Source organism: Podarcis muralis, chromosome 2 (assembly GCF_964188315.1).
Source record: "Podarcis muralis chromosome 2, rPodMur119.hap1.1, whole genome shotgun sequence".
In the NCBI taxonomy this organism is placed as follows: Eukaryota; Metazoa; Chordata; class Lepidosauria; order Squamata; family Lacertidae; genus Podarcis; species Podarcis muralis.
In genome coordinates this window covers 58,982,607-59,126,785 of record NC_135656.1, presented here as the reverse complement: position 1 = coordinate 59,126,785, position 144,179 = coordinate 58,982,607, and the positions used below count along the sequence as shown (strand labels likewise).

Here is a 144,179-nt window from a genome sequence, read left to right as displayed (position 1 = left end):
GAGGCTTTTACCCACAGTGCCACCCGCGTCCCACGCAGTTGGATAGTTATACTTAATTTAACTTTAAACCGGCTTTAGAAACATATTGTGAGTTAGAAGCCCCCCTCTTTGTTCTGAAATATGTGTGAAACTAATGCAATCAATGAGAAGTGAGAAACTCTTTGCATGCTCAGGGACATGCATCTTCTGAACTCTGAATGTAACTCTGAAAACCGGTTCTGGGTCTCAGCATGTGCTCAAATGAATCTCTGATGTTTACACACTTTAATATATAAATGGTCTTGGAATTTCTTTATCTAGTATTCCTGTACCGTATACTCCATTGTAAATTTGAGATTTGAAAAGAAGTGCCATAACAAGGCATGCCCCCAGGGAAAGTTCCCCCTCTATTTTAGGCCCTAGACATTATTTTTGTCATGCAGATTTCACACTCCACACTTTGAACTCACACCATTTCCCCCCCTTGTTGAACACCAGAGTTGACTCACAGTAACCGCGATTTGTGTCACCACCAGCAGACATATTTAGATGAAAGGAAAGGTGAAGAATTAATTCTTTTCCTTTCCTTCTGACTGCAGTGCTGAAAGCACAAAGGTAAACTGCCAAGACTGCAATCCAGCTCTGTTAAAAGCCATAGGAGTTTTGTCACCGGTATTACTGGGAAGTGGATCACATCAGTAATCTATATCCCATATTTTCATTTTGCCAAGTTTGAGGAAGCACTTGAGAGGTTATTATTATTAGCAATGTTGACAGTAACAGGTGTGCTCATTTCAATTTGGGACAGGACAAATACTAGAAGGCAAGCACCAGGATGTCTCTGCAGCTTTTGAGTTGGAACATAAATGGCTGTAACAGCCCCGAAAAAAGGTCTAAAATCTTTCATATATTAAAAAAGGAACAATTGGACATTATATGTTTACAAGAAACACATGTGATTAGGCTCCATAGAAAGGTGTTAATAAATAAAAGGCTTGGTCAAGAATTTATATCATCGGACATAGTCAAGAAGAGAGGTGTAGTGATCTATGCAAAAGAGAGCCTTTCACCAAAATTTCTCTTTAAAGATGAAAGTGGAAGAATCCTCGCAATAGAAGTACAATATCAAGGAGAAAAAATTTTGATATTAGGAATTTATGCTCCAAATGAAGGCAAATCAGACTTTTATAAGAAACTGCACGAGACTATGCTGGACTATCAGGATTATAACAACGTCATCATGATGGGGGACATGAATGGGGTCGTATCAACGAACATGGATAAGTCATTGAATCAAAACATCACTAAAGAAGGAAGATTACCTAAGACTTTTTTTGAAATGACCGACAATATGGACTGGGTTGACATTTGGAGAGTCAGAAACCCCTTGGGAAGAGAGGGAACATTCTTTTCTGAAGCCCAACTGACCTGGACACGAATCGACCAAATATGGATAACTAGAAGTCTGGCACCTAAGGTGAGGAAGGTGGAAATCTGCCCCAAAACATGCTCCGACCATAACGCCTTGAGAATGGATATGACACTGACTCCAACCGGCTCCTTTAGATGGAAGATGAATGATGGCCTGTTTAGAGATCAAAGAATTGTAAAGAAGGCCCAAAAAACCTTAAAGGACTATTTTGAGATTAATTTGAATACTACGGTGGAAAAAAGAACTATCTGGGACGCAAGCAAAGCTGTGATGAGAGGGTTCCTGATTCAACAGAATTCCTTAAAGAAAAGACTGCAAAATGAAAAGAAAGATAAAATTTTGGAAAGCATCAAAGAGTTGGAGAAGAAGTTAAGATCTAATCCGAAGTCCCAACCGATCCTGAGAGAAATCAAACTTCATCAGACACAATATTCTAAATTGATAAATCAGGAAATAGAATGGAAGATTAAAACAATGAAACAAAAAACTTTTGAATCGGCTAATAAATGTGGGAAACTGCTAGCCTGGCAGTTGAAAAGAAGACAAAGATTAAATACAGTAACGAACTTAGAGGTTGAAGGAAGGAACATCCAGAATCCGGGAGAGATTAGAAAGTGTTTCCAGAGATATTTTAAAAAGCTATACATTCAAGGGCCACAAGATGAAACAGAGATTACACAATTTTTGAAGAGAAATGGACTAGCAAAGCTGTCAGAAGAAAACAGAACAATTTTGAATGGCAAAATAACACGACAAGAGATCGAGCAGGCCATCCAGAGTTTGAAACAGGGCAAATCACCAGGACCAGATGGACTAACCTCTAACTACTACAAGATATTGAAGGACTACTTGATACAGCCACTGTTGGAGGTCAGTAACGAAATAATGGAGGGGAAGAAGGCGCCCGAATCGTGGAAAGAAGCATTTATCACATTGATTCCAAAGTCGGAAACTGAGAAGACACAACTTAAGAACTACCGTCCCATCTCCCTTTTAAATGTGGATTACAAAATATTTGCAGATGTTCTGGCACGAAGATTTAAGAAAGTTCTAAGTGAGATAATCCATAAAGACCAGGCAGGCTTTCTCCCGGGCAGACACATGTTTGCTAATACAAGGAACATTATAGACATATTGGAACTTTTACAAACAAACATAAACACTAAAGCAGTCCTAATTTTCATAGACGCGGAGAAGGCCTTTGACAACATATTCTGGAGATTTATGAAGGGGAACCTAAAAGAAATGGGAGTGGGACGGGGGTTTGAGAATGGGATTGATGCAATATATTCAGAACAAAAGGCCAAACTGATAGTTAACAATGTGGTTACTGAAGAGTTCAAAATTGAAAAAGGCACACGACAGGGCTGCCCGATTTCCCCATTACTGTTCATTTCGGTTCTGGAAGTGCTACTGAATATGATTAGGGGGGACCGGTTGGTGGAGGGGATCCAGGTCGGAGCGAAACAATATAAACTTAAAGCTTTTGCAGATGACCTAGTTCTGACATTACAGGAGCCGGAATCTAGTACGAAAAATGTATTACAACTGATACAAAACTTTGGTCGAGTGGCCGGATTTAAGCTAAATAAACAAAAAACTAAGGTGTTGGGGAAGAACTTGACAGATACTGAGTTGGAACGGTTTCAGAAAGAGACAGATTTAAATGTGGTTAAAAAAGTCAAATACCTAGGGGTAAATATAACAGCAAAAAATCTGAGTCTATTCAAAGACAATTATGAAAAATGCTGGTCAGAAATTAAGAGAGACTTGGATAGTTGGTCAAGATTAAGACTTTCTTTGTTAGGCCGAATAGCTGCCATCAAGATGAATGTATTACCAAAAATGTTATTTTTGTTTCAGACATTACAGATTGTAGATAAGACAGAGTGCTTCCGGAGGTGGCAGAAAGACATATCTAAATTCGTCTGGCAGGGCAAAAAGCCCAGAATTAAATTTAAAATATTAACAGATGCAAAAGAAAGAGGGGGCTTTGCCCTGCCAGACTTAAAGTTGTACTATGAAGCTGCAGCTTTCTGCTGGCTAAAAGATTGGCTACTTCTTGAAGATACGGATGTCTTGGATCTGGAAGGTTTTAACAATGCATTTGGATGGCATGCGTATTTATGGTATGACAAAGCTAAGATAAATAAGGCCTTTAAGAACCATATTGTTAGAAAATCAGTTTTTAATGTCTGGATAAAATACAAAGACTTACTGGAGAACAAAACTCCGAGGTGGCTGTCACCCCTGGAGGCCAAGGCTCGAAAAAGAGCCAATATGGAGGCCAACTGGCCAAAATATTGGGAAATACTAGAAAAGGATGGAGACAACTGGAAATTGCAGAGTTTAGAAAAGATGAGAGACAAAGTGCGAGACTGGTTACACTATGCTCAGATTAAAGAATTGTTTAAAAATGACAAAAAGTTAGGATTCCAAGTGGAACAGTCAAAGTTAGAAACTGAACTGTTAGAACCTAAGACTAAAGTACTTTCAAAAATGTATAACTTGCTGCTGAAATGGAACACACAAGACGAAATGGTAAAATCAACAATGATAAAATGGGCTCAAGACATTGGGCATAATATTATGTTTGAAGATTGGGAAAGGTTGTGGACCTCTGGGTTGAACTTCACTGCATGTAATGCATTGAAGGAAAATGTGATGAAAATGATGTATAGATGGTACATGACTCCTGTTAAATTAGCCAAAATATACCATTCGTCTGATAGTAAATGTTGGAAATGTAAGGAAAATGAAGGAACATTTTTCCACCTCTGGTGGACATGCCCTAGAGTGAAGGCCTTCTGGGAGACAATATATAATGAATTAAAAAAGGTGTTTAAATACACCTTTACCAAAAAACCAGAGGCCTTTCTCTTGGGTATTGTAGGCCAGGGTGTGTTAAAAAAGGACAGAACATTCTTTATGTATGCAACAACAGCAGCAAGAATATTGATCGCCAAGAATTGGAAAACGCAGAAGCTACCCACTGTGGAAGAATGGCAGATGCAGCTGATAGACTACATGCAGTTAGCCGAAATGACCGGCAGAATTCGAGACCAGGGAGAAGAAAGGATGGAAGAAGATTGGAAGAAATTTAAGACTTATTTACAAAAATATTGTAATTTGGTTGAGTGCTGAATCGGATGCCAGAGCCGAAAATAACTGTCTATCACTAAATTAGATCTAAGGATGAATTATATGCTAACTAAATCAAGATTATGAGTAAAATAATAATTTGTTTGAAACTAATTTAATAATGATGCAAGTGTATGTGGGAGGTGTGGGGGAGTCTTATGTAACAATTGAAAGATGCTAAATGGACAATGTTGATTTGTGTTTATATAATATATGTTTTATGTGAAAAACTTTAATAAATATATATATATAAAAAAAACAAATACTAGAAGGCAAGCAAAGGTCATGTGTGGATCAATCAGCCAGTCAACCAGTACTTAGTGTTCTGTAATCAGGTTTTTCCAGATAAAGCTGTTTTGAAGCCAGTATTTTATGGATAAAGAAAAATTCACAGGAAAAACAACCACTGTACAGGTGGACTCTTTCAAAACTGCAGTGATCTTGAGTCTGGTTTCGGAGACCCCTGGAGCAGTTGTCCTGGAGGGCTTCAGCATTCACACTGAGTCTGCCTTTAATGACTGTCTCCATTTGGTACCAGTCCAATTTACAGAGCAAGACACATACTCAATTTACACTTTACCTCAGCGTGTGAGATGGATGGTCTGGAGATAAGGGGACATTGACATAACTCCAATGTTAAAGTCAGGCCAGCCTCTGGAGAGACAGTGAAGAGAACAATAATGGATGATGCATTCCATTAGAAAGTAGAAAGTGGATTGTGGCTGAAATCCTAATCCCGCTTAGCCAGGAGTAAGTCTCCTTGAATTCAGTCTGATTTACTTCTGGGTAGACATGCTCAGAATTGCAGTCTTAGTGCATATGTTTGGCAACAAACAACATTTCAGAAACAAGAAAAGCAAAGAGGCACCTGCATACATCCATAAATATGCAAAGCAATTTACATATTTATTTATCTATTTATGTATAATATGTGCATGTTAAAAATAATTAATTGTGGAGAACTAAGGTAAATAGCTTTCAAAGCAAGGGCTTGATAGTCCATTTTCAACAGATTCCTCCTCTGACATCCCTACCAGAGAGGGTTTATTTCTGCTTTATATGCCACAGAGGAAGAAGGAGAGGATGATGTAGGACAGAAGATGTGGTAGGTCGACACCTGTGTGACAGATTTGGAGCATAGCTAAAGGTTTACAGAAAGAAGTGGAATGCAGAGGTTCTTCTCAATGCTACCCTGTGATGAACTGGACTCAGACACTACCTTTGTTGGCTTCTGGGAGCCTACTGTCAAAAATCTTCTCTGGAGGGTTAGTATACCTGTTATGGTGTTGAGAGATGGGACTGGGGGTTAGAGTGAGAAGCTCTGGTAGGAACCATTGCTTGATTTAAGTCCCTTTTGTACAGTCTGGATCCAACCCTATGCACAACCACTGGCCCTGGTCCTGAGTTCTTATGAATCAGAGCTGAGAACACAGTGAGCCTTGTGTTTATTAGTGATTTGATAAACAGTGCACTGATCCTGGGAAACTCTAATTTAAAAACAACAACAACATCCTGGCTGGGAGGTTTATGAGTCTTGGGGGCTATCCCATTTAACAATAGTCTCGTTCAAAATGATCTTGGTAAGGTGCCATATTGCTTCCTATCTGAACATTTATTGCATCAGGAGGAAATCCAAGAAGTTATAATCATTCATCTCTTTGTAAACATAATATATATTATCTGTAACTTGTGATAAAGGCAGAAATGCCCTTCAGGCACCACATTTCCTCCTGTGCTCCTTTCAACTTGTAGCAAACAACCCATAAAGCTTTCATTGCTGTAATCTTGCGAGCACAAGGCCATCTGCCGTTCTATTCCCAGAACATGTGATTTGCTGAAACATATAGTAATCTTAAATATTAACAATCAAGAGCGTTGCTGTTTTCCAGTGTGTCCACAATGCAATATCCTGTTATATACAGGTCTTCAAGAGGGAATGGGACTTTCTCTGACCAATTATATCTCTAATAATCAAAAAGAAGTGGGTGTAATTGTGATTATTGGATTGGCGTCACATTTTAAATGCAGTGTAATGTTTGCATTTACGTTATTTCCTGTCTTACGTGTAATTTTAAATTACATTGTGCATTAATATATGTGGAATTGTTTTTTTGGGGGAAGAGTAATTATGTTAATGGTATTTTTGTAAAACAAAATAAAAAATATGTTGTAGATAGTTGGAGTAATAGCCAACATTAGTTATACCCAGAGCAGAAACATTAAAATCAATGGACTAGACAGTATTCAATGCCCTCATTTTGTTAGCACAAGCATAAATCTTTGTGCTAATTAAACAAGAGCCTTAGTACTTCTTTGTGTACACAGCAATATTATTATTAATAATATTGCTTGGTTAATAATGGGTATGAATAATATGTGCTTCTTAAACATTGGGCTGTTCAAAAATATAGCAACCTACGCATCATACATATTCTACTGCATATGCCAAACTGATTTTACAGTAGCTTCTATAAAATTCTATAAAATAAGCCCTCCTCCCTACGTTGAAGCCATAGCCAAAAAACCTGGTCCTTAGGCAATATAAAATGCTCAGTATCCTTTGTACTTTCCAATTCTCATGGATTAACATGCCTTATTGTTCATTACATGCTGCTGTTGTCATTGTTGTCCAGACTTAACCTGCTGTTTTAGAGAACTAGTGGATCAGTGCTGACTTTGCCTGGAGATTATTGAAGTGACGACATCTCTCCAGTCATGACAGAATGTAGGTTGGCTTTTGTGGGGGTTGCTGTACCAGCTCCAGGCAGGTGGGGATGGGGACAACAAATGGTTTGGTGTAAGCTATGATGGATCCATAGACAGTCAAGGTCCAGCTCCTGCATCCCAAGAGCATCCCATTTTGGGGATCCTGAGCCAGCCAACTACCACCAATGGGAGGAACATCAGCAACCAGCTGGTTTGGGTGGAGGGCAGGCCTTTGCTGCAGTGGAGCCCTCCTATCAGTGGCACTCCTCTCTGCCAGCACAGATGGCCTACACTTCATCCTAACCACTAACCCCAGGTTTCAACATTGGTGGGTTGAAAGTGTAGCCCAGGGCTGTGTATTCACATGTAGTCTGAAGGAGCATCTCCACCCTCATCCACGGCCCAGTATACCTGACGGAGCGTCTCCACCCCCATCATTCTGCCTTGACACTGAGATCCACCGCCAAGGGCATTCTGGTGGTTCCCTCAGTGTGAGAAGCCAAGTTACAGGGAACCAGGCAGAAGGCCTTCTCAGTAGTGGCGCGCACCCTGTGGAACGCCCTCCCATCAGATGTCAAAGAGATAAACAACTATCTGACATTTAGAAGACATCTGAAGGCAGCCCTTTTTAGGGAAGTTTTTAATGACTGGTGTTTTAATGTATTTTTAATCTTTGTTGGAAGCCGCCCAGAGTGGCTGGGGAAACCCAGCCAGATGGGCGGGGTATGTATGTATGTATAAATTATTATTATTATTATTATTATTATTATTATTATTATTATTGCCTGATTATCCCACAATAGGCCAAGCTTTACACTGGGTACAATGAAAATATCAGGCATAACACCACAGAGATGTTAGGATAACTTGCAACCTCACTGGTATTCTGAAGATCTTGAATAAGAGACATACTGTTTCTTCAGCTTTTTTGATAAATTGCAGCACTGTGGAACTGTGCCTTTGTCAAAGAAATGGATTTCCTAGCCAGTTCAACACTGAAGAATTAAAATGGGAGTCAAGGAGTTGAACCCTAGTAAGTTATCCTCAGAACAGATCCATTGAAATTAATGGGCCTAAGTTAGTTGTGACCATTAATTTTGATGGGTCTAACCTGAGTATGACCGATACTGGATATAATCCAGAGACATGCAAGCTTAATTTATAAAAATGTGGGCACTGTCTAATGGACTTTAGTTGGGTCATGTTATGTATAGAGGTGATCAAACTGAAATCCAATAGACAGTGCCACATTTTTACAACAATCATATTTGATTCATTATTCTTGTAATGTAGGCGTAATATAGAAGAAGGATTGTTAAGTGTAACGTTGCAGATACTCCTCTAGTATATAATGCAACAATGACATTCCCGTGTTACCATTTCCATCTTTCAGAATAACTCTGGTTTATTTTATTTTTTAACAAAACTTATAGACAACATTTTATTGCAGTGCACCAATTGTATATTTCTATTTTATGCTTAGAAATCAAAACAGGGAAAAAGGAACGTTCCATCAATTTGTCATGTCTTTACAAACTGCATGTTTTGCATATCTTTATCTCCTCTTCTGTCCTTGTCCTTGTTTCCTGTCAATATTTAAATTGTAAGCTTTGGGAGAGTTATATTTCTTCTCTGGAAAGCTCTTAGTTTATTTTAAGTAGGGCTGTGCCAAAAGCAATTTTTGTGACTATTTTCATTTAAGGAATTTTTCAGGGATGGGTACAAAACAGGAATGAAAGTGTTCGCCTCAATCAGAAAGCATTGCCCTCAATAGGCATCATTTGAGGTTCTGTGATTGTCTGGGATCATCCATGCGACTAGGACAGGAAACATCGCCCTGTATCTCAGTCAGGTTTTTCGCCCTCAGTGATGTCAGCTTGAAGCCAAATCTGACGGGCCACAAAAGCTTTCTCCCACCAGAACATCTGTGATTGTCAGAGTCACCATAATGGCTGCTATGTGATCTTGATTGATTGGGTCACTAAGACTGAACTAGTTGTTTAAAAAAACATAGAAGTAGATGGGGAAAGAAATGGTGGTAAGTAGAATTGAAAATGGTGAATAGTCTCACTAATGAAGGGGGATTTGGAGAAATGTTTATTCAGCCCTCCCCCCCCCCCAAAAAAACAAACAAACACTAGTTTCATCCTGGAAATGGAAATGGGTGAACATTTGGCACAACCCACATTTTAAGTGTGCTACAAATAAATAATCATCTACATGTTTAAAATCTCTCACTCACAACCCCCTGCCTGTTCAAGACACAGCAAATATAATGCATGCAATAATCAGGCCCTTAGCAGTTTTATATATGAAAGTTGGAAGATATAGGAAGAAGACACCAAGTATTCTATTAGAGTAGGATGTCAGATGCAAAAGATGATAGGGCTTCTGTACCTTTAATAATTGTGCAGAACAGGTAATTTCATCACTTCTAGCCTCCACAACACCTTCTGAAATTTCATCTTCTACACCACTATTAAAGATGCAGGAACCCTGTCTTCTTCTACATCTATTCAAGATTCAGGAGAATGCATGCAGCATAGCATTTGTGGAGCATTGAAGCTCTGGAACTGCCCCCATCATATCCAATTCCTCTCCAAGATCAAGATCAAGCTCTGGGTTTGGGAGGGGAATGATTTTAAAGGCTGAAGCAAACGCTGGCACAACTTGGTTGTCACTGCCTGTGATATCGCCAAGACACTTCCTTATACAATGGCTAGAACAGTTTTACTATTTTTACTTGAGAAATAAAATAAAATGAAGGATGAATATGGTGCTTTGAATGGATCTCAGAAGTCAGGAAACATTGGCAAAACTGATGGCTGACCCAGGGTTAGCCCAGACAGAAGATACACCTGTTTTGTAGATGATAATCCTGGAAGAAAGCCATGCTCATCCCAAACTACTTCTATTCAAATATTACATCAGTTTCTTTAGGTTAGGGGGAGAAGCTTGCTTAAATAGATTGAAGGAGGAAATGAGGGTTTCTTAACTTGGTGCTATAGGTTGGCAGACTGATTGTAAGCATTAACCTTGGCTTGAAACTATCATCTTTCAGCTGTTGTATACCAACACCACTTTAGGCCTGGGTGCAGCTGGTGGTTGTAGCAAAGATGGCAATCACTACCAATGTGCTTCAAGCTACGATTTAATTTATATGGAGGATGCAAGATCTGAAACCAGAAAGGGAAAAATAAAGCAAATGAATGAGAAAAATAAGCAGAATTGGGTGTCCTAATCGGCAGCAAAACAGAGTGCACTTCAAAGGCTATGCAAATGTTAGACCAAGAGCTTGACTGAAGTGAATTTGGAATGGTGAGTACTTTTTGCATATATTTTTTATTATTACTGTAAATATTGGCGCTACAACCTCTGGCGTATTCCTCTGCTTCAAAATTAACTCTGATGTGTAGACGGAGGTAAATCTGAAAGTGTTTCTATCTCAAAGTCTCTCTAGCTATTGAGAGTTTTGTGAAACGATAACATGGGCATCCTGTAGTGATGGCACAGAATTTCAACGTTGCTTGTATCTTAATGAGATAACAACGTTGCTTGTATCTTAATGACTTAGTCACAGGCATATACAGGACATTAATCAATAATAATAATAATAATAATAATAATAATAATAATAATAATAAATCAATTAATTATATCCTGACAGGCCTAGACAGCATCTTGAGAAGTAGAGACGTCACCTTACCAACAAAGGTCCGTATAGTTAAAGCCATGGTTTTCCCAGTAGTGATGTATGGAAGTGAGAGCTGGACCATAAAGAAGGCTGATCGCCGAAGAATTGATGCTTTTGAATTATGGTGCTGGAGAAGACTCTTGAGAGTCCCATGGACTGCAAGAAGATCAAACGCATCCATTCTTAAGGAAATCAGCCCTGAGTGCTCACTGGAAGGACAGATCGTGAAGCTGAGGCTCCAGTACTTTGGCCACCTCATGAGAAGAGAAGACTCCCTGGAAAAGACCCTGATGTTGGGAAAGATGGAGGGCACAAGGAGAAGGGGGCGACAGAGGACGAGATGGTTGGATAGTGTTTTCGAGGTTACCAGCATGAGTCTGACCAAACTGCGGGAAGTAGTGGAGGACAGAGGTGCCTGGCGTGCTCTGGTCCATGGGGTCACGAAGAGTCGGACACGACTAAACGACTAAACAACAACAAAAATTATATCCTGCCCTCCCCAGCCGATAGAGCAGCTAACAACTGTAAAGTAACACAGCATTCTAAAATCAATTCATTATAAAATCAGTTCAAATGAAATTAATGGCAACCATTGGGCTAGAGTTTTGTGAGGATTACCAAAGAAGGGGTCAGGCTATGCCTTGGCCAAAGGCATGGTGGAACAGCTCTGTCTTGCAGGCCCTGCAGAAAGACGTCAAATCCCGCAGGGCCCTAGTCTCTTGTGAGACTAGGTTTCCAGAGGTTTCATTTATTTCAATGAAGAAAGAAGTGGCAGGGTGGCAAAAAGCTCATGAAACAACCACAAGAGTGGTCAAGAAACCCAAACAGGATTTATTTATTTTTTGCAGGGAAAAAGGCCTGTGCTAAGCTGACCAGAGGCAGGACAGATCTGGAAAGCTGAGGGTGTTTAGACCATGTGACTTTAGCAAGTCATCTTTGTTTTTCTATACAAATAATTTAGAAACATTTTTCAAACTGAAGTTGAACTCTCTGTCTTTTCTTGCTGCTGTTTGAGAAAGCACATGAATTTGACCTTTGAAGAGTTTGTATATTTCCATGCTTTACTTTACTGCATGTTTTGTGATCCTAAATCTCTGCTGGGGCTATCTTGCCAAAGAGTTCTTGCCCCAAACCTGGATCTCGGCATCCAGTAAATTCTCATTTTATCACACCATATCTTTGTTCTTTTAACTAAAATACAAAAACCAATACCTGATTCAAATTTATTTCTAAGCATTCTTGAAAAGACTTCTGAGCATTCTTGAAAACACTTTCTCTAGTTTCACTCAAGCGCATTCTGATTTGAGTTTTCCTATTGCTAGCGGCAGCTGATGCAGAGCTGATGAAACTGAAGGAAGACGAAGGACAATGCGATGTGCAAATTGCTGAGGATGCTGGCAAGGACTTACGATACTCAGAAAGCAGAAAGCAGAAGACAATGTAGGAATTGTTTCAGTTCTGGAGAATGGTCTCACTAGGGAAGCCACCTGGCACTTTTGTGGATGCCATTTTGGTGAAGAACTTTTTTTATTCTCCCAGACTTTTATAACATTTTGTTGTTGTTGTTTAGTCGTTTAGTCGTGTCCGACTCTTCGTGGACCAGAGCAAGCCAGGCACCTCTGTCCTCCACTACTTCCCACAGTTTGGTCAGACTCATGCTGGTAACCTCGAAAACACTATCCAACCATCTCGCCCTCTGTCGCCCCCTTCTCCTTGTGTCCTCCATCTTTCCCAGCATCAGTGTCTTCTCCAGGGAGTCTTCTCTTCTCATGAGGTGGCCAAAGTACTGGAGCCTCAGCTTCACGATCTGTCCTTCCAGTGAGCACTCAGGTCTGATTTCCTTAAGAATGGATGCATTTGATCTTCTTGCCGTCCATGGGACTCTCAAGAGTCTTCTCCAGCACCATAATTCAAAAGCATCAATTCTTCGGCGATCAGCCTTCTTTATGGTCCAGCTCTCACTTCCATACATCACTACTGGGAAGACCATGGCTTTAACTATACGGACCTTTGTTGGCAAGGTGACATCTCTACTTCTCAAGATGCTGTCTAGGCCTGTCATTGCCCTTCTCCCAAGAAGCAGGCGTCTTTTAATTTCGTGGCTGCTGTCACCATCTGCAGTGATCATGGCGCCCAAGTAAGTAAAATCTCTCACTGCCTCCATTTCTTCCCTTTCTATTTGCCAGGAGGTGATGGGACCAGTGGCCATGATCTTCGTTTTTTTGATGTTGAGCTTCAGACCATATTTTGCGCTCTCCTCTTTCACCCTCATTAAAAGGTTCTTTAATTCCTCCTCACTTTCTGCCATCAAGGTTGTGTCATCTGCATATCTGAGGTTGTTGATATTTCTTCCGGCAATCTTAATTTCAGCTTGGGATTCATCATAACATTTTAGGCCACTGTAAAAGTTTTTATCTGCTGTGTTTTATTACGTTTGCCTTGCTGTTCTGTTGTTCTGCTATTTATTGATTATATGAGGTTCATGATATTGCATCTTTTATTGTGACTCATCCTAGGAGCTCTTGTTGGGGGAGGGAAGGAGGGAGGGAAGGAAGGAAGGTGTAAAATGGCAATATAGTGTTTAGTATACAGTGTTGCTCCCATTGCTCGGACCCTGCTCCTGCCAACCTAGCAATTCAAAAGCACGTCAAAGTGCAAGTAGATAAATAGGTACCGCCCTGGCAGGAAGGTAAACGGTGTTTCCGTGCGCTGCTCTGGTTCGCCAGAAGTGGCTTAGTCATGCTGGCCACATGACCCGGAAGCTGTACGCCAGCTCCCTCGGCCAATAAAGCGAGATGAGCGCTGCAACCCCAGAGTCGGTCACAACTGGACCTAAGGGTCAGAGGTCCCTTTACCTTTACCTTTATAAAATGTTAGTACGGTGTGTAGTTGAGGATATTGAGAAGACACATGCTGTGTGTATACAGAACAGCCCAGGTTTAATCCCTGAGAACTTCAGCCAAAGAGTCTCAGGTAATAGTACAAAGATGCCAGGGATTAATGCCAATTAGGGCATGGATAGACTAATGGTCTGTATCAGTATATGGTGGCTTTATTGATTCAAATGTAAACAGTGGGTTTTATACAATGGGACAGGTTTGAGGTTGTGACTGGTGATCATGAATAGCACATGAAGTGGAAATAGACGTGTTGGCGTGTAAAATTCTACTGTCTGTTGCTGGATAGAATAGCATTGTGCTCTCAATATTTCCGGGAATTACCTAGACTTTAAACTCTGTTGTCAGTCAAACTCTTACAGAGGCCTTAAGGGTCATTATATTGACACAAAAGGCATCTTTGCAGTCCCCCCTGACCTTGCTCATTGCAAAAGTCCTATGGTGTCAGTGCAGAACAATTGTAGCTGACTTAATGAGAGTGCATGTTATAAAGTACAACCACTAAGCTTGTTTTTCTATTTCACTTCTGGAGCATCTTAAGTAGATGTGTGCATTTGATTTTATCCTTACAGGGTTATTAATTACACAAAGGAAGTTCACCTTTAGTGCCAGCTTGCTTTAACAGATAACACTGACATCACCTCGGGAATGCATACATGAATCCACTTTGAATAAATTGAATCTTGCTGGTCTGGAACTTTTTAAAGTAAATTGCAGGAGGAGGGAAGAAACCTACGGAGACAAAACTTGATGGGATAAATAAATAAATTCTCACCAATGTAATGTGTGCAACCTTTTTCATAGCTTTCACAAGCAGTGAATTTCAAACACATCTATAATCTTTGAGAATTCTTGGAGAACTGGTGATGTCCCTGCAAACTGGAAGTGGACTAATGTTCTCCCCACCTTCAGAAAGTGGAAAAAAGAAGACCTAGGTAACTACCAACCAGTCAGCTTGATGTAGTCATGGCTAGGATTCAATCCATACAAATAGTATTTGGGATCTAAAATAATGAGCTATGCCTATAATGGTGCGGACTGTAATTAGGCTGTATCTGTTCTCCCCCGCACTCCCCGTCCTTGTCCCATGTCCTCTTCACTCTTGCAATCTCTTCCTGACTTCCAGCCTTTGTCTGCCCCACCTCTCTTCTGCTGTTCTGCTTTGATCCTGCAAAAAGTTGGTTTATCATCTCACCTGCTTATGTTTGACATCAAGCTGTTGTTGAAAGCTAATTGTCTGTGCCCTTGTCTAGCAACTTGTGATGTGCTAACTCAGTTAGCCATGTTTGTGCAAGCTCTCCCTCCCTCCCTCCCTCTTCTTCATACAACAATGTAACTCTCATACCCAGCAGTAGCATCAGACTGAGATAGGACAGCTGATGGAACTAGGCAGGGTTAGCACAGGAAAGAAAATGAAGACCAAGGACAAAGAGTGGAGATGGAAAAGTGCTAAGGCTAAGCTTCATCCAGGACTGTCACTAGACATTTTGCTGTCTCAATGGAGCAGCAAATGGTGTCCCCATCTCAAGCTGCCTAGTACCAGCTGTGAAGTGAAGGGGTGGAACAGCAGCAGTGTTGTTCTAATGATGGCAATGTGCTCACTGGGGTGGGTCAAGACATGGTGATGGCAAGATTGCAGGAGCTCTGATTTGGTGGCAGTGGGATGAGAACAATGCTGCAAGACCACCACCACTGTCAGTCCAGACTTCAGTCACCCTCTCTGGCAAGTGCAAACAAGAATGGCCCTGTGTCCTGCCAATTGGTCTTCCTCTCTGAGGCATGGTAGGCAGCTGCCCAAGGCTTGGCTCTGTTGGCCTACTTTCACCTGTGGTGGCAGTTCTGCTCTCTGAGAAGCGCAAGTGTCCTTGCTGTTGAGGGTGACTTGCAAGCTTGGTTGAATCCACAGCTCAGGCAAATCTATCCTAGGCCTTGTGTTGCCTTCCTTTTCTAGACTACATCAGTAGGTTGACAATGATGCCCTGAGGCTGCTAGTAGATATGGGCTAGATAGCAGCAGATACACCACAAGCACAACATACTTAGTATTTCATAATTATTATGCCTTGTCTATATTCTGACAGATGCTGTGCATTCTGGGAAGTCACACTGAAGCCTTGTTGATATATTTTTGGAAAAGAATTAGTGCCCACATGACTGCACTCGAATGACAGTCCCATTAGGCTGAGTTGAAGGGAAGCTGTTCCAGGAGTGGGACTTTTACCAATACTGTTAAGTAGATATTCATGATGGGGAAAATAATAAAAATGGAAACTAATGTGCCAAATTAAATCTGAGAGGCAGACATGCTGAGGAGCAAAAAAGAGAGGGCATTCAACGATATTTATTTTTCTACCCATTCTTTACATTTATGTAGATGCATTTCTTTAATTGAAACAACAATGTTTACTCTGGGAAGAAGTAACTCTTGACCCACTTTTTATATTCCAAGTAGGAGCAATTTGCAAATGGTAAATCTTCCAGCATCAGCATGTGGTTGCATGGAATGAGTGTTTTATTTCTCTAGCACTTTGTATGATTAGGAGCAGGGAGAGCGGGTGTCTCCCCCCCGCCCACCATTAAGGGCTGAGATCACTGCAGACACGGCTTGCAAAAGGACTGTGCCACCAATTTTTATTATTATTATAAAACAAATCCTTGAAACCACTAAAACAACAGAGTCCCCAAACCCAAGAGAACGACAGCAACAGCCAGCATTACTTAAGCTACCAGATCATATTTATCCCCTCAACAGCCAAGACCCTTCCTTCAAATAAATATTTTTACACATGTAAACCATAAGAGAGCTAGTCAAATGACTCAACTTCCTTTGATAAAGGGTGCCATGGCATGGACAGGAAGTATCACCACTGAGGAAGCCTATGAGGAGTCCACATAGACCAGCTTTTACTTTACATTCTAACTCCTTCTTACTCAATTTCATATCCTGCTGAGCAGAACTAAGTGCCTCAATCTAGTATGGGGGATTTGTGAGTGGAAACAGTTTTCTAAGGGTTGCATCAATGAGCAGTGAACATATGAGCATTGAAAGAGGAGAAAGGTAGTGATGACACAGTGCATAGAGAGGGGCATCGTTTAAGCAGGACTCTCCAGGACGTCTTTTAAATCCTAGGAACATACAAACATAGTTCTAGGAACATAAGTGCAGTGTGTGTGTGTGTGTGTGTGTGTGTGTGTGTGTGTTATAAATAGTCATAGTCACAGATGTGTAGGATTAGGGGCAGCAGGTCTATATCATTTACCTGTCACTTAACTGTCAACACTTACCTGTCAACAAACTGCAATGAATTCAGTGTTGGGCTAGCTATGGTTAGGATTGCACTGTTATAAGAATATCAACATTTACAGTGGTATGACTATTTCCCAACCAAAAATATCCTAAAACTTAAAACTAACACACACACACACACACACACACACAGAGAGAGAGAGAGAGAGAGAGAGAGAGAGAGAGAGAGAGAACACTCATTTTGATAGAGAGGAGTAACAAAAACACATCCCATCAGGAATTGATAAACTGTTATTGGGGTATTACTATGAAGAGCAACAGGCGAAAGACACAACAAAATGGATTCACAATCTCTGGATGCCTATAACTTTTGATATATGAGAATTTAACTGGATGTCTGGCGTGTGTTTTTCTCTTTGTCTTGAAAGACAACTGTGCAGATGGTACATTACTCAAGGTACTCTTTGAAAAGTAATGATCTCTTAGAGTATCATATGTTCCAAGTGCAATAGAGAAACAGGTGCCTACTTTCATACGTGAGGCACTTGCAAATTTGCACCATTGAGAATTAGTAAGCAATCCTTGAAGCTAAATTACTGAACACATATATTTTGAAGTGTAAAACTTTGTTTTAGCATAAACTGTGTTCAGGCATTTGCTGAGGATGCGGGCAGGGAAGGGCAGAAAAAACCCACCCCTAAGGTTCCTTGGCTAAAAGGCTTTGCGTCAGAGAGATTTAAGCATGCTTAATTGACTGTGCTTAGAAACCCTTCCACAAGGGGGACCTTGTCTTATTGGGGTTTCTGAACAATCAAACATGCTTGAACTCCTCTTTGTGCTAATTGCACAAAGGTCTGAGGAGCAATCTGTGTACCAGAGGAGACTAGCCTATTAGAGCTAATGGGGCACTGCCCCCCCCCCAAATCCCAGTCTGCTTTCAGGCAGCTCCTTTCTGCCTACCGCCTTGGTTCTTACTTATAACAAGCCAAGGAGGTAGAACTACCTACCAGCTTCCTCCTCCTAAATCTTAGTGTTCCCCCTTGTAGAACTCAGCAGGAGGACAATGAGGAGCAATATAATTTGTTGGCTTTGTTTGTCATTTACAGTTGGTCTCCTCGCTTTCCATCCTACCAGTTCCTATAGGAACCAGCCCCCACTGCTATGAACCAAGGAATGTTGGGGGCGGAGTTTGCATCCCTGCCCTGTTTTAGGTTTTGCAGCTCACATGTTCAGGCAAATAGCCATTGCTCAGTGACAAAGCTTCGCAACTCTAGGTAAGCAGGGAATAATCTGTATGGACTCTGGAAAGCTGCTGTCAATGAGTGTCAGCAATAATGAGATAGATAGATAGATGGATAGATGATAGATGATAGATAGATAGATAGATGATAGATAGATAGATAGATAGATAGATAGATAGATAGATAGATAGATACAGATTATAGATGATCCAGCTCATTATAAAGCAGTTTCCTATATCTGTACCTAATAAAAACAAACAAAACACTGTACTAATGCATTATTGTGAACTATAATCTTACATGAGCATTGCCTGGGGGTGGGGTTTCAGGCATGGGGAGCCAGATCTTTATCTCCCCCTTACCCCCTGGGCCACCTTTGACAAGTGATGTCATAAAGACATCATGTGATTGACAGATGGATTGCCCCATCCACCTTGCTGCTGTGCCTGACCCAAGCAGGACTGAACTCCCTGCACATCAATTGATTTTGGCAATCAAACAAGCAAGTGAAAAGCGTGACAATTAAAAAAGAACCTTATTAAAGCATGAAAATAAAAACCAAGAAATAATGTGTAGCCTCCACGCAAACAAATCAGGATAACCGATAGATAGATAGTATAACCTCCAGGCAGGCTTTGTGTAAAATCAGAATAATAGACAGATCATCTGAAGGAGTCATGTACCTTTCTGTGTGATTTGCAGGTTTGAACACTGGTTTCCAGTTTTCCTAGAAATTCATCCAGTCCCTACTATTACGGCTCATTGGTATCATTTGCCATCAATGGAAAGATTTTCAGAAAACCGTTTGATAAAATGCATACATTTTTGAAAGTAAAAAAAGGAAAGAAAAAAGAAAGAATGGCTATGGAATGTCAATCATCTTTATTGTGTGCTGCAGGCTGCTTGAAGCTCATAAAATATATTTTTCTCTGTCTTTTGCTCAGCAGAGCAGGAGCTGGAGTTGTAGTGGGAAGTCTTCAATGAACAGTAAGTAGAAGAAAGTAGTTTCCCCTTAAAATTATAGCAGATGTGCTGTAGGCCACTTGAACAAAGGGGGAAGCTGACGATTAAAAGATAAAACAGATCAGAAAGCTCTGTAAAAGGAATGCGTAGCAAAAGAAATGAACTTTTGTAGACTGCCAGTTCAAGAGTTCTATTTATTACTCAGGCTTAGTTGAGCAAACACCCGCAGCTTATTATCCAGAGCTCATGTGTACATGGGAGTCCTGCTGTGGGACAAGAAAGAAAATCTGGCAGATTGGGGGTACTCTTATTTAATTAATGAAATAAGATATAACAGAATTTTAAAAAGGGAAATACAGTTAATGTCATTTGTACACTTTGAAAAGAATCCACTAATTACGAAACAAATATTCAGTAACAGTCTACCTATTCTGCTAGATTACAAACATCCCATTCAGGGACGCGGGTGGCGCTGTGGGTTAAAGCCTCAGTGCCTAGGGCTTGCCGATCGAAAGGTCGGCGGTTCGAATCCCCGCGGCGGGGTGCGCTCCCGTCGTTCGGTCCCAACGCCTGCCAACCTAGCAGTTCGAAAGCACCTTTGGGTGCAAGTAGATAAATAGGGACTGCTTACCAGTGGGAAGGTAAACGGCGTTCCGTGTGCTGCACTGGCTCGCCAGATGCAGCTTGTCACGCTGGCCACGTGACCCGGAAGTGTCTGCGGACAGCGCTGGCTCCCGGCCTATAGAGTGAGATGAGTGCACAACCCTAGAGTCTGTCAAGACTGGCCCGTACGGGCAGGGGTACCTTTACCTTTACTTAACTCCTAACTTCTGACTGTTATTTGTTTTAGAAGGGCCCTGTCCTCCAAGTGTTTTGGACCACAGCTCCCATCATGCCTGACCATTGCCTATGCCAGCAGAAGTTGATGGGCGTTGTAGTCCAACATTTCTGGATGCCACCTGGTTGGGGAAGGCTATTCTAGATGTTGAATGGAAACATTTTAACCAGAGTCACAGTTTGGTATTAAGAGAGACAGTGTAGCGTGTAGTGATAAGAGCAGGGGTAGCCAACGTAGTGCCTTCTAGAAGTTGTTGGGGCCATCAGCAGGGGTAGCCAACGTAGTGCCTTCTAGAAGTTGTTGGGGCCATCAGCAGGGGTAGCCAACGTAGTGCCTTCTAGAAGTTGTTGGGGCCATCAGCCCTAACAAATACAGACCTAACAGGGGTGATGAGGGCTGTAGCCCAACAACATCTGGAAAACAGCATTTTGGCTACCCACAGGTTAGAGGGGGAGGACTTTAGTTCTTGCCCTGCAACGAAGCTCACTACATGACCTTGGGTCAGTCTCTCTCACACACAACCTAACCTCCCTTACTGGACTGTTGTGGTGATAAAATGAGGGCGGAAAAGCCTTTTATGGTGCCTTCAGCACTTTGAAGGAAATGTGGTGTATATTCATAAATGCCTGTATGTTACAAGGTTGTGGGTATTATCTCTTAATTTAGATGTTTTACACAAGGTTATGGCATGCTAACCCACCCAGGCATAATCTCAACAGCCTACATGTTAGGAATTCATTATGACATCACCTCAGCCTTGCAATGAGAAAATACGCTCCAGATATGTAATGTACTCTTTAAGTGTATAATCAAAGAGGAACCCAAATGAGGGAACAAAAAGTCGCCAAGGGACCTAAGTGACTGGAGATTTTAGAAACATATTAGAAGAGATTGTTGGGAACATGGCATAACATCTGATGAGAAAGGGCAATGGAGGGAAAGAACACAGAGGGGAAATGAAGAAGAGTTCGAAGGTAAATTAATATATGCCCAAGAGAAAGAATAGCCATCTGGCAAACTGTGCATTGCATCTGCTTTTGGGGGGAAGAAAGGGGAAATATTCTCTGGGTAAAATGAAAAAAAAAAATGTGATTTTGACTTGTATATGCGGATATCACGATGCAGTAGCAGCACATAGCGGAACTGAGCAGTGGTTTTGTTCTTCCAACATTAGCAACATTAATACTTTTTTAATAATAATAATAATAATAATAATAATAATAATAATAATAATAATAAAATAAAAAAAATATTATTTATACTCTGCCCATCTGGCTGGGTTTCCCAGCACAAACACCAATTTCAGAAGAGAGACTGGTAATTTATATCCCAACTAACTTTTCTTCTTTCTTTGGCGATCACTTGTTGCCAAGTAAAATTGTCTTCCATGAACAGTGAGTCCATAAGTGACTGTGGAGGCCAATTCTGGATCCACACCTCCTTCCACAGTGGGGACATATAGGTTTCCGGGTGGGAGTTGATAACGGTGAGGGTTTGTCAAATGTGCCTTCCTCTTAGCTGGTTTCTCCCTTTCATCCTGAGTTTGAGCATCTTCAAAGTCCATGACATCTTTGGTAAAGGCTGTTCTCCAGCTGGAGCACTCGCAGGCACTGTCATATTACCATGGAGGAGCCAAAGGATGTTCACAAATTTATATGGGCAGCCGATGGACAGTCCACAGGGCATTACAATTTACAGTGTCAAAGACCTTAGTCAGGTCAATAAACGCCATATACAGGGGTTGGTTTTGTTATCTGCATTTTTCTTGAAGCTGTTGAACAGCGAAAAGTATGTCCACTGTCCCCCTGGAAGGTCAAAAACCATTTTTGGGATTCAGGAAGGGTAGCTGCGGATGTAGTTATAAGACAGTTTGCTAAGATCCTTGCAAGAATTTTGTCAGCTGTCACTAATAAAGAGATGTGTCGATCATTTCCACAATCCATTCAATCGCCTTTTTTTTAAAAGGTTGATAATTTTGGCATCCCTAAAGTCTACTGGGATCTCCTCTCTCCCCCAGGTTTTTCTGGTGAGCTTGTGAAATTGTTGTGTAAATTCAATTCCGCCCACTTTGAAGACTTCGGCAGGTATCCCATCAGGTCCACTGACTTGGTTGTTTTTCATTTTGCGGAGTTGGTGAGATGACCTCAGCATCTATGGGGGAGTTGCATTTAAAGAGATGCTGGTAATGTTCTTTCCAGCACAATGCAATAGCTTCTTTATCTTTTAGAAGTGTGGTACTGTCTGTTGAGCATAGGGGGAATATGTCATGATTTCTTGGCCCATAGATGGTCTTTGTGGCTTTAAAGAAACTTTATGCATCATGAGTGTTGGCCAAGTGCTGGATCTCTTGAGCTTTTTCTTATCCCCCAGTGTTCTGCTCTGAGACTGGGGTGGCATGTAATGATATAAATGATGCAAAATATTTCCTACACAAAATTTATCATTCATTTCAGCTCATTGTGACTATAACTGGAATATTATTCCTAAAGGTAATCCCCAAGTGCACTAGTACTTCAGAGCACATACTAATCGAATGCTACATTTTCATAATATAAAATATGGTTTGAAGAAGATCCTAATATGACAAAAATAAATTCATCTAATTTTTTTAGCATTTTGTGTGCCTACAAAAAAAAATCTATTAGCATATAAATTACTCTCCATCTGATATGTGTTAATAGTCAAAACTGAATTTTCAGGCCTGTGATTCAGACAAGGCAGCCATAACTCATTCTAGAGTTAGTGGGTGATCTTCCCTCGCAGACTAAGAGAACATTGGCACCAGGAACACTGAGTGCCTACCTGCCCTGATTAATAATAATAATAAACTTTCTGGGAATCTCCAGCAGTACTAAGGATAAAAGTAAGCATTACCATCTAACCATTAAATTATTTATTTATTTATTTATTTATTTATATAAAAGTATCTATAGATTATGATAATTATATGGAAAGGTTTTTTGGTTTTTTTATACGATAGAAAGGTAATAGTGTAACCACCCCTAAAATCTGCTCTGAGGGGTTTAGGGACCTTGTAGAGCAACTTTTTGGGGATATGCAGGGGGCTGGAAGGAAAAAGAAAGAAACCAAAAGCCCTGTGGATTTCTGTCAGGTAAGCAGGTGGACGTCATTTGATGTTGTTCATATTGTGTTATGTATTTTAACCATTGATTGAATGGATAATATCCTATCACATTATGCTCTGCATGGCCCTGACCTCCTTCAGGAGGCATGATGATACACAAATATGATACATAAGCCCCATTGTTTGCAAATGTCTGGGCAGACATAGGATCACACTGCCAAACATGCAATGTTACTGGTTTGTTCAGCATCCTCAGATTAGATGGTGCTTTACAGAAAGCATCATAGCCACAAAACACGCACACAAAGACAAGTGACAGGGAGTTATAGTGCATAAGCAGAAAGTTAGCTTGGTTTTTGCTGATAAACTAATAATTAACTAATTATAATAAATGCCTTCTTAGTTGATTATGAGGTTATCAGCAGAAAATATATACACCACTGCCAACTTTTGGCAGTCCTCGGATTGCAGCCTCCATCACTTTCCACACATGGAGGCTTGAAACAAATGTAACTGTTGTTGCATTTAGAATCTAATCATTTGTAATACATATAAATAAAATTTGGTCAACCCACCACATTAGGAAAAGAAGACATCATATCTGTTCCACATCACAGCATTTAAACATGGAGCTAAAAGCAATACACAAGACTGGATACAGAGGACTCTAGTTATGGGGCACTTCCACTGGAGGAAGGGTGGAGGTGATTTAATTTAAACAATTCAACCTACCTCCTGCAGTCACTAGTGCCCCCTGAAAAGTTTCTTGGGAGCACTGAGCTTCCCTCCAGAACAACTCTGGAGGTGCTGCTGAGGGATGGAGGGCAAGCCACTGTATTGCATCATGAAAGGAAGGAGGAGTTCTGTTCACAGAGGGGTGACTCTGGATCCAACTCAATGAAATTGGCCTTTTCTAGAGTACAGATGCACTAGTTCCAGATATGTACATATTTTAAAATATTACCTTCCGCCATAACAACCCCTGGTGAGATGCTGGTGGTAATGCTTTCCACTTGGTACACTGCTAGCGATCCTTCTTGGATTTGCTATAGCCTTCACTTTTATATTATACTACTGGAATGCCTAAGCTGCCCACCAAAACAAAATTTGCATTGCATTGGGGTTGGGGACAGCGGGAGCGGGAGAGAGATTGGAGGAATCCTAACACTTTGTAAAAATGCACTGAGCTTGAAAATGTGCTGTTGGTTCTAGGATGAGTCCCAGAAACTGACAATGAAAACATATTGTTAGTCAATTAAATCATTGAGGGACACACAGAATGTAGAGAAAGAGCCATAATACTGATGACTCTTGAAAAGTTGCCATTTAAGGTCTTGTCATGTTTTTGTGGCTCTGCTTTGCTTGAAAGAGTCCCTGATTCTTTGCCTTCCTCCCCTTCGGTATTACAGCATACTAAGTAGCCACTGTTATGAAGAGGAGATTGTGTTCTGCATATAAACTCATGGAAGCCCTTAAATCCTCAGAGGATTAGATGTGTGAAGGCAAGCATACCTTTAGAAGGATATTGGTTACTCCTTCGCTAAATCAATTTCCCTATAATGAGGAATAGGCTTACAAGGTTATTTAATAGGTTGACAAGACAAAGGAGATTAGGAAACGGGAATATGTGGTCAGGTAGTTTTATTTTGATAAAGGAGAGGGATGGGAATGTGGTCTCCTAGAAAGACAGATATGGGTGTTTCAACATCAAAGTCTGGAGACAACAATTGGAGCCAGCTCTGAGGTTTGGGGTGGGATTACTGTTAAGATTACTCTCTCTTTTTTTGCTCCTGTGAGGCTTGGAGTTGAACGACCAGAGAGGAGTGTGTCTCATCACTAGCTTTTGCCTTTGCAGCCTAAACTATCCTGTTGGGCAAAGTAAAAAAGAAAGAAATGAAAATTGCTGTGAAAGGTTCGGATACTCGAGATAATCATTAAATGCAGCTTGTATGGGAGGTGTGAGTGCTGTAAAGCCACAGATGGCTGCCAAAGTATCATTTCATACCAGGTATTTTTCTTTGATGTTTCTGTGACGCTTAACAGGAATGTTTCCCTGCATGCCTATTTTATTTCCCAGGCAAAACAAAACAAAACAACTGTAAGGGATCATTCTGGACTGAATGAGGGGAAACTTTTTTTTTAATTACATTATATAATAATTGAAAACAGAGGAGTGTAGATGGGTATAGACGCTGCACACATAGAGCAGGTCTGGGTCAGGCGAGTAGGATGGGAGGGAGGGTAAGCTCTCTCACTGCCAAAGCAGCCAGCAAAAGAGCAAGAAGAGAAGGAAACCACACATCAGCCAGGCACGGTTAAATCCCTAAGGTTCCCTGGGAAATTTCCTCCGTCGAGCGAAGGTGGTAGCAATGTTGCAGTTTATCCGTAGCTCAGCGTACTATTGCTGCACGAGGGACAGAGCCGCTCAACCTTGCAGCTTCTGCCTCTGAAGGGTCCCGCTTGCCCAGATTAAATAACATTTTCAGCACCACGGACAGAGATTCGCCGACCTGAGTGACAAGCATGGAGCTCGCTGAGCCTGCCGTTCAACCTTGGACTCCAGACATCTAGAGGGGAAAGGATCCCACGCCTCCGATGATAAATGTAAGATGGGGGATGCTTTTGTATAAGGCATAGGGGATGGGTCTGTGCTACTGTCGCTTTTTAAGGTGAAAGGCAACTTGAATCAGTTTTTAATTATGCCCAAGGAAATATTTCCTGGTGCCTTCTAAAGTGCAAATTCTCTCTCTCATAAAGGAATCTTGTGAGCCCTTTGTCTGAATCAAACCTAACTTTGTGTAGATTAACAATGCAGATTTATTCTCAATAGAACACAAAAGGGTAATTTGACACTTCTTAGCAATGTCTGGTTGTTTCCCTGCTTCTTCAATGTGGGCTTTTACTTCTAAAATAAAATCAGTGCTAGGTACACTGGATAAGGAGAGATGATGTAGTGCTATCCATAACCTTAGGGCTGGAGAAAAGTGCAGTTCTGTAGATCTTATTTTAATTGTATTTCCTTCAAAGTTTTGGAAAAGGAAATTGTTAGTTAATTAATCTGATGTTGACTAGTAAAAACGGGTTTACAGAAGCATTTATTGTGAATATTAAGGATATTTAGAGAGGCTGATATAATGCCAAAATTATGCTGCCATCTACTGGAAAAACATAATTCCTGTGACTATTATAAAAAAAGTAAAATGTTTGAATAAACACTATTTGTACTCTTGATAGTTTGCAAACTTGGAGGATTTTCAGGGGAAAATATATTTTCCAAGTCCAGCTTCACACAGAACTCAGTTTCTGTAGATTTAGCATTACTTTCAGGAAGTCTTACTATAGCAGCTTAATTAACATTGGTCACTTGGGGGGAGAAAGGGAATTGTTACATTAGCTTCAATGTTAAAGAAGACAAGACTCTACATTTTCAACAAAAAATAATAATCCTAGTAGTATAGATAGTATTTTGCTATATGTTTAAATGAGTAGTTTAAATTCTGTATCTGGGTTCTTTCTTATTCTCAGTTCTAAATTTTAAAACTGGAATTAAATTTAAAAAAAACTTTTAAAAAATTAGCAGATGGATAAGATTTGAAATGACAGGAAAATAAAAACAAATGATCCAACTGAAATAATTTATCTTGGAATTTCTATATAAAGCTTGGATCTCAAATAGGATCCATTTATGAAAACCTAAGATCAAGTCTTACGCTGTCAGAGCACATCATTAATTAAACCAAGGAGGAGAGCAAAGCAGCTATAACCTTCAACGAAATGAGGCAGAAATCTTGGAAGAGTTACAATAGTTTGCACAGGAACAAGAATTGCTTGAACAATGGCTTCTGGATATTGTTATTTGTATAGCATTTCAGAATAACAACATACTGCTAAGTTGATACTACTATTTTTGTTAGTGGGGCTTATGCAGTACATGAATCCACCTACACCCTGGAAGTAATAGAATGTGCACAGTTACAGAGTGCAAAGCACCTTATATGCTTACATGGTTATTCATGGCAAATTATGAAGGCCTATAGCAAAGTGCTGTTGACTCTGCACCCGCAACTCATTGGCATGATGATAACTTAATAGCAGTAAGTGTCCGAAAGCTTCAGTTCCCAATGATATCTGTTATAAAAATCAAGGGCAAATGAAAGAGCATGTAAAAGTGATGCATAATAGTAGTCAGGATAATTCTCTATTGATTCAATGTACAATGTGAATCCTAATCATGTGGTTTTTGAAGGCTTCATGGTAAAGAGTGGAAGGCTTCAAAAGGGAAAAGGGGTATGAAGAGTAGAAAGTTGCTCTCAAATAGTTTATGGGGAATAAGGCCAGGTGTAACATGAATAAGCTCAAAGATGCTTCTCAACTAGGTTGAAGCATGAAGTAAAACCTCAGTTATTCATTGCCGAAGGATGAGAATAAGTATCTGCCAGGCAAACTGTAGGTAGGCCAAAAAAGGGGAGGACTGAAATGAAATTAATGGGTTTCTGATAGCAAGTATGACATAGATTAATTTGTGAATCTTATCTTATTTCCTATGTACATAGACTTTGGTGAAGATCCATCAGTGACATTTGTCCAAGGACTGATGAATCCTGCAAAGTCAATGAATATGAAACAGCCACATATTTGCTACTGGCTTTCTTCCAAAATTCCTGTGCTTTCATTGCAGGCATTGCCTTTACAAGTGTAGGAAGCCCAAGCAAAGTTATCATGATGGACTACTTTAAATAGACATATATGCCTATGTTCTTCATGATGGATAATTGCTGGATAAATGAAACAGGACGTACATTGTTCTGTAGGATTTACTGATAAGCTGACCCTAGGCCCAATTGCAAATATTTGTGTGCATGTCTGAAAGTACTTACACTGAATTGTATTCCTAGAAGCTATACAATATCGGAGGTACAAGAGTTAGAATGGCTGTTGAGACACCTGGAAGGCAATGGGCTTGAACAGCGATAAGACCCTTTTAGCTTGCTAGAATGCTTGGCAGCCTCGTTCTTCTCTCTTCTCTCCATACCATTTTCACTCAACACCACATACATGCACATTTCTCTCCCCCCTCCCTCCCATATTTCTACCTCCACACAGCTGTGTCCCTGGGATCTCTTAGGGCTAGTCCATGAGGACCTATTTAATAGAAACTGAATGATATTTGACATTGCAGTGCAATGACAAGAGCTATGATACTTGTATGCAAATTATACACTTTCGGTGAAAAAAATAGGTACCAATGTGCTGCTTTTTGCTTTTGTGGATATGTAAGCTCCTTGGGTTCTGTGTGAAGCAGAGAAATGTAGAATTTACATTTTTTCACTCTTTTGCACATACATCAGCAGAAGGGACAACCAAAAATGATGATTTTGTCCCACATGCATACAGGTTTGTCCTACATGCTGGTCAATGCAATATCCCTTTTACTACTCCACTCTTTTCTTTTTTAAAATAGTTGTGTCATGTCTCTGTGACACTCTAGGAAATGAAGATGGTGGCAGTAACAGCAGGGGGTTGTGGACTGATGGAGAAAGCAGGGCAAGAGCAGCAGAGCTGAAAAAGTGGCGCAGCATATTCCCTCCCCCCCCCACCCCCAAAAAGGGACCCTTGTATAGAGATGGGTTTCCTTAGTCATTTTCAAGAAGTGTCGGTGATCAGTGATGGAGATCTAATATACAACAAGGCAATCTGGATAATGTGCTTTGGGTCTCTCTCAAAATCACATCATTTTGGCAACAGGCAGAAGGGGAAGATAAACCAACCCCTATAAACTGCTCTTGCTCGCACCTTATTCTAAGATTATATTCATGCAGTTTTGGTCCATGCAAAATGATGGTGAAAAAGGGAACTCTGGAGCTGCTTTGTGGCCAAACAATCTATAGTTTTTAGAGTTCTTGAAGTGTAAATAAGTTTCATCAATAAAGAAATGGCTGGACATCAGGTTGGACAACAAAAAAGAAAAATTATATACACTAGGCATGAAACTTTGGTTATGTATGATCAGATCTGGAACAAATATTTAGAATAAGTGGCATGTGGTGGAAACAAACACATGTCTGCTCAGAAACAATCCCTGTTGAGTCCAACCAAGGAAGTATGTAGAGTCCCTGTTCATTTCCCTCTTTTATTTTCATTTAATAGGTTTAGGGGTAAGGATTGGCATAGCATCTATGATCTTACTTCATATTTATAATTGTTTTAGTATGCTATCAATCTGAAAACTAATTACATTTACAAATTGCTAAAGATGATTAGTTCATTCAGGTATAAAAAACATTATTGGGGGAATTATGCACATGCAAATGTCATTGAAATCAGTTGGTCAAAGGCATGCATAATTTGGCACAATATTGTAGTCTGTATATGCTAACTTTACATCTATGGATGTGGCTTCTCTGTAGGAGAATAGGAGATGAACATGAACACTCTTCCCAGGGAACTCTGGGAATTGTAGTTCCGGGAGGGGAATGGGGTCTCCTCACAGCATCCTTAATAAACTACAACTCCCATGATTCTTAGGGGAAGCCATGACAATTTAAAGTGGTGTCATAGTGCTTTAAATGGATGGTGTGAATGTGGCCTAACTTAAGTCTTCGGTTTCAATTGGTCTGTTCTTAGTAGAACTAAGCCATATGCTCTCTTCACATGGAAACTCCTCACTTGTGAATAACTTTGACCTAAAGGTAAAGTGACCCCTGACCATTAAGTCCAGTCGTGACCAACTCTGGGGTTGCGGCGCTCATCTCGCTTTATTGGCTGAGGGAGCCGGCGTACAGCTTCCGGGTCATGTGGCCAGCAGGACTAAGCCACTTCTGGCGAACCAGAGCAGCGCATGGAAACGCCGTTTACCTTCCCGCTGGAAGCACTTTGACGTGCTTTTGAACTGTTAGGTTGGCAGGAGCAGGGACCGAGCAACGGGAGCTCACCCTGATGCGGGGATTCGAACCGCCGACCTTCTGATTGGCAAGTCCTAGGCTCTGTGGTTTAACCCACAGCGCCACCCACGTCCCAACTTTGACCTAGGCAAAGCTAATAAAAAAAGTCAGATTATAATCAATGGGCTTTATGTTCCTATGCAGCAAGGGAGATTCACACACATCTTGTGTGAAAGACTGTACATTGTGACTGCTATGTAGTCCTCAGTGTACCTGAGAAATGGAGCTGATATTATTCTAGCAACAAAATATGACTAGAGCAGGATTGGGAGAGTACTGTTTATCACAATATTGTTCACCAGTGCCATCAAATGTCAATACACCATTCCTAGAAAAGTACCCTATCTTAATTGCTGTGTCTGATGAGATTGATCACTAGCAGCCTTCATAAAATATGCAAATACAGTGTAATTTAAATGCAAAGCACCATTAAACAAAAATGTTAAGATAGGTGCAATCAAGTCACAATTAGTTGTTTTTTTAAAAGAATGCATCATGCTCACTCTATACATATGATTAGTTCCCAAACCAGGGCAAGAACTTAAAAACAAAAAAACATAATAGCATGCAGATCTCCTGTCACTGACTTTACAGTTTGCCCTGTTAATCTCCAGTCATAATTCAAAGGCAACTCAAATATATTTTAATAGAACATGAATTGATGGCTAAACATTATGCCTGGAAGTGTTCAAAGTTAAGAAAATCATTTTCTTTTGAAGGCTCCCCCCCCCCCTTTAGCTAGAGCTGGAGCCATAATTCATTCATCTCTGTAGTTGGGCTACACTACATACTGTGATAGCATAAATCTTTGCATGTTTTCGTGGAGTCAGCAGGAAGTCCCATAGCATCCAATGGGATTTAATCACCTGTGTGTTTTGGTCAGGTTTTTAGCCTCAATGTTCAATTTCAATAACAATTTTGCTTGAATTATTTTAGCTTCATGTTGCCTTACCACACTAAGGCGACAGATGTTTTGTATGGCAAATGCTTAGAAATGTAAGGAAGAACTGTAGAAAAATAAATAAATGTGGTAAATATTACAGCTATGTACCAGGCATGTGGCACCGTGTGAGTGTATAAGCAGTGAAGTCAGAGAGAAAGGCAATGCATTACATAATCTTCTGTATATACCTGCCAAATTGAGATGACATTTTATGCATTCCATGAAGTTGAGTCTAGTCCAGAAAGTTTTAGACCTTATTCTTATGATGAAGAAGTGGATCTTTTTTATTTTTTACGATAAAGGCAATATTCATTTGTGGCTAGTCTTTTTATGGGGTCACATGCTGGCTGTCAGTGGGGCAAAAGTCAGGAATAAGGCGAAGCCCAAACCAAAAATGGCTGGCTTCACCCCATTTCTCTCTCTTTTTTGCCACTCCCTTCTCCATCTTTCTTTTCGCCTGGCAAAACTCCAGAGCGGGGACAGGTTGATTGCTCTTGACAGAGGTCTGAATTGAACACTTGCGGGGGGGGGGGGGTTGTTGGTGGGCTGAGGGCCTGAGGTTGCCCAACCATGATTTAATAAATATATTGGTCTTGAAGGTACCACAAGGCTCTTGGTTGCAAGAGCAGCCAGTATAGCATGGTGCAGTCCCAACAATGGCAATGCTGCCGCCATTTTCCTTGATGAGGTGCAACAGGGCAATGGTGAGGTTGAGTCTGCGCAGGTGCACTGGGAGAGCAATCCAACACTCTCACCATCGCACCTGGGCAGCTGCAACCCAACCATTGCCCTGCCCCCCTTCAGCTAAGTGTTGCCAATCAGGAGAATGGCTCTGCAGCACGACTGCCCCATGCCTGCAGCCCTGCTCTTCTGCTTTAGTGTGCAGACATTGCGGGAATATAGCCTAATGTGGGATTTCTCCTTGTAGAGTGTAGAAAGCTATCAATAAGTAATACAAAACCAGAAAAGTGATAAGCAATTGCAAGATGGTGGACTTGGTCCTTATTGACTTATTTTTAGCATAACTTTTGCTTGTCTGCTTTCCCCCACTTCATTTCAATCAAACTTTTTCTCAGCTCCTATGAAAGTCACATATTTAAGAAGTTACCCCTTTGACAGGGTGGTTTCCATACATTCTGCTCTAGCAATCTCCTTGTTTGGGATCATATGTCGGTTTCTCCCTAAGCTCTGGGGCTGCCATTTGCTTTTCTATGTAGTTCCCAACAACCAGAGCTTCCCACATGTCTGCAGCCACACAAAATAAGCCTGCAACTTTATTCAGGTCCTGTGTACCTTCTCATTGCAGGAGGTCCAGGAGGCCCTTGTCACTGAGTCCCCTGCTGGGCACATGCCCAGCCATGCTGGTTCTTGGCTCCAGCTCTCTTCAAGTCCACACCTGGCCATTGTTTCATTAAAAGCTCACCACCACTTTTACTCCTCATCATTCAGTTAGGCCTCTTTTGAATCCGTTTGGCTTTGTTGTTCATCCTTTGTGATTTGGAAAGCTACAGAAATGTTCTAAACAGCCAACTCATCTGACAAGTAATTGGAACTGAGCCTCCCAATGCTTTGAAAAAGTTAGCCATAAATATTGGCATTCAATTCTCAATGGGAAATGGCTGTGCTGATGGCAAAAATAAATTTCGCTACTATCAAATTCCTCCTTCCCTACCCCTCCCACCTCTGTTGACCTGGTTTAACAATAAATGTGATTATGGAAAGTAATTAATATGTCTGGACCCTTTGGGGGTGGGTGCTGAGCACACCTTTTTGTTTATATCTCTTTGACAATGTCTACAATGGACCATAAGTTAGACTTGCCATACGTCAGGAAAATGGTGTCAGGGCTAATTTTGCTGAATAGTCAAAATGTCAGGAAAAACCCCAGATGTATGGTAATTGACTATTCTATCAGCTTCCAGGGAGCTGTGTGTCTGAAATAATCCCATAGCACAAGATAGATATTCTAAACCATCCTGGTTGTGGTTTGTTCTTGGTTTTTTAAAGAATTAAATTATATCAAGCGTTTAGGAGTAAATAATTCCCTTTTTCCTAGACATCAAACCTGTGATCCTATGGTCATTGGGAGGGCGTCCCAGAGGCTGTAAGATCCCCTGACATGCTCCAGTAATTTAGGACAAAGTACTTCAGCCTCAGAACTGGTTTGGTTTATTTCCCTTCCATTTGAATTAATCAGAGGGAAGGGGTGTGTGTGTGTGTGTGTGTGTGTGTGTGTGTGTGTGTGTGTTTTAAAAGGAACAGGAGGTCTCAGTCTCACCCAACTTCATCACTGCTCTACCAGCATGGACTTAGCATGACACAGAGAAGAGGTAGCTCATTCATATTTGGTTCTCTACCCGCTTTCCTCTGATAGAGGAAAAATAAATACTAAAATAATATAAAGCAGGTATTTTCTCTCATTAGCAATAGAATTTCACCTGTTGATTACTATTGCAATTCTAGGATTCCACTGGAGCTACCTAGCCATTTATCATCTAAATCACACTTGAGCACTAAGTGAACACCTGCATTTTGATGTGATGTTTCAGAGATCCCTAGGGATTCTCCAGGAAGGAAATCTTCTTAATAGGTGACCTTTGGCAATCTTTGGTTTTAAATTGTGACATGAGATCTCAGTGGAGAATATACGTTCAGATGTAGGAATCTATTAAGGAGATTAATGACTTCAGAGAAGCGACGTGGCTTATATATTACTATTACAGTTTCAGTTTTCAAACAATATATTGTAAAACTGCTGAGAACCTGGAAAAGAATGTTGCCATGAATTATTGAATCTTGTGCCCTTCTTTCATCCGTACTTAATTGTCCCTGGAATGATTCCAAGTAGTATTGAATTATTGACCATACAATTTACTGTGGTGAATTCCACTTTGTGTGAGCCTTTGAAGGTGTCATCCAAAATGCAAACATTATTTTTGACTTTATTGAGCTCTGAATCCAAATCTCAAGTTTCTATGTAATTAAAGTGTGCTGTGATGGTAAAATTCTGCTTAAAAAGGAAAATCTCAGTGAAACAAACCCAGATATATGCCTGATCCTTTAATGGCCACTTCATAACTTTGGATGATGCAGCAACAATCAAATCTGTACTTCACCCTATATGTATGACCAATATTCATTACAGGTCAGTATATTAAGATATAGGTAAATCCTTTTAAAACATGCCATGTTGACAAGTTTTTGTGTGCCTGCTTTAGAAGAAACTTTATGATTTAAAATAATGGATATGATCCAGTTGAAGTTAAGCTCAAACTAGATGTTACTTTAATTGCATAGTTAGTAGTTACAACATGGAATTATTATTTTTATTTTAAAGTTGGACAGGGTGGACCATTTTTCACAGGAACTGTAGTGCTTGAGGAGGAGAGGTTTAACACAGCCTTCCTTAACTCTGCTCTCAAAAATATCCCACCGTCCCCCAGAAATTAACCTTAAATGAAATCTCCAATTGGTGTCAACTAAACTAATTCTACTTTCAGTCTCAGAAACCTTTAAGTTCCTTGGGTTGCGCCCAGCTTAGAGTAGACCCACTGAAATGAATAGACCTAAGTTAGTTATGCCCATTAATTCCAAGGGGTTTATTCTGACTATGACAAACATGTGTTTCAATAGCAGAGTTAAACACCTAAGACTTTCTCCTTGACTCTTTTATGGATATCACTGGGAAATAAAAGTCAGATCAAGCACAAGGTAATCAATAGATGGATAGACAGCATTCACCTTTTAGAAATCTACTATATTCTGTTCTTTCCCCCCAGGCTTGAAAAACCACATATCTGAAAATCATGCATCGACGGCACACCACCCTCCGGGAGAAAGGGCGGAGGCAGGCCACCCGAGGCCCAGCCTACATGTTCAATGAGAAAGGCACCAGCTTGACACCTGAGGAAGAGCGCTTCTTGGATTCAGCAGAATATGGGAACATCCCGGTGGTACGGAAAATGCTGGAGGAATCCAAAACTTTGAACTTCAACTGTGTTGATTACATGGGACAAAATGCTCTGCAGCTGGCAGTGGGCAATGAACACCTGGAAGTCACTGAACTCCTTCTGAAGAAGGAGAATCTGGCTCGCGTTGGGGATGCACTCTTGTTAGCCATCAGCAAAGGATATGTGCGTATTGTGGAAGCAATATTGAACCACCCGGCCTTTGCACAGGGACAACGTCTCACTCTCAGCCCCCTCGAGCAAGAGCTACGAGACGACGATTTTTACGCTTATGATGAAGATGGAACGCGCTTTTCCCATGACATTACTCCTATCATACTTGCTGCTCATTGCCAGGAATATGAAATTGTTCATATATTGCTACTGAAAGGGGCACGGATAGAAAGGCCCCATGACTACTTCTGTAAGTGCAATGAATGCTTTGAGAAGCAAAGGAAAGATTCGTTCAGTCATTCGCGATCGAGGATGAATGCCTACAAAGGATTAGCAAGTGCTGCTTATTTGGCTCTTTCTAGTGAAGACCCTGTTCTTACCGCTTTAGAGCTAAGCAACGAACTGGCAAGACTAGCCAACATTGAGACAGAATTTAAGGTAATACAAGATGAAAATCTTTTCTCCCCCTCCAACACACACACACACACACACACACACACACACACACAAACACACACGTAATGATATCATAGAGTTTACAAAGAAAATGTAAGACCAAACTAAACTACCGCATTTTTCCATGTATAAGACTAGGTTCCCCCCCTTAAAAATAATGTCCAAAATTTGGGGGTGTCTTATACATGGATAGATCTTCCCCTATTTTCTTAAATTGGAGTCCCCAAAATTAAGGGGCATCTTATACATGGGGACATCTTATAGACGGCAAAATACTGTATATGTTAAATGTATGTGTTTAAAATGTCTGCATTTTGTTTTTCAAATTGCAGCCATGATGTTGGGGGTGGATTAGGATCAGAACCATGGTAGGCAGGGGAGGGAAATGATCTGTTCCTCACGTGCTGAGATCCCAGTGAAAATCCCTCCCCAAACAGCTCTTCATCCTTAGAAGAGAGATGCTATTAATGTCGAAGTGGCAAATTCAGAGGGGTGTAGGACGGCACCATGGAGGGAAAGGGTTAAAATTATTTTCATACACACATGCACACACGCACACACTATGGTTGCATCTCTGCTTGGGCTCTTGCAGCTTCTATTTGATAAACAAAAAATGTGACACCTTAAATGCATACACACATTTTAGGTATCTCCTGGTCTGACCATTTGAGAAAGCACATGTATCAATGACTGGCAGGACTCCAAGGAATGTGTGGCAGAGGCAGCGGGGTCAGAGGCTGGTCCAGGGGAAGTGGGTAGTGATTTGTGCAGTTTTGTGCCTCTTGAAAGGCAGCAGCCAGGGCTGGAGGAATGGGAAGAGTCTGAGCAGTCAGGGACAGAAGACGAGGTGCAGGACACAAGGCTGGAGGACAGGGAAGAGTTGTAGCAGCTGGAGACAAGGGAAGAAGGGCAGGATGCACCAGAAGTGGATGAAGAGATGGGGCCTGAGAGGGGGTGTGTGGAATCCCATCCATCCCTTTCCCTGCTGTCCCCCAGGACCAGGAGGGGCTTAAAGAGGAAGGTCCAGCTGGTTCCATGCTGGTTGCTTGTGTGCATCCCATCAGATGAAGGTACTTAAGTTTGGACAGAGGCATGGGTAAGCTGTTGCCCCAGAAGTCCAGCTTGGAGCACAAGCCTGGTGAGGGGATGCCATCTATTTAGTTGTTGGAAGTGTGTGTGTTCCGTGCATCTTAAGAGCTACCGTAAATGTGTGCTTTGTCAATAAAGAATTCAGCTACCAGCTATTTGTCCTCCCTGGGCTCAGCGTGCTCAGGATAACATTCTAGAAGTTGTTATAAAGAAATCTTATTTCAAACTAGATTGATGGTTTTAGATGTATGGATGAAAGAAACATAAATCAATTTGATTTGGGTCACTCATGTAACAATGATCACCAGAATGTGGAAACAAGAACCCTTCTTGGTTCTGCTTGGCAGGTTGTTAGAATCTGTGGATGTTTCCATTCCATGCCAGTTTTGCCTATGCTTAAAATCATGGCTCTGTTCCATCCTATAATTTTGGCCAGGGACCAATGGATGAGGCCTATGCATTTCAAAATGTAAATGGAACAAATATCTCCCCCTTCCCTATTAGAACCCAACATATTTTCACATTTGAACCAAATCCTGAAAAGCTAGTTTCAAACATAGTATCTCAAATCTTACTGGAAAAGTCATTGGCGTTATTCATGCTTCTGTTAAGAAGGGTAGAGTTCTAGCTATGGTTTCTTGGAGGGTGCTTGAAACAGTCTCAGTCTGATGCTTAATCCCCATCGATCTAGTATCCTGTTCCCAAATGGCTGTCTTTGGTAATGTAGTCGTTTCAGTTTCAGAAGTACCATGATGCCATACCTTCCAAGCTCTCTATCAATTTTGCTTTTGGGTTCCTGAGAGACTGCGCACACTCCAGCCCTTCCATTCAATGGGTACATTGGCCCTGGTGATACCTGGAGTCAGGTACCATCAATAGGTTGCCCTCTGTAGGTATCAAAAATCCTACAGTCATTGTGCGTACTACTCAGTTCCTTCACCCTCTTTTCCCTGCCACTGAAATTCACCTGCTGCCTTTAAACAAACAAACAAACAAACAAACAAAACCCCGATATGGTTCCTCTGCACATTAAGTCTTTGCAGAAGTGTTTGGGGCCGGGAGAACAGCTCTGAAAAAGAAAAGAAAAAGCCCTTTCTTTTTTGAGTGTGTCAAAATGTCAGCACAACTGATGGATTGGTTCCAACCTCTGTGACTTCAGTACCTGGGAGTTTGGAAGGAAGGGGGATAAGACAGAAAATGGTCCTGACCACTGCTAGAGGCAAGAATCAATATGACAGCTGTACTGCCTTCATTTTGAAAAGGAAACCACCAAGTATCTAGAATTGTTAATTGAAGTAGGAATAGCATTTGCTTTGAATGCACCCATATTTCTGTTAGCACGCCTCTGGCTGCCAGAGGTGTTTTAAAGATTAATAATCAATCCAGATAAGAAATGAGTTTCAGAAAGTGTGTAATCATCAAAAACAGGGGTCTGAATTGCAAGGAATTCTACAGTTATATGTGGTGGACATGTTTGACTGCTCGTAGGGAAAATAACAGTAAAATATATTATGCAATAGACATTCACCTCAAATTAGATATTGATTACCCAGCCATGTTTCTTCTAATGAGCATAGGTGTTAATCCCATCAATACTTAGTTGAGAAATCAGTATTTGATACAGTGTAGGATTTCCAGCTAGAACTATTTGCATGAATACTATTGCTATTTATTTATTTATTTCTAATAATTTTATATATTATTAATAATATATTAACAATCAGATTATTAACCATTACTATATTTATTATTAATACTTTATTTGTTTAGTAATATATTACTCACTGCCAAAATACACTTCTAAACATTTTTTAAAAAACACCAACTGCGCAAAACTATTGAAATACATAATAATTAAAATACACCATAAAACAAAAATGAAAGAAGCAGACAGAGAGAAGCCATGTATGCAAAATATAATGGAAAGATTTTGAAAGACTGATTCTCTAAGCGAGAAGACTTTGAGAAATAGTCACTTTATTGATTCTTTTCTAACTAGTTGTCAACCTAAGAAATACGGAATAATGATTCATTTTGCCTCTGCTTATGGATTTGGGCCAGGGTTCATCTTGAGTGTGTTGACGGTCAATGTTCTGACCAATAAACACTACCAGGGAGGGCATTTTTTAAATAAAAAAAAAATCCCATATATCACCTTCTTAAACATCCTTAGAGACCAGTCAGCAACAAACTTTGAGTTCTCTTGCTCTAAAATATTACAGATCATTCTTCAGCAATTGATGGGCGCCTTACAACAATATGATTGTAAGGACATAACATCATCCCTGAATGGAGCCATAGCAGGGAAAGATAAACCTGCCCGTAGAATATTCAATATCAAATTTGTTTTAAAATCCCACATCTGATAATCTAAAAGACAGATTTCAGATGCATGTGGATATTCACCAATTCACATGAGCACACCCAAAACAGATATCTCCTTGCTTCGTGGGTTTTCAGACCAGCCAGGACAGTTGTCTCGTCTTTTTCCACTGCTGCAGTAACTGGCAAGTATAGCTGAAAGGCCTGAGGATCAGGTCCCTCAGGTTATCTATGGACTTAGGATCCAATGGACCCAAAGTTTTCAGGGCATCTAGGATGGCCATGTATCCCAATTTACAGAGGGAAGCTTTCTAATTCAAAGGGCTATGGTTATTTTTAAAAGCATCAGACAGATTTTAATGGTTATTTTAAAGCATCAGACAGAATTGTCTTAATTTCTGTAAGTGAATTCTTCTTGAAGTTCTGATCAAACTCACAGTGAGACTGATTTAAGATCAAATAAACAATTTTAGAATAATGTGGTGCACTTCCAATTACAAGTTCAGAAAGTCAAGTAAACATGTTCTCATAGACACCAAGGTTGCAGTCCATGAAATGCAGTTCCTCCTACACATATCCCACCGAAATGAATTAAGTTTTGATTTAGGAGAGGTTGAACCCTAAACATAACATTTAGAAATACATAATTACTTTGACCTGTGTGTCACAATATCATTTGGCAGGTGCATTTCAGAGCAGCTGACTGCCATGTAGCAAATTAAAATTATACAGCAACTTGGTAAAAAATGCAGGCATTTGTTCTCTGATTCAGCTTAGAAATGCCTTGTTCTATTTAATTTAAGAGCAGCAAATTCTCATCTTTAACCAGAAAAGACATATTCCATTCTCAGGTACAAGCCTCCTTGTCTCAATAATCAACAGAGTTCCTGAATATGTTTCTTTCATGAGTAAGTTGATTACATATTCTGTAAGAGCCTGGAAATTTGTCACTGAGGAGTAAGAGACACAATTTGACCCAATGCAAGTGGTATAAATTGTCACCTTCATATGAAAGAATATGCAGATTTCCTTCACTCCCCTCCAACAGGTAACACCTGCAAGCAAGCAGGAAGCTCATTTCGTAAATAAGGAAGTGAAATAAACAAGAGCATTAAGTATAAAATGGCTGGATGCTCATTGATCATCTCTTCAGGTGACCATATTTTTAGCAAGCGTTCTGACGGCAATGCCCTTGTAAATAATGTCATACAAAATGTCAAACCTTAGTGCTTCTAAATGAAAACCCAGAAATAAACTACACAATGCTGAACAGAAATTGAATCATGCATTCTTCTTATTTCTGAGCGGCAATATGCCTCTCCTTGTTTGTTACCTACCTAAATCTATTATCGTGCTGAGTACAGGGCCTTCCCCTTACGCAAGCGGCATTCGGTTTCAAGATCACTTTGAGTCCTTGTGATAAAGAAAGCAACATCCATAGCATTCCATTTAGTAATCTAAATTCAATTACAGAATTGCACAGAGGAACAGGATGCGGTTCCACCAGTCAGAAATGTTATTATAAGATTTCAAGTCACACTCATTAGTACGTGCTACCTCCCAAACCCATGCCAGCAGAGTGGAGTCCACACTGTTTATAAATGCCACCATCAGGAATGTATGCTAGCATAACCTCATAAGCAGCTCTTGATCTTAATTAAATTTAGGATGCAATCCTAACTTTACTTCCCTGGGAGTAAGATACACTGAATACCGAGTAGATGAGTTTAGGATTGTGCTGTTAGTTGAACCTCAAGTGGCTTTCACCTTCTGAAGTCTCCAACCTCCTTTTTCTATCGTGGCTGTTAATGCATGGTCCAAAATTCTTTACAATGCAGTTTTAGTGTTCATAAAGTGAGCTAAACCCTTATGTCAGGCAATGTGTGACAGTAATAGTCTCAGCAAGGCAGGGTCAGAGGAATAGTGAGCAGAAACAGGCATGCACGATAAATAAGCATTGAATGCCAGCCACATTTACGTTGATTTATTTCTTAATAAAATTTATTTTGCACTCTTCACCATAAGGACTCAAGTTACAACAATAAAACATACAACTATGTAGATGAAGAGCAATAGCAGAACAAGGGATTTACACAGAAGCAGAACATAGTTCACCTTGATCACGTGACCTCCTAAGATTCTGCCCATGTGGATTGGCTGGCTGGCTTCCATGTGGTGGTCTGCTAAGTAAGGTCCTACAGCCTGACACCCAAGGCTTTTAATTGAACTCCCACTGTGCTTAACAGGTTATGTGGTGTACCTTCATCATCCATTGCATGCAAGGGCCTGAAGTCTAGTGATTTCTGTGGGATTTGGGCAGATGAACTATGAGAAGGATTGCAATTCTTTGTGTTTTCAAAGTTTTTAGACTGCAGAATGGCTTCACTGACTTTAACAAGATTACTTGAGAGCAAATGATTTTATGATCGGAACCAAACTCCCTGGTGGCTGGAAATATTGGTTTGAGGAAAAATAGACTATGGGTAAATTGTAGGCTTCCTGGAGGTATTTAATTATATACTGTGTATTGCTTCCAAGAGAGCTTCCACAAGCTGACAATAAAAAACACCCCCCCAAAAACCTGAAGTTGTCTCAGCAGGCCAGATAATGAAATGGGGATATAGAGAGAATTCAATAAATATTATGTCCAGGTAATGGGGATACATAGAGAATTCAATAAATATTATGTCCAGGTAATTTATAAGAATCATTCAGCGAAAGAGTTTTGGAATATAAAGGCAAACTAAGGTAGCTCATTATGACAACCAAGGAGATACAAGGAGCAGTTCAACTTAGCACTATGGCAAAACTTCTGTCAGCACAAGCAATTCAGCTTGTCAGATGGAAGACCCCTTTCTCCTTTCCCTGTGTGTTCTGTTCTGGAGGTTGGTTGGGGTTATTTGCAGGGAAGAGAGAGGGGAAAGCCTTGTTGCACTCCCATCTATTGATTCTTAAAATTTCTTTCTTCTGCCTACAATAGAAATGCGTCACATTTTAAACTCTGTGAAACCTGTTACGCTGCCCTTTGCCGCCACCTAATATATTGTGGTCAGATGGCCATTTTAGCCAGCGCTTCTCAACCTTGGGTCCGCAGGTATTGTTGTACTACAAATCCCATCATCCCTGACCATTGGCTAAGGCTGGGGGTGATAGAGGTTGTAGTCTGACAACATCTGAGGACCCAAGGTTGAAGAACATTGTTCTTGGAAGAGTTGTTGGGCTGCAAGCTGGTATGGAAAAGTCGTCTGCTGCTGTAAGCACAAATGGGGCAGGCTTTCAATTCTTTTCTTTACAATTAAAAATAAAATAAATGTTAGGAAGCTCTGTGAAGCGAAGAAAGGATGTATTTGTAAAAGGCTTTGTGCCACAAGCAGAGCGGAACCACAGAATGTCAATGAGTTGAGCTCTGCTTATTAAACCTTTGCATTGCTTGTGATTGGGGGGGGGGGAGAATTTTACTTTTCTTTTCATTGCTCCTCATTGATTACTCTGCATTCTTTTTCCTAGAACTTCCTCTGAGCACAGTTCAGCCCAGATAGCAAATATACCTTACATGTTCTGGTTCTAGACTGCCTTGCCCCACCATTCTGGCACCACTGTCTTCTAGTCTAGTTTTCTACCTGTTCATCTTTTGGCATCTGAGTGAACAGCCTCTTGGAACTGGCCTCACCATTTCTCTCCAAAGTTGTGCCTCCCCCCCAAGACCCCACCTCCACACCTTACTATGCAGTAAAGGTAAAGGGACCCCTGACAATTAGGTCCAGTCGTGACCGACTCTGGGGTTGCGGCACTCATCTCGCTTTATTGGTTGAGGGAGCCGGCGTACAGCTTCTGGGTCTTGTGGCCAGCATGACTAAGCCGCTTCTGGTGAACCAGAGCAGTGCACAGAAACGCCGTTTACCTTCCCGCCGGAGCGGTACCTATTTATCTACTTGCACTTAGGGGTGCTTTCGAACTGCTAGGTTGGCAGGAGCAGGGACCGAGCAACGGGAGCTCACGCTGTCGCAGGGATTCGAACCGCCGACCTTCTGATCAGCAAGTCCTAGGCTCTGTGGTTTAACCCACAGTGCCACCTGCAGTATCTGGGTACAAATCTTGCAAATGTTGCAAGTAGGGTAATAATATTACCTCTTTCTCTCCAATTTTGCAAGTTATTGACAACTTTTTTATTATTCTGGCAGGCTTTTTGCTATGCACAGTAAATACTGGTTTTTATGTTTCAGCTATTGAACCTACCTCTTAAGTAGGTCGATTTATATTTCTTTTTATTAAACTGTACTTTTTAAACATTGGAAGTTGGTCTTAGTGGTGGTTTTGCACCAGAAGAATGGGGATAAAAAATATTTTACATTTTAAAAAATGGATATTCTAACATTCCCCTCAATTCTGGATCACTAACCAGCTTGCAACAGCTATGAAAGGTACACCTAGTCCAAGTGCATATATTTATTATTTATTTTCTATTATTCTGTTGCCCATATTTGAACTGAATATACTTTTGTGGTATAAGTGCAACTATCATAGTTTGGGTTGAATCCAACATCTTTCCATCTCATTTTGAGACAAAGGTCCCTCCCCTTTGTTTTAAGATGGTGTGAGGAACCTCTGTTGCTGGACCTCGGGGATCATTAAAATTGTAGTCCAACATCTGGACTACTACAGATGCTCCTGTGCCTGTATAATATGAAATACAGCTATCCTTAGTAGGGTTGCCATAAAGTGAAACTGGATATTTTTGAGCTATTTCTGAGGTAAATTGGCAAAAACGACACTCCCGACCCTATATACAGTATATGTACCTATTTATCTACTTGCACTGGTGTGCTTTTGAACTGCTAGGTTGGCAGAAGCTAGGACAGAGCAACGGGAGCTCACCACTGTCGAGTGGATTCGAACCACCGACCTTCCGATCAGCAAGTCCAAGAGGCTCAGTGGTTTAGACCGCAGCACCATCTGCTGCGGTGGGAAGGTAATTGGCGTTTCTGTGCACTCTACCACTCGTCATGTTGTCCCGTTTTGCCAGAAGCGGTTTAGTCACACTGGCCACATGACCCGGAAAGTTGTCTGTGGACAAATGAGGGCTCCCTCGGCCTGAAAAGTGAGATGAGCACCACAACCCCATAGTCGCCTTTGACTGGACTTAACCATCCAGGGGTAATTTACCTTTTACCTTACAGTATATGTAAGTGTCATAGACTTCAGCATGCTTATTGCTGATTACCAATTTGTTTCCAGGCCCAATACAAGAAGTGCTCATGTTAGTATTTAAAGCCCTAACAACCAACACCCCAAATATCTGACAGAGCCACCATGGGATCTCTAGGTGAATGAAAAGAAACCTAATCTAATCAATAATAATAATCTTCATAAACTTTTCCATTGTGGGAGGCTGCATTATACCAAAGACTGTCACTGTACGCTACTCCATTGTAAGGAACAACCTCCCTAAGGCCCCATTAAGTTCCTGAGTCCTCAGCCACCTGTTTTCCTCTCCCACAATGTCTTCAGAAGCTTCTGCCTCCCACTCTTCTGTCTTCTGGAATGGATATTGATTTGCAAATGTGAACACCCCTGAGGTATGACTTTCCCCAGAAAAACTAGGCAGACCACATTTTTTACATGCATATGATTTCCACCCACTATGGGGAAAAATATGTGCCTAATTATTGATTCTCCATGACACACTGAAAGAGAGGTGAATAATTTGCAGGAAAATGAATCTTGCATATAAATTTAAAGAATGTGGATTTGATTGAAGCTGAGATACTTCCACATATCATTCAGCAAATATGCTATTTAATATTGTACAAAAACATTTCCTGCAGTAATTGATTTCCAACCTGCTTCCGTGTGCTGTTTTACTCACTGGTCAAATGCTGTCTAGGAAGCAAACACTCTGTCAATGTATATAAATTAGCGGTGTCTTAATTATTACAGTCCTCAGCAATATAGAGATATGTGCAAAATTCAAGGGCAAGCATTATTCCTCATTATGGCAAAATCCATTTCCTGAAAATGTGATATTTCTGTACTTGGACCAAACCAGGAAGGCAGGAAGAGAAGTGGAGAAGAAGCAGACTCTAAATTCCAGGCGGTCATACCACGCTAAATGCTTTCTGATATGGAAAGTTCAGATTTTGTCAGAGAAATGGTATAATTGTGGGAGAAGGGGAGAGATTGTCAGGCTGGAACTTTCTGTCTGTCTGGACCTGTAACACCTACCTTAGCAGGCAACAGCCCTTAGGATTTCAGGCTGAGGTATTTTTCAGCAATCTGAGAGCCTTTTTGTGTGAATCTGGGATATTATGTATGTAGAGACTGTGCTCTACCACTAATCTATGATGATGGATTTCCTTTTCTTTCATTATAAGGTTTGGCTCAGATTAGTTATTAAGCTGAGAATAGGACTGTAAATCTCGGCTCGTTCATATTGTTAATTCAACCCCTGTCTTGACATTTCTCATCAATGCATATCCATACCTTCTGCTTTCTGTCTTAGAGTAATATCTGTTGAATGTCCAGTTCAAGTAAAGAGCAGAATGCTCATTCTAACCCACCATGACTGCTTGATAGCAACCTTTAGAGCATAGGCGGGGATCCTGTAGCTCTTTGGATGTTGCTAGACTACAACTCCCATTATCCTTGAATCTGCTGTCCATGGTGAGTGGAGCTGATGGGAGCTGGAGTCTGGAGGGCGGCAAGTCCCCCTCTTTTAGAGATTGCTTCCGCTTGGGTCCTGCCACCTTTGGGTCCGCAGTGACCAAGGTAACATTTCACTAGAATGAATGGAACCTAAAGCTGGCATAAATACATTTTTGAAAATGATGATTGAAGGGGTAAAGGAAGCTCTCCCTGAAGCCTCCCTAAATGATTCACAAGTGGAGCCAAACACCTGGTGCAGCACATAGGAAAAAAATTTGATTTATTTATGCCTCTGAAGTTATGTCTTTTCCTAATCATATGAGAAAGTTGTCATTTTCTCCTGAACTTATTCATCCCCAGGTGTACAGTTTACTGAGCCCATAAGCAAACTGCACAATCTTCCAGACTCCTGATCTAATGCTAATGTATAACATACCGGTATACTCTTCCCTTCTATAAGGTATAAGGGAATTGGGGTTGCTTGTGCGTAAAGGGTGCTGCTGCTCTAGGCAACGTTGCCTGGCTAAACCTTTCCCTCGCTGGACAGCCCTTTCTCCATGGCTGTGTCAGTCACTGGCAGAATCCGTCAGTGGGCGTTTCCTGAACTTCTTCCAACATAGAAACTCCTTGATGCCAAGTCTCCACCTAGCCTCCCTGCACAGAAGTCTCCTGCGCAGAGTGGGTGCGCCCAGCGGAGGTCCTGGGCTCTCCCCACTGGTCTCTGTGGAAGAGTCTTGGAGCCCTCTCTCCGAAGTCCTTCCCTGCTCCCCTTGCTTCCTGGTGTCACTCCTATTTCCTTCCTCAAAGGAAGTGTTCTCTCTCTCCCTGCTGGTCCCTTCTCCTGCATCGTTGGGGAGCCTTACCTCCACTCTTGGCTCCGATGGCAGTTCCCTGACAATAAGGTAAAGGGTTAAAAGAAGGAACTGAACATGTGAAGGTCAAAAATTGTTACAAGGGAAAGCTCTGAAACAGAGAGAGGGAGTGTGGGGTGGAGGACATGTTTATAGAAGACTTCTTTATGCGTATGCATTCTAACTAATGGTAACAAAAATAAAGAACACTTTTCAATGAGCCTTCGTGCAATTTTACTTCAATCCACCTGGCCATGGGAGGCATGTTAAAGTGATTTTTCCTGCCAATATATACCAGATGTTTTATCAGTGCACAGTTTAATAATCTAATTTTGTCAGTATGAGTTCCTTGGTTGAGGGATGTTCGTTTTTAAGTGCGACAGATACTTACTGGAACACTTCATTTTACCACTGAGGCTCAAGCACTTTTGCTGTACAAAACCTTGTTACAAAACTGTTCAATGCATTCAGACTTTTTATATTGGTTGTGGTATGTAGGTGGGGCAGAATACACCACAAACCTTCTGCAAAAGTCTTGTACTGAAAAAGATCAGTAGCACATAACTGAAAATGTTCATTAAAGCCATGGTAGCATAGTTCTTAAAATCAATGTAGTCTACGGGTTAAGAATCTTTGCCTACCTGGGAGACCCAGATTAAAATCCTCTCTCTGCAATGAAGCTCACTGGTTGATTTGGGGTTCAATCATTATCGCTTGGCTTATTGTACTTCACAGGCTTGTTGTGAGGATAAAATGGGAGGGTGAATTGTGTGTGCTGCCTTGGGCTATGTAGAGATAAGGCAAGATATAAATGTAACCATTAAATGAAATATAGGATTTATGAATACAAAATGTTGAAGTAAAAATATGTAAAGATGAATGTCCCTACCAGTTTGTATGGGGTGAAATGGGGTGGCATTTCTGTAGCTGCATTCATTTCATTTTCTAACACAGAGGCACCTCATAGTGGTTGTACCTTATGGAAGTGCTGAGATAGAACATATTACAAATTGTCAGCTTACAGAAAATCCCAAAGCAATTCACTGTTATTTAAAAGCAGAAACAAAATGGGTAGACTTATAGTTGCTACCAACTTCATAAAAGCAGGTGAGGCTCTGCATTGCCGAACATTGGAGGCGGCCTGAAATACAGAATAGTTGAAGAAAATCTGGGAAATTCTTTTACAGTACTAACAAAACATAAATAGAATTTAAGAGCCACACACAACATACAATATAATAACTCATATTGGAAAGTAGTTATTTGCTTTGAATTCAGGAAAATATTCAGCTTTGTTTATTCTTTATTTCTATGCTTTAAAAACCGGCCCCCTTTTATAGGATACAATGGCAAGCTACCGGTATGTGTTGGGCACGACTTGTTTAGCAAGCCACTCTTATTTTAGGATCTTTACTTCATAAACAGATGAGCACATTTGTAGACCTTTGTCAATGAAAGACCATCTTGACTTTTATTCTGTTTGAATTACTTACTTGGTTTCTAAAACTTTGTACTCCTACTCAGCCACAAAGCTCACAACGATGACCTTGGCAGATCACTGTAACCTTGTAGGGTTGTGAGGAAGATAAACTGGAGCCCCCCACTTTGAGGTCCTTGGTTGAAAGGTGGGATAAGAATGTGAGATAGGTGCAAAAAAAATGCCATGGGAAATGTAGAAGCCATGAGAATTACATTTCCCATACTTTATGGCAGGCATCCCCAAACTCGGCCCTCCAGATGTTTGGGGACTACAATTCCCATCATCCCTGAATACTGGTCCTGTTAGCTAGGGATGGTGGGAGTTGTAGTCCCAAAATATCTGGAAGGTCGAGTTTGGGGATGCCTGCTCTATGGCATCTTCAGATCCTGCTGCAAGCATGCCCAGCAGTGTCCTTGACACCAGAAACCATGGGTTACGTCTTGCCATGATTACTGATATCCCTCATAGGCAAATTTCTTTGGCTTTCAGCAGTGGGGGTACCTGAGAATCTATTTAACATGCTGTTACAATCTTAGAGAGTGCTCCAGGGCAGGAGTGGGGCACATTTCCTGGGGAGGCTTGCTGTGGTCCTGGGGTGGGTCGGGAGTCTCTTTTAGCCCAGTGAATCTTGCTGGGACAGAATGCAGTTTGCTAAGGATAAGGATAATTTGTGGGTTCTCCCCCATCTTGTGCTTTGGGTCCAACCTGAGAGCAATGCATGAAATAAACAAGATTTCATGTGCTCAATATATTGGACATGATGTACTGAAAGCAGTTATTAAAATCTCACCCAACTACCATGGTCAGAGATGGAGAAAGGAGAGAGAGACAGGGGGAGGGAGAGGAGATTTCTGAAATGCGTTTTACCAAATCTTGCAAATCAATAACTTTCTCTTAATGTAGATTCTTTTTTCCAGATTAAAAAAGAAAAATAATTGTTTGTCTCTCAGCAGACATTGCCTCGCAAATAAATGTCATGTAGCTGGAGGGTGATTCAGAAAAAGAAACTGCTCTGTTTTAGCAGACATTTTTATGTGAGAAATATTGTGTTTTTTATTTCCTGGAGAGTTGAGTATTGGCACAAATAGCTTGGCTGGGCGCAGCAATTGATTGCTGGCTGCTCTCTGTGTTAACTCTTCCCCCCTGTGCACTTGGGTGGCTGGTGGTTTTCCATCTGCTTTCCAATTTGCTTTACTGCTCCCACCAAGATAGAAGAACATCCTTGCCACACTTAGGCTTGAACAAGGCTTCCTTCAGTGAATGGTATCTTAATGCTGAGGCATAATGGGCACCAATTTCACTCACTACAGAGCCTAGCAGCCACAGGTAATAGCTTGGGATGAAACGTTTTCCTGAGAGTTTTGAGGTACTTTGCAATGGTGGGTTATCTAGCAGAGAGATGTATCAATTGAATGCAGGACTCGTGAAGTTAAAATCTCCTTTGACTTTGATCCTACTGTCACTCTTGAGCTAATTCAGACTGAAATCCTATACTCAGTTACCCAGGAGTAAATCCCATTGAACTTTGTGGAGTGTGAATATAGGATTCTACTGTCAGACAGTTAAAGGGGGTTTGCATAAAGTAGGAGTAGCTCGCTCATGACACTCCAGAGGTTGTTAGCCTCTCTTTAACCCCAGCTGGTATGGCCAATAGTCAGGAATGAAGTGAGGTATAGTCCACCAGCATCAGGAGAGCCAAAGTTTAGGCACCTTGACATAAGGTTTATACTTGCACTTGAGGCAAGGGAGCTGGTGGTTCACATAAGCACAGATTTGTCATAACTTGATTGCTGGATATTTGATAGATTAGCTATCTATCAAGAATGCTTGATAGTGTTTGAGACAATGTGAAATGATGGTGAGGTTCTTTTGTGGCATTTGATCTGTATGTCTTTGTTTAGTAGGCAGGCAGTGGGCTGCCCAGTGAGAAGCCAATGCCGGTGGGAGTCTCCTCAAGGGGGAAACACCACAAGGTTTTAGCCTTGGGTGTCTCCCCTTCTGGGATGCCATTGAAGCCAAGGACAGCACCAATATGACTGTGGTGGGTCGGTGGTGGAAGGGCCCTGAGTGAGAGACAGGGTAGTGAAGTTACTCCAGGGTAAGAGGCTGGGACAGAGAAGGAAAGTTCCCAGGTGAGAGCTAGGTGAATCTATCCTTTTCTGCGAGGGGTAGGAATTAAGAGCTTCATAATTGTGTTCTTTTGCACGGCTTTTGTACTTTAGATATCCTGCTGCTGATTTTCCAGTCCCTACTTTTAAACTGTGACCATTGGATATATATTATAATTGTACCTGAGATTATTAGGTAATAACTCATGTTATGAGAATCTGCATTTTATCAAGTTTTTATTAGTAGACTTGTGTTTCTATAAGTGGCTTATTTTTGTATTTATTTTTGTATTGCATAGATATGGTGTTGTATATTGGCATTTATTGTTATGTTCTATGTTGCCAACCGCCCTATGGTCTTTTACTTAAGGGTGCTTTATAAATTTAATTATTAATAATAGTACTAATAATCATTATTTCAGCCCACTGGGCTTCACACTCATGAGATACCTATGTTCTGTGGGTTCCTGACTCTCAGTCTCCATTCATGTCCCTATGATTGGGTTGATTAGGGTACTTTTCATAGCAAGATGCTTGTGGACCATATTTTGAGACTTGCCATTTTTGTTGGGAGGAAATAACTTGAAAGGCACACTTTACTCATAAGGCTACAGTGGATTGTCTTTTTTCCTCCTCCTCATCTGACTTATGTAGTCTCCATGCTAATACTCAAATTCTTTTCCATGGCTGGGGTCTGTGTGATGGACAATCATGATGATGGTTTAAGCATGATTATTATATTACCTGTTGTGAAATGGTGGTTGCCAAAAATTCTTGATTTACTACATCATCTGGAGTAGTAAATTTCATCTGATGCCTTGCCTTCATTATACACCTTTAGGTGCCAGGCAAAAGCGTTCCTCTTTAACCAGGCCTGTGACTAATTGACATCTGATGCCCTTTTAAATGTGTTGTGGAAGGGGGTTGTATTGGGTTGTCTTTGTTCTTATTTTTATTATGTATCTTATGTTTTTTATATTGTAATTTTGTATTGGGAGCCACCCTGAGATCTATTGGTATAGGGTGGTTTACAAATTCTCATCATCATATTCTAACACCTGTATTCCAGAATCTTCACTATCTAGCCATTGATTGGTGGCCACTATTTATGAATCTATAGAATCCTAATTGACTTTGGCTGGAGACTGCAATATCTGTTAGATTGTACACAATTAGAAATACTAGTTTTGTGCCAGGTAGTGGCATCCTCCTGGCTATTCTAGTCTGCACCAACAGAAGTATAGTACCCTGATCAAGGGAAGTTATACTCCACTCTATTCTGCTTTGCTCAGACCACACCTGAAGTACTGTGTCCAGTTCTAGACACCATTATTTAATAATAATAATAATAATAATAATAATAATAATAATAATAATAATTTATTTGTACCCCGCCCATCTGGCTGGGTTTCCCCAGCCACTCTGGGCGGCTTCCAACAAAGACAAAAAATCCACTAAAATGTCACACATTAAAAACTTCCCTGAACATTAAGAAGCTGGAATGTGTGCTGAAGACGGTGACTGAGAGAATCAAGAGTCTGGAAACTAGGCCTTATGAGAAACAGTTGAGGGAAATGGTTATGTTTACACTGGTAAAGAGGAGACTGAGAGGAGATAATACAGCCATCTTCAAATTTCTAAAGGGCTGTCACATGTGGGATGGAGCAAGCTTGTTTTCTCCTGCTCCAGAAGCTAGGACCCAAACCAGTGGATTCAACTTACAGGACAGGAGATTCTGAGTAAGAGCTGTTTTACAGTAGAACAGACTCCCATGAGAGGCGTTGGACTCTCCTTCCTTGGAGCTTTTTAAGCAGAGTTTGCCATGTATGATTTAGTTGAGATTCCTGTATTGCAGGGAGTCGGACTAGATGAGTCTCAGGGTCCCTGACGACTCTACAGTTTTATGATTCTGTGGATCATTACCCCAAGCCCTAAGGATGAGATGGGCTATACTTCAAGTACTGCCTATAGGTTGATAGAGTGCTATTCTTTGAGCATATACAAGTTTCTGAAGAACAAGTTATAAATGCATTGCAGGTCTTGTATACATCACAGCCACACAGACCAACAAGTTAAGCTGCAGCACTAGAGCCAGTGTGGTGTAGTGGTTAAGAGCGATAGACTCGTAATCTGGGGAACCAGGTTCGCGTCTCCGCTCCTCCACATGCAGCTGCTGGGTGACCTTGGGCCAGTCACACTTAGAATCATAGAATCATAGAATCATAGAGTTGGAATAGACCACAAGGGCCATCGAGTCCAACCCCCTGCCAAGCAGGAAACACCCCCTGCCAAGCAGGAAACAGGAAAGACTTCTTTGAAGTCTCTTAGCCCCACTCACCTCACAGAGTGTTTGTTGTGGGGGAGTAAGGGAAAGAAGAATGTTAGCCGCTTTGAGACTCCTGAAGGGGAGTGATAAAGCGGGATATCAAATCCAAACTCTTCTCTTCTTCTTCTTCTTCTTCTTCTTCTTCTTCTTCTTCTTCTTCTTCACTACACTGTGGGCAATGCCATTATGTTGTAGGCACTTGAATGAAAGGAGCTTGAATGGCCACAAAAACATAATCCCTTATCAGAAATTAATTATACTTTATATAGAGCGAGAGGTCTTTTGTTTAGATGCCACTGTTAAAAAGTCAGATACTAAATCAGGAATTTAATCACCATTTAATCATGAAGGGAAAAGAAAAGTGCACATTCGTTTTCTGTGCTCAGTCCTTCCCAATGAGCTGCACACGTTCTCTTCCTTCCAGACTGTGACGATGGACAGATTTCCTTGTGTCAGTAAGACCACGCTCATTTCTTTCCTCAGCTTCATACTCTGAAGTATTCTAGAAGGCAGAGCAAAGGAGTATGATGCTAGAAGAACGCTCCCCGTGTCATCCTGCTCATGCAGGACAGATGGAAGGATAAGTTGACGAGGGCCTTGGGGAACAGTGCTCAGCTGCAGGCTTTCCTGAAAATGTAGATATGAGCAGCACATGGTTCCCTGTGTGCCTATTGCCAGATGCCCGCAAAAGCACAAGGCAAAGGAAGAATATGAGAGATTGCCCATCACTTCCAATTGGATGGAGCTACTCTGCTAAGCTGTGGCTGTTGGGTTTGCAGCCCTAGTGACTACCTCTCAAAGCAAACAAAACATTGGAGCTGAAGCAGATGAGCCTTTATTGCAAAGAAAAAAAAGTTGAGTTCTTAGATAAAGCTTTGTATGCTTAGTCGATTTCTGCTCCTTGACTGGACTTTATCCTATAAGCCTAATGCACATGTATTATTCTTTTTTAAAAAAAGCTAATTGGCAAAGTAATAAATAGCAACCAATCAAAATAGCAGGACCCACTGGTTCATGAAATCCTCTTCCGTGCTCTAAAATGTCAATGCATTCCCAACAGATCTCTTTCCCATTTTTGACTGAAAAAATCTCCAAGGAATGAAATTGTACAGCCCTCATGGGACCTGTATGGCATTGCTGAACTTTTCTTACAACATAGGTAAAGGTAAAGGGACCCCTGACCATTAGGTCCAGTCGTGACCGACTCTGGGGTTGTGGCGCTCATCTCGCTTTATTGGCCAAGGGAGCCGGCTACAGCTTCCAGGTCATGTGACCAGCATGACTAAGCCGCTTCTGGCGAACCAGAGCAGCACACGGAAACATTGTTTACCTTCCCGCCGGAGCGGTACCTATTTAACTACTTGCACTTTGACGTGCTTTCGAACTCCTAGGTTGGCAGGAGCAGGGACTGAGCAACGGGAGCTCACCCTGTCATGGGAATTTGAACCACCGACCTTCTGATTGGCAAGTCCTAGGCTCTGTGGTTTAACCCACAGTGCCACCCGAGTCCCAGGGCCACCTGCATCCCCGCGTTTCTTACAACATGGTGCTCTCCAAATGATCATGGACTCCATCTCCAGTCAGAATGGTCAATAGTGGGGGTTGTTAGGAGTCACTGCACAGCAAAATCTGGAGGGCATCATGGTGGCTACCTCTGCATTGCAGTTACAAAGTTTTTTCTGACATGCAAACTATTGCCCACAGAACTAGAGTCTTCATGCTGAACTGATAGTCACAAATAATGCCTAGAATACATTTCTACATTCCAAAAAGAAATGAAGTATCTGAGTTTGCAGGCAATGTCTCATAGTGACGAAAGCTGAGTACCAACAACAGTGGGCTGTGAGTATGTTGGGAATTAAGGATATAGTCTTATTTTAAACACAACTTTCTTGGTTTAACTTGGGAAACTGCTTGACCTAGGACAAAAAGCAATGTATTTTGCAGTACAGCGTGGTACTATTGAATTTCTTGGAAGGCCTTTCTAAGAAAACAGTTCAACCTAGAGACTGTGGGGCCCCCTCCCTTGACAGTTGACAAAGAAGCTGCTTCTGCTTCTTCATGGCAAGAAGGATTTGGAGCAAATGCCCATTTAGAATTGTTCTTTGCTATGAATCTGATTTTGGCTAATTAGACTGTTGCTGTCCAATGTAAGTGTTAAGGTTGTCTGAAATGTTCCCACCCAAGCTTGCATCACAGAGCGGTGAAATATCTCCATCCAAATCTTCCCCAGGGTATACTCTGTTTAGGAGAACATTGCCGAGCTATTGCATGCTGTAGTCTCCCTGGTTATGAAGTCATGACAATATCGGAATTGTCACTGCAACCAGGCAAGGGGTGGCTTTGGTTATGAAGAGTCAGGGAACTGTATATCTTCATGATGTTACCTGGGTACACTGAAGGCAGGGAAGATACACTCTATCATCACACAATATTCTTTGGCTTCATTTTCAAAAGGTGCAAAGGATGCCTGTTACTATTTGGCAGCAGAGGTGTACCTCGGGTCCCTTACACCTTTGGCAAGGAGCTGAAAAATCACTTTACCACAATGAGGGTGAGGTGAGGAGGAAGCAGGGGCGTACGAAGGGGGGGCAGTCCGCCGCACATACCACTTTGGGGGGTGATAAGATGACCCACTGCCTCCCCCCAGCTGTAGAGAGGCTGAGGGTGTGTCCGCAGTCAGTATGGGCACCACTCGTGCGGTGTCCGTACTGCTGCTGCTCGCGCACGGCGTCCATCTGTATGGGCTGCTGCACATGCGCATTCCATACGGACGTCGCACAAGTGCCTCCAGGCAGTTCGCCCCACCCCTCGGCATCCCGCCCCGGGTGCCTGAGAGAGTTCCTCTGCCAATGGGAGGAAGGGCAAAAAAAATCACACTTCTTTGTGCCACAGTACGATATGGATGGACAGCTTTTGATCTCGCCACGACGGTGGTGGTGCGTTTCCACGCACACATACATCATATAGTCCATACTCTCCAGTGGTCTACCTTCATACTAGCTTTCCATTTTTCCTACTGCTCAGCTCCCGGTTCTTGTCTAAACCAGCAACTTTACTCAGATTTCTGGGGTGATTTTTGTGCCCCCTATGGGGGCCAGTTTCACCAACCCCTAGGTACGTCCCTGTTTGGCAGTGAACTAAGTAGACAGTCAGAGTCAGGTCGTCTACTCAGGAGGGAGAAATGAGCTGCCTCAGGTGCAGTGGGGGGGGGGGGTAAATTTGGTTCAGTTCACATTTAAAGACGAACCTACCTAACTCGCACTTCCTAGAGAAATACTCAAACTGAAATGCAACCCTCTTTCAAAATCTATGCTTCTCCAAATTTTTGTTCTCCAGCCAACTGATGTGCACAACAAGGCACATACTAGGGTATAAGTGTGCATTAAAGTGAATATTATGGTAAAAATAACATACCTGGGCTGGATCTATACAGATGAAACGCTACAGAAAGAAACGCAAGAGCTCTTTATTGAAAATCCCATTGGCAACAGATTATTGCTCTACAGCACCATCTGGTGCCGCATGTTTATAACGCAGTTATAACCATGTATTTGCCTAGTGTAGCTGAGTCCCAAGATGCATCATATAAACTACCTGCCCAACATGCTATATACAAATGTGTATTAGGATAAATTTGTATTAAAATATTGGTGAATTCCCATGAGGACTTTTAAAAAATGCTAGCTGATGTGAAAACATGAAAAATTTAAGTTAAACTTGGAAAAGGGAGAATCAGAAATAAATGAAAACTGACATATTCAGGTGGCACCATAAGTGGAGGATGAAGGCAGATACTGGTGTCTGAGTGGTGCAACCAGTCTTTTTTAAAAAAAATGTCGAGCCTAGTAGGGTGCAGCGGAAACTGTGTTATTTTGGCTCTTCTTTCCGACAGCAAAATGTCATGAGCTGGCACCCATGCCTAATTTAATTGTAAGTGTATAGCTTAGCTCTATTGAACTCATTTAAATACTGATTGTGTTTTATTTACTCCGACCCATATCAGTGAAACATCAATACTGTCAAGCCAGTGAACTACTCTTTGGAGCTCTGTATATTTTTCCCAGTGGAAAAACGGGATGCTATTTCAGACCCTGAAAATTCGATACAGAGATGAAATGTTTTGTTACAGCTATAAATATATCACCAGCTATATCAGGATTGGAATAAAACTAATCATTTTTTTCTTGAAAGTCTAAGGACTGTGTGTTCTCTTAAGAGCTGAGCTGTATATGAAGGGCCTTTTTCCTCCATGCAGGGTTCAGGGACTTGAGGCTATGAAATTAAAATGGTCACTTTTGAAAGCAAAATTCATTGCAGAAAAATATATATCAGCATAGTTTAGAGAACCATTTGCTGCCTAGTGCGTCATTTGCTTCTGCTGCAGTCTCAGGCAAGAAGTAGACTTCTTTAGAATTGAGAAAGGGAGGCCAATAATTGGACTTATTTCCCCGGCAAGTGTATATAGGATTGCATCCTTAGTTGCATATTGAAATCCAAGGTTGGCATGTACTTGCCATCACATTAATTTAAGTGGTGTAGTGTCTGATACACAATTCACACACTGAACTTTTAAGTGCCTTCTACAACTGACCACTAGTATATGCAATATGGTGGCACATGTGTTGTGGGAACATTTTCAGTACAGTCAAACTTTGGTCGTCAAACGTAGTCTGTTCTGGAATCCTGTTCAGCTTCTGAAATGTTCAAAAACCAAGACGCGGCTTCTGATTGGCTGCAGGAGCTTCCTGCACTCAAGCGGAAGCCGCGTAGGATGTTCAGCTTCTGAAAAAACGTTCAAAAACTGGAACACTTCCTTCCGGGTTTGTGGTGTTCAGGAGCTGAAACGCTCCAAAACAGAGGTGTTTTGGAATCGAGGTTTGACTGTACCACTACCAGTTTTGCTCTGAACTTGACTTCACGCATGTCTACTCTTATTTTGATCCTGTGTTGGTCTGAATCAACTGCCACAGATCAAATACTACAAATATTTTTCATGTCACACAACATTTTCCTTTATGGAAGCATTTCATGGCTGCAACTCAGATTCAAAGGTATCTCATCGTGAAATATGGGATAAATATGTCCGTATATGCGCATGTCTGGAATGACAAATCATGTAATGACTACCTACCATTGACCTTCCTGATGTTGTTGGGCTACAACGTTCATCTCCCCTGACCATTGGCCATGCTGGCTGGGGCTGACTGGGTGTAAGTCAGGTTCCCTATCCCTGAGCTACTGTTAAGTTGGAGAGTCATATATTATCCTGCAAACCTATCCACAATTCCTATTAAATCACTGTGCTTCTATAACTCAGGTGAATCATTAATCTTTTTCTCTAGGCATTTATTCACAAGAAGCACACTTTTCTTTTCTTTTTAAAGAAAGGTGGATATTCCTATGTATCTTGAAAACAACCCAGGAAGTCCTGACAGTTAGCAGAATGGATGATACAAGGCCCCAAGGGGACAACACTCCCGCTTTGTGCTCTTTTAATGGTATAATGTGCATGAGATGCAAAATGAATTATGCTCAATGAATGTGGAGATTTCTTCGATCTTTACATACCGGAGTGCTTGCCTAATGCACTCTACGCAGCTTAAGCTTGATATCCAGAGACTCTGTTGTTTATCGGCTAAAAACAGGTGTTTTAGCATAAACACACAAATATGCTTGGAGATATCTATAAGAGAGAAAAGCATTCTAATTAGCCGGAGAATCAAAGGCATGCGGATTAGTTGTGATGTGGAATTGAAAGCCAATTCAGATTAGAGTGGTGTGGTGACAAACACCTTAACAACTGAGAAGTGGCTTTCATTATAAAACTGCCTCATAAACCTCAAGATATTCCTCTCTCTTGTGTGCAGAAGAATGGTGAGGTGTTGAATATGTTTAAAAATTGAACAGAATTAGCGACATTTTAGAATGTAGTTTTGCTTTTTGTTTGAAGCTTATAGGAGCAACAAAAAAAAAACTCCTACTATTTTAGGATGCTTATATTTAGAACAGCCAGGTTCTTTTCAGAGGTTGCTGGGCTCCCATTAGCCCCAGTTAGCTTGGGTAATGGTCCAGCTTGGTAGGAGTTGCAGAACAACAACATCTCAAGGGCAGCTGCTTAAGGGAGGATTGGCTTAGAATGCGTGTCACCTGCTCTGCATCTCAATAGACACCAGGGGAGGGCACAGAATGCATGAAATCACACAAAACAAAATACAGACCATAAACCACATTTAAACAATTAAACTAAATCAACAGAGCAGCTTAACCTATCACCAAAAAATAATAATTAATATGCTAAAATGCTGAAAATGCCTAGGAAAACAATGAAGTCTTTATGCAGCACCCAAATGATAAAAGTGCTTCTAAAGAGATTTTAATAATAAACTAGGCACCACCCTAGGAACCTCCATTGAAGGGTGATCTAAAAAGAAACGATGAATGAAGGACTAGCAGAAGTTCACCTGGAGCCATCTTAATAGCATTTTCAGTTCCAGGTAAATACTTTTCTATTCATCTAATTTATCTAATCCCTTATGGTTCACAGTCTTGGCCTTTTGGTATTAAATTGTGTGTCTTTAAAAGTGTTATAACTGGATTTCAGGGTTTTTTCTGTTTTTTAAATAAATTGTTAAAATATAAAACACTAAAAACTAAATGTTAATGTATTCTGTTTTGTGAGCTGCCCTAAGAGCTTCTTTTTTAGGGCGGTTCTATAAATATAGTACTGTAAACAAATACAGTGGTACCTCGGGTTACAGACGCTTCAGGTTACAGACTCCGCTAACCCAGAAATAGTACCTTGGGTTTGCTTTAGGATGAGAACAGAAATTGCACGGTGGCAGCGTGGTGGCAGCAGGAGGCCCCATTAGCTAAAGTGGTACCTCAGGTTAAGAACAGTTTCAGGTTAAGAATGGACCTCCAGAACGAATTAAGTTCTTAACCCAAAGTACCACTGTACATAAATGTACCTACAAGAAAAGCTGTCTTTTCTTCTCTTGGCTTCCTCCTGCTTAGGCAGGCAGGAACAACAGGACCTTCAAATTATCTATAAATTTGGAGGAACAAGTTTCTCCAATCCTCTTTGCATTCAGCACGTTCAAAGTAGATACAGAGAATACATATGGAAAATATAGTTTCAACAGCTCTCAGCAGTATTTTCAAATGATCTCAGAAACACTGAGAAATATAATTAAAATGCAAATTAAGGCTGGAAATATGGAAGGGGAAAGTACACGGCTTCTTTTTCTGCCACTGGGGCAGTTGGTCTATTTACATTTCAATATTTTCTGTATAGTGAAACTAGGGCTGTTACCTGAACCCAGTGGTTGCCATACCCACCGAAAAAGTTGGGTGCATCTGAGAGTGCATGTTGGTCACACAGAGTATCTTGAGGGTCATTGCAGCCGATGAAAGGTCCAACAGCAGGCCTCCTCGTCATTGGCAAATAAGCTGGATGCAGGTAAGCAGTTGCTGGTTGTGATTGCCTGAAGAGGGACCTTGAGCTGCATCTCTCCACCAGTCTCTGTTCGGTGTCTCCTAAGTCAGGTCCTCCATCATGGAGGGCATGTGTTGCGGTGAGATCACTAGAAACTGCCTCCCAGTTGTGAGGCGGGACCGTTTGGATGGCCACAACGCCCCATGTTGCTGGGGCAGAAATTTGGTCAGTTGGGTTGGCTATTGGCTGCTGAGGGGCTACTTAAGTTGCTGCATGTTGCTTTCTTGCGACATGCAGCGGATCACCCGCCCTCCTCTCCCTATATTTAGGGTTGTTTTTATGGCCTTGCTATGCCTGTCTAGGGGTCCTGTTTTGGAGCAGGGCCCGGTAAGAATTTTGCCATTTGGCTGATTGGCTGGTGCCACTTGGCTTTTGCCTACCATGTAGCAAATCGTCACAACTTTGTAAGGTTGGCGGTTAGGCATTTGGTTCAGTGTTTTGGGGAGGGGACATGGTTGGCTGTGCCTGCTCCTCCATCACTGCTGCTAGGGAATTCCGTTAAAGGAATCAGGGGCTCGCCTTGCTTTTGTCAGAACCCTGTCAAGGGGCTAGGGCCACGCCAGAGCCCCTGGGAGCATCTGGGGTGAGCTGTGAGATCGAAGGAGTTCTGGCTCCCCCAGGATGCTTTCCCTTACTGACATATAGTGGTGCCCAGTGTCAGTCCTGTTCCTGCCACTGTGCAGGTTCAGGTAGTCTGGAACCAATGCCTAAGCAGCCACTCACATGCTGTAATCAAAAAAGTTGTGGCCAAAATTTAATGCCAAAAACCTTAAACTAAAATCTGTCTCTATGGTGCCTTCATTTGGGGGTAGTTTTGGGGGTCTTCACACGTAATTATAGAGAAGCAGACAGATAGGAACATTTCATTTTGACATCATCACTGTGTCCCGGAACAATTCAATGCAGGGAATGTCAAAATAATTGGTGGCTCATAGGTGCCCACTATGGATTGTGTCAGTGCTGGTGCCCAGTACACCATCACAGTAAGCCCACTGGGTGGATGAGCTATGGCAATTTGCCCAGCCTCTGTGCACCCTGGAACAAGCCCTGTTAGCAAATGGTAATTGGAGTGCGATTTCCTGCCAAGAATCCTGGTGGTGGGTGCTCACCAACTAACCTATCCCTTTCCTATTTTTGTCTGGAGGTTGGGGGCATAGCAGAAAAGACAAGACTGACAGTGGTAGAAAGCAAACCTCGATCTAAGTCAATCTGGCAGCTGTCTGCATAATTGAACCTCCCTGCTTTGAATAGTTGTCCTACCCCACCTAAAAGTTAGCAAGTATTTTCACCCTATCTCTCCAGCCTGCTAGACTTCACAAATGACCCTCAAAGTTGAAGGTAGATATTCATGTAACAAAAATTATCAGTGCTCTCCCAATCTCTTGTCTTATGCAGAGCAGTTTTCTACTCTTGCCCATTCTCCTGCAGGCAGACTCAGTACTTGACTGCTTTCCAAACATATGGCAACTCCTAGGCAAAATAAATAAGTGGAAGGAAATCCAATTTGGCCAAGCGTGCTACGCATATTTCATCTTAAGGCAGTTTGGCAAATATTTATAAGCACTTGAGATATTTGAAACGATGTGTTTCTTTGGAAAACTGGCAAGGAAGTCAAGATAAACGTTAATTTTTTTCTTGCACTGGCATTCAGTGGTGCCTTTAGAGCCAGATAATGGGGCACAGGTCTGGGAGGCCTCGACCACCACCCCCCAAAAAAACCCCACACTCCATCAGTAACTGCCACCCACAATGTCATTTTTTATTATTATTTTAAAAGGGGGGGTGTGTTGCCAAGCAAAGATCCAGGCAGTCGCACCTACCATCTTTGGATCCAGAGTGATGCACTTGTGGACCCATGTGGGATGTTGGGAGGTGAAAATGACTGTCTGAAGCTTTCCTCTGTAGCATGCCTGCTCAAAACAGAAATACATTGTGACCAGTAACTGCTACTGAGGCAAGGAAGAAGGGCTACCCCTATGCTATCCACATAATCAGTTATCAGAAACCAATATATTCAATATATATCCAAATATGCTTACACAAATCAAGGATTACAGTACTTTATAATCTATTTTGAATCAAAAGGGAAGCTGTGCCTTAGCTAACTGCAAACTGCTTGAAACAGCAAAGTTAGGAGCCGACCTTTCCCCTAAACATCTGTGCACCCGGACAAGGGGAAAAGACATGAATCAGAGATTCTGGTACAAATTCCCCTCAGAACAGGCTAAATAAATCCACAGAACAGGAAGAGCAAAACCACAAAATGTCCAAGCTCCCTGTCCTGTCCTGTCATAACTAGGGGAAAGGTTAGACAGAGCGTCACTGCAAGCATCGGAAAGCAGAACTGGAATCCGGTGCTGACCAAGGCTTGACCAGGGGTCAGGTAGCGTGACAACCGCTTGCTGATTGGCTGATTCTCGCTGACAATATTGTGAGTCCCTCATGATTGTCTTATGATCCATGATTTGCTGTGATTTACTCAGGTATAAAGACCTCTGGATTTCTGTCAATCGGGGTCCCAGTTCTTTGGAAGATATTCCAACTGGGTCCTTATTGCCTGGCAATAAACCTCACCTTCTTATTCTCCAATTGCTGTCTGGCTGATCCTTATTTTAAACTCTTTGCAAGTACCCACTTGCTTCACTACCACACCACCTGGTAAGACCAACTGGTGCAAAGGAAGGAGAGGGCCTGTATTTATTTATTCAAAAGTATTTGCAGGGGTAGTTGGGTCAGAACTTGACAACCTATGTGAAACTTTAGGAAGAAAGCAACAGGACCTGCTCATTCCTTCTTGCATGCCACCCGGTAAGCTAAACTCATGCCTTGACTCTTCCTTGTGGGGTCCTGGGCACAAACAGCCATAAAATGCTTTCTGTATTGGAAAATTGAGCCCCCCAGTCTCAGATGAGTCCAAATTCAGTAGAAATGAAGACTGCTTCCATGCTTAGATTTCCTTGCTGAGTTGGACCAATGACACTTTAAAATCCTAAGCGCTGCCACTGCCTGGGGGTTAACTCAACAAACCAGGGAGGATAGAATTATCATGGGTGACTACTGCTGTGAATTTCACACACACACCCCATTGCTCTTCTTATGTAAAGTAAGTGCATATCACACTGACTCCACACTTAAGAATTGCTGCCCTCAGATTTCCGCAGATTCATGTCTAGTCAGTGGAACACACAAAAAAAGAGAGAATCTGTGACTGGCAAAGTGTACGCACTCCTTTCTAATCTAATGCTGGGGTGTACGAATCTTACTCCCAACCTCCCACTACTAGATCTCTGCCACATCTCAGAAGAAAGCAGCTGTCAAGAGCAAGTGTGCCATTTTTCTCTCACTGTTTCCACTGACAGCCTCTCAATGCATTAAGTTATCTCATTTTTTTAAAAAAGCTGTTTTTCTTTCATTAATTAGCCAAGGTAGGCTGGCTGCTCTCATTGTATTCCTTCTAACCGATATTAAGTAGCAACGTTCCTTCAGCTCCTTCTGAATCGAGAAAATGTGTGCGGCTTTGAACAGATGTAAAGGCATTACAGAGTTCATTTAGAACATAATCAGCAGATAATTACAAGGTACTCAGCTAAATTGCAATGAATGGCAAGTGCCAGTCGCTTTCTCCAAACACCAGAATTAGGCGTTTTTATCTCCACATGCAAAAGGGGGTCAAAAGGAGCAGGAAATGACTAATTTGAAAACCTTTTATTATGGCTGAGTTTTGTAAAATTGATATTGTACATTTTGTGCAAGAAAACAATGTTCTGATTGTTTCTGCTGTTTGTATCCTGTTCTATAGTAAATAATAGTAATCAGAAGCATTGTAAGTTTTCCTCCAGTTAGTCCAAAACATACACCACCTAACCTCAGCTTCTGCTGGACTTGAAGCACATACAGTTCTGAATCTTCATAAAAACTATCAATGTGTTTTGATGTGTCTGTTTTCAAAACATAACATGGCTTTATATTTTTATTTTTTAAAAAAGGATAAAGCCATTTTTTAAAAAGGATAAAGCCATTGCTCCTTTATTGCAGAATCCTAGGTGGATGGCCTGTTTATCTGTGGCACCTGGCAAACACTTATTCAGCCTGCAATCTCGGTCTTAGAAGTGAGTCTACAAGTTGAATTTAAGGATTCCACATTATTTTTGTCCTCTCCCCATCCCCTCCCCTCCTGCCTCTGCAACCTCACAATTGGCAGCATGTCAGGACCCCACTTCATTATAGAACGACTCACCTAATTTCTGTGATTGTAAGTTGATTTGTCTGGTAGGCAGACTCACCCAGAACTTAAGTAACTTTTTACGCATTTCCATCAGACCTGAATTGCTAACTTAGGCTTCAAGCCTAATGCCACTTACTTGAGAGTAATCCCCACTGAATTCAACAGGACTTGCTTCTGAGGAGGCATAGTTAAGATTATACTGTTAGTTAGTACTTTGCACTCAAAATGATGGTCTTTGTTACATTTTTATCATGCCCTTCCTTCCAGAAACTCAGAGCTGTTCACATCCTCTATTTTATCCTCACAACAACCCTCTGAGGTAGGTTAGGATGACAGAGAGCGACTAGCCTAAAGATGCCAAGTGAACTTCAGGGCCAACACTACCATTAGGCAGGGTGAGGAGGCTGCTTTAGGTGGCAGATGATGGGAGGCAGGGAGTGCTGGTGAAATAAGATTCAGCGACCAATCTACTCAGCTTCTGTAAGCAAAATGTCTATCTTGTCCTTTGCATCCAGCAGCAAAATGTCTGGGGGTGGCCCTGTGTGGCTGAACAAGGATTTGAACCTGGGTCTCCACTCTATTTACCACGCACACTGGCTAAGAGCAGCACGGTTTCTGCCACCATAATGGTTTCCTGCAGATCATGCAGAGTATGCATAAAGCTTCTACTCACTTGGCTCAGATACGTTATGCGATCCTTGTGATGCACTATATGTATTATTTGCATTCACATCAGCAGAAACACCTCTGTGGCTTTACAATATCCATGCCTGCTTGTTTCATGTAATGTTGTCCTAAGCTGTATTTTCAGATGTTACTTAAGAAGCTGGGGGCCTGAGTGGCTTGCAGGGTCTTAAGGCTGATCTCTTGGATGGCATAACAACACTTTGTTCCTTGGCACTTTTCTGTCTCACATGCCCTTTCGTGATCTTTATCAACTCTCCCTGCAGAAATACTGTCAAATTTAATAAACCACTCAGCATTATTTATAAAGCTGGATGCTCTAAGAAATGTAGGAAAGGGAAGATGCTCTGAGCTACTTCACATTACTCCTAGTCAAATGATGCAAACATGTGGCTTCGAGTGATATTTTGAAATCCTGTGAGTTTATAAATAGAGAAATTTTTTAGCATCTATCAACATTCTCACACCCCGTTTTCCATGATAATTAATGATTGGCTTAATGTTCAGGGCTGTCATCCCAGGCAAATAGAACTAGGTCCTGCTGTGCCAATGCAAAGTTATAGCCTGGTGCCATTGCTTCCAAGAGACTCAGGGTTTTGCATTGTACAATGGATCCCTCCACAGCAGTGGGTTTCAAATGCTCCAGATGGGAAGGAATGGGGACAAATAGGGAGGGGGTTTTTCCACCATCCTTGTGGTATTTTTGTCACCACAGAGGCTCCAGAGACTCAGAGCCTCTTCAAAGGAGGTCTGCTACTCCCCAGCTTCTCCCCAGCAATGCCTATGAAAATGGCCCAGATTCAGCTACTTCCTGTTTGCTGCTCTGCTTTCAGGGCACTCCTGCTGCAGTTCTAGAATCCCAATGATGTGGATGGCTCTCAAAGGATGACTCTCATGGAGCTGTAGGCCTTTATTCGTTATTATGTTCAGCACAGAAACAAAATGATGTATTGATGCAGAACATCAGTGGATTATAAACCAAGAAATTCAGCACTGGAGGGTCAAATGCCTAATAGATATTATACTGTTCCTGGTGGCACACAACTTGGCACTCTGGGGATATTCAGATAAGCTCTTTTCAGATAACAATGGTATTTTTCTGTGGCTTGTACAGCTGCTTGGCAAGTATGATGAGGTAATGGGTGAGCATTTGCGGTGTGCATCTTCAAAGGCACATAATGATCACTTCTGTGGGAAAACCATTGAGAATCAACTGATAGTCTTTATGGCCAAGGAAGTGTCAGAGAACATAGAGAGCAGGCTGTATATAGCCAAGTATTACTCTGTCATACTAGTTTGCACACCAGATATAAATCCCTGTAAGACTTGTTGACATAGGTGGGTGATAAAGGTTTCTGTAAAGGAATATTTCACAGAATTCAGAACAATGCATGAATTAACCAAAGAAGGGCTTATGGACCTTTTCTAAAGAAACTTGAGGAAAACAACATTAATGTTAAGGGTTGCCACAACCAAAGTTATATAATGGTACCCATATGATAGGGCAAAAAAGGGTGCCCAGGCAAAAACTGCTTACACTGAACTGACAACTCCATGGCTGTCATTCTCTCAGTCTATTAGTTTCAGATGCAGCCTCATCATCAAAGGAGTCTATTGCCCCTTTCTTTGTGCTATTCTCTGCCTCTGTTCGGTGGAGCCAGATACTGAAAGCCAGTGATCACCGTAAAAGAGCCTGCAGAAGCCCTTGATGTTGATGCCGCTATCAAAGAACCACCATGTAAGCACTGCAAGAAGAGGAAATTTGAATACAAGGGTCAGGCTCACAATGAGGAGTGTGTTCAGAAGAAATCTTCAAATGAGAGTTCTTCTACACATTTGTCAACATTACTCACGTTTCAGTTGAGCAGCTTGACTATATGGGTGATGCATGGGGATTCTTGTGCAAACTTGAGAAGCTACCAGAAGAGACACTTACCAGCCACTGTATGGATTTCTACAGAGCCCTCACCAACCACTCCAACATCAATAGTGCAGGTGTTTATATCGAGCTGGACCATCTGCACCACATTCTACCTCCCACAATAGGCTCACCGCAAGGTGTTCTGCATTGCACAACCATGGAGCTCAGCTTTCTGCCCTTCCCTTATCTCAGTTTGGTGCTCAGACACTTGTTTTTGCCACCCTAGCTCAATGCAAACATGGAGCTGAATGCAAACGTCCTAGCACAATTTGGAGGGGAACACAGCCACAGAGCTCAGATTGGCACCATCCCTCCTTCTGTCTAATTCTCCAACCCAGGGATAGGATCTCCAGAGAGGTTGCTGGACCTGAATTTGCATCTGCCCCAACCAAGCTGTCCCATATTTTAGGGATAAAGGGAGCTTTATCCTAACATCCATAGGTATGCAGGCTCCCCATTCCTGTTACACAACATGGGTTGCCACCATCTTCATCCTAAATTTCTGCAAATAATTTCAAAGAAAAACACCAAGCAGAAGGAAGCAGGATACATAACTTTGAATTTAGATACTAGCAACAACATCAAAAATACAGTGGTACCTTGGGTTACATACGCTTCAGGTTACAGACTCAGCTAACCCAGAAATAGTGCTTTAAGTTAAGAACTTTGCTTCGGGATGAGAACAGAAATCGTGCTCCGGCGGCACAGTGGCAGCAGGAGGCCCCATTAGCTAAAGTGGTGCTTCAGGTTAAGAACAGTTTCAGGTTAAGAACGGACCTCCGAAAAAAAATTAAGTACTTAACCCGAGGTACCACTGTATACCCAGTCTCAGCACAAGGAAATACAAAGCAGATTTATTAGGAATGGTATCCTCTGAAAGTCTCCAAAGATTTCCAAAGAATCCAGAAAAGTGTAAGGAAAAGCAACTCATGACCTCATCAACAAACAGGTTTCGCTGTCTTAGGTTTTGGTTGATTGCTTAATTATGTGAGCCTCTGAATTTAATTAACTCATCAAAGCTAATTTGAAAAGATCTCTCGAGGCTGTGAGAGCTTATATTGTGACTGCCATTTGTATTTGCTGGTTTGGGACCATCTATCAGGGTTTTGTCATTGCGTCAACATTAACTTTAATCTTGTTTGAATGTCATTGTGTTTACTCAGTCTCCAGTTTATATCCCCATGTGCAGTGGGAGCTCATAAGCAGATTACTTATAGGTCTGAATGGTCTGAATGGTCACATGTGAAGAAGGGTGTGTGCTGTGTGTCCTTACACACATGAGGCAGCAGCAGAGGCAGGGGTCACCTTATGCTAGAGTGTGGCTGCTGAATGGCCACTAACACCAATGGCCTGGCAGGGAACATCTGGCCAGTCCCAAGCCACATATCTATGTAGTGATGATCCAAACACTCCGCTGCTTCTGCTGATTGGATCATCAACTATGACGAGAGAGGAGAGGGAGAGAGAGAAAATTACTTAGCTTAAGTGTACGACTCTGCAAAACAACTGCCTTTGCAAGAGAATTCTGTTCAGCACCTTTATGCCTGAGTAACCATTTAGGAGATAATTTTTTTAAATAAAAACGAACAGTGCAATCCGCTATGAGAAGTAAGCCCTGTTGAGTGCAATGGGACTTATTTGCCGATAACTGTGTAGGATAGCATTGAAGCCTAGATTATTCCCTCAAAGGACTCTTGTGTAGAATCTTTACTGTACATCGTCATGCCATTCTGATGATCTGAACCCCACTAGGATGACCTTTGTTCTCACATTCTTTTATTTTCATCAAATGATTTTTTTGGCTACCGTGCAGAGGTTGGAGGGCCACCTGTCATGGATGCTTTAGCTGAGATTCCTGCATTGCAGGGAGTTGGACTAGATGACCCTCAGGGTCCCTTCAAGCTCTTTGATTATATGATTCTATGCAACTGTTTTATTTGAATTAACCATATGTATCATGCTCTAAAGCAATGCTGACTATTATGATTGCTAGTCATAAACAGGAAACCTTTGCCATTTGCAATATAGAAGACTTTACATTTGCAGAACAGAATTGAGACTAGCACATATTGAAGAGACAGTTTGACCTTTCCACAAGATGGTTCTTTAACACCTGTCACCTATTTGGGCAATTTTGATTCTCGCTACATTCTCTACTTCTGTATGCAGATTGTCTCGTATAATAATTATGTGCTTTGTATTTGTTGCAATCATAGTTTGGAACAAGAGGGAAGTCTGGTTGTGACTTGTTTCCATAACTCTTTCACTGCCTACTTTTTGAAAAAATGGATCAAAGTATCGTGCAATGAAGCACTGATTCATAGGATCAAACTTTTTATTGTATACACTGTTAATATTTTACCACTGCTCTTGGTAAAATATTTGTATCTTCTAGAAGAAAACATAGTGGTAGATATCTGTGTGTCTGCAGAAGCAAACATTCCTTGTCCTTTCAAGTAGTTTCAGGTACAGAATGTTGCTTTCTCAAAAGTACAAGATCATGTAAACTACAGATGACAAATCGAACACATTTACCAGAGTGTACCACTTCATGCTGCAAGGATCATAAGCTAATGCTTAACACCCTGACCCCTGCTCATGAATAGGGATGCCACCCTTAATACACCTACCAGGAAGAAAGATGTTCCTACAAGTCACCTTATTGTGGCCTTGGTGCTGCTAATGAATACAAGTGTTTCACAACATTCATACAAAATCATTCTTACCAAAAGGCCATCTCATATTCCCACCCCTCACCCCCGTGTAAATAAGGTTTGCAATTTCTATGGATATTTTTACTCATTGGATTTTCTGCAGAAACAGTGGGTTTTATCCAACACTGCTGTTCCACTCACACAGCAGAAATCCACTTGTGCAATGGAGCTTGCACCTCGTCTCTCCTGCAGCCTCCACCAGACTCTCAAAATTTGTTCCAGAGGGATGGGGGACAAATAGGGAGCATGAGCGAGGGAGGGCCCACTGCATGAGTGAGAGCTGCTCACACAGTGCATACCTCCAACATTTCTCTGATGAAGATAGGGACGGCCCATTCCATAATTATAATTTTACTATTTATACCCCACACATCTTACTGGGTTACCCCCAGCTACTCTCGGCAGCTTCCAAGATATATAAAAACATAATAAAACATTAAAAATCTTCCCTATACCAGATTGCCTTCAGACGGTTCGGGGGTCGGATAACTCCACACCCTCCAACATTTCTCTGATGAAAATAAGGATATCCTAAGGAAAAGTGGGACATTCCTGGGCTGGCTTCTTTTAATCAGGGATGTCCCTGGAAAATAGGGACACTTGGACGGTCAGGCAGTGCTGGATACAACCCAATGAATCCAGTTTAAATGGGAAAATAATGTGGGCTGGCATTTTGGTGAGCAGGGTCAATGCTGGCAGGGGCTGATTGAAGTTGTAGAGCATTGTAGGAGCCTCTCAAACATCTGGAGGTCACTAGGTTGGGGACAGCTGTGCTTCTGAGAGTCTTCTGAACCTAAGACAAAACTTTTCAGGGGCCCAGGGGACTACAGTACAGTAGTGAGACAGGAAGAACCCCGTTCATGTGTCCTCATGCAAGTCCTTCATTAGATGACACACATTACATTTGTACACAGGTATATTGTGGCCTTCAAGTTGTAGGTGGCTGTAGAACCAAGTAAATTCATGCTGCGATGTTTAAAACATTTGTTTTTCTCTGTTTCATTAGAATGATTATAGGAAGTTATCTATGCAATGCAAGGATTTTGTGGTGGGTGTGCTGGATCTCTGCAGGGACACAGAAGAAGTGGAGGCTATTCTGAATGGAGATGTGAACATGCAAACATGGACTGAGCATCATCGCCCAAGTCTGAGCAGAATCAAGCTGGCCATTAAATACGAGGTCAAAAAGGTAAGCATCCCATCAGCTGCTTTGTTGTTGTCTTTTTCCTTTTTCTTTTTGAAAGCCAAATACAAACTGATAAACTAATAGAATTACTGTATGAGTTTCAGTTCAAAGCACACACATACAAAACTGAAGTGGAAACTGAAAGCAATGTTGGTAAATAAGGAAGAGCAAGGGGCAGTAGGGGAGAGTAATAGCCATGAAAGTGTGTGCTGCTGAACCCTGGAGCAGGTAAATGCCTGACTTTCAGCATTTAATTTCTTCTTTCACAACAGGGGTGACCTGAGGCTTCTGTGTTTGATCCTTGGGACTCTCATCTGACCATGGCACAGCCCTCAGTTCCCTGATTTGAACCCTTCTTGAGCATTTTTGCGCGGCTAGAACGTGTCCTTCAACTCTGATAATGCTTACACTTGCCTGGACAGAGATAGAGGGGCGAGTGTGAAGAAACAAGCATTCTGTAAATTATAAATTCACCTTTATTGCCCTGCCCACTTTTTCCTCTGGCACCACCCACCAGAAGATTGCCCGGGAAAGAATGCAACCCTTGGAAGGAGAAATCTCTCCCCCCCCCCCATTATATATAAGGCCAAGACCTATAGAGTACAGTGAAGAATCAGCCTAACATTACAGGCAGAGTATTAGTATTTTTAAAAATATGGATTGGAGGGAATTCACCCAATGGGGCTTTCTTCCCTCTGCACTCCCTGAACTTGACTGGGTGGAGTCAGGCACTGGTGGAGGACGAGGAGTGTGGGGGGAGTGCACTGCCCCCGGCAGCATGATCCTGACAGGGTGCCATCGCAGCTGCCTCCCCCCCCGGCTGCCTGCACTGGGCACCCCGCCCCCACAGGTGTTGCGCCCCGGCCCCCATCTGCTCTCCGCTCCGCCCCGGTGCCGGAGCATGAAGCTCCGCTACTGGAGTCAGGAAAGCCCCCCAAATAGCATGTGGTGGGAGGAGAGGAGGGATCATTCTGTTTGGCAAGTGGAAATGCTTCCACAGATGGAATGTTCAGCCTAGCGTGATGTTGAATTTGACCCTTACAGTGGTACCTTGGGTTACAGAAGCTTCAGGTTACATACGATTCAGGTTACAGATGCCGCTAACCCAGAAATAGTACCTCAGGTTAAGAACTTTGCTTCAGGATGAGAACAGAAATCGTGCTCCGGTGGCGTGGCAGCAGCGGGAGGCCCCATTAGCTAAAGTGGCACCCCAGGTTAAGAACAGTTTCAGGTTAAGAACGGACCTTCGGAACGAATTAAGTTCTTAACCCAAGGTACCACTGTATTAATTAAATCTACATATATGTATACAATGCCAAGCCTGATCTAGGCTGCTTGGTGAATTTGATTTTTGTGAATTCTGGCCCAATGAACCAGGGGGACTCTGTTACCCATCACCTTTCTTCACACATTCAAAATGACATAGATCATGGTTTGAAAACTATGGGAAAATGTGCATTTTGAGAGAAAATGTGTTTATAGTACATATTTGATTTTGCAATTAATTTAATTAAGAGATTAATGCAGAAATAAGGTAGAACAAGCTTATGGGGATTCAGATTGCAAATCAGATTGCAAAACTGATTGAATTGCCCATCCCTGGCCTAAATGAATGGATTCACCTTGCTTCCTAAGTGTGAGAAAATCTCTTTCAGTTCAATGCTGCATTGCTTTGGGGCCTAAGTACTAGCTATAATGTGGTCCATTTGCCACATTATGCTTCTGGCTTCCTAGACTGTATAGATTTGGCAGAGGAGAAAGGGATCACCACTACATTTCTCAGAATACAATTGTTTGCGAATAGTTTTATCTGTCTGAAACTGGCAGAGAGAGGGGAGGGAGGAGAAATGGAAAGAAATGGATGGATGATGCAAGAAAACTTGCTTTGTTTTGTTTGAGTCAAGTCACCTGGTATGTTAAGCACACTTCTTTCTATATATAAAAAAGCATTCTTTGTGCTGTCTGTTTTTTTCCAAAAACTAGAAAAGGAAGAAAGCAGCTGTGTGTAGGGACCCAGTTCAGATTGGGATGGTAGTGCAGCGGGGGAATAATAATTTAACCCTTTCTGTGCTGGGCCAATAGCAATTTGGTGTGAATTTTGGCATGAAATAATTGGTTAGGAAGGGTTAATCCTGTCCTCTCTCTCCCCCTCCCCTTCCTACCATTATCCCAGTCTGAATTGGGCTACCAGGTAAGTGCTTTTTCTGGAAAAAAGGAAAGCAACCAGCAATTTAATGTATAGCTTGACCCCTAGTAGGATCTTTTTATTATTGTGGACAAGTGCTATGTGAATGAAAGCCTGGCATTTTTCACCTAGGAAGCTTCCCTCATTTATTTATTTTTTGAATGCTTGCCCAATTTATTCTCCATCTTTCAAGGGAACCAAAAAATCCATCAGAACTTTGTCCTTGTGAAACGGCCACAGCGTTATTTTGCCTCTGCTAAAAGGGAAAACTGTGAGTAAAAGTGGCCAAGAGAGGGAAAGCAACAGCCTGTTAAAAGCATGGGAAATTACTTTGTTCTAGTCAGGGCATTATCAATGGTTCTCCGTTGCGAGCATGTGCTATGCAAATGGATAATTTCTTTCTTTCCTGGGCCTGGGTGGTTCAGATTAATTATTTGTACAATGTACTGTGATGGAAATTGGGATACTGTAAGTGGACTGTAGAGATGTTCCAAATTTTGTAGCTAACATCTGTTCCCTCCTTTTCCTCCAACTCCCACCACCTGCTTAGTTCTGCCTCTCGACAGCTGTGGCCAGAGACGGTCTCTTCCTGTTATCAAAGCAATTAGTTCAGACTCTAATACTGCAGGGTCCTCCATTTTAATTCTCCCAGAGAGATCCTGCGTTTATCCATCATCCCCATTGTTGGATTTGAGGTAGTGTTGCTTTGAAACAGAGGGTGTTGGGGAAATGAACGAACCGGGATTCGCAAGTACTGGCGCCGCAGTGTGATATTTGCAAAAATAGGAAGAAATTCCCCACGCTCATTAAATTCTGATGAACATTTACTAGGGAGGACAGTAACTCAGTGGCTGAGTACATCATTTGCATGCAGAAGGTCCCATCTTCAATCCTTGGCATTTCCCATTGAAAGGATCAGATCGGCAGATGATGCAAATGATCCACTGCTTGAGGCCCCATCACAACATGATGGTTTTAAAAAATGCAGATAGCATCTGCAGGAGGGCACCAGTAATTAAGTAATTAAGCATGGGCAGGGAGTTTAACCCTTTCCTCCGCTGCCACTCTCCTGAGGAAAATCCATTCCCTGAATTTGCTTTGGGAAGAGCTCCCCCATAGGCACCATTGGAGGTGCCCCTGCCAATTCAAATGGCAGCTTCAGAAAAGTGATTTTCCCCAGGACAACAGCAAAGGAGACAAGAAGATTAAACTCTCTCTCTCTGTGCCTGCTCTGATCTTGATTCAACCACTCCTTTTGCAAGTCCCAGACATTCAGAGGAAATGGGTGGATTAGAAAGCGGGCTGCTGGGTTAAGGGAATAGATAGGAGGATGTGTTGCGTGGCAAGTCCCCTCCCCCCATGTGAAATGAAAACACCGGACACATTATTATTATTTTTTTTAAATATTTATTAAAGATTTTAAACAATACATCAGCCAACACATAAAACACCATCACCAACACAGAAGAAAGAAAAAGAAGAAAAGAAAAGAAAAAAGGGCTTCCTCACATCCCCCTTTCCTGCGTTCCCATTTATAAAGTTATATTCAGCAGTGCTTCACCTTCTTTCAAGTCTTATTTTGTAATTATTAATTAACATTATTTAAGGTTAATGGGCGTAAAAGGCCACAACTTTATTGATTACAGGAATTAGAAGGTATTGGCCTTAGGCATTGGCTCCTATCGACTACCCGGCATGGGGACCGGGAAGGGTTATCCACCAGCCATGGGAGTCCTGTTGAAGTACGCCAACTAGGGTGTCACCACTCCGGGGCGTGCCAGAGGCCCTCACCTCCCTAGGTTTCGGACAAGGCAACGCCCCCCGGAGTCCTTTACCGGACTACCCTTTTTCATTGGGGGAAGGTGATGGCGTTTCCTTCCCCCCTTCATTTGCACAACAATTACCCCTGCCAATGCCTAACCGCCAATACCGAGGAAGTTGTGACGTTTGCTACAAGGTAGGCGAAAAAACCAAATGGCTGGAAGTGCGCCAAATTGGAAAAATTCCTACCAGGCCCCTTGCGGCGACCAACCGGAGTCAATAGCAAGGTCAGTGCTAGCTAAGCCTAAAGGGTGGGTGGGTGGGATGGGAAAACTGGGCAGCTGGAACGGGGCAAAGAGGGCGGTCCCAGGGCGTGCCTGGCCTTAAATGGGCTAGGCCATGCCACCCCAGCCCGCCGATTGGCGGGCAGGGACACAGGCACGCCTGGGGATTCCCTCGCTCTCGCGGGGACTGAAGGCGGGGGTGGGAGGGGGTGGGCCCGCAACCCCACCTCCTCCCAAGCTCGGAAGTGGCTTTCCAAGACAAATAATTTAATTCTTCTTATTAGCCTTACAAATTAATTTTCAAACTATTGTGCAGGTAGCAGTCATCAAAAGTTGTCCTGAGTCCACCCCTTGCTGCAACATTTTTTATAGGTAGCAAATCACTTATAGGAATCACACTGCTTCAGTTCGGAACCCTTTAAGAAACTAACTGGAAGTTTCATAGCCATAACTCTGTCAAAGTGTTTTGACTGTTTTTAATGTCGGTTTCACTTTGCGAGTTGCTTTTGGGTCACTTTTTATGCAGAAAGTTGTTGTTATTATTGTTTTATTTATTAACTGTATGGAGATACTCTGCATTACTTCCTTCATGGATGCTGATACCTTTTTAAAGGTTATGTACTGGGTGTGTAAGGACTCTAATGCCCAAAGCACATTCTCAGGAACTTGAACAACCCATTACATGTGAGCTGCCATTATATAGCAATGCTTTCTCCCAGATAATTCATCCCATCACAGAACTGTACCTGGGTGCTCGCATATTGAGACTTCACACACTCAACTCAGCGTCCATCACCTTCTGGATTACTTTCACTGTTGTTACAACATTGCAGGATGCTATGGAAAGTGGCCCAGATTACAGGAGTTTTGGCATGTGTGTTTTCCTAGACGGCCAATTGGAAGCACATTACTCTAGCTAATACACTTTTTAAAATGGCTGGTTGCTCTGCCTAATGAGCAGTGGCAATCACTGCTGGTTTTAAAAGCAAAGCTGACTCAGAGAAGGAACTGTGGGATAGGCTTGCAAAAATAGAGACCAAATCTTAAGAGATATGCAAATTGGATTGGATCATATCTTAAGCTAAGCAAATTGCACAGCACCACTCCAACTAAAACAGGGCCTGGTTTTTGGCATATTTGTCTCACGCTTTTCCAAGGCAGAGACATTATCTTTTCCCTTTGGACTGGTCTTCTATACAATTGCCTACATAGCTCACAGTATGTTGGCTGATGCCTTGCAAGCAAACAGTGATGCAGTGGCCATGCTCCCAGTGGTGTGAAAATTCAGTATACTAATAGGCTGGCCATCAAAAGAAGACTAACTTTATTGCAGAAGTGTTTGGTAGCAGGGTGAATGAGAAGCATCCATTTATTGGCACTTTCTCCTCCACCTGAACCTTGACAAGAACTTCCTATAGGCAGAGAAATGGGGGCCCAATGTAAAGACTGAATGAATGCCCTTCAGTCTAGCCCCAATGCATTTGGGTGCTCTTACTGCATGCTGTCAAATGGACTTATAATGTACAGAAATATTTTACCAAGTGGCACATGTTTTACTGGTGATGGAATTTTGTATTGGTTGGATTCGCCAGCTGGTCCCACTCTTACATGCATGGTTTCTCCCACAATCCACTGGTGTTCTCTGACCTTCCCATTTGGGAATTGCTCTTTTAGAAAACTAGGTATGGTGAAATAACCTTACTATCATAAGAATCAACTATAGTGGACGTCAGAGGCTAAGAAACAATGAGCATTTTGAAACGGTAGGTACGACTTTCACTGAATTAATTGTGTTCTTTCATGCACTGCTTCTCACCAATTATGAAACAATCCCTTAAGTACAAAGAACTTTGGGCATGGGTCTAAATGTTGCCGAAATGCTGAATAAGTCATCTTCTCTTTTCAGTTCATTTCTCCCACCAGTTGTTTATCAGGCTTGCCTTTAAAGGCACATCAGTAGTGAAAGCATTCCTTCATAAAATATGCCTGCTGTTTCTGTTCTGCCTGCTCAGCAGTTGCAATATCAAAGGAAATTGGGGAGGGTGTTCGTGGTGTTTGTTGTGCTATTAAAGAGCAGTACACATTTTATGACAGCCATGAAGTTGGTTCAACATGTAGATCTGATAACTTTTACCCATGCTATGACAGATCTTCCTGTGTGTGCGCGTGCATGTGTGCATGTGTGTTTTAAAGCATTGCCACCTGATTTGTGAGGTGACCACTGCAGAAAAACCACCTAAGATATAGAGAGAGAGTCACATAAAGCATAAAGTCACATAAAGCATAAAATCACATAAAGTCACAGTAGGGCACTATTCTGAAAAGGATCTGAATGACTGCTTGCCTGAATACACCAACCCTTCCGCCCTCAATATCAAAGTCTCTCTCTCTCTAGCTTAGATAAGGAAAAAGAGTATCAAATTTCATTCAGGATAAATATAAATTATTTTGAAAAAAAATGCATTTGATTTTCAATTCAAGACGAAGTAGTATCTGATTCAAAACTTCCACAGAGGCATTTGTGTAACTGCAGCAACAGAGAAAGTATGACACTTGATTGATGTGAAATTCAACCAAACAAGGTATTTCTCTCACCACGACTGCTACTGTCTGCTTACCAGAAACTCTTGGGGCCATTGATATTTTCCACACATTTCAACCAGCCCTTAGTCTTATTTATTTAATTCATCTATACCCTGATTCCCCTTAAATTTTCTAAACTCTGTCTTCATTCAAAACATGGCTTCTGGGGCAGTGTACACAGAAATCAAATATCAATAAAATATTCCATTTTCTAAAACATATCTGTACCTTCATTGGTTCAGCAGACAGAATTCCAGGCTCAGCCTAAGTATTTTTTTAAAAAATATTCCACAGGTCTCATGCTCCTGTTCAATAGTTTTTCTTTTTCTTCAAGAAATATAAACTTGTTATGTTGCAAACATCACTTAGTCTCATCATTTTATCTTAATTTATTAGTTTGCTGGAACTAATTCAGCGAAAGGAAAATCCTCAATGTCCAAATGCCAGATCATAGGTAGCCCATATTTGACTGAGTGGATATTCCTCTTCTTTTGCATATGTGAATAGAGCTGCACAATGTAGCTTAGAGCTACCTGAATACTCCACTAGCTCATACAAATCTGTCATCCTGAATTTCCATGGGAACCGATCTATTTAATATTCCAGCCACAGTCTGCATTGATTCATATCTTGTGTTGTCCCATTCATTCCATTGCTTATTTTCACAAATGTTTTTAAGGACTCCAGAGGCTTTCAGGGATATCAAAAGAAATGTCATAATTAAGTCAGCTGGCATAAATAAAAAATGCTGTTTAATAAACTGCATTGCTTATGGTGATAAACATCACCTCAACCCAGCATGGATAAAATACCTGTTGAAGCCAGGTTTTGTACATAGATCCTATTCTGGAATTGGGGTGACAACAAGCTAAGTCATAGTTAGAGAAAACACACTGAAATCCATGAACTTGCCATTTAAGTCGATTGATTTCCATGGATCTACTCTGAGTATGGCTAATATTTGATGCTAATCCGTGTCTTCAGTGTGCAAAAGCAGCATGCATGTGTGCTCTTGCTTGTTGTCGTTTAGTCGTTTAGTCGTGTCCGACTCTTCGTGACCCCATGGACCAGAGCACACCAGGCACCTCTGTCCTCCACTACTTCCCGCAGTTTGGTCAAACTCATGCTGGTAGCTTCGAGAACACTGTCCAACCACCTCGTCCTCTGTCGTCCCCTTCTCCTTGTGTCCTCCATCTTTCCCAACATCAGGGTCTTTTCCAGGGAGTCTTCTCTTCTCATGAGGTGGCCAAAGTATTGGAGCCTCAGCTTCAAGATCTGTCCTTCTAGTGAGCACTCAGGGCTGATTTCCTTCAGAATGGAGAGGTTTGATCTTCTTGCAGTCCATGGCACTCTCAAGAGTCTCCTCCAGCACCATAATTCAAAAGCATCAATTCTTCGGCGATCAGCCTTCTTGATGGCCCAGCTCTCACTTCCATACATCACTACTACTCTTGGAAACCAGGTCAATTTGCTTATTTATTTCTACGAGACATTTCTACCCCCCCCCCTTTTACTCAAAAAGGCTGTCGGAGCAATTTGCAAAATCTTGTACTATCACTGCTGACCACACTTCATTGAATATAGCGTGTCAAATCTATGTGCCTCTTCTCCACATTTCACAGGAAATTGCCAAACACTAGGTTATCATGTGTCTGTCTATCTATATCTATCTATATCTATCTATCATCTATCTATCTATCTATCTATCATCTATCTATCTATCATCTATCATCTATCTATCTAATCTGTTTATCTATGGTGATATCCAATTATGCTCATTTGCAAGTGGAACAGATTTCTGTGGAACGGACAAAAGTTCTTTCCCCTCTTATTCCTTATTCCCCTCTTCTCTCCCCTATCCCCCTTCTAATATCCCCTTTCAAAGGAGAAAAGGAACGGGAAAATTAGGTGGCAAGGCCGCTCCCAGAATTTCCTTAAGAACAGCTGCGACTGGATTCCATAATCAGTGTGTACACTAAGTTTCTGGAAGATTCTATTCAGCGAGAGTTTCTCATATTTGAAATTCAAATTTCAATGACTCACACGACTTCTTCTTTTTTGCCATTATGCATTCCATGGGCATGATGAGTTTGTGATGTACGAGTGGTCTTAACAACCTGTGTGTGCAAACCCATTGCCAGGTTTAAGGCTGAGCTGCAAGCTCTTACTGGTGTAAGCAGTAGATTAAGCAACCATCCAGTGCTTCATCTGAGTAATGCACGAAAATGTCCAATGGCATTATTTTATTCACAGAAGGCTTTTGGATCCAGGAGAGAAGAACAGAAGGGCTGGAATCAACTTCACTGATTCACCCTTCCTGCTGCAGCTCCATTTGTTTCCCCCCAAAAAAATCTGCCTCAAAGGGTTGGGGGACAGAACAACATCATCAGAGGTGCCAGAGGCAGCTCAAGAAATGGGAAAGTGGGGGCTTCTCTGATCTAGTGGGGATTCTTTTTACCTACTCTAGATGTATTCTTCAACATGTCGTGTATGCAGCAAAAGCGGATAAGTGGTGGATATTAAAACTGGACCATCCACACATTAGTTGTTCAGCAATGCTCCCCTACATTATTGCCATCTGGGGGTGCGGTCTTGTGCTATAGTGCAATAAAAGTGGTGGAGGAGGGAAAATAACAACCAGACAACCCAGAGCATTTGTGGTATTAAAAGGTTGCAGAATTTTAGTAGGAAGTTACAGGACAAATGTTAACCATGCAATATGTTTGTTCCAATACTTTTGCAGGCTCAAACAGAATTTTAAGTGGGAACACATATAAAGTGGGGTCCCTTTCTCTCCTCCCTTCCATTCACAGAATAACAGCTATGTGTAGTTTGTATCTTACCTCTTTTATTATATAACTTTTATTATACCTCTTTTATTATATAACATTCTAGCCTGCTTAGTCGTTAACGCTTCCTCCAGCAAAAGCTGTCTGATCCCCGCAGCACTGCTAAGAAAGAGGCCTTTAAAGCTGATGATATTCCACCTGAAAATCATTGAATTAAAGATCCTCTAAGATTCCCATTCCCCCTCCCCCCTCTTCTAAGCTTCAGAGCATTTTGGAGTTACTTAGGCTTCATTTCAAGATTTTCCCTACAGCCACTGGCAATCAGTTGCAGTCAACTGTTGCATGCTGTGCAGTGAAAACATCCTCTGCAAGATCAAGAGAGCAACTCAGTGTGATGCATTAAAGAGGAAGTTGGGCTGGGAAACCATCTGTGTGTTAGTCTTCCTGCGTGCAAAGGTCTGGCCAAACCATGACTGATATCTGTCTGTTAGGGGTGTGCAATGGACTCAGACAAATCTCAAATCCTGAGGCAAAACAGCATGGGTGGCTTGCCAGAGGTGAAGTATGATGTCCGTGAGGTAGCACAAAACAAAGTAGAACTTTGTGGCACTTCAGTCATGTATACATTTAAAATAATGCTGCAGACAAGCATCTGCTAAAGGTGAATAACAATGTTTCTAAGCCTGCCACAATGCCAAGGCAAAGTGAGAGAGCTCTACTTCAGTGTTTCCCAACCTTGGGCCTCCAGCTGTTTTTGGACTACAACTCCCATCATCCCTAGCTAGCAAGACCAGTGGTCAGGGATGATGGGAATTGTAGTTCAAAGACAGCTGGAGGCCCAAGGTTGGGAAACACTGCTCTACTTGACTGACAAGTCAAGCTTGTAATTTTCACCCGGAAGGTGAAATATCAATTGCTTACAAAATACTAGAGGAGACAAAATAATTCATTTCCCACCTACGCCAAGTCTTAAATGGATGCCTCTACATGAAAATCAACTGAAGCTATCCTGAAATCTGGCAGAAATTCATGCCATTAGGAGGGGCACCCTTGTTGGCAAATTCTACCCAATTCCACACACAAATTGAAATGCTGTAGATGTTTAATTTTTTTAAAAAAAAATATGCAAAGCACAAAGGCTTCTGAAACTATTAACCTATAATTTGGCAGGCCATATCCACACTGGATGAGTTAGTAGTCCTGTAGATTTTTTTCACTTCTGTCAAAGGGGGAAAAAGCTTTAAAAATTTCCCAGTGGTGAAATTGTGGAAATGAAGTAGACTTGGATGAATCCCAAGCTGAAGAACTTGCTATGAGGTGCTTTGGACCTACACAAGCCATTTTCCAAAGCATCAAATTGTGGTCTGAACTCAGTCTTGTGGCAAGTTGCATACTCTTGTTAACTATCCTCTCTATCTATTTACACACCTGTTGAGGCTGGAAAAATATGATATAAAAGTAAACTGCTTAGGGGTTTTCTTACAATCAAGCAGCATATAAATTTTGTTAAATAATTTTTTTTAATCTAAAGGCTGCACTATTGAAGTCCACGGAACTCATTTCTGTGTTGACATGCATAGAATTGTACTGGATGCTGCTGTTTTGATGTAATATTTCTATAATTTGAGGCTCTGCATTCTTCTTGGCTTCCAACAGCCTTGAATTTCAAAAGATTAGAGGAAAACAAGAGAGTGGCATTCTGTTTTGTTTTTAGTATTTTAATCTTCTGGAAACACTAAGAGGGGCTTGACACAAAGTGCGTTCAAATCAGCAGAAACTGTTCTACTTACGTCAATACTCATCCCCTCCCCCCACCATGACCATATTTGTTTATTCCATAGATATCTGCTTGCTGTAGGAGCTTATTAGCATCTCTTTATTACCCACTTTATCAAATTCTTGGGAAACAAAGTAGGTTTACTGGTGAGTGTACTGTGCTTTATAATTTTAGCACTCTAAATGATAGTGGAGAATCCCACATATAAAAGAATCAGTATTATATTTTCATAGAATGCATACACACACACACACACACACACACACACACACACACACACACACAGCTGACACTCAGCTTGCTTCACTTGCCATTTCCACTACTCTCCCACCAACCCTCTGCCCCCTAAGCCCCACCCTTTCCCATTCCCCTTACTCTTACTCCTTACTCCTCATCAAAGCCCCTCCTTACTCCTTGCCCAAGCCCCCTCCTGTATGCCCCTCCCCTTACTACTTGTCCATCTCAACAGCTCACAGGTGCCACCACACTGCCCTTGTTGCTCATCGGCAGGCAGGTGGCGCTGTGGTCTAAACCACTGAGCCTTTTGGGCTTGCCAGTCAGAAGGTCTGTGGTTCAAATCCCTGCGACAGGGTGAGCTCCCGTTGCTCTGTCCCGGCTCCTGCCAACATAGCAGTTTGACAGCACACCAGTGCAAGTAGATAAATAGGTACCAGTGTAGCAGGAAGGTAAACAGCGTTTCCATGCGTTCTGGCTTCTGTCACGGTGCTCTGTTGCACCAGAAGCGGTTTAGTCATGCTGGCCACATGACCTGGAAAGCTGTCTGTGGACAAACGCTGGCTCCCTTGGCCTTAAAGCGAGATGAGCGCCACAACCCCATAGTCACCTTTGACTGGACTTAACATTCCAGGGGTCCTTTACCTTGTTGCTCAGACTGCCCCACTGTAAGGCCTGCTCACTCACCCCACAAGCTACCTGTCTCCATTGCTTTCCTCACCCTGCAGCCTGTCACCAGCATTACAACAGACCAGTGTGTAAACACACATATGCACACATATGCACACACATTTCCAATAACCACGCCTCAGATTAACATCATTGGCTATGATACAGCCATTGTACCACTATATATATATATATAGAGAGAGAGAGAGAGAGAGAGAGAGAGACTGACTCACGGCAGGCTCTGATTACTTCGCACATATTCAGTAATAGTATATAGATAAGCAAAGGTTTAAAATAACAAAGTCCAAGCTATGAATTATTATTATTTTGCTTTTGTCAGAATGCAAGTACGTCCAGTACTATAGTGAGTAGATGAAGTATCATGAAACATGGTCTCTATCTTTATAAAACACCAAGGGAAAAACATCACAAATATCACTAAAATAAACAATCTGACCTTTGTGGAAGGAATCTGTACTTTCAGCTTGCCTTTTCATGCAGCCGTAACTGCAAAAAACCCTTGGGACTGTGGGTACATCTTATCTGTACAGATAAGAAAGTGATTTTTGTTGTTGTTATTCTTGTCAAGGAGTAGCACAGGGGCAGCTTTTTATACACACCCTCAAAAGTTGCTGTTGCGTCAGATAATGGAAACAGAAGAAAAAGCCCACAAGGAACTTCAAACAATCCTCCCGCCAAAGGCCTACCTCCAACATTCTAGCCCTACTTGAGTGTTCTACTCATGGATCAGAAGAACACACAGGGCTGTGATGAGTAGCCCCTCCTAATGGCATGTGTGTGTGTGCAGTGCAGACATCTGACAGAAAGGCGATCTGGAATGTGATCTTGAACCCCTGTTTGCCCAGGGTTCTGGATCATGTGTTCTGCATGCATGGAGTCTCCCTCCCTCTCCTCAGATGCTTGTACTGTACATCAGACGTCAGGCCAGGAGGGTTAGTCAGTAGAGCTTCGGGCTAGCATTTAACTGTGACTGGAATGCCGCCCCACAAGGGGCATTCTTTCAGCAATGAGAGGTGTGGTTTCAGCTGTTCCAGTTCTCAATAGGCAAGCTTTAAACTCTCTCATTGAAAGCAATGAGCAATTGGGCTCCTGGGTAGAGAGGGAGCATGTGAACAATTGTAGGATGGAGAAGAGAGGCCAACTCAGAACACCTTGACTGGAGGCAGTGGTGCCAGCTGACTTCTTCCTTATCGTTAAACTGGATTTAGATTGGACAGCTCTTCAAACAGAGAGCTACATTCTGTATAGTACAGGTCTGGAGCCCCATTCAGTTGAATGAACAGGAAATGTCCGCCCCCCCCCCCCCGGCAAAAAACAACAACAAACTGCAGCAGAACTAATTTACCACATTTTGAAGTGAAATGACACATTAACATCTAAAGAAGCACGCCCTTCAATAAAACAAGTCCAGAGTCTAAAAATTCTTAACAACAGCACTACCCAAGCCCCATCCCACCCACCCCCCAAAAAACTGGAGCCAGCACTGAACATAAAATCAATGGTGGTGGGGATGATTATATTATTTATTGGATTTCCTTCCAGACTGGGTTACAGCAAAATAAAAATGCAAGATTAAAATCAGTTAAACACATTATGGAATACCTTGGATTTATGTTGTAAGTATGAAAGGCGCAAGCCATTTTGTAATGAAAATGTGTTTTCCCCTCCCCAGCACTTTTCGTTTAATATAGCCCAGTATGAAGCCAGTAGTCCTCCTTGGGAGGTGAACCATTCATCACCTTCATTCGAGACGTCAAGTGCACCTCTTTCTATGCCACCAAATTGCAGCTCTCGAGAGCCCAGCTCCAGCTTCCCACAGCTGCCAGTACAATTCTTTGCTCACCACGAAAGGCACAGCACCTCTCTCAGTTTAATTAACAGCTAGGCACATAAATTGGTTTTGGGGAGAAAAAAAATTAATAAAATTTAAACAGTTCTCCAGATGGCTTTGCAAATTCTATTTAAAATACAGAGCTGAATCAGGAAACGTCCCCCCCCCTAATTTCATTATTAATAATTAAGATTGGGAAGATGCTCCAAGCGGACGACTGCCTGCTCCATTAAATTTGGATTTTTCACTGCATTGGTCACACAGTCAAGATGCTTGAACCTCCCCCATCCTGCGTGGAAGCCTCTTTTCCTCCCCTCCTCTCTCAGCATGTTGGAGGACTGGCTCATTTATTGGGTGGGGAGGGTGTTTAGTCACTTGTGCTTCAGTCTCTTAGCTCAGTTTGCATGACAGGAAGAGATAGCTACAAAAGTGAAAGAAAATACAGTGGTACCTCGGATTAAGTACTTAATTCGTTCCGGAGGTCCATTCTTAACCTGAAACTGTTCTTAACCTGAAGCACCACTTTAGCTAATGAGGCCTCTAGCTGCCACCGCACCACAGGAACACGATTTCTGTTCTCATCCTGAAGCAAAGTTCTTAACCTGAGGTACTATTTCTGGGTTAGTGGAGTCTGTAAACTGAAGCGTATGTAACCCGAAGTACCACTGTAAAGTGGCCAAGGAGAGGCCAGGCATACGGAAAGAAATCAGTTCTCTGTGAAACAGAATAGCTGCAGCCAGGAGGGTTAAATAAGCTGAAGGAAGCAAATTCAGGTATCTTGTAAAGATAAACAGAAGACATTAGAAAAACAGCAACTAATAAATAGCAGTAACATCTTCTTATGTACCATTGTGTCCTCAGAGGGGCCAGCAAAATGCCTATAGGAAGCCCACAAGCGCGTCATGAACACAAGAGCATTCTCCCCACTCATCATGAAACTGATGTTCTGAGGCATACTGCCTTTGATACTGGATGTCGTACACAGCCATCTTGGCTAGCATCTGACCCAATACATAAATACTGGGGAAAGGGCAAAAATGAATAATTTGGGAACAAATGCCCACACCCTTCTGTTTAGGCTCCAATTGGCAGGCAAAGTTCAGATGCTACAAAGTGCAGAAGTCCGTTCCTCTCATGTTCTTCACAGAAGAAGGACCCAACAGAGGCAGGTTTAGGAGTTCAGTCGCATTGAGTGCAGAGCCTCAGGGGTGCCAGCAGGGGCACTGCAGCTATTATTTAGAATGGAGCATGAAAGGTGCTGAATTTTGGCATTGCTCTCAGCCTTAGTTCATCCTGTTCCAAGATCTCGGGGTTCATGTGATCCGGCCCTAATCCCAGCTCATTTAAGTAACTGCCGCACAGTTAAAACTTTTCAACAACTGTATTGTAATTTGCTTGCATAACTATGCACCCTTTGTGCTTTCTTGCCTAGATACCTATCTTTTCAGAGTCGACATAAATCATCACAATGTCCTTACTGGCATGGGTATCTCATTTAGCATGTTATTCACATGTGATTCATTTTATTTGAATTCTTAAGCTTCCTTTTTGGCTCACTGCCCATACAAAGGGTTCCATGCCTTATAGGGAAGAGAGAAAGCTATTGAAATAAAATGGCAACCTAGACAGACCACAGATAAAAAAATTGATTACTAAAGTTAAAAGGATTAATGAAACCAATTAGTGGCTCTTGCGGAGTGTGTGACCTGGGCTGCTCCCAATTTAGTCTACATATATTTCTCCAGGAGCAGCAAACCCTTTAAAGTATGTTCTTTTCATACTGTGATGCTAAATTAATATGAATACAAAAAGCAGAAGGGAAACATTCTGGCATTAAGAGTTAATGGAGGGTGAGATTCCAAATCTTGTATATTTACCTAACTCAGGGTCAAACATAAAGATGGGTAAACCAGGCAAATATCTGAGGCACTGTGTATATTTGGAGAACCACAACCCTGTCATGGACTACCCTCTCAGCTATTGCTTTAGTTCTGTAAGCATTTCTGACTTTCTCGAAGCAATTTGTATATTAATATCTTGATCCATAGCCCCAAAAACAATTTGTAAAAGCAATGTCAACACAAAATTAATGAAAAGTAGCATAAAGCCATATGCCAACAAAAAATCAGTAAGCAACACTAAGAACCAGCAAGCAGAAGACAAGAAGTAATCTTTTAAGAAGTAAAACCATGGAATCTTAAAAGCTGGGGAGAACACAAGGGGCTTCACCTAGCACCCCAAAACTTTGAAGGTGGAGAGAGAGCACTGCATAGCAGCGCCACTCAAGTTATTTATCCTCATTTCTTTTGCTAACAACACTAAACTGGATGGTCACACTGGTGTGAATGTTCAGCAGGAGGAGGGTATAATGCAAAAATGTAAAACATTTCTGCCTGTTCAACTGGTAGTGTATATGAGTGTGGGTGATTGTGATATCAATTCATTCATTTATTTGTCTGTTTGTAAAATGCCCCACCTTTCCTCTCAAGGGACCTTAGGATGGCAAACAACAAAGTAGCAAACAATGCAATTAAAAATAAATTGCATTTTATATACATGTAAACATTTTAAGAATTGTATCACATTGTTCATTTTTGCCAAAAAAGGGAAAACAGAATGAAGTAGAACTCTTCAGGAAAGTATGTGGGTTCATTTTTCACTAGCCCCCAAGAATGTTCTGGAACTTGGTAAAACCTCACGGAACATTCCAGACTTTCTCAGAACAGCATTTTCCTTGAACCTCCTGGAATGCCTTCGCCATGCCCTCCATGTTATGTAAGGGCAAGGCATTGCTAGTCAGTCAGTAAAATGAAGTCATACAAAAATGAAGTTCAGAGCTTAGCTGCAGCATTTTGAACTTTGTTCGCTTGCTGTTTTATTGACTAAAAATGTCACTGGCCAATCGCTGGATCTCACTGGGGTCATGCTTCACTGAGTGGGGGCAAAGACAAGAAAAGTAACCCACTGAACTGATGGACTGTGGTTAACATTCTTAAGGTGAGGCCAACTGTGGCATTGTCCAATGTTTGTGCACAGATGCTAGCACCTATCAGTTTCTCTTAAAATTCAAAAGCTCTTATAAACCTAGAGGAAACTTTTATATATATTTGCATTTGCTTGTGAAGGTTATGAATTAAAACAGACTGACAACTCCAAGCATGCAAAATTTGCCATCTTCTATGAAAGGGATACATAATGGGCTCAGGCTGTGTGCGGGCTACAAAGGCAATAAAAACATCGGGTATTCAGAAGCTGGACAACAGGGAGCAAAAAGCACACAGGTCTGTGTGAGATGGTGGCTTAAAGTTATGGAACACTTTTGACATAACCTGCTGGTGCACTATGCCTGCAGAGAGAAAGGAAGATGAGAAATGTGCTCTCTTTTTTGATGTGCCAAAGCAAGGCCAACCATATTTAACCCTATTCTCTACAGCATACAGTCTGCAGTTTTTAACCATGACAGTTTTGTACAATAAAATGCTGCGTGCTCATAGTTATGGTGCATGTGCATAGGATTGTAGCCAAAGTGGTTGACTTCCTTCCTTTCTTTTTGCAACAAGGTCTTCACCATAAGACTTTCATTTTGATGTTTTCCTTATAGTGTTCCTTTGTATGCTTGCATTCTAAATAAGCCATTAACAGCCTCTTTTCACATTTTCATGATGTCAGTTTCTAGGAAAGGGAAATAGCTAAATAAAGTAATTATTTGAAGACCCTATAGTTAATACTGCTCAGTTTTGCAACAGGTTACTGACTCATTCTTTAAAAAGGAGGAAACAGTGGGGAAAGGGGTTGACTGCCAGAGCCTAAATTTGTTAAACTTTTCAGTCCCTTCTAATTTTATTCCAGTCTAGCAAACCACCAACCTTTGTTTTGTGAAGAAAATATGTTTCCATGAATTTTAATAAACATAGATAGGACAAAAATCCCTTCTCACTTTCCATTTCATAGTTGTTTTTGCTTTAGCTGTTCCTACATACTACTGGTGTTGAAGTAGATTAAAATATATGATGAATTATAACAGAACCAGTCTTAGAGTACCTTGCTGCCAAATGCAATCAATTATTTTTCTATTACAATAATTATTGGAACATGCAGCATGTTGAGAATAGCTTGTACTCTCAAATTCAGTTAGCAATGACTAGGGGCCTCCAATTTAATGAAGCCCTGCAACTATAAATAGATGTGCCTATTCTACTGTGATTCACTGCAGTTGTTGGTATGCTTACCATTCATGTCAGTTAATAATAGGTACCTACTTGGCCTGGGTTTGGCCACATTTCTTTTTGGTCCTCTGCTCTCAGTGCTCTAGCAGCAGGGAAGGGAAGAAGGATTTATTGGGATGAATGAGTTTCAGGCAGATGGGAGGAGGTTTGCAGCTTTGTTTTGTTGTTTTTAAAAAGCCGTCATGAAAATTTATCAGCATTTGGATGCAAATTTCTCCCAATTTACACATTTTTAGATGCCATTTCACCTAATACACACATTTTTGCAAAGCAATTTTTCCAGCTATAATGCATTTTTGTGTGTTGTTTTCACTAATATGTGGGGGGAGGGGGTTTAACACAATGCCCTGGTCTATGTATTTGTGTACACATTACTTGGCTGGAGAAGTACATTGCAGAATTTGGAGAAGTATGAATTTCAAAGGAGGGCAGCATTTTGGTTCACAAATTGTTTCAGAAAGTATGCATTAGGTAGGATCACCTACCTAAGTGCAAACAGAATTGAATTTATCATTTATCCATACCCAGCACACCCCAACCCATCTGCAGAACTTCCCCCCAATCCTGAAGCTGGCATAGTTAATTCACCCTGATCACCACCATTGATGGGAGGCAAATTAAGAAGGGGGGTGGAGAGAGAGAGATACTTGACATAAAAATAAATAAATTCAAATGTGCTCCACTTGTTTTTAATGTTCATTTTATAAGTCACTTTTAGTTTCACTTTTGGGGAGGAAAAATAGTTCATTGTTATTATTACTATTAATTCAGGAACATTTGAAGGCCCAAATGCAGCCCACACCTGCCATATTCCAGCGCAGGTAGTTTAGTGTGAAACTTATCTGCTACTTAGCTGTCTCTTCCTTGATGTCCCTTCCAGCTTAATATTCTGCTGCTCCATCAGCTGTCGGTGAGTCTGTCATCTGGATGCTACCTTTATCAGACAGTCACAGTTATGTCCAGGTTCAGAGATAATCATTCCTTTGAAATCAGTGCCTAAAACTCTATTGATTTTTATGGAACTCAATCATATACCCACAAGAGTCTATAATCATTTGAAACCCTCACCATAAATGCTACTATTTTATTTTTCTACCAATGTACTACTTATAGCCAGCTGCAATAAATTCACAAGTTAGATTTGCTGTTGTTCTCTGGTGTTCAGTGTCTTTTTCTCCCCCTGAGATATCATTTATATAGAGATGTGTCATACTATCCCTGGGGCTTGTGTCTCTGAACACTTTTTCCTTTAAAAAAATAAATTCCTCTTGAAGAGCCTTAATCTCCTTTTGCTTTCTCACAAAATGCAATAAACTATGATAATAACATTTTCTTTATCTCTCCTTTTCATTATCTTTATCTTTAATCATGTCGAAAGATTATTAGCAGTCACATTATATGTGGTGCAGAGATGGAGTCACTCTGGGGTAAAATATGTAAAAGGAAGAAGCTTTATCTCTTCTAATAAAAACTCCTTTGTGAAGCTGTGGTGGATTTGTCATTAGGAAACCATGCTTTGATACCAGGCAATTTCATTTGTGTTCAACTAGATTGGAGCATGATCTCAACTTTATGGAAGAAAGAATTAAGAAGTATATACCTTCTGAATGTCAGCAAAAATTATATCCCCTGGGCTCATGTATCTCATATGTTATGCATATCACTGGACAAGTGAGCTGTCATTTATTTCTGACAGAATCTGTGAACAGCTTAATGGCTTGGTGTTATGAGGGGAGAACTTGACATTATCAGGGCAAAATTGTGGTTCCATTTGCAGAGGTAACAAGATCAGGGAGCAAACCTTTTGGGGAGCACTGAGGGAAATGCTGGCCCTCAAGGCCATTTCTGCCTTGCCCCACATCCACTGAAGAGCAGGGAGTGTCTTTCCAGTTAAGTGACATTTGAGTAAACTTACCTGGAGCATCAAGCCCCATGAGTAGCAGAGACAGACTGAAATGTTTCATTGGTGGTTACAACAACCACTGGAGGCAATTGCCTCCAGAAGGTTCTCTGTTAGAATAAGAGTAGCAGAGAGCAGTGTCTCTCTATTGACCTGTGATGGGTGGACAGGTTTTACATGAAAAGGTTTTGGGTTTTTTGCCATGGTGGCTCTCATTATTTTTTGCTACTGTTGCATTAATTAGGGTGTGCCTGATTCTTCTCCTGCATTCTGCTAGTATTTAGGGTGGACTTGTCCCCATTAACAACATTGACTGGTGGAGTCATATAAATGGGGTGGGTGGGTGTGGGAGAGAGAGATCGAGAGATCCCTTGCTTATTGATATAATCTTTGTGTATTTGGTATAGAACTATTTTTTCCTGTGCATTGACTATGCAGCTCTGTTAGCTGATTGCAACATTTTTATTAATTGTTTGTATTTTTCATAATATTGTGTTTGTATGATGCTATTAGTTAGCCTGGGCTTTCTTTTTGAGGGAAAACCCCATAATTTTACAGGTAAAAACATTAACAAAGATGATGGTGACCTAGGCTCACTGCCAGCCAGATATGGAGTCTAAAAGAGAGGTGATTTGCAGAGTCAGATTTGCAGACAGAATCAGCTGGCAAGGACAGGGTTAAGCACCACACTTACCTGTTGAGTCTTCACTGCGGGTACCCTCCAACCCCTACAACCTAGCTAAAAATCTTGTATTTCCTTCCTTAATTAAATAAGACATTTAGATTCCAGCTTCGAGCAAAGGAAATTGTATACCAGGTAATCAAACAGCACTAAAAAAAATCAATAAATATTTCAATAATCATTTCCACTGGACCAAATGTGGTCCAATTCCTGTGGGAAAGCACTAGCCCAACTGATTGTTAGCTAGTCACCAGCCTTATGCTGCTAGACAGTTTGCCCAGGCTACTTAAGATTAAGTAATCTCTTTCAACCCTATTACATAATAACTATTCTGTTGCATTGTTCTATATTGTTATATAGGTCATGCTCTGTTTTAATGACATTCACAGTTCTCCAGCTGTAGATATACACCCTCAGCTTGCTTTTGGAGCTCAAATTAAACAATATTTAATGATTCCTAAATGTGAGATGTCATATCCCCTCTAGGAGGAGTTTTAACATTTAAACTAATAAGCAGTTCGTTTGCTTTGTTCAAAACATTTTGGACTCTAACTGCCTTTGGCATTGGTTTGATTAAAAGCTGATTTAATTGTCTGCATTGTGCCTACAAGAAAAATGAAAAGCACGCAGAGGTTTTTTATGATGGTTTTTCTTCCAGCAAAGAAAATGAATAAATGGTGGTGGACAAAAGGGGTACAGTTATGTGCACGCTGACATCAGCACCATACTCTGAAGTTCCAATGAAAATATTAGACAAAGAGATACTAGGGACCAATGCCAAGGGCTGGTCACCTGTGGTTTCAAGCCTCCCACTCTGCTCTCATTTGTCCCCTAACTCTTGTCCCACCCAACCTATGTGTTGGGAAGAAAAACATAATCCAAAGAATATATACTGCCATAGGAACCCAAAGAGTAGACAGAGCTGCAAGTACACAGCAACTACTATATTCTCTGGGGAAATAAGGGGTATATATTTTACATGCCTGCAAAAAATAGGTGCTGGTGGATGTAGGAGGGAGTATGTAGACTGCTCCCATTCAATTCTGGTTACAGTGGTACCTTGGTTCTCAAAAGCCTTGGTACTCAAACTACTTGGAACCCAAACACTGCAAACCCAGAGGTTAAGTGTTCCATTTTGTGAACTTCTCGGAAGCCGAATGTGCTCCATTTTGAGTGTTACGCTTCCGTTTTGAGTGCCACACTTCCATTTTGAGTGTTACGCTGAGGTCTGTCTGTTATTGCTATTTTTTTTGCGTTTTTGCTTTTGCAGCTCTTTTTTATTTTGTTTTTGTGACTGTGTGGAACCCAGTTCAGCTACTGATTGATTGATTGTGTGACTGCAGTACATTGTTTATCGCTTTCATTTTATGGATCAATGATCTGGTTAGATAGCAAAATTCATGTTAAATTGCTGTTTTAGGGGTTGTTTTTAAAAGTCTGGAATAGATTGTTCCATTTTGCATTAGTTTCTATGGGAAAGCACGCCTTGGTTTTGGAATGCTTTGGTTTTGGAACGGACTTCCAGAACAGTTTAGGCTTGAGAACCAAGGTACCACTGTATTTGCTTCATAACCTGTTGGATATACCAGTTTCACCACAAACTGGTGCAAATGGCATAGTGAAACCAGAGGCGCAGCACGCATGATGAACTGCTTTCTGTGAATGTCTCACTAAATTGGAGCTGCCTCTTATAATTTGATTTCAAGTGCCACCAATGTAATTGTGTATTTGTGTCAACGAGGGCCCCATTCCTGCCCCTCTCCACCTGGCCCGGGGTGGGGCCTGACAGGCCTCATAAGGACTGTTGTGGCTGCTGTCCAGCAAGGACTGGGGTATTTGGGGGAAAGTTTTGTTGGGAGTTTTTGCTGTTGTTGCTGATACCACTGATATTAACTTTTTGTAGCTTTATTTTTATGTGGAAATTGTTCAGTTTGGTTATGTAGTTTTTAATGTGTTTTATTTATTTTTCTGACTACTTTGCTGTATTTGCAATTAGGTAAATCTTTTCATATTGCAAGCCGCCTTGAGCATTGCTTTAACTGTGGAGAGGCGGCATACAAATAAAATGATGATGATTATGTTCTGACAAGGATGCAATGTTCTCTCTACCACAGCATTGTAGACTTTCACAAGCTTCTTAGAAGGCAGCAATATGAGCTCAGAATAAAAACAATAGACCTCTGTCCATCTTTCACTAGATATTCTCCCAAGTCCTCCTTATTGTAAGCCCCGGAAGTGGTCACAAAAGGACAAGGTTCTAGGCATGCCAGTAGTAACCATAGCAAGGCAGGACTCTAGACACCTTCCAACCCTTCAAATTCTGTTCATATCCTGCAGATCTATTAGCAAAATTTATGAGCAGTTTTGGGACTTCTGTGGTAATGAATCTGTGAATTCTCTGCTTACAGGCTATGCTGCTCTTTTGAGTTGATTACTGGTAGAAATTAAGAGGAGGAGCAGGAGCAGTAGTAGTAGTGTTTTAATTTATTACCTGCCTATAACCCTGAGCTCCCAGCATGGGTTACAACTTAAAATGACAAAAATAAGGTGGGTAAAGAGACTTGTATTCAGCTTTCCCTGAAAAGTGTATTATGAAGATACCAGATGCAGAAAGTGCATCTCTTATAACACTAGACTATGGAGCCATCAATAACATTGAAAGTGGATTCAGGAAACAAAAAAGGAAAGGCATTCATAACTAATGAAATTTCTGATTTTTACTACAGCAATATGGAGTGATGGCCATTAGTCTAGATGCTTCTCTACAAAGCTTTCTAAGATAACTTCCTTAACATTAGCATTCACACCAGACTTCTTCAGCAAAGCACTACAAGAGATGTTTTAGTGTGTTTTGAAAGCTGAACACAGCAGGATTGCAGCTGAGAATACAGTCATAATGGGAATACTTTAGTACTTGTGTTTTTTTAGACTGTGGCTTTTTGAACGGTGAATATATCCTGAGATGGCAACTTAAACTGTTGCTATTGATACTGATCACTGTTGGATATAAGAGACGAATCTGCAGAGATAATGGGGGTGCTTTCAAGTCAGTGTAGATGTTGCATATGTTCCAAATGGATTATTGCCAACAGATTTGTTTTTTTAAATAACTCATTGGATTTTCTGCAAAAAGGCTTTATCAGAATTAAAATGGGGGGGGGGGGTGGAGGTGACTAGCAATTTGTTGCTAACAGTGCTATGTGGATGCTGCAAAAAAACTTGCATGGATGAGGAATACTGTTCCACAATAAATTCCTGTCTGGAAGTACCTTAGATTTAAACTTTTGGAACAAGCAATGTTTTGTCTGATAAGACATAGACGATGAGTGTTACATGAATGGGCCTAATCTCTCTGTTTTCCAGGGATTTGTTCTCTGCCATTGCTACAAGCCTTGAATATTTAAAAGGGGCTCTGTTTCTCTGTATATTTACAGCTTCATCACCCCTGTGGTCAGGGGACTCATGCTATTTTCTTGATCAGCTCTTATATTCTTCAGGCAATGCTTACATTCATTTTTCCTCTTGCAGTTTGTTGCCCATCCGAACTGTCAGCAGCAGTTGCTCACCATGTGGTATGAAAACCTCTCAGGCTTACGCCAGCAGTCCATTGCTGTGAAATTCTTGGCTGTTTTCGGAGTCTCCATCGGCCTTCCATTCCTTGCCATAGCATATTGGATCGCTCCCTGCAGCAAGGTACAGATTGGTTAAGGTGCATGTTTGTTTATCATTACTTACACACTGTAAATTCCTGTGGGGCTTGATACCAAGGCAGATGCTTAACTAAGACCACAAACAAATATTGACATCCCGGTTGCAAGAGGGCTAGAAGAAAGTCTCAAGGGTTTCCTGTGGGGTGACAAAGGGATAGGAAGAAACCAGCCAGGCAGCTCCGAAATTGTTTTGAAATTTGTTCCCCAAAGTGCTAGAGATGAGAAGGAGAAGGATGCTATTTAGAGACAGGTGGGGAAAGCACAAATAAAAATAGGAAATAAGGGATGGCATAATGGACGTGGGTGGCGCTGTGGGTTAAACCACAGAGCCTAGGACTTGCCAATCAGAAGGTCGGCGGTTCGAATCCCCATGACAGGGTGAGCTCTCCGGTCCCTGCTCCTGCCCACCTAGCAGTTCGAAAGCACATCAAAGTGCAAGTAGATAAATAGGTACCGCTCCAGCAGGAAGGTAAACGGCATTTCCGTGCACTGCTCTGGTTCGCCAGAAGTGGCTTAGTCATGCTGGCCACATAACCCGGAAGCTGTACGCCGGCTCCATCAGCCAATAAAGCGAGATGAGCGCCATAACCCCAGAGTCGGCCATGACTGGACCTAATGGTCAGGGGTCCCTTTACCTTTACCTAATGCCAATTTTACTAGTTATTAGGGGTCATGTGTGGATGCAATTTTAGAAGAATCAGCTAAGAAACCTTGCTCCTGTTGTTACTACTACATGCACATCCCCTTCAGCTGGGTAGCCCAACAACAAGATGACTGCAGGTTTCCTATCTGTCCCTTAGGCCTAATGACTGCTATCAACCCAAGCTGCCACATGCAGTACATTTAAGGGAACTGACACATGAGGAAGGTGACACTGTAAGGCACTGTAGGTGACATGGTGCCCTCCAGATGTTATTGGAATACAACTTGCAGGATCCCTGATCATGAGGTTAATGGGAGCAGTGGCGAACTTTGGACTCTTAAATTTCAGTGGCTCCCTGTGTTATGCTAAAATTCAATGCCCCCCCCCCCAATGTGCCTCTCGCACTCTGTTCCACAGCATTGTTTTGGTGCCTCCTGCAGGGCAGTGCCCAGCGGTACCACAAAACCGCCTCTGATGGGAATTGGAGCCAAACTGCATCTGGAAGGCAACATTTTCAGTGTCATAATCACCTAGGCATGGTTTGCATTTAACAAAATGAAAAAACAGAGACAAAAACCAGACAGTAACTGAAATCAAGGCAGTAACTGAAACCTGCTAAGCCACTCATGTCCAAGCACCAGCTGAACAGACATCAGTTAGAGAGATATCCAAAATACTAGGTTTTGGGAAAGGGAGAAGTGTTGGGATGATTCTGAAGGTCTGAGGTTCTGCATTATTTATCTTCCTACAAATTATATTTTTATGAAGTTTTGAAAGCTGTCATTCCAAGGACGATTTCCACAGCTTTCATCAGACTAACAAATAAAATAAAATATTGATGCAGCCCTGATCGAACATGGAATTTTTGACATCACTGGAGAACAGCAGTTATATTAAAAAGAGTTTCTATGCAACCTTATTTCTGTGGCAATGCATGCAGTACTTTGATTGTGTGATGTACACCTGGGTCTCTGTTGGTGTAGGCTGCAATCCAGTGTCTACTTACCTACAATTCCCACTGAAGTCAGTGGGCATTCTGAGTAAACATGTATCAGATTCCACAAATCCAGAGATGTGCTGCTTCTGCATACAGCTGCTTAGACAAATAGTATCAACGTTATCTCCACCAACACCACATACACACAAAAAGTCGTTAGGACAAAGCAGCAGTTCTTCCCTATATTGTTGTAAGTAGATACTGCAGAACAAATGTTATGAAATAAGAAGCCAGAGTGTCTTGGCTAGAATAAATTTTAAGCACTGGATTGACTTTTCACAATTAGTGTTCACACTGCAATTATCGTCATCGTACCCTCTCAATACTAAAGCCAAGTGGTCCCATCCCTATCATTTTGGAAGAGAAATATTCAAAAAAATAAGGTAGTGGACTCTGCATACTAGGGACACACCCCAGGTATGTGAAAGTGCATTCATTTGTAAATTAAATGTTTTTTTTAAAAAAACTGCACAACAAACAGCTTAACTTAGTGTCATCCAGAGCCCAAAGCAGGCATAGGCAAACTCAGCCCTCCAGATGTTTTGGGACTACAACTCCCATCATCCCTAGCTAACAGGACCAGTGGTCAGGGATGATGGGAATTGTAGTCTCAAAACATCTGGAGGGCCGAGTTTGCCTATGCCTGGCCTAAAGGATCCTGACAGCATCTAAGCTACAGAATGTTAAGAGTATCATTTGGGAGCAAAGGAATATGAGGAAGTAGAATGAGCCTGCTTGAGCCCCCAACAACAGCTTGTAATATCTACAAAGTAGGTATTAGGACAGGGAGATGAGGTTAAAAAAAGCAAAACTACTTTTCCTCCCTGCACTAAATGGGGAGGTTTCAATTGTGGCTATTAAAAGGTGTGTGTGCACGCGCGCACACACACACACACACACACACACACATAATAAAATATCCAATAACATAAAAACAAAACCACAAAATGCAGTAAACCACTGTCAAAATAAAAATAGTTGAGATAGGACCTGAAAAGTCTAGAAAGCTGAAAACTGTAAAACCAAAACAAAGCACCATAGTTATACCCATTCTAGAAAGATTATTCATCCAAAGGCCTTCTTAGTCTTAATTTAAACAGGTGCCTAAAGGCAGATAACATTGGGGCTTGGTAGATCTCAGTGAGTTGGGGTATTTTACAAGTTTTGTTCTGCAGGGAGAAAGGGATGTACGTTAGTTTGGGGGATCCTTCAGGCTTTTCACTGCCAGCAGGGTTGAAATGAGAGGAAAGGTGTTTTTTTTTAATATTAACCCGCCTATACGTAATATAAAATTCTCAAAAACTTTCCTCAGGACAATATTTTCTGTACTCAATATGAGAATATCCATCCATAGGTGTTTGGACCTTTATGCTGAGTTGTTTATGCAAAAATGTGCTTCAAATTATATCAACACTTCATGAACTTGCTATGTTAGTATTGTGGAAGCTAAGTTTCAGGTCTGGCAAAAGTATTTGTGTGTGCTTTAAGCTTTAAAAGAGATGTTCTGGCTTCAAAGAATCCTTTGTTTATATGATTAAAGTGAATATAGAAGCACTATGGAAATATTGGGATAAAGATAATAGATTTTGATCTCACATTTGGAGAAAACCATTTAAGTCTTTATGAAGTCCCCTAGGTTTTTCAGAAGTGTGACAAGTTTGTAAATTTGTTTGTAGTCTTTTCTTTCTTTCTCTCTCTCTTTCTTCTTTCTTTAAAGATAATATTTCTCTCTTGAACAATTACTGGTACATTATTGCAAGAGTTTATTGGCAAAGTTGAAACTTTAAAATGTTGAAACTTCATAGTGAAAACTTGTTACAATGTGGTGGAGTGGGCAAGGACCAAAGTAGATTAAACAGCTATGGATCAATTTGTTTTAACCCAGATATGCCCCCACTCACATACAATGAGAGAGATAGGAGGCCAGTATTAACAGCAGAAAGAGACACTTGGGTGACGACTATAAAATGCTCTCCTTTGTCCATGGCTTGAAGGTAAAGGTAAAGAGACTCCTGACTGTTAAGTCCAGTCGTGGACGACTCTGGGGTTGCGGCGCTCATCTCGCTTTAGTGGCCAAGGAAGCCAACGTTTGTCCACAGACATTTTTTCTGGGTCATGTGGCCAGCATGACTAAGCCGCTATCTGGCCGGAGCGGTACCTATTTATCTACTTGCTCTTTGATGTGCTTTCGAACTGCTGGGTTGGCAGGAGCTGAGGCCGAACAACGGAAATTCACCCCATTGTGGGTGAATTCGAACCGCCGACCTTCTGATCGGCAAGCCCTAGGCTCTGTGGTTTAGACCACAGCGCCACCCACGTCCCATGGTTTAGTAACCTGCAATCTCTCTCCCCAAGGAAGCTGCCTTATATGGAGCCAGAGCATTAGTCCATGTAGCGCAGTACTGTCCAGACTGACTGTTAGTGATTTCAGGTCTGTTTCTCTCCCATCTCTATGTGGAGATGCCAGGGGTTAATCCTGGGACCTTCTGCATGCAAGGCAGATGTTCTACCTCTGAGCTGTGACCCCCCTTTCTTTTCCCATGTGACCTCGCTTCTAATATTAGAGTTTCACTGGGGAGGAAAAATGTGCCGGGACATTTGTTGTACCTGTACAGAAGAGGCAGTAGGAGGAATTAGCCATCCCAGTCCATCCACCGTTTTTGCTCTTAAAATCAAACCCACCCATCTCACACTTCCCTTTCCATGTGCTATGGGCAGAACGCATGGATTGTTGATCACATATGTAGTGTTTAGGGATGCTTCCGGCATTATTGCTTAATTAATACTGTTTATTTGATAGGGGCTTTTTTTAATCCGGCTTTTTAGGGTGTTCACCTAAAGCAATTTCATTGCTTCATCACCCAGGTGGGAGATGTGCATGAAACAAATGCATGTGTGTCCATTTTAGGCACACTGATGCCATATTGTTTTAGCATTTTTGTTGGACTTTTCAGTGTACTGAATATGTTAACATTCTTTCTTCTACTAGATTCAGGGCCTCTAGTATATACTTTTAATAGGGTTGCCACACATCTGTGACTTCCCAGACATTTCCAGAATCCAGCTGTCTTTAGCAGTGTCCGGGCAGAAATTGGAAAAAATGTCTGGGGGAAAATGTCCAGGAAAAAATGTCCAAACTTATGGCAGCCAATGGCAGCAGTGCCATTTTTGCCAATATTCTTTTTTATAAAAATAACTCAAAAATGACAAATAAATTGCAACTTGGTCCCCCAGAAGCTAAAAACAACTCAACAACTTTGCCCCCCCAAAAAGCTCGGTTGTTCACCTTTTGAAATATGGCAACCTTACTTTTAGGTCCCAGGAGGTAATGACTTATAAGTACAACTTCTGGGCGATCCTTATTTTGGAAATGTCACATGTACAAGTGCGTAAGTACCATCAGCAGGACTGTGTTAGAGTACCTGTAAGTGAAGTATTTGTGTTTCAAATCCATGACTTAGAAGTAGATGCCACTGAAATTACTGAAATTGCCTTACTCTTAAATAATGCTTCAGGCATTGAAATTGTGCCATGTAAACCTGAAGAAAGTCTTGCTTTTCTTACGGCAGAAATGTTGAAGTCAGCTTCATGGCTTTGTATGTCCTTTGTCTTCAGCTGGGACAGACACTCCGGAGCCCCTTCATGAAGTTTGTGGCGCACGCCGTTTCTTTCACCATTTTCCTTGGACTCTTAGTAGTGAACGCCTCGGACCGATTTGAAGGAGTCAAGCTGCTACCCAATGAAACTGCCATGGATCATCCCAAACAAATATTTAGGGTAAAAACAACACAGTTCTCATGGACAGAAATGCTCATCATGAAATGGGTTCTAGGTAAGTGGAAATGCAATCATCTATTGTTCTCATAGGCACAGGTCAAGGGGACACAGACCGATGGCAGTGAAGAGCAGAGAGAAAAGTCAGGGCTAAAAGCTGGAGCTCAGGGATGCCTCTGAAAGGGGCCTTCTCTGTGGAATCTTTCATCCCCTGACAGTAACATTACATCAGAGGTACCTAAGTGGTGTCCTGCAGATGTTGTCAAGCTACAGCTACCACTCTCTTTGATCATTGACCTAATTGGAGCTAATTGGAGTTGGGCTAATGGGAGTTGGAGGCCAATAGCATCTAGAAAGGGGCACAGATTCCCCATCCTTGGTGTTTTAAAAAAGACTATTGCCAACAGGAATTATGAGGAAGGCATGAAGAACCAGTGGTGAGGCTGTTGGCTAAAGAAGTGAATTGGTATCTGCCTTGTGTGTGTCTGTGTGAAGATTTTGGTACCCTGCTCATAATCAGAGAAATCTTTATCACTACTGCTCCAGGCACTCTGGAATAATGTTGGATTTTATTCATTTATTTATTTTTATCCGACTTTCTAGAAGAGTGTTGTTTGATTTTCTCATTTAAATTGCTTCTAGGAAGTTATACCATTCTGTTTAATAGCTTGCCAATTCTGATACAGCTTTATGAATGTTTTCAAGGGCTGATAACAAACAGTGTAGCTCAGCTCAGTTGCATTTGTTTTGAGCAGTGCTTGAAGTCCTATGGGGGAGAAAACATTTGCCTACATGACTGACTGCCCTCTCTCTTGCTATCCATTGGTAAGCAAATTATCTCGGAACTCAAACGCTAAGACTGTCTCTACTTTTTCCAAACAGCCTTGGTGGTCCTGTATAACACACCTGATCTTTCCAAGCCAAATTGTGCCAATGTGTGGATCTTATAATTCCCCAATGAATTATATGGCAGTCTGAGAAAATCAGTAAGATCATAGCAGACAGCATTGACATGAGAGAACAAAGTTTACATGGGAGAACAATGCACAAAACCCCTCAGAAGCTGCTTTACTGGGTGCTGTTTCACTTTCTCAGGCTGAAGGTCAAACCACTTGTGATGTGTCTCATAGTTTACTCTGCCATGCTTGGTTTATTTTTTATAAATAAATAGTTTCCCCAGCCATTCTGGGCAGCTCCCAACAGTATATTAAAAACACAATAAAACATCAAACATTAAAAACTTCCCCAAACAAGGCTGCCTTCAGTTATCTTCTAAAAGTCAGATTTCCTTGACATCTGATAGGAGGGCGTTCCACAGGGCAGGCACCATAACCGAGAAGGCCCTCTGCCTGGTTCCCTGTAACCTCACTTCTCGCAGTGAGGGAACTGCCAGAAGGCCCTCAGAGCTGGAGCTCAGTGTCCGGGCTGAACAATAGGGGGTGGAGATGCTCCTTCAGGTATACTGGGCCGAGGCTGTTTATACACTTGTTGTTAGCAATGAGAGAAAAGGTCCCATTGAGAATAGCAAGTACTGGGTGCCTCCTTAGGAAAATAGGAATTGGCCTCGTACTTAGACCATCTAACTCAGTATTATGCACAGAGACTAGCAGTGGCTCTCCAGAATTTCAAATCTGGGTTTCTCTCAGAGCTCCCTGGCAATGCTGGGGATTGAACCATGGATGTTCCGCATGCAAAGCAGATGCTCTACTACTCTGCTCTGCTGTGTGGCCACTAACCAATATGACTATGTTCCCCCTCAACTGTTGGAGGCAGCATGCTTCTGAATCCCAGTTCCTGGAAACTGCAGGAAGAGAGGACTGCAGTGCTCAGGACCTGCTTGCATACCTGAATTGAATTTCTACAGCTGCTGCGCCACAACTGACATGGCAGCGGGTGGGCCCATGTTTTTTTCCTGGGTTGCCCCAGGCTGACATGGTTCTGTGAAACTAAGGAAGCCTCCCATGCAGAGGTGCTCCAAATTCTACCTGGAAGATTTGCAGCTGAGTTATTTTTGTCAAAAGCTGATACCGTCCTTCAGACAATGGAATCTCCTGGCTCTGAGCCTGCTCATTTACAGTGCAAATAAAGATATGCAATCTTTGTGCATCCCAAATGAAAGTGCGTTAAACAACAGTTGTGTGGGATATTAGATTTGGGAAAGTGAATAAGCGACAAGCTGTAAAAAATTCATGAATGACAATATGAATTATTTATTTCTTTTAAATCATATTAAAATGCCTCCCAGGAGATCTGTATTTTGAGAAAGGAATGCTTTTTTTAGGTAGCAGGTGCATGACAAGTGAAGAAAATTCAGGATATTTGTTTGTCCTCTCCGCCCACCCCCAAGATATCTTCCATTTTCACTACTGTTCTCTGAGAATAACTGCCCACAACCTGTGCAAGCTCTCTCTGCAGCCTAGATAAAGAATATAACATTTTATATCTTGCTACATTTTTTTCTGGTTTCCCCCCAATTATTTTCTCAATTACATCACAAATGAAACTGCACTCAGTCAGGATGATAATATTTGGAATTAAGCAGAGTGAACTGAATTTCAATGAAAAAAACTGCATTTGATGTGAATTCTTCATAGCTGAGTTTTGGGTGGAAAATAATGAATTACTACAAGATTTCTCCTGGTTGCTATTGGTGTAGCATAGTGGCTATGAGCCACCTTTTGCCCCACACTTTCTAATCACAGGTCCACACTTTAAAGTTCCATGTCTGAGCACTTCTTCTTTTTTACCTGCCTCTTTCCTCAGGAAAACCCATGCTTTGACCCCAAATCCGAATAAACAGCAATCTGGGCTTTCCGAGGATTGCCATTTACTCTGACTCAGCAGTACAGACTAGGCTTTTGTGGGCAAAATGCCAGGGCAGAAACAACAACCCAAGTGATCAGACATGGCACTTTAAAGCGTGGACCTGTGTCTAGAAATGTGACACAAAAGGAAGTCTGGACGAGCCCTAAGCTACAAATCAGGAGGTCCTTGGTTTGAATTTTGCTTCTGCCATGAACTCACTAGGCGGCCTTAGGCCAGACACCACCACTTAACTTAGCGTTGCCATACGTCCGGATTTTCCTGGACACGTCCAGGATTCCAATGACGGAATTAGCGTGTGGGAGGAATTTGGGGAAATCAGCAAAATGTCCAGATTTTTACTTCTTGAAATATCGCAACCCTATTTTAACTTCTCTTACAGGGTTATTGTGGGGATTGCAACTATAAAATGTACATGAAGTGCTTTGAGGACTTGGCAGAACTATTGTTGTTGGTGTTGGTTGTGATTTATTATACTGGGAGTCAGTGAATATTCGGAAGGACAGCTATAAGAGAACATAGATTGCTCTGGCCACTAAGTTTTTGCATTCCAGGAGGGACCACATTTTGGGTGGAGCTGAAGAAATGCTGCCTTTGCCATGTTGCTCAGGGGAGAGAGGCAGAGAGACAGTGTTTTTGCAAGTTTAATGCAACATCTGGTGCCTGGGCATGGCTGAGGATTTTGAGGGACACACCTTTGCCAACCTTGCTGATGACATGATGCCAAGTTTGTCTGCCCTCCCCTCAGGTATGATCTGGTCCGAATGCAAAGAAATCTGGGAAGAAGGCCCCCGGGAATACGTCATGCATCTTTGGAACCTGTTGGATTTTGGGATGCTTTCGATCTTTGTAGCTTCTTTCACTGCCAGATTCATGGCTTTTCTCAAGGCATCAGAAGCACAACAATACGTGGACCTGTACGTTCCCGTCGATGACCTCAGTAATGTCACCCTTCCTCCTCAGGTTGCCTACTTCACATATGGTAAGAGAGGGTTGTTACTTAATACGTTTTTGTTGCTCCGGCTCAGGCAGAAGCAGCAAAGTTCTTCTCCTGAAGGTCAGGGGATGTTTGCAAATTATTCATTACATGTGTCCAATTGAGCCAGTTTGTTAAAGCAACTAATACAGAATCAGACAAGTCTGCTCTTAAATGAAATTCCAGATTTGTACGGAGATCAAACCGAATGCAGTTGTATGAACAACCTCAAGGCCGCACAGGAGAAGAACCTCTGCATTGTCGAGGTTCACCGTACAAAAGGTAACCTACAGATGAAGGGATCTGCTTTGTGTTCCCAAAGAAAAAAAGACCGAGCGAACGAGACATTCACAGCTTGAGAATATGTATGTACATTTAGCAGGTGAAACTCCTGGGGAAGCGTTGGCATATGACTCACTGCTAGGGTAGGACCCCTTAGTATTTCTCCAAGGGGGAAAAAGGAAAAGAAACATTTGGCTAAAGTTATCACTGTCTGCCAGCAGCTCCTTAGTAAAAGGGCACTAGGTTAAAAAACAAACAAACAAAGTGTTGCCTGGTCTGATGACAGATGGCAATTTCCAGAATCAGGTTTTGCAAAACCAAAATCCCAATTCAAGGCACCATTCTCACACTGTGAACTTGTTGCCAAAATGCATTGAGACAGATTCCTCCAGATGAGGAAATACAAGTGAGGCCAAAACTGAACGAGCAGTGGCCAACATTCATTTGGAAACCCGGCAGCATGTCTGCGTTGTAAAGGTGATGGTAGTGATTTGCAGGCAAAAGCATGTAGGTGCAAAGAGGGGGGGGCTTAAACTTTCCAAGTTGTTTTCCCTGTCTGATATCAAAAATGCATGCAGAGCTTTCATGGGGGTGGGGGGGGGAAGCATCTGGGGGGCTGCAGGGGAAAGTGGAGGGTTAAGCACTACACCCCTCAGTCTTTGCTTCTCACTTGCAAATTGTGTCTGTAGTGCCTCCTTAAATGTAAGGGGTGATTTGTGTGCAGAAGTCCCTGGGTTTTGCCTGATCTCAGCCTCCTATATTCCAATATACATCTTAGGAATGCACAGCAGAATCTGTTTGGGCCTCCATAATCCATTCTAGAGTTTTGGATTTTGATGCATTAATGTAATTTGTCATCAATTGTAGAAACAGGATTGTAGCTGTTTCGGGACTAGGTCACCAAAAGTAGACTGAAATGTTTTTCTTCTGTCACACAAAGTTGCCATGATTTTGAGCCAGCCATACATCTTCTGGGCTCTGTTGATACAGTTGCCTGGGAAAAAACCTGCAGAACAGGGAAGCCAGGAAAGAATAACAGTATTCAGATGTAATGTGATACAATGTACTTTTATCGAATTTAGAAGAGCAATGCTGATTTCTTATAACACCCAGATGCAGAACACTTGGAAATAATTTACATGTTCTCTAAGAAAATGTGTCAGGATAAACTTTGTTCACACACATAGTAAAGCAGTCACTAAGCAGGGCATGCATATGGATTGTATTCTTTTTTGACACTGCTAGACCATTTTACCTTTCTGCTATTACATATTGTGGGGTAAGTGCTCCCTCTTGTGGAGCAACTGTGTAATCAGCGTTATTCCAAAGTACAAAGTGAACCAGCGAGAAAGGATTTTCCTGTAATGTAATTCACAGAATTTTACACAAAAATGGAAATACTAAAATATCAAACTAGTTATCATAAAAGTAGACATTCAGACAAGGGCCTGTCATAGACTTGAAATTTCTGCCTATTATTTCTCTTCTTAGTTATTTTTGTGTGTGTGTTTGTAATAGCTCAGAGTCAGCATCTTTGTTCTGAATATTCATAGTATTGGATGGCTGAGTTTCCTCATTTCTTTTTGTAAACATATTTGCTAAATTTAAGTGAAAGAAAAAAAGAAAAAGACAACAGAAGCCTCTAAACACTACACTAGATTTAAAAAAATTAAGTAAAGGAAAAAGATAATATAAATTGGAATACAGTGGTACCCCGAGTTTCAAATGACTCAGGTTACAAACGCTTCAGGTTACAAACTCCGCTAACCTGGAAGAGTTACCTCAAGTTGAGAACTTTGTCCCAGGATGAGAATGGAAATTGTCTGCTGGCAGCACAGCAGCAGCAAGAGGCCTCATTAGCAAAAGCACGCCTCTAGTTAAGAACAGTTTCAGGTTAAGAACGGACCTCCGGAACGAATTAAGTTCATAACTAGAGGTACCACTGTTAGTTATTGGGGGAATGTCATCTGAAATGTTTTTTCATTCTGGTAGCTGATAAAAAGAGCCCATCCTTTCTCTCTGTTTCTAACCTAGTGGCTGATCTGCTGTGCTTTCCCTGTAACCCTGATCTGGGGCCATCCCTACCATTAGGCAGTGTGACGTGATTGCTTCATGTGGCAGATGTTGGGAGCAATGGTGGCAGCACCTTGACTGTTCCTCCTGATCTCCACCACTCCTCCCACCTAGTCCTTGGTGATAAGGCAATATATCCCATAGTCGTCCCCTCCCAAAGAAAACCCCTTAACCTTCTGCCTCAAGTGTGATGGAGGACACTATTCCATTGTCAGTGTTGAAGTAAGATTCAGTTGCCAGTAAATCTGTAGAATGGGGCGGGGAGCACCATCTTGTCCTTTGCCTCAAACAGCAAGATGTCTTGGGCCAGCCCAGGCCGGCCCTAATAGTGCACATTTGTCACATCCCTGACTGCCATTGGCATGCCTGCTATAGAGAGTACTGAGTTAGACAGACTAGTGGTCTGCCTGGGTTAGTGCAAGGCAATATCCTGTGTTCTTATATATACTTTTAGACATCTGCTGCACCTTGATCCTCTGAAATGTGATGCTAGTTGATGATGATGATGCTTTTATTATTTGTACTCATCCCCTGTGACGGGGTCACTGCAGCCACTCTGGGCAACTTCCAACAAAACATAAAAACACAATGAGACATCAAGCATTAAAAACTTCCCTATAGAGGGTGGCCTTCAGAAGTCTTCTAGTTTAATGGTTATTCTTTGGTGTGCCTCTGCTTTGGCCGAAGCCCACTATTTTGTTCTGGAAGTCTTGCAGATGAACTACTGCAGTAATGAAAGGTAATAGAAGAAACTGTGAGAGTAAAGTGAAGTGGGTAAGAAGGGGAGACAGTAACATCTAGGAAATCCCCAGGAAACCCCCGGTGAAAGAAAGCATACCCTGGGTCTTCCTACTGCAATGTACAGGGTCCTCTCAGCCACCCCTTGAACCTTAGCTCTGTTCACATTAATAATATATATCACCTCTTGTGTTTCATTTTAGCCAGGAGCAAGTGGCTTCCCTCAGATCCTCAGATCATATCAGAAGGACTATATGCAATTGCAGTGGTACTCAGCTTCTCCCGGATTGCGTACATCCTCCCAGCGAATGAAAGTTTTGGTCCTCTCCAGATCTCTTTGGGAAGGACTGTGAAAGACATCTTCAAATTCATGGTTATTTTCATCATGGTGTTTCTCGCCTTCATGATTGGAATGTTCAACCTTTACTCCTACTACCTTGGTGCAAAATATAACCCAGCATTCACGACGTGAGTATCTCTGCAAGACAGTTTGTGATGCAACTGGCTTTCTCTCCAGATTGCCTTTGTATACGTTCTGTACAGAACCACAGATTGCATAAAATTACATGCCAGTTTGATAGAACAAGCGTTGAACTATGCTGTGTAATAGTTAGAAGTAGTAAAATAGACTTTATGCAAAAGTCCCACATTTAAGAACTTGAATACTGTTTAAATTGATGGTTGATCAATGCAGATGACACATCACACCCTTTAATTTAAGCAGTGCTATTTTTCTAGAAAAAATAGGTGCCGAAACTCACCATGAACTCCTTCCTCGTTCTCTTAGAATGGTCATGGTGCCATTCTGAGAGGTGCCAGAACTGAGTTCTGGTGAGTTCTAGCTGGAAAAGAGCCCTGGCTTTAAGTATGATGCTTAGGGAAGGTCGGATGAAACCACTGATTTGCTATGTTTGCCCCTGTCTTCCCCAAGCCATTTCTCTTCACTTGTCTTTGTTGTTGTTGTTGTTGTTGTTGTTGTTGTTGTTGTTGTTGTTGTTGTTGTTGTTACTCCAACTTTTTCCCTGATGGGACTCAAGATGGCTTACAGATAAAAACAAGAACTGCTAAAAACATAAGGAAAAAAACTATAATTGAAAAAACAATTAAACATTGATAGGATTAAAACTATATACATATATAAAATTTGGTTTAAACATACAATTAATTACAGTAAAAACAGCATAGCAGCAGCCCTTTCATTAAAAGCAGCCAGTTCCCAAAAGCCTGTTAGAACAGGGAAATCTTCACCTGCCAGTGGAAGGACAACAAGGAGATAGCTTTCTCTAGGAAGGAATTTCCCAAGTCTGGGGGCAACTACTAAAAAGGCCCTTTTCTCCCATGTCCCCACCAAGCATGCCTGTGAGGGTCGCAGGATCAAGAGAATGGCCCGCCCCAAAGATCTCAAAACCCAGGCAGGTTCATATAAGGGAATACGATCTTTCATATAACTTGTACCTAAGTTGTGTAGGGTGCTATGCAGCTTTGAGTAGCTGAATCATGAGACTTATCAGCAAACATTCTCTAATATTCTCTTTTCGAACCCCAGACAATCCTGGCAGCTGAGGAATCCTTAGGGACTTTGCAGCTCAAGGTTTTCCATATGCTGAAGATACAGGGATGAGTGTTATCAGTGTATTGAACACATCGTTCTACAACTTTCCCGAGAGCCAACATGTAAAGCAGGAGTGAGCATTAAAAAAAAAAACTGTTAAAAAGCCCTAGATTTGAGGCTATTTGGACTTGACCTCTGCTGTTTCCATATTCATTATGCCATCCAATGCTATGTGCTATTTGGGTACCACCTTAACAATATACATGAATATAAAACTTTGTAGCTCAGTCAAGCAGAATGAATCATCCGATTTTCAACTGCCTGTATGCCCTTAATTCTGCTCTCAAGTGCACACATCCTTTGACAGATGTTGGAAGTGAAAAATAGTATCTAATCCTGTAATTAAAGGCTGTGGCCTAAAGAAGCTGTACAAGATAGCAGATTTCAGGTTGCAACTGTCAGTATTTCACTTCTTAGTGCTCCAATTCATCATTTTTTAAAAAAAGATATATGCAATTACATTTGAACTTATGCTGAATTAAATTCCTTGTCTTTGAGAGATTAAATGTAAAGGAATTCAGCGGTCACTGTCACATGGCTGCAAGTAATAATCCAATTTTACACATTTCCATTAGTGATGATGCCAATTTTGGAAACTAGGAGAATGAAATTCCCCATTCTGGAAATCGCAAGTTCATTACAAGCTGGGCACAAGTTGCCTTTGAATTCCAACCCTGGCTCACAGGATCGTAATCTCAGAGTGTGCTCAGAAATAATATGACTTGTTTCCCGATTTTATGGGAAAGAATCCATTCTAATGCCCATTCCAAATCACAAGTGGAGGTCTGACTCATCAACTTGCTTTGCTGTGGCGGCGTAAGGTGGAAAGCAGGAAGTCTAAAGCAGGGGTCAGCAAACTTTTTCAGCTGTGGGCCGGTCGGTCCACTGTCCCTCAGACCTTGTGGGGGGCTGGACTATATTTTGAAGGCGAAAAAATGAATGAATTCCTCTGCCCCACAAATAACCAGAGATGCATTTTAAATAAAGGCACACATTCTACTCATGTGAAAACACACTGATTCCTGAACCATCCATGGGCTGGATTTAGAAGGTGATTGGGCCGGATCTGGCCCCCGGGCCTTAGTTTGCCTACCCATGGTCTAAAGGGTTAGTGTGGGGTGATCAATGAGGTCGAGGATGGTGGTGGCAAGGTCTAGGGTAAAGTTGGCAGTTTCTAGGGGGTAGAATAGGGGCCAAGGGTGAGTGAAGCAAGCAAAGTTGCAGCCCCTAGTATATAGCTATAAGGAGGAACTAACTTAAAGACCTTGAGCTGTGGGCTAGTCACTGACGGAGGAAGAGGGGGGCAGGGAGTGCACCGCCCCTGGCACCAAAATCCCAGTAGGGTGCCATCACAGCTCCCCCCCCCCCCCGCGGGACGCCACACCCCCAGGACGCACGGCGCACCACATCCCCGCCTGCTCTTCGCCCACCACTGGGGCTAGTTAACTAGCAGAATTGCTTGAGCAAGAGATGGTTCTCATGTCAGATTGCTGTAGCACCAAAACATCCCCAGTACATCAGCTGAAAGCCTGTCAGAAAAAGCATGTGGGCAAGATCTTTTGGGGCTTTATTTATTTATTATCCCTGCACATAGAAATGTAGCATGTTTTGGAGAAAGCTTAGATTCCCACAGAGAATGTGTCTCAAATACTGAGACGGGCTCCGTCCCACTATCTTACCCACCCCCTGCATTCTGGATAGGTACATTCGGCCTACAACACTTAAATTTTTACGGCAAAAATATTCATCTGGAAAGACACCTTAATGCTTTTTTCAGACAGTAGAGAAATTATGCAGGAGAGATTTACATAAGTGATGTGTCCTCCTGGAAATAAGCCTCATGCTTACTGAAACAAGGAGAAGTCAGCACGCAGCTCAGCTGTCTGCCACATTTTTCCCCCTGCATGGTTTTAATGTCACATATTACTATGTGGTGTTAATTCTTTGTTTGATGAAAGATCGTAATATCCTCTGTTGAGCTTGTGATGTGTAGTAATGGAAAAATCCCATCTCCCTCCGGAGACAGATATATGTAGATGCCAATATAGTAAGGGAGATTGTGTGTATTGCAGAAAGAGGGAAGCAGCCAGCAGGCTTCAGACTCGGCTTGCAGCTTTAATTCACTGGATAAATTTGAATCATTCACTTCACTTCCCCCATTCTGCAGTTTATCCTTCTGCAAAGTGGATAAATACCTGTTCAGTACTGAAGAAGGAGGGTGTCTGATCACTATCACAGTGCCAAACGTAACAGGTTCGATCCAGACTCAGCCATGCTTAGAACAGACCCACTGAAATCGACGGGACTTAAGTTTGCAAACTCAGCTGCCATTGATTTCAGTGGGTTTACTCTAAGGATGGCTTGTGGAGCAATCCAAACTTTTTGCCGCCATGTGGAGCCACCACCACAACAACAACCTGCCCAATCACAGTAGCAGCAGCAGAGGGGGAGGCAGGTATTAGTGGATCCCTAGGATGCTAAACAGACCTACTTCCTGCTGAGTCAGAAGGGGAGAAGGTAGTTGGATCAAAGCTAGGTTAGGTGGAGGAAGTTGATGTGCCAGGGTGAAGCCTATAGCAGGGACAGACAAAATCTTAGCCCCTGGCCTGTGTCACTATAGAAGGTAGGCTCTATATGAATGTGCCTCCATAAAAACAATAGAAAACCTTGAACTGGATATCAGGAAGATCAAAGACCAAAAATCCAGCAACCAAAACCCTTCCTTTCTGACATTTAGTAGTTTATGTGGATGACAGCTTTGGGGTGGAAGAGCATTTTTAAACTAATAGCTTTTTTAATTGAATTTTCCAAAGGAAAACAAAAGCAAATACAGTCAAACAATACAAAATAATTCCTATTAAATCAAAATCTTGTGGTCTGTGCACACATGTAAGGGGAAGGAGGGGAAGGAAGGAAAGGACATCTGGTGGTCCAGACCAATCTGGTGCTCAGGCAGTCAAATAAATAGTTTTGTCTAAAGGGAACCAGTCAAAGGGCCTTCTCGGTAGTGGCGCCCGCCCTGTGGAACGCCCTCCCATCAGATGTCCAAGAGATAAACAACTATCTGAAGTTTAGAAGACGCCTGAAGGCAGCCCTCTTCAGGGAAGCTTTTAATGACTGATGTTTTAATGTATTTTTAATCTTTTGTTGGAAGCCGCCCAGAGTGGCTAGGGAAACCCAGCCAGATGGGTGGGGTAGAAATAATAAATTATTATTATATTATTATAAAGAGTCCATGTATCAGATAAATTCCCATCTTTCTTGTGCTTGAGGTCAACTTCTCCTATACTGCAGTTGTGTCATGTCCTCAGTCTGCTGTCCAACTGGGATGCTGGTGGTAGACTTCTCCATGTTAACGTCCACCTGCCTCACAAAGTGCTACAACTTAAACAATGGGTTTCCCACCGCCTCAGACTGCCATTTCAAGAAGCCAAGAAATGGCTGGGGGAAGAGATGTGAGGGCTTTTTAAAATTATTATTATTATTTTATTTTTTTTACCTCAAGTGCCAAAATAAATTGGCAGGCTTTGGACAGTAAGCACTTTGACATGGGAAGAGGGTGCCATTTTCTGTTCTACCTCATTCAGTTAATATGTATTGGACCATTGTGGTCACAGACTCACAATGCCTGCATAACAATGAGACTTTCAAGGGAAATATGGCAGCATTCCAAAACAGAGGTTAATGCTTAAGTTGTGAGGGAAAAGAACAGTTTTGACACTAATATATTAACATTGCTGGGAGGACCTGAAAAAATAGTGGCACCCTTCCAAATTAAAATAAAAGGTTAATAGAGGGATACTGCTGGGGTCAAGGTTTTTTATTTCAGTTGGCTAAGTGATTTAGATGACAACCTTCAAACATTTATAAAAGGTATTATTACTGGGAAATGTTCTGCTTAATGGAAGAACAGAAGCCATGCCTCTGCTTATATGAACAACAGTTTTACAGTTCTTTATATGCAAACCCTTCAACCCTTCAACTGTTAAAAGGAAAAGCAGCGTAAGGATGCAATAATACTCATTAGCTGAGCTCATTTGCTGTGGAGTAATGCCAAGCAACAGGTGTGATGCTTACCTGTGTATAGGAAGGTATACAAAAGTAAGTATGCATCTCTCCATTTATCTGGGTAATCAAAAGGCATCATCACAGTTCAAGCAAGCAAAATCACTTAAGGATATGGAACAAGGCCAGTGAGCTGTGTGGTCCAATGAAAGGTGTGCCATAGTGAGAGTCCAGAAAGTAAGATTGCCCCATATGGCCACATTTAGGGCCGGGGCCTGAGGATTCTCACCCCTCGATTAGATCTTATCATCTCAGTGATTCAGGAGTCTCCTCAGAACACCATGTGGGGAGAGGGGTGGGCAGTTTGTTCATCAGAAATGAATTCCTCACGTAGTGTACATGTTTTAAACAAACAAAATTAAATAAAAGAACTGACCCTTGGCTATGCAGCTTGTGTTCTCATGCATAAGGTAAGATGTGAGGGGAGGTGTGTTTAGTTCACATTTAACCACAGAGCCTAGGGCTTGCCAATCAGAAGGTCGGCTTTTCGAATCCCTGTACGGGGTGATCTCCCTTTGCTCGGTCCCTGCTCCTGCCCACCTAGCAGTTCGAAAGCATGTCAAGTGCAAGTAGATAAATAGATACCGCTCCAGCGGGAAGGTAAACCACGTTTCCGTGAGCTGCTCTGGTTCACCAGAAGTGGCTTAGTCATCCTGGCCACATGACCCGGAAGCTGTGGACAAACGTTGGCTCCCTTGGCCTATAGAGCGAGATGAGCACCACAACCCCAGAGTCGTCTGCGACTGGACCTAACGATCAGGGGTACCTTTACCTTTTAACCAGTGATCCACAGAGGATTTAGTGAATTGCCAATAGAAATATTGAAACCCTGTATGGATTCATAGTCCAGATCCAGACTAAAATTGGAAATAGGAAAATCAGCCAATGTATATTGTTCATCAGTGCTCTTAGCCTCTTAGTACATCATGTATCTTTATCACCTCAGATGATATTGCCTAGTTGTACATGCAGCTCCTGTGATCACATGGAGACAAGGTATCTATGGAGGACTAAAGACTCTTTTTTTGTCTTTAGGGTAGAAGAAAGTTTTAAAACCTTATTCTGGTCCATATTTGGTTTGTCTGAGGTAATATCAGTGGTGCTGAAGTACGACCACAAGTTTATTGAGAACATTGGATATGTGCTCTATGGAGTTTATAACGTCACCATGGTGGTTGTGCTCCTCAACATGTTAATAGCCATGATCAACAATTCCTATCAGGAAATTGAGGTAAGGTACATCAAATGTGATGATGTAGCAAATTTAATTGGTGACTATATATTATGAAAAGGAAGATCATCTCTTTTTCTCACTTGGTCATTTATTTTATTTTTATTTATTAAATTCCTATCCCATTTTTCCTCCCAAAGGAGCCCAGTTCCATCACTGTGGCCTTTGCTCTCTCTAAGGGCAAAATCCATTTCTATCCAGTGGGTTTCCTCTATTTAATTTGCAAATGATTTCAAGATCATTTGAGGAAACATTTCTGTGTACAGTATTTCTAATCTGGGTTTGGATGATGGGGCACAATATGGCTAAACCTGCCCCCAGCCTACTAACCATAAAATAGGATGGTTGTTTGCTGCTACCTCTTTGTAATGTAGTTATATCTGAATCCCTGTGAAACACAACATTACACCAGAAGAGAGATTTTAAAAAGCTCAGTAAGTATCCTGCATTTATCATGGTGCAGATTTAAGAATGGACTGTCAGCAGGTGCCACATTCTCTTACTGACGCTGATAGCTTTTTGGTTTTCACTCATCAAACAATAATTAATCTGGAGATCCGAAGGTACAAGTGGAAAGACAGAAGAAAGATGCCATTAGATCAAAACAGGCAGTGCTCACCTTGAATTGCCCTCCCACAATTGTTATTTGTGTCTTGGCTCCTTTGACAGTCATGTAGCTGTGAATTTTTTAAACTGAGAAATGAACTTGTTTGCACATCCTACGTCTGAAAAAGAACCACATTATAGGAATAAGGCCATATCAAGAAAGAAAGAAAAGGCCTGATTATAATCCTACTAGAAGGGATGAGAAGCCCAAACTGCTATGTGAGAATCTGTAGTGGATCAAATGCCAAAGAACTGGATATTTCTGTCGTGCATTTGATTCATGGCTAATTGCAAAAGGAAGTTATAAGCAGCATTTTTGCAGGCGGTTGACTTCAGAACAAAACATTTTGGCACCTGTGTAAGAAGATCAAAATCGAAAGCACTTTTTAAAGCACCTTTTGAAGACTGTTCTAGTAACAATGAGCTTACCTATCCAGGAGCCTGTGTGTTTTGTTTAAAGTTTGGGAAAGGTCTGGGTTGCAAGCCAGACTTTAATTTATAGGGATGAGGAGCAACCATTTCTTCTTTATCCCAGAATTCCTAGGTGTATGACCTGACATCTGTAGTTCCTGGGAGGGACTAATTCAGCCTGCAATTTCCATCTGGGACTGAGTCTATAAACAACCTCATGCCTCCAAGATAAGCCTAGGTTTTGTACATCCCACCTTCCCTTATTTATTTAAAAGCATGTACACACTGCTTAGTATTTCTTTTTTAATCTTGCCTGAGGAAGACATCTGGAGAATCAAAAGCTTGCTGCACTTTTGTGACATTTTGGTTGGTCCCGACAAATGTATTGCCCATCTGTGGAATGATATACACTGAGTTGTCTTCTGAAATGGTAACATTGCCATCTTTTAAAAAGCAACCCTCCCTTTGTTCCTTTTGCAGGAGGATGCAGATGTGGAATGGAAGTTTGCACGTGCCAAGCTTTGGCTTTCATATTTTGACGAGGGAAGGACTCTACCTGCTCCTTTTAACCTAGTGCCAAGCCCTAAGTCATTTTATTATCTCATAATGAGAATTAAAATGTGCCTCATAAAACTCTGCAAATCCAAGGCCAAAAACTGTGAAAATGATCTCGAGATGGGCATGCTGAATTCCAAGCTAAGGGTATGTCCTTTTATTTCTAACAAAAGTTGTGGGTAGGGGATTGTTCATTCATCCCTTCATTTAATCATTTTGTTTAAACCAGTGTTTTTCAACCTTCAGTCCCCAAATGTTGCTGGGTGACAGCTCTCCTTGTCGTCAGATAGCTTAGCCAATGGTCATGTTTGATGGAAGTCCACCAAGAATTGAAGCTGAAGAACACTGCTTTAAAAATGTGGCAGCCAGCCTTTATGGAAATGTGACACAATATGAGAGAGCGTCACTCTAGTGCATGCTGCCTCATACTCAGCCCTCCAGATGTTTTTGGCCTGCAACTCCCATGATCCCTAGCTAGCAGGACCAGTGGTCAGGGATGATGGGAATTGTAGTCTCAAAACATCTGGAGGGCCGAGTTTGAGGAAGCCTGCTCTAGCGCCTGTTAAAGCTAAAATGCATCCAGAGTCTCCCTGTGCATTGGTGTGGCTTGTGTTTGCTCTGCAGAGTCATAGAAAAAGCAATAACACAGCAAGGAGAACAGGCAGCAAAAGTAAAGGTAAAGGTAAAGGGCCCCTGGATGGTTAGTCAAAGGAGACTATGGGGTGCGGCACTCATCTCGCTTCAGGCCGAGGGAGCTGGCATTTGTCCACAGACAGCTTTCCTAGTCATGTGGCTGCACTGTGATATAGCCAGATGCATCAGCTGCTATTCAAGAATGTTATCCTATTGCTGGTTCTTTGTCCAGAGTTTATGAAGCTGGGGGTGGAGTAGAGTGTGGGGGGTGGGTGGGTAGAGACAAAACTTCCAACTGGTGCTTGAACAAGAGAATTTTATTACAATGATGTGACCCCCACATCTCAATGTATAATTTTTCTAAGCAGCAAAATAATCATGGCACTCCCCCCCCCCAAAAAAAATTTAGACTGCAGGTGTTCACTCAGACCATGACTTTCAAAAGCTCATGGGCTTTGAACCTGCACAGCCTTCCCCGGGGGCTCGATGAAGAAAACTTGCAAATAATTACAGTAATATCAGTTACATAGAAACTGCTCTTTTTAGTGATGAATTAGCTCCTTCTGGCTTAATTTGGAACTGGCCTTGGCAAACTGAGCTATTTTCCAAAAGAAAGTCAGTTCTCTCCCCACACCCCACTGACCAATTCCAAATTCAAAAACCCTCTCAGGCTGATGTCACTGAGAATGCAGCAAGGTTTCCAGTTGTGTCTCTCAATCCATTCCACAACCTCCATGAAACCTTGGGTCCTGCTCCGCTGCTCCTTCCTTTTTCCAGAACCTTCCTAACAGAGGCAGCCAGGTCTGTTTCTATAGATGGGTGCTTGTCTTCCCTGCTCTTTTGTTTCCTCCATCTATCCTGTGCATTGAATGCTTCTATAACAGTGTCCCAGGTGCAAAAAAAAAATCCTAGGGAATGTAGCTCTCTAAGCCATCTAAATCTTTTTATTTTATTTTATTATTAATTGACATCCAAGGATATCATACACAATCTTAAATACACGTACAAAGAGAAGGTAACACTAATAATAATAACAACCTTAAATAATTATACCGTTAAATATTGATTTAAACTTGTACTTATACGTGCTCTTTTCTTATACTTTCTAACTAAACAAAAATAAACCAAAGTAAAATCCAATAAACTAAACTAAGTCAAAATACACTTCCAGTCATTTCCCGATGTAAGTTACATTTACAACATTGAATGTACTTATACTTCTTACCTTACTCTTAATATATTTTCTAATACTTTCTTATAAAATATTGTACCATTTCTCCCAATTTAATAATGTTTAATTTACACAAGGGTCATTCAAACGTTGCCATAGAAGTTATGTCGTTATTATATTTTTGTAGGTATTTCTTGAACATATCCCATTTTTGTGTGAATGATTGTTTTGTATTTCCCCTTAATCTATTTGTCAAATGAGCCATTTCTCCATAGTCTAGTAACTTATTCTTCCATTCCCTTACTGTTGGTACTTTTCCCACTTTCCACTTTGATGCAATTAATAACCAGGCAGTCGCTGTCGACTAAGCCATCTAAATCAACAGTATGGGCTGTGGTATCCTGGATAACTATGTTTTCCAAACTATCTGGTTCCTGAGATGTTGCTGAAATATTTTAGGCTATAGGTGCTGGGGCCTGGGGCCCTCCAGAGGCTGTTGGACTCCAGCTCCCATCAGCCCCAGTCAGCATGACAAATAGTCAGGGGTGATGGGAGTTGTAGTTGAGCAACAACAGGAGGACCACAGGTTTCCTGCTCCTGTTCTAGGGTATGAAGTGAGCAACTTTGGATAAGCCTCCCCCTGAACACAGCAGTTGTATCTGAAGGGTGTCCTTCACCCTTATCAACTGAAAAGATCATCTGGAGGGGTGAGAAACAGGACCATATCCACTGTAGTGTTGTTGTTTTGAAGTTTTATTACAACAGAAGGTTCCTTAATAAAGCTTCGGGAACCACTGTGTATGGGAAAGGAACTAGAAAGAGAAATTTGGATACACACCAAAGAATGTGTGACATCTCAACCAAGTAAGCAACAGCGCATCTCAAGCTCCATTGTACAAAAAGAACAAAATATGGTAGGGATAGATTACCATTTCTGTAATTTTCTGTTTCTGATGCATGAGGAGAACGCTGCATATTTAAAGAGCTTTATAGATCCTTCAGAGCATAATCAGCTGAAAAAGTAGCTTCAAAGGATTTTCAAGCTCCTTTCCAAGGCCATACAATCAGCGGAAACAGTGATTTTTCCAAGTGTGTTTCAGAGAACTGAATTCCTCAGTGAGAAAATCAATAATGAAGGGCAAGCTTCCTTGAAAGTCAGCTCACCCCCACCCCCTACTACTGATTTCTTCTTTTGTTGTAGAGCCATAGGGACCGTTGGATATATTCTGGGAAATCCCCCACCCGTATCACCGAGTGGCCCAATAGAATTGTTACTAGCAGTTTGTGGGAAATAACTAGGCATCCTACATATGTCCCAGAACCCTTTGCATCTACAGACAGCATAGAAAGGGACTGTCATTGGAAGTAAATTCATAAACCACATAATTTCTGCTCTGAATTAAGTGGTTGCACTTTGTCCCTGTCTGTCCCTGCTCCACTACACTACTGGTTGTACTGGGCACACACACACACACACACACACACAGAGAGAGAGAGAGAGAGAGAGAGAGAGAGAGAGAGAGAGAGAGAGATTTTCACTAGGTGTTTCATGAAGCAGAAAGCCCCAACTATTTAGCATTCTGGGCTGTTAACCAGCAATCTGTCTAACGAAGGAAAGGTCAGCAGCCAGCCAGCAGCATAATAATGCACACTGGGTGGGAAGGAAAAAACAGATGAGAGGACATAATCAAATACCTTATTTAGTTCTGGTAGAACTGAAAAGGAATTTGCAGCAGGTCAGCAGAAGGTGGTGGAGCAGAACACCTGAATGTGCAAATCTCCAGGGTAGTTATGGGATGGAACAAGAGGGATCCTTTCATTCCTAGGCGCAGCCAACTGTGATACCAATTCTGGAATAACCCTTTGCTTTATGAATTTCACCCATCTGTTAAGTACCTTACGTAATGTACTTAAACCTCCATCTTAATATGCATCCTTGAAGTAAAGAAAAGTCACAAAGGCAGAGAGAAAATGGTTTTTTCTCTTTTTCATTTTCACTTCATCCCATTATCTACAATAAATCACCACCATCAAAAAAGGGAGATGCACCAGTTTGTTAAGAGCCGTCAACAGGCTCATCACAGCTATCTGCCAATCACCCATTCCCACCACCCTTCTGAGTAATACCCCTCCCCACCTTCTCACTATATAGAAGGATCTGGCAACTTCTGTTTCAGTGTATCTGAAGAAGTGTGCATGCACACGAAAGCTCATACTGTACCAAGAACTAACTTAGTTGGTCTTTAAGGTGCTACTGGAAGGAATTTTTTCAGTTTGATGAGGATAGACTACTGCCAACACATAACTCCTGTGCTTAAAAGCTTGCACTGGCTGCCCATGTGTTCCTGGGCCAGGTCCAAGGTTCTCATATTAATTTAGAAAGCCCTTAACAACTTGCGTCCAGGTTCTCCCAAGGGCCACCTGATCCCTTATATCCCTGCCCAATCACAGAGATCTTCAGGTCCAAGCCTGTGGAACTCCCGCCTGACTGAGATTTGACAGGCATCTACTTTCCTGAATTTCAAGCACACAACAAATAATTTCTTATTACACCGGGCATTTTAAAGTATTGTTTTGTTTCTTGGATGAATTTTACTTGTTCTTATTCTTTGTAAACCGCTTAGAAATTCTCAATATTAAGCAGCATATAAATACCCAAAATAATAAACAAACCAACACCAGCCCAGAAACTTTGTAACAACAGTTGTCTATTGTGGGGCCTAGATGCTGATGAAACACATGTTCTCTCTGGAAGTATGGCCCCACAGCCCCTTACTGAGCATGTTCCTCCTTCACATAATTCATATGCAAAGGGGGGCAGTATAGGTAGGTAAAGATTTAAGATTTCAATTGTACAAGGCCACACTGAGTGGGTGAATATTTTCTAACACCCTTCTATTGAAATCTACACTGATGTCCCTACAGTCGTTAAACACTGGGTTGTATGAGAAACTTTGTATGTTTGAAGAGTTCATACCTCACTTAAACACTTGGACCAAATTCTATTTTCACAAAGTGCTATGTCTTCAACAGTTTCTCATCTACTGTAAAAGTGTGAACTGCCAGAAGCACATAGTAAAAGGAAGCTAAGTCACCTGGAATATGAGACTTTGTCTTCGAATGTAATAATATCAGGTCGTTTCTTTGCACCATGCAGCTCACCCCTTGCAAGGTGTTATTAGCCATCCTTTTCTTAGAACTTCCCTTCTACTGCTTTCATAAGAACATTTCTTCATTGGTGATGTACTCTACATTTGTACATTTCAGAAAGTCCGTTTCGAGTCCAGTACTCAAAATTCAGACTTTACTGTGAAGAATGCCTACAACAAGCCCACAAGATACCAGGTAATGGCAATACAAAAAAAGAAAGGTGTGGCATAGGAAAAGATAAATATATCAGAAGAGGTTCTGCTTACATGTTTGTGGTCTACACTTTGATCCTACAAATGTCCACTTAGAAGGAAACCAATCTTTAGCCATTTCCAGAGAGAGAGTCACATCAGTTTCTTGGGAAAGGGTCTTGTGACATCTTAAGTAATTTATTATGGGATATGTTTTAGTAGACTTCATAAGTGGGATAGAGTCCATGAAAGCTTATGCCGTAACAAATGTGTTACTCGAAACAAAATAAAAAAAATTCTTTCCAGTAGCACCGTAGAGACCAAGTTTGTTATTGGTATGAGCTTTCGTGTGCATGCACACTTTGGATCTGAAGAAGTGTGCATGCACACGAAAGCTCATACCAATAACAAACTTAGTTGGTCTCTAAGGTGCTACTGGAAGGGATTTTTTTATTTTGCTTTGACTACGGCAGACCAACACGGCTACCTACCTGTAACTAAATGTCACTCTTTAAGCTTTAACATACCCTTCCTTCCTAGTAACTATTTCTAGGATTTCAACCTTAGTGATTTGTAGATGACCATTCATGAATAAGCACAGAAGTCAACTTAAAGACCATTCCAAGGCAATGCAGACTATATTATACTTTATGGTGTACAAGTACTAGCAGCAGATATGACACCCTCAGTTATAGAGGTGACCATTCATTTAACATCAAGCTCATGTAACTCTCTGTTTAATTCCCACGATACAGCAAATCAAACAAAATCTTTAAATGTTAGGTTGCACAGTACCATTCAAAACACACCTCAGGTATATTAGTTACATAATACTTTAAAACAAAGTAAGAAAGGATTGCAGTGTTTTATTTTGGAAATTGCACGGAAGAAGCAATCTACATATCTCTTTTGATATTAATAAGAGAATCACTTCCGCAAGCTCTCATTCACATCACTGTTTTGTTCTTTATATAACATTAAATGTTTTGGATTTGTTCTGATCTGTTTGTAGCCTCTAGTGTATTAACTGAAGTTCAGTGGATTGTGTTGCAAAACAATACCAGTAATTAGGATGGAAATGATAGAATAACAATCTAGACCCATTGCTAAATAAACTGCTTTTGCTGCAAGATTTGCAGAAGTTTACCAGAGCAATCCTAACCCCTGATTCATGCTGCAGGTAATGAGTTAGGATGCAGCAGTGTTCCTCTGCAGCATTCTGCTAGGGGGTCTCTAGTAATGCCTGGTTAGAATTGCTCCTTTCCTTCAGATAGAATTGCCCTTACAGTGCAATTAACTACTGGAGTTGAGTGGGACCAAATGCATCCTGGGGAAATGAGAACGGCAGATAGCTGCATCTGCGCTTGGTGCTTTACTTCTAAGCACCACTGCCCTGCCACCCTAGAAAAGAAAGTAAGAGGAAGAAAAATAGATGCCACAGACCATTTTTAGACCTTGCTGTTGCTCATCTTGCTTCTAGCTTAAGATTTCTTTTTAAAGGATTAGACAAATTCATGGGGTAAGTGGGTATCATTGATTATTTGGTGCGATAGCAAAATGGAACCTCTATCTGATCAAAGGCAGAATATCAGAAGCTTCCCAGGTGTGTCTGTCTGGTCAATATTTGAAATACAAGGATGCTGGACTAAAGGGACCTTTGCATCAAGGCTCTTGTGGGTCTTTCACTTCTAGCCTTATAATTTACTCATCTGCATGAGGCTTTGGTCAATCATAGTGGAAAGTGATGCATGGCTTTCTACCAGTGCCAGCTATTAAGTCATTTACCATTCTGGCTCCAGATGGTCTTGAACAGATAATGAATGTATTTTTCAAGGAAAGCTCCTAAAAGCCGAGCCAGAATTTTGAGTTGTGAGGGTAAAGCTTGAGAAAGATAGAGCTGACTTGCTTGTGGGCCAAACTAGGATGACAGGCCATGTGGCCGGCAGTCAGGAGTGGATATTTGGCAACTGGGATCTTCGCTAAATCAGGTCCAAGGATGCAGTTTCACAAGATCAGGTTGGGAACATCACTGCAAACAGAAAAAAATGGAGTTGGAAGACAGCACCTTGAAAAACAGAGGCCGTATGGGACAGATTTAAGGGAAGTGAATACGGGAGAAAGTTCTAGTTTAATTGCTTTGTGCAAAAGATGGAGCACTGATGGATCCAGGAACATCACTGAAGGGGGAATGGTTGGAGCGGCAGTGCTGCCCTCCATACAGACGTACTACTGCTGCTCACTAGCTCAGGGCAAGGTGAGTCAAGGTGATGCCAAGATTGCTGGAAGTCTGAGATGGCCTTCACACACATCCCATGCACTACTGCTAGATGGATCAAAAGTCCACCTAGTCCAGCAGCCACAGGTGCCAGTGGGAAGCCCATCAACAAGATATGAAGGTAGTCACCCTACCTTCTGTTGCTCCCTAGGCATTCAGTGGTATGATGTCACTGAACCTGGAGCTTTTATATAACCATCATGACTAGCAGGCATTGGGAGGCCTATCTTCCCTGGGAAGAATCTCCCCCCCCCCAAAAAAAAAACACAAACCCACCCCTCTGCAATGGCCCCTTACAACTTTTTTTTCTCGCCACCTGTCCTTCCAAACATATTTAAAATTGTTGGCAAGGAGCAGAATATACATGTGATAATGGGCGAGAGCGGAAAGGGTTAAGGACTCTCTTCTGTCCATCAATTCTCCCTGCCATTGTCCTCAACCCATTGCCTTATGTGAGGTAGGGAGGGGACAATCCCAGTCCAACCCCCTTGTACCTACAAACATGTGAAGCAACAGGAAATGTCTTTCAGACTGGTGCTGCACTTGTGAGCTTTGCCAGCTCAGTGTACTTCTGGGCAAAACAAAGAATAGGTGAAGATGAGCTAAGTGGTACCAGATATTTAAGAGAAGCAAAATAGCAAATGCTTGCAGGAAGCAGATAGACATGCAGTAACAGTACATAATAGGCAGTTCATCCAACAGATGCATTTCATAGTTTAGGGTCAAACCTAGAATGGTGACCCACAAATTGTATCAGGATACACACTATCCTTACATTCACAAACAGATGTTGAATGTCTTTTGACCATATTCTACTCTGCTAAAAGAACAAAGTTCAAACACCCTTTTTTTGGGGGGGGGGGACACCAGTCACCCTCCCTTGTTCTCTTGAGTTCAATCTCCATGCTAAGTGTATCTGATTTGAAACACACACACACCCCACAAAAGGTTTAAAACAATGAAGTCAGCCCAAACTAAAAAAGCCATGACACCTTCTGCATGAATGATGTTAACCTCAGAGTAATTGTGCAGTATAAATTACTCTTTTCAAAAGGGAGTAATTATAGTACACGGTAGGTGAAGACCCACCTAAGAGTACTGAAGCCAGAGGCATTATTATTATTATTATTATTATTATTATTATTATTATTATTATTATTATTATTATCATCCCTGAAAAGAGACAGCTGCAATAACATTTTTTCTTTGCTTTTTATAATGCTCTCACCAGGCTCTGTTCCAAAAGATACATTATTTAAAATGTCAAGATTCTGCCCAGAGGAAGAATAACAAAGTAATAATAATAGGAAGCAAAACACACTGGACAAGCATACTTAGACAAAAGAGAGAACAAGCAGCAGCAATCAATTCTGTTGTCTGGCCAGTAATTATTTTCAGCTACAACGGGATAGTGTAATGTAATTACTAATATGACTCCCTGCTCGGTTCTGTCTAGTTAGCTTTTTAAAGTGATGCATCTCTGCCATGTGGAAGTTAATGAAAGTACAGAAATACAGGCGCTGTGATACCAAGGTGGGAACAGTAATAAGAGGACCGCAGAATGTGGTTGCACTCGAATGATCTCTTGATAATAACCCACATGCTATTGTGTGTATCTATATATCCATAAGTTACTTTGGTGTTTGATGTTTTAATATTTCAAGCTGTTTAATGTGAAATATTGAAGTAATATGTTCTTTCCCTCCTGTGGGTTTGTATCGGAGCCAGTATGAAATATGGACAATACAACAAAACATGAGAAAAAGCCACATATAGTCTGCCTTTCCCCCATGTTTTCCAATCTCCTCTCTTTCCTAGAACAGACAGCCCTGTAGGGATTTGCTTAAACCTTAAAGAACAGCAAATTATGTCCCAGAATAGGGTTATGCTTAAAAATCTTGAGCAAATAGCTACTGCATCATTCATTGTTCTCAGTCTATGACTTTAGTTTTCCTTCCTTGCACTCTTTTTCACATGTCAAATCCTCTTAGTTTATCCACGAGTTATAAAGAAGATTCCATTTTGGAGCAGGTTTTCCAGTGTTGAAAAGGAGTTTCACAAGAGCAGCTGTGCTATAGAGGAGGAGGAGGATAGATAGATAGATAGATAGATAGATAGATAGATAGATAGATAGATAGATAGATGATAGATAGATAGATGATGATAGATATAGATAGATAGATAGATAGATAGATAGATAGATAGATAGATAGATGATAGATAGATATAGATAGATGATAGATGATAGATGATAGATAGATAGATAGATAGATAGATAGATAGATAGATGATAGATAGATAGATGATAGATAGATGATGATAGATAGATAGATAGATAGATGATAGATAGATAGATAGATAGATAGATAGATAGATGATAGATAGATAGATGATAGATAGATGATGATAGATAGATAGATAGATAGATGATAGATAGATAGATGATAGATAGATAGATAGATAGATAGATAGATAGATAGATAGACAAACAAACAAACAAACAAACAAACAAACACAACAGGCTCCTATGGGCTGCTGGGTGATCATTCCATTTATTTCTGCTCAAAGGGAACTAATTAATTTTGGGAATCTCTTTGCACTTTTGAATGAGAGCTTGGAGGAAGTATCCTCTGCATCCCAACTAAGGGAAAACCATTGGCACTTGGGACATTGAACATTCAGGACCATCCTCTGGGATCACATCTGGAATAGCATCTCTTTGTCTCCACTTATATAGAACAAATACTACAAAAATGCCGGTGCCCTCACTTCCAAAGGGAAACAAACCTGCCTTATAGATAACGGTCATCTGGCGGATCTAGTGAATGGGGATAATAATCGTGTACTTACAATTTCAGTTGAAGAGTGCCCGTCAATATGTAAAACATCTAGAAGTTTGAAGATTACCCATGAAAACAAGGGTGCTGTACATGTGACTATGCTGCTTGATAATAATAATAATAAATTTTCCAGGTGATAACCCAAGAAAGAGAAATTAACTTAACTGATCAAAGCCTACAATAATTTGTTGTGTCAGAATTACAAATACTGCTGAACACATGGAAGGAAAGCCAGACATGGTTTTATTTATAATAGTCAATATTTATTTATTTAAAGTGTTAGTTCAATGGACACAGTATATACTCTATGATCTCAATATCAACCGCATGATTAAATACAACTACATAGTAAATGAAATTCCAGGCATTCAACTCCTATTGGGGAATGTTGCAAATATTGTGGTAAAAGGTGTGTTAGGTTGTTGTGAGTGACAAGGAGATGGTGGCATTTCTGCATGCTGATTCCTTGTTTTCCTGCCCCACACCCCACTTCGTAGCCTCCTCCTTTAAAAGTAATATTTCCTTTGGGATTCAGTTATTTCCCCACTTTCCCAAAACTTGTTCCTCAATTTGTGTTTTCTCAGGTGGCAACACTTCTTCCCAATGGATTCTACCATCATGGTCATCTCCAGCACATAGTATGTGTATTGTACCTCATGTATTCTTCCAGAAGTACCGTAACCCTGTCTCTCTTCTACATTGCCACATTGCATAATATATCTCCATTTATTATGCAAACTGTATATGCATGGTATATACAGGTTTCACTCTCTTTATTGGTTCCAAGTATTTCGTCTCTATATTTCTTTGGCTGAACAAGGACAGGTTTGTTTTTTCGAATAGATTTCCTGGTAGTTCATGTTTTTTCTTACCTCCAAAGAAGAACATATGTTGAAACAATTGCACTGTAATGTCAAATCATTGTTGGTTCACACATAATATAAATGAGCAGGAATAGTAAGACTGCAGGTATAGGCAGAAGACAGGCAACACTCCTCCTATGAACTTCCTTAGGTTGACTTACCTTAGTATCCAAGCTATAGTGGGCAATCACATGTTGACACTGATAGCTACCTGTCAATAGATGGGGAGAGGGGGGTGCTAATAATTTGTCTTTAAACTCCCAAGAAATTAATGGCACTCTCTGAACTGTGTTTCTGTGCTTGAAGCTGGAACACTATGCATGCAAACACAGCAGAATACTTTTAGGGTATCAGGGGTATCCAGAAATACCTCGATGTGGGGGTTGCCTTTGTTAGATTGGGGTAGTTGTTTTGAAACACAAGACTTATATTTCATTGGAAACGTTAGGCACAGAAATAGCTGGAGAACAAGGCGAATTGTAGATGGTTGTTCTGAAGTATTTGCCTCTGGCAGGAAGGGATGGATATTCCTGGAGGTGACAATCTTCATCGATTTCTCCCCAAATCACTGTTGAGATTTTGGCATTAATATGTTTTCATTTTTGTTCATTTCCCATAATTCAAAGACGCTCATAGGAATTATGTCACAGCTGTGTGGTACAAGAAACTTGCAAAGTGAGGAAGTCACAGGGACCCTTTATAAGATACCTTTTATTTTATTTTATTTTATTTATTAGATTTATATGCCACCCATCATGAACAGATCTCAGGGTTGTTCACAAGACAATGCAATCAATGAATGGGTGCAATCAGCTTTTAGCCTGCTGGAGGCAGTCATTGCACCAGGCAGTCATGAACAAAGTAAATAATCTGTAACACTGAAGATTAGTTACCCCAAATATTTGGGGTGGCACATCTTGGATTATGAGATGAAAGTGGAGATGCTTGGAGGAGAAGGGTCAAGAAATCAAATTCTTAATTAATCATTCATTTCCCACTGATTCCAAGGAGGGGAGTTGCACTTGGACCTTAGTCCCCTATTAAAAGAATTGAGGCCTAGAAGAGCTTAGCTTTGGATGGACCATGCCCATATCTTAAAAGAAATGCAGGCTATTTTCTCCAAAATTGAGCCAATAACCCAAGAAAATAAATTGAGATTTAGGTGTGGCATCCTGTTATACCAGACACAAAACTTCAAAATAATGTTGCCAAGGTGATTGATTCCATACGCTTATGGCACTTACGGACATAGCCAAACTTACAGTTTAGAAGGAGGAGGGAGAGAATTTTAGGTAGCATTGGAGGCTGTACTATTGCAGGGGTAGGAGAACTGTTACTATGACTTAGCCTGTCGAAGCCCCACATATCCTGAGCATTAAGAAAATGAAGGTACCTAATTTCTGGGGCCGCAACCCTATAATTAGGTTGAATATTTTAAACTGAGGGCAAGGTTTAGTGGCTAGACTTGAAAGTAAAGAGAACACTTTACATTTTGAAACTATTTGGTTTTGAAGTACCTTCTCAAGAGAAAAGGAAAAGGGGAAATCGTGAAGCAGCTTTCTGAATGGTATTTTCTGAGTGATGTATAGTATATGGATTTAAATTTAATCAATTAAATGACTAGCTGTCAAAGGAGAAGGAAAATGCTCAACTAAAACTTGCAGCATGGGACAGGTATATTAATATCATTTCTCTACAAAATATTCCTTTTAAAATTGGACCAACTCCTTTTGATTATGATTGTAATCCTACAATTTGCTGCCTCCCCTACTGCTTTACAATGGTATAGTAACACTATATACAGTCACTTGGAAGATAATCCCATTGAAGTTAATGGAGCTTCTGAGTAGACATGTATACAACTGAACTTTTAATGGTATTATGGATTGCAAGCATATTCTAGTTTGAATAGTTACCATTGTGCTCTTTCAGGCTTTAATCCTAGTACCCAGATTGGACTCAGTGGGGCCTACCTCTTACCAGACATGCATGAGATTGTTTTGCTGTCATTACAAGCTATGCCATTTATTGCTTCTGAATAACATTTTATTTTAATACATTGGTACTTCTGGTTACGAACTTAATTTGTTCCGGAGGTCCGTTCTTAAGCTGAAACCATTCTTATCCTGAGGCGCACTTTCACTAATGGGGCCTCCCGCTGTGTGCGCACCTATGGCACATAATTTCCGTTCGCATCCTGGGGCAAAGTTTACAACCAGGAGCAGCTACTTCTGGGTTAGCGGAGCTCGTAACCAGAAGCGTTCAGAACCAGAGGTACCACTGCATAGGGTTGTTGTTAATTTGTCTTTCTGTTGTCTTTGAAAGTGGAAAGACTTGTTTTTTCAAATGTTAAATAATATATGCTTCTCTCACATTTTCCGTAAAGCCATTCTTGCCCATGTCTAATGCTTCTCTCAGCCATGTGGTGCTACTTCCTGTTTTCTCTTTGCAGGTTTTAATACTTGAATGAAGAGATTGCAAAATTAGGATTTCATGGAAGGCAACAGTAGCTCCCTGATACAGTTGTGTGTAGTGTCTTTTGCCAAGTAAATTGATTCCCATTCCTTCATTTGAATCTACCCAGTGTCTATGACAAATCACACACAAATTATTGGCTCCCTGCTTTTTCTTTAGCTGATAATTTGTCAGGAATTTACTCTAGTGTTAGAAATGTGAAGATTACAGTTCTTAAGTGGGACCTTCATGGATGCAATAGACACAGTTCTTAAATTACTTACTCTGACATAATCCCATTGGCTTCAGTGGTAATACCATGAAAGTATTTATTTATTTAAGGAATGTAAATGCTGATTATATGTTGTGTGGAATGGCATAGTTCCTTCCACCTCTACGGATGCTCAGATAACAGTCCCAGTGTCATTAGGGCATATTAGCTAACGATTCTGTCTTCTTCTGGTCATGTTGTGCAGATGCCTGATTATCATCTTCCAAAGCAACTACTCTATTCCAAACTTTAAAATGGAAAGCATAACCATTCTGACACCCAGATTGGATAAACATAAACAGCCAAATCTACAGCAAAATGTGAACATAGGAAACTGCTTATACAAAGTGAATATAACTCGATATAGTAACTGGCAGTATCCCTTCAGAAAGGAGCCTTTCACATCTCTACCAAAAGATGCTGGTGGATTCATTTTGACATGTTTTACATATAAAGCATCTTTTCTACCACTGAGCTACAGCCCTCCCCACATCTTTTTGGGTGGCAGAAGATATTGGCATCACTATATAGAAGCAACCAGGGAGGTGGCAGCAAATGTGCCAATCCAGAAAAGTATAAAAGCAGCACTCTTGATTTACACATACTGCTGTTCATCTTTCACATTTTATAATGGGAACACCTCATAGCAAGCGAATATATATTACAATTTTTTTTAAAATGAAGCTCAAACTTCTAGACCACAATTCAACAAAAGAGTTAGTTTGCCTATACTTCCTGGGTAGCATCCAGTTGTGTCCCTCTACTGACTGAAGGCTCTTTGATCCAGTGGAGACCTTCCACCTTCTCTTCCTCATTTGTCCTACAGATTTTAGCAATTTCCCCATTTCTCCTACAGTCTCCTGTGCTACCTCACATGATGCTTCAGAGAGCACACAACCCCCTGGAGTAGAGGGAGGAATGCAGGAGATTGGAGAGGGAAAGGGGAATTAATGAAAATTACCTCCTCCCTTTCTACTCACAGAAACTCCACTGAATCAAAGAAATTTTCATCAGTAGACCACCATTGGATCCAGCCCACTGAAATCAATGCTACTATGTACTGAAATGTGGCCATTGTGTTGTATGGATGTGGTCAGATAACATCAATCCACTAAACTTTTCAATTGAATTTTCAGAAAATAATGAAGAGACTTATTAAACGATATGTCCTAAAGGCTCAGGTGGATCGAGAGAATGATGAAGTTAATGAAGGCAAGCTCTTTTAAACTTACCATTATTGTTGTGAACCTTGTCTGAATCATGTAATGTTTTTAACAGCTTTTGTAGCAACACATTCACTTCCCAGTTGAACCTTGTATGAATCACTATCTGAGGCAGCTTCTCTCATATGCACAAAGGCAAAAATATGGTGCAAGGGGGAAATATGTTGTCTGAAATTCCTGACATCTCTGAGGTCTCCGAAGTACAACATTCCTGTCTTGTAGTTATTCTTTTTCTGCTGGAAATAGCCACAGGCTTGTGCTGCTTAGTTGTAGATGCCAAAGCTAATTCGTTTCCAGTGCATGATAATACTCAGTTGTGATAAGTAGAGACAGATATTAGGAAATCTAAAGGATATAGTGCCCATTCTGGGCCCAACACACAGGATTTCCAACAAGAATGAGATCCCCCAACTTCACATGTGAGTGCTGCTGTTTCCTAAAATTCAGCACCTCTGAGAAAGCTATGGATTTGCTTAACAATAGTTGGAATAAAGTTCATTGTGGTCAAACACTTCATCTTCCCCTTTTGAAGCAGTCATCATAGAGTACTCACAGGGTCTCAACCCAGTTGGATCCTTGCATGCAGCATTAGATGTGTTCAACTATTCGATGACTACAGCTTTTCCATTCACAGGAAGAGAGGGAAGATCAGTGGCACAAAACTTCTGTACAAAAGCAGAATTTACAAGAGAGAGTAAAGGGCAAATGAATTGCCGGTTGTTATCGTTATCCAGTCTGGTTAATAATAACTCTTCCCCCCACCTTGTTGTTGTTTTTAGGAGAACTTAAGGAGATTAAGCAAGACATTTCAAGTCTCCGCTATGAGCTTCTTGAAGAAAAGTCACAAGCAACAGGAGAGTTGGCCAGTCTAATACAGCAGCTAAGCGACAAGTTTGGAAAGAGTTTAAATAAGGACATTTGAGGGCAGACAAATTAAAAAAAAAACAATTTTTTTTATTTCAACCAGCATTCTAAAGGAGCAAAAACTGTGCAAGAGAGGAGCATTGAAAACTGCATCTTTTGCAGATTATCAATTGTTTTATGGGGACTGTGCATTCGTTTGGTTTATTGGGTGAAGCCAATGATCAATTAATTCCTTTATGATATAAAGGTGACCTTTTCGTATAAAATCAAGCCTTTTGACATCAGATATAGATGCATAAACTTGAGAAGATAAGCTTGGTTGTTCTAGATACCCAAAGCAACTTTTGAAAACCGGAAACAAGCCAGGTCCTCCATTGCGATGTGTCAGCATACGTTGAATGGGGATCGGACGCATCAGGAGGAAACAAGAGCAAAAGAAGGTGCCAAAAAAAGGTGTTTGACAAAACTGAGAATTGATATATTTTACATGAGTTTCCCTACTGAGCTGCAAAGTCCTCAAGTTCAAATCTCACCCCAGAGCAGAGCTGCATTTTATCTTGGCAGACACAGGTTCCAAAACTCTTTATTTGCTAAGATAACATGACTGTGGTGCGGGAAGTTAAGTGTGTAGCTCTTCTGCACCCACCAATTCTCCTCTGCGCCATTTGTTTTTCTCCCCCCCATCAGGCGTTAGTTCAAGTTGAAGCCTGGGTTTAAGAGGGAAAATGGTATAAAACTACATGGGGTGGGGTGTGAATAAGAGAAGGGGAGAAAGGTGCAGTAGATCCAATGACTGCCAGTACTACCTAGGCATTACCCTTCCATTGCAGCCTAGTAATGTAGCTCTGCCTCCTACCTGACCTCTGGCTGGTTGAGCTGCTACACCATACAGAGATGGAGTGGGGCGAGGCAGTAAGGCCGTGTAAATGCACCAGTGGAGCCAATCCTGCCAGCGTGTTTGCACCACAGTGACTTTGCCACCACTGTACCCTTCCCCATCTCCTGGGACACTGCAGCAGCTCAGCCAGACAGAGGCCAGGTGAGTAGCATAGCCTTAGCACCCATGCGCTGCTGCTCTTCAGTTGTACATGCATGCAGAATTGCCATTGACTTTCTATACTTAGGGGCCTATAGCCATCCATGCAGGCAGGAAAGGGATGGTTCTGAACATGCCTCGTTGCTTATCTGTTTCCAGTCAGCTCTTTTAATTGTGCCAAAAGGCGCTTTTTTTCTCTTTAGGTACCATAGCCCAATCAACTGAGAAACCATTTTTGCAATAAGTCCGCTCCCCCTTTCAGGTACGGTGGCATTGCGGGATGGCAGAGGCTCCTCCAAGGCCCCAACGAGGGAATCGCAGCATCGGAGCGCCATCCAGATAGGGGGCAGGCACATGTGCCCCCTTATCAGAAGCCAGATCCTCGCCTGCATCCCAGATTGGCAAATGGGGATGCAGGCTTCGACATGGGCTAGGCCAGGAGGTGGAGCCAATGGAGCAGCAAGGCTTCCCTCAGGTCCACTCCCTGTCCATTCAAACAGTCCTCACCTGGGGCCCTACCTACTTTTCCCTCGTTGGGTTGCAGTAAGGTTTCTACCCCAGCTGATAAAGGGCAGTGGGGAAGCAGTGGGTTTTGTTCCTGCTTCCTTCCTTTCACCTTTCTTTGTATCTGGGTGAAACTGGAGGGCAGCAGCATCAGCGAAAGATTATCCCCTCGGCCAGTGAGCTTGCTGAGACTAAAGGACATGGCAGCACAAGAGAAAGAGCTCCGTATCTTCATTTCACCCAGTTTCTGTAGGCTGTATCAAGAGTGGTGCAACTATAGAAGGAAACAAAGGGCTTCTTGTTTGTACTGCCACCTGCCCAGAGTAGCAAGTTGTATTGGAAGAGCACCTGGGACATAGGGAAATGCTTTGACTTACATAACAAAGCCATGTGTCTATCATGGTGTGGAGTTTTGATTGGCCATGCACAGGGCCACTGGCCCAAGACATTTTGCTGCCGGAGGCAAAGATTGGGGTGTTTATTATTATATCCCACCTTTCCCCAAAAGAGTTCAAGGTGGCATCCACACTTCTCCTTCATTCCATTTTATCCTCACAACAACCCAGTGAAGTGGTTTAGGGTGAGAGATAGTAACTGGCCAAAACTCACCCAATGGGCTTCATGGCTGAGTGAGGATTTGAATCTTTGCCTTGCAGATCCTAGTCCAGCACTCTTAAGGTGTATATATCAAAAGTGATTTCAGTCAGCAATAGTTAATGTGGTGCCTTCCAGAAGCTTTGGACTGCAAATTAATAAATAAAAGCTCCCATTCATCCCAGTTAGCATGGCCGGTGGCCAGGGAAGATGGGTGTTGCAATTCATATCTTCTGGAGGGCCCCTGGCCTAAGTTATTCAGTTTGTCAAAGGAAAATGGTGAGTGTAACCCATACACACGTACTCGGAAGTGAACTCTGTGAAACTTAGCGAGGCCAGCTTCAAAATCAACATGCTTACTATTGAGCGAGTCTTGAATAGAAAGCCATAGAATAAATGTGAGCTCGTGCAATTTGCCGTCAAAGAATCATAAATCAGCAGCACCTCTGATCGCATCATGATCCCCATCGGACATTCCAACAAAATGTGAAATTTCTTAGCAAAGCAGTTTGCTGCAATTTATTCACTTCAAAAGGTGGTATTTTTTTTCAAAATTAAATGTTTACAGTCCTCAGTAGTGGCATCTTCATACTGCACTCTTCCAAATGGAAGTAAGTATTAATTAAACTACATTCTTGGAACTGGTAACTCAGCCGCTTGTTTCTTTGATGGCAGAAATATGATTTCAGCTGGTCAAAGCACACCTTGCTACTATATGGTACCAGAAAGCTGTACTATTTGTTTACAAGATGCACCTATACAATTACATTAGATTTCAGCTAATAATAATGATTAATAATAAGCAGAACCTGAAGGTGACCTGTGACCTGTTTTTAAGTGCCAGATGAGAACACAGATAGCCTAATAGATTAATAGCTATATTTGTTTAAAAAAATAAAAAAATAAAAAAATGTGTACTGTAGGCATAACTGTTTAGAGAGAGACAAAAAAAATCAAATAATGTATTTTTACCTTTAATAATTTTATCTTGTATACTGTAATATTTTTATCTAAAACAATGACGACAAAAATAAAATTACCTCAGAATATTTTCTTGTGTCTTGAGTGTGATATTGATAAAAACTTCATTTTTTAAAAAAGCCAGCAGGTTACAATTGTAGCACAAAATCTAGCTTTTTATTAAACTACCTGGCACTGTTGCTTGAACTCATGTTCTCACTCCTGTTCCAGTGATGTCAACACTGACTTGGTCATGTCCACAGAATGGAAGATGACAGGATCCCCAAGGATGTGCTCTGGGGGGAGCTGGATTCAGGCACCAGGCCCATTGGCAGACCAATTCTGCTCTACGAAGATGTCTGCAAATGCGACATGAATGCTGGCAACATCAACCCCACCATTGTTTTGGAAAGCGCAAATTTGATAGATTTGCCTCCAAATGTACATGGAATCAAATTTATTTCCCTATCCTTACTTACAGCAAGGGTATCTGAAGAAGTGTGCATGCACATGAAAGCTTATACAGTGCTACCTCAGGTTACATACACTTCAGGTTACAGGCTCCACTAACCCAGAAATATTACCTCAGGTTAAGAACTTTGCTTCAGGATGAGAACAGAAATCGTGTAGCGGGGGCGCAGCGGCAGCATGAGGCCCCATTAGCTAAAGTGGTGCTTCAGGTTAAGAACAGGACTCCAGAACGAATTAAGTTCTTAACCTGAGGTATCACTTTACCAAGAACAAACTTAGTTGGTCTCTAAGGTGCTACTGGACAATTTTTTATTTTTTTAATATATTTTTACAGCAAGCTTGTGTTTCAATGAAGAATGCACTGGTCCTGAAATACCTGATAGCCCTATCTCTCTAGCAGGCACCTTTTCCTTCCCAACCTTTGCCCCCTTTCTTTTTAGTAAACCTCCTTTCTTCATAGTCTGCTTCGTAAGAACCTGGCTGAGCCAACCAAATCTAGCCTGAAGAATGTGACAAAAAGTCTTGTTATAAATATTCTCAGAGAAGAGGCATTGAAGACTTGCCAGGTTGTGGAGTGGGTAACAGAATATATGCTTTGTCTCCAGTTTGCTAACACTAAACTGAAAAAAGGAAGAAAGGCAGACAGACATTGGCTGGCTGTTGCTAGATTTTTATGGATCTGTGTTTAAGGTTCTGTTTACCCCCATCCCCACCCCCAAAATGGGGAAGGGGGATTAAATCTATACAGTGACTTCTTTGTTTGCCCAGACTGAATGTGAAGATGCCCGTGCAGTTGTCAACATTCCACTACTTCTCGGGCCCAAATTTAGCATGGAATTTAAAAGCTAACTTTGGCAGATGTGCTAGATCAAAGCAGAGTGCTTAGGAAAGCATTTCACAAGAGCCCTGTTTGGGCATTCCTCCTCCTGCAACTGACAGTCGAGTGAGGGACGACAGCAGGGCCCTGACCCAACCAGTCCTGCCTCGCACCATCCAGCACATTGGGGGACATGCCTGCAGTACTGTACCCGCTCTGCACTCATGATGTTGAACCCTGGTCTGAAATACAGGGGGGGAATCAAAAGAGGAGGGTGTTGGAATCAAGCACTCCTGTGCTTGTGAATTTAAACACTCTGAGCCTGCCTTATAGAATTAGAAAACTGTAGAATTACCTGTACTTAATTGTTCCGTTTCTGCTACACATTATTATTGAAGCAATTTTTGAGGGGAGTAACTGAAGGGTTCCAAATGCTTGGGGGGGGGGGGAATAGGGGTTTATAACTACAATTTGAATGAGTTTAGGGGTGTTTTGGCTAAGAATGAAAGCTCAGCAACCCCACCCCTCCAAAAAAAGAAAAATCACCTTGTTAGCTTCTCCACACATTAATTTTTAGGGCTGTAAGTCAAGGTAAACTTTTCATAAAGCTGTTGTTATTAAATGTATTTTAGTCACGGATTCCAGGCCCTGAAGTACATGTTGAAGAAGAAATCTTAGTGGTGTTTGCTGATGTGTAAGGTAAAAAAGAAACATTTACATGACATTTGGTCTAAAGAGAAATGTACTGTGGCTTGATTAGAGCTTAATAGCATACAGACGTCCAAGACCAGGGATGTGTTTTAAACTTACATGAATGATGAATGCCATTCAGTGTGCCAAATACGCCAGCCTAATCAAGAGGTGTGGCAAAGATTTAAGGAAGCATCAGGCGTTGCTAAAGCAACTGTAAACCATTGTTTATTCTGCATAAAAAGGCAGAGGCAGGCATCACGTGGGACTAAGAGTAGCTGGCAAATTTCTAGGGGAAATTTATGCTTCTCAAAATAAATAATAATATTCCATCTTCAAATAAGAACCATCACCCCATTAAATTGATTATCAGGAATATCAAGACAACCTTATGCATGCTTACTACTAGGAAGCGAAGCTGATGCTAATTCACAGCATCCCAAAGAAGGAGGTTTTCTTGGCTGAGGAGATGCAGCCTGATAACAAGACTAATAAGGGTGGAAAGTGAATGTGTGTGTGTTTGTTTGACAGACACAGAGAGAGAATGAGAATGTAGAAGTAAAGCACGAAGGACCCATTAAAATTTGTGGCGGAGAGACACATATCCAGGGCTTTTTTTCAGCTGGAACTCTCCAGAACTCATTTCTGCCAACCCCCAGGTGGGCACCATTGCTGTTATAAGAGAAAAAAGGAGGCGTTCATGGTAAGTTCCGGCACCCCTCTTTTTTCTAGAAAAATAGCACTGCACACCAAGGGTGTTGGAGTTCAAAAGCATATGGAGTGTCACAGGTTCATCACCCCAGATGATGAATGAAAATGCATGAATATCGGCCATATTGGCGGGGGCGGTGGTTGAAGAGTGTGTTATCACTGCCTTCTCTTGCTCTGACTGCAAACCTTAATAGAATGACAATCTGTTTGCACTTATTCCAAACGGTATTTGCCTCCTGTATCTACCCAATGGCTCTCCCTGCTGACTTGAATTCTAGGAATTGTGTGGGGCGGGGGTCCTCTTTTCAGCCTTACATCATTTAGGTGCCCATCCTGCCAAGGAAAGCAGAAAACTTGGGGGGGGGGTTGAACTCTATTGGCGGGGGGGGGGGAGGGAATCTGCACTTATCTCCTGAAGCAGACAGCTTTAGATGTGGATCTCCAATATTTGGATTTTTCAGATCACTGGCTGAGCCTACTTCCAGCAACTTCCATTTGGCAGGGCTTTTACTGTGTCTCAGAGTATTGTCAAAGGCACATGTCATTCCTCCCAGATCAATCAAGAAACTTCCCAGATAGATGACACCATGGTGTGACATTATTTAGACTGAGAGCCAATTTCCTTCAATGCAGAATTAGTGTGGGTGGTCTGTCTTTTGTGTGTGACACGTCTTAGCAATACCTGACTCAGAAACTTGCTTTCCATGTTAGACAAAGGAAAGCACTGATCAAATACCCGGTGCTTCCTACAAAACTAGGAAGAAGTACGCTGACTTTTGACCATCATTGACTTGGAGTTCACAAACCTTTGGTTTGGGAGAACGTGTGGATTAGTAACTACCTTGACTTCTATGATGATTTCTTAAGATGGAATAAATAATGTCATGTTCAGGATCCAAATAACCAGACAACCAGTCTCTGGTGCAAAACCAAAGCAATACAAAATAAACACTCACAGAAAAGATTATTTTATCCAGCTGGGAAAGCCTGTTGGAAGAAAAATGTCTTCTGTTTTATTATTATGTTTCTGTGCTGTCAGATTACTTCTATTCTTGTACTCATATCATCATCATCATCTGAAATAGTAGCACATTTAAACAAGAAAAGATCTGCCTGAAAACATAAGTAATCACCAGGTTGTCAATTCAGTGTATTTTCCATCTATTCTATCTCATAGCCTGCAGGCTGTGCTCACGAGTCAATAATCCAGCTCTTGAGCAGCTAATGCATCTATAGATGTTGTGGCTGTTCTGTGAAAGAGGAACACAAGCCACATCACACCAAATGCTTCATTCTACGCTGAACTCTTGTCAGGTTCCTGATAGGTTAATTAGGCAATATAGAAAACAAGCTTTAATGCACGAAGCAATAGTTATCTGACCACTAATTAGTAGCACTTTAGATGATCGCACAGTAAGTTGAAAAAATAATCAAGAATTGATTTTTGACATTTTAATTCCTCTCGTAGCTGCACCAGGCAGTTTCCTCATAATGGCAGGGGAGAATTTCTGAGAGCCTTTCAATGTGGGTCAAGTGGTGATGGGCAAAAAGAACAGTCATGAATGGTCCAGACTGCTGAAGGTAGGCTGTCATGGACTTGATCCGTGCTTGGGTGAGAGACCAGTATGTAGGCAACCCTATGTAGGCAACCCTGTTTTCTAAGGGAATAGATAAACTTTTTATCTGATGACAAGAAGTAGCTTTTGTTCAGTGAACTTTAAATTATATCACATTCCATAGAATCATAGAGTTGTAGAGTTGGAATGCAACCCAGGGGTCCTCTAGTCCAACCCCTGGATCTTTTGCCCAATGTGAGGCTCAAACCCACAACCCTGAGATAAAGAGTCTCATGCTCTACTGACTGATCTTTCATTATCCTGAAAAGCAGCACTCAAATTATTGTAGGGTGGGGAGGGGTTAGGGAGATATCTCACCCAAATCCATAACCCTGTCCCATGATTCCTTGCAACATGAATCACATTGTGGCCCCAATAGCCTTCAAAAACAGTAGGTAAGGGTGCCACCACAAAAAGTATAGGGGCAAATCTCCTGTAATTTGAGCAGTGCTTTAAAAGCAATGAATTATTTTAAGTGTTTTTATTAGATATTTGTACACCACCCTGGAAAGGGCAGTATATAATTTATTCAAAAACAAAGGCAGGAGTCCTGAGCCCTGGTAGCAAGAAACTGTTTCGTTTCTCCATTACCCTCCCACCGGTTCCACCTTCAACTCATGCTTCCCTCTCCCTCATTTATTCCCTCTCCAGGTTTAAAGAGAACCTTCCTGTTGGGAAAATGCTTTTCTATATGATGATCACACAACAGGGAAGGAACTTGAGACGTTTTCATGAAGCAATCATTATCCGTCTTCTGCCTGGGCGCTGGAGTTGAGAGTAGCTATTCCAGTCCCCAGAGGCTTCTCTTGATACTAACATAAATATGCCTGCAGCCAATAGGTTTTCTGATAACTAATAATAAAGTGTTCCAATGTGAACAGCGCCTGTTGAGGTTTCCGACCAAGCACCCAGAATATTCATTCCATTTCCCCTTCTGCCTTGGTTTTCTATCCCCCCACCCCCAAGAGACTCTCAGCAGTCTGTATAATTTATTACACCGCAATAAAAAGGTTAAGTTTTTAAGGTTCCACAAGACATAGACATTCAACTAACAAGTCCTACCAGCAGAAGCCTACACAAGGACTTCTGCTGGTGCAATGGGGCTGTTCTCCCCCATGCCTCCTGTGCCCCCAGCTGGCATGTGGGAGGGGTCTGGAGAACCCCTAGAACACAACATGGAGGAGGAGAGGTCAGATCATTCCATCAGGCAAGAAGAAATGCTTGTGCTGTTGGAGTGATCTACTTAACACTATATTGACTTCCTCCTCAATATGGCCTCAGTTGGATAAAGCATGGTGCTGATCAGGGCCGGATTTAGGTTTGATGAGGCCCTAAGCTACCGAAGGCAATGGGGCCCTTTATATGTCCAGCTGTCCTTTGTCAACAACAAATTGTCGCTGTTTTTTGTGTTGAATATATGCTATATGGTCATTTATGGACCTAATAGGTATCTAAAGCCATTTGCACATAACAAATAGGAGCCTACACAACACTGTATGTGTTGTATGTAGGTTTTATTTCATTTGTTTTTTTATCTTATATTTTGGAAATATACATCCAGGTTTTTTTCTTTAATTTTTTTGGAGGCCCCCTAAGCTATAGCTTGTTTAGCTTATACTGTACGTAAATCCGGCACTGGTGCTGATGATGCCAAGGTTGCTGGTTCAATCCCCATATGGGACAGCTGCATATTCCTGCATTGCAGGGGGTTGGAGGAGATGATCCTCAGGGTCCCTGCCAATTATAAGATTCTGTGATGGGGTTGCCCCTCTAGGGTTTCCTCTCCCCTGCCAATTTTTTTGAACTTCTACAAACCTTTCTTTCCAGCATGCTCATGTCTCCTTTTTGTTTCCCAGTGACCCTTTCCTGAGCTACATGGCTCTAAACACCTGTGGTGTTTTATTTTTATTTTTATTTTTATTATTAATAATTATTATTATTATTTGGGGCGGGGTGAGAGAAATGAAATATCCATAGCAGCAGCTGCAATGCTGCAGGCACTCTATTAACTAGAAATATCTATTAAAAAAACCATTGTCATCCCTGGGGATCTAAGTCCCTTAATAAGCAAGGTTACGAGAGCTTTAGTTTCATTCCTTACTACCTGTGAACACTTAAAGATTGCAGCCCAGTGGAGCATCAACTATCATTAGAGCCTGGGCAGTGACAGAACCTCTTAAACTGTCAGATTCCACAATGCAGTGGCCTTGACAGGTGTTTGATAAGCTTATATTTAGGAACAGATGTAGGGCCATGCTGCACAACCATCTCGTGCATGGCAGCTTCTGTATGCATGACAGCAGCCGGTGCTGAAAGGCAGTCATCATGACCCCTGAGGGATGTGCTGATGAGCTTTCTCCTGCCCACAGACACCTTCAAACATGTTACTCAGGTGTGCACAAATGAGTTGCCATGCAAGAGTTGCCATATGACTCTTGTCTAACTGAGCTTCCATCTGCATATCCCTGGACTCTCCTTTTGGCTGCTACTGGCTATGCAGACAGTCTTCTGGAATTTATACCCAAAGGATAGGAATGTTGTGGGGCACTTTAAAAAGTTAGTGTGTTGCATGCAGCAGCGGTGTATAAATTAATTTATTGTCCTCACATGAGGGAAGATGTCCTGTATGAATATAAAAATAAATATCACTTTTTTCCAATGAATCTGTTTGGAGTGGCAAATTTGGGGAAGATGTGAGTTATTAATTTAAGAAATTGATGTACACATTATATATCTTGTCCCTCCCCCTCCCCCTTTTGTACCTTTTTGCACTATTCTTTATATATTTCTATATGTTAGCTTGAAGGCCTGGTGACAACAGATCTTCAACATGAAAGAAGAGTCACGTTATATGTTTCTTCACAGATATTAGGAAACCTTCTGTGATAAAAATGACATCTTGCTAAAGCCCTAAAAGGCTTGAAGGGACCGGCTCTATGTCATGCAAAAACAAAGAAAACATGGTGGCATGTTGCCAGTTTTCACTTACATAAAAGAATGTCAGAAGATGAGAAAGAACAGTATGAAACCTATAGCTGCACAGAAAGGGAACATCGGAGCCTTGAAACAATTCCCTGCACAGATGTGTCCTGAGAATGCCAATCAAAGGTAAACCTGCCATTAGGTTAGTGAACCATCTCAGGCCATGGATCTGGAGGTTACCATCCAAGACAACCAAATGGCAAATATGTCAGGCTTCATGGAATTGGCTTCCTCCCCCATGGCAGTAGATAAGCAGAACAAAGGAAAAGGAGTCTTCTTACCAGTTAGAAACTTTAATAATCACAGCGAGAGAACAAAGAACACATCTCCTAGAAATGGTGTGCTCCCAATTAAGGATCACCCCCCTTCCATCCCTATTAATCTACGTCACTCCTACTTCTTGTAATCTGAGCTTGTGCCCTCTGTGTTATCTGTGCTTCTGTTCTGCCAATTTCTGAGCTCTCCATGACTTTGGAGAAGGGTGTGTGTGAATGCTTTCCAGAAAATGTGAATCTGTTAACCCTCTCTCTTCCAGTGTTTCTTCTCCTACCTGTTCCCCATCCAGTATTTCCCAGTTTCTGCCTTCTGAACTATGTCCCTCTGCAAACCACTGTTCCAAATCTATACTGTCCTGCTGCTGCTGGGAAGATTCAGGATCAGGAGGAGGGGGTGGCTCCCACCATTCTTCCTCAATGCAGCCCTCGATGAAGCTACTTCTGATGCCAATACAGATGACCTTGCCAACTGACTTCTGCCTAGGAGCTGTGTGCCATCTTACAGCTGGGTGGTTTGCAAGCCACTAAGCTTCACTACATGACATATGCTTCACCCAAATGACTTGTCATGTGCTGGGAGACCCTGTGCAAACAGGTGCCATATGTCCCAGATTCAAGTGAGTGTTTTGTTTCCTCTGCACGGGGCTATGGACTGCTTCGCAAGTTACATAAAAGTAGCGTCATCCGGTGCGTATGTGATTTGCACTTCCTGTGTAGTATGCAGGGAGGAGAGCTGAGCATCTGCCTGTAGTGCCCTTCAAATGCATGATTCCCCCCTTCCACGTATGACACAGAAAGTGTGCACAGTGTATACATGCCACTTATGCTGTACTGCTGTCACTGCTGCTGTATTATGTGTGAAGCTGCCCTGACCTCCCTCCTATTAAATGTGTTTCTGCCAGATAATTGACAAGCAAGCTACAGAAGCCTGATTCTGAAACGACCCCCTGAGATTCTTGTCAAGGTATGTGGATGAACTGTGAAGCCCTTGCAAGTGCAAAGACATTTGAGAATGTGAATAATGCAGAAAGGGGTGCTCTGTGGGGGAACCCAACATAGCAAGCGGAAACAGGTGAGAGATGGTTGGGAGTTGCTTATCCCACAGACACTTCTGGAGTTGGAAGCCAGAAGGTATTTCTTGGCTTTCTTATTTGGTTCTGCTTCAAGCCACAAGCGATAACCTCTTGCCCTTCAAAGGGGTTGGACAGTAGCATGCAGAAGTTCAGTCCCTGGCATCTCCTTTTAAAAGGATCAGGTAGCAAATGATGGAGAAGACCCTGCTGTGACTGGTATTGTAGAGAGCCTCAGCCAGTGTGGGCTAGATGAACAATAGGGGAGCAGGTGGCACTGTGGTCCAAACCACTGAGCCTCTTGGGCTTGCTGATCAGAAGAAGAAGAAGAAGAAGAAGAAGAAGAAGAAG

The 144,179-nt window shown here is 41.6% G+C and overlaps 1 protein-coding gene across 1 annotated transcript; it reads left to right on the top strand.

Annotated features, from left to right (window-relative positions):
* Positions 1–25,037: 25,037 nt before the first annotated feature.
* On the top strand, positions 25,038–135,247 carry TRPC7 (transient receptor potential cation channel subfamily C member 7). The gene is made up of 13 exons (XM_028718097.2): positions 25,038–25,826; positions 34,886–35,665; positions 70,550–70,732; positions 95,200–95,364; positions 100,637–100,853; positions 104,367–104,600; positions 107,891–108,155; positions 114,400–114,595; positions 116,093–116,314; positions 121,239–121,316; positions 127,012–127,065; positions 131,152–131,227; positions 132,018–135,247. The coding sequence occupies exons 2-13, from the start codon at positions 34,913–34,915 to the stop codon at positions 132,158–132,160; spliced, it is 2,586 nt and encodes an 861-aa protein (XP_028573930.2). The 5' UTR covers positions 25,038–25,826; positions 34,886–34,912; the 3' UTR covers positions 132,161–135,247.
* Positions 135,248–144,179: the final 8,932 nt, after the last annotated feature.

What these genes read in the sequence shown, in the direction of transcription:
- TRPC7 (XM_028718097.2), top strand. Translation starts at nt 34,913, where the DNA reads ATGCATCGACGGCACACCACCCTCCGGGAGAAAGGGCGGAGGCAGGCC. An exon ending in TTAAATACGAGGTCAAAAAG is followed by an intron (nt 70,733 to 95,199) that starts GTAAGCATCCCA and finishes TTCCTCTTGCAG; the next exon opens with TTTGTTGCCCATCCGAACTG. An exon ending in TGCTGAATTCCAAGCTAAGG is followed by an intron (nt 116,315 to 121,238) that starts GTATGTCCTTTT and finishes TGTACATTTCAG; the next exon opens with AAAGTCCGTTTCGAGTCCAG.